This window comes from Oncorhynchus kisutch, linkage group LG3 (assembly GCF_002021735.2).
Source record: "Oncorhynchus kisutch isolate 150728-3 linkage group LG3, Okis_V2, whole genome shotgun sequence".
NCBI classification, from domain to species: domain Eukaryota; kingdom Metazoa; phylum Chordata; class Actinopteri; order Salmoniformes; family Salmonidae; genus Oncorhynchus; species Oncorhynchus kisutch.
In genome coordinates, this window is record NC_034176.2 from 43,950,873 (window position 1) to 44,087,779 (window position 136,907).

Here is a 136,907-nt window from a genome sequence, read left to right on the forward strand (position 1 = left end):
GATATTTTGTTATTGGTGAACTATACCGAATTATCCTGACCGCATTGAAGAGCAGGCACCATATTTATTTACAATAACGTAAAAACGCTCATACACACTCACAAACTCCTCAAACTATAGGCAAAAATTCTTTTTCCAAGCATTTTGATCCTCTTACCCATAACCGAAGGTGACAAAATGTAAAAGTTGAAGGTTTTAGGCAAGACCTGCACTGTGTCACGGAACAAGTACAGCAAATGAGAGTTCAGTCTTACTTCCTTATATTAGGTTACTCTGATTCCCTCCCTTACTTACTTGATTTAAGTTACTGTAACTGTCCCCAGTCATGTTGCTGACTCCAGTGCCATGTAATGCTCTGCAGAGCCTCCCCTTTATCCAGGAGACCATATGCACTGTAGATTACAACAGCAAACCCCAGATTAAAAGACTCTGCCATCCCAGATCCTAGCCTGCTGAGTCCTAATGAAGGAAACGCTAGGGCTTAGAGCGTTTTAACGGAGAGACAGAATTATTTCCCGTACCAAGCCCCACAAGTCTTGCACTTACCATCAGATATGCACGACACAAAGCTAAATGGTTTTGGGAAGATTTCTTTGTGTAATAAAGGGAGACAGGGTGTGTGAGGAAGCGTGTGTGTGTGTGTATGTTTGGCACAAGCTTGTTTGTATGTGTTTGTATGTGTAGGAAATATGTTTGTGTGTGTACAGTTATGTGTGTTTGTGTTGGTGGAATTTAACCAGTGATTTATTGATTTAAACACATTTTAGAGCCCCCTAAAGGCAGCTCTGAATGAATGAGAGAAATTGCCACCTTGAGAGCGTGGACGTGTGGGACGTTGATATGTTTAATTTGTTTTGTGCTTGAGCTACAGCTAAGCCTATATAGGCTGCATACCAAATGGCACTTTATTTCCTATTTTTGATCAGGGCCTATAGGGAAAAGAGTTCCTGTCACTCTCAACTTCCTATTGGGTTTGTTGTTTGTCGAGTCGTTACAAAATGCATCCTGTCGAGCTAAAATGTGATAAAACACATTCCACCCTGCTCGCTACTCAATGTGATTAAGCCGATCCTTGAAGCTCTGGCTCCACTGTGTGTGTGTGTGTGTGTGTTTGTGTGTGTGTTTCTGTGCGTGCGTGCGAGCGAGAGAGAGTGGATGAGAATTGGTTCAGTGCCACCTGGTTAAAATTACTGCAGAATGTGTTGAAGAATTCCAGATTAGTGCCAAGAACACTCCAATGAAATCTGTCACGATAATGAGGTGATGAGAATGTTTTCTGACTAGTAATTAAACGGTTGGCAACAATAAATGTGCCAAAATAACGAGAAGATTCCTTGTAAGACTATGGCCATCACTTCAGTGGTTTATTCACTGGAACATGGTGTCCATACCACTAATGACATACCACTAATGACATAATCCAATTACGTCACTAATATAGGCCTACTCTACCTACACATTCATACACTAATCTGAACATAGAGGCAGGTAACCTAGCAGTAGAGCGTTGGGCTAGTAACCAAAAGGTTGTTTTTTGAATCCTGAGCTGACAAGGTGACATTTCTGTAGAAGTGCCCTTGAGAAACGTCATTTAACTCGAATTGCTCCAGAGTCACCGCCGTTGATGAAGGAAGATAACATATGGAATTGTTTTAAGATGGTCATACCATGGATCATTAAGCTATTTGATTTTGAATTTTAGGACCACTGTATGTTTCCGCAAAAAAATATAAAATAAATCAAATGTTGAATTCAGCCTTTAATATTATAGCCCAATGAAAGTCATTGAAAAATACATGAATTTATGGCAAAAAAAATATTAAGGAATAAGGTTTTGTAGTGTCTGTCCTATATTTTACAATTGGCTCATTAATCCCCCTCCTCTCCCCTGTAACTATTCCCCAGGTCGATGCTGAAAATGAGAATGTTTTCTCAGTCATCTTACCTGGTAAAATAACAGATAAATAAAAATATTTAGATGATACAAGAAAGCTAAGAAAATATATATACTTTTTTTACAAATATTTAACCCCTTTTTTTGTTGACACAAAACTACCTCCATACTTCCATTCATTTGTATGGTTCACCTTCAGACAAGTCACGTGACACTTGTGCAGGTTGTAGAGCAAAATGGAGAACACCATCGTTCTGATGCTAGAGACGTTTCCGTGAGTAGACACATTTTCGGAATTTCTCCTGGTCTGAAAACAGCGCTGTAGCTCTGCCACTTTGGAAGGAGAAACAGCCCATACAAAAAAATGGATTACTCTAGTTTAAACTGATGGATTTTTGTAAATTATCACTAGATTGACGCATGGGTGCATCAATATACTCTTAATATACTATATTCAGATGATGATATTCAGCTGAGCTCTCAATGTATTACTGTAAGAGAGTCATTCCATGTGTGTGTATGTGCATGTGTGTTTGTGTGAGTGCTTGCGTCTGTGCTTGCGTCTGTGAATGGATGCGCATATGAAGGGATGGTTGAGGGGGTAAGAGAAGAGAGGAAGAGGGTGTGCAATTGGCTCAGATCAGCCACCCTGACAGACCCCTAGTTGTGTAACGCCGATGCAATCCCAACGTACAGAAGAAGGATTAGAAAGCACCCTCCAGGGATGTGGGTTAATGAAAACTTTTTTGTTGTAGGAGCACCGCCCCATCTGTTTGGGACATGATAAAGCCAGTCCCAGTTGTCAGCACAGAGAGCAGATTGAGGGTAGACAGCGCTAGTTCACACAGGGGCATGCCCCCTCTCTCTCGGTACCTCACTGTACAGAAGAATAGGTAGGCAGGTGTTCACCACGTAGAGACACAGAACAGGAGGGTGATGTGTGTTTGGTAATTATGTTATAAGACAGGATGTCAAAACCACAGAACTGTCACGTCCTGACCTTAGTTCCTTTTTTATGTCTCTATTTTAGTTTGGTCAGGGCGTGAGTTGGGGTGGGCATTCTATGTTTTGTTCTGTGTGTTAGATTTCTATGTGTTTGGGCTGGTACGGTTCCCAAACAGAGGCAGCTGTCAATCATACTTAGGCAGCCTGTTTTCCCACTATGGGTGGTGGGTAGTTGTTTTCTGTTTTGTGTGTATTGCACCTTGCATAACTGTTCGTTTGTCATGTTTTGTTCAAGTATTTGTATTTATTAAAAGTATTATGAATACTTACCATGCTGCACCTTGGTCCTCTCCCCATCTCCCGACGACAACCGTTACAATAATCAAATTATTGCCCAAACCAATTGGGCTAATTAGTTAGGACATTTATTGTACACTATGTAGATGTAGTCAAAACTAGATAATACAGCAATGGCACAAAAATATGGGCTTCATCCAATTGTTCATCATCAGTATGATGAGTCATGTCAGTTAAATTTGTCATCGGACACCTCCCAAAAATCTGAGGAGGTGAAGCTTTCTCTATCTGCTCCTCTCTCTCTCTTTGCACCTCTCCCTCAACGTCAGCAAAACAAAGGAGTTGGTTGTGGACTACTGGAAACAGAGGGCCGAGCACGCCCCTTTTCACAACGACGGCGCTGTAGTGTCAACATCCCTAAGGACATGGTCCAAACACCATGGTCCAAACACACCAACACAGTCATGAAGAGGGCACAACAATGCTTCTTCCCACTCAGGAGGCTAAAAAGATTTGGCATGAGCCCTTAGATCCTCTAACATTTCTACAGCTGCACCATTGAGAGTATCTTGACTGGCTGCATCATTTACATTGGAGTAATTTTGTAGACGCTCGTATCCAGAGCAACTTACAGTAGTGAGTGCATACCTTTTCTTTACAGTTATTACTAGTCCCCCATAATAATCAAACCCACAACCCTGGTGTTGCAAGAGCCATGCTCTACCAACTGAGCCATGCTCTACCAACTGAGCCACACAGGACCACTCCGATTGATATTGCAACTGCTTTGCATCCGTAAGGGGCTACCGAGGATATTACGTACAGCCCAGTACATCATTGGGGCCGAACTCACTGCCATCTAGGACCTCTATACCAGGCAGTATCAGAGGAAGTACCTTAAAAATTGTCAAAGACTAAAGCCACCCAAGTCATAGACTGTTCTCTCTGCTACCGCACGGCAAACAGGACAAGAGCGCCAAGTCTGGGACCAAAAGGCTCCTGAACAGCTTCTACCCCCAACCCAGAAGACTGCTGAACAGTTAATCAAATGGCTACCTGGACTATTTGCATTGACCTCCTCCTAATTGGCACTGTGTATCTTGCACCGGCACTATGCACACTTACTGGACTCTACCCACACACTCGCACATACAACCCTGACACTCAAACACACACACACTACATACGCTCACACACACACATGCATATTGACGCCACTCACACATGCTTTCCAAGAGTCTTGAAGGAGTTCCCACATATGCTAAACACTTGTTGGCTGCTTTTCCTTCACTCTGCGGTCCAACTCATCCCAAACCATCTCAATTGGGTTGAGGCCGGGTGATTGTGGAGGCCAGGTCATCTGATGCAACACTCTATCACTCTCCTTCTTGGTCAAATAGCTCTTACACAGCCTGGAGGTGTGTTGTCCTGTTGAAAAACAAATGATAGTCCTACTAAGCGCAAACCAGATGGGATGGTGTATCGCTGCAGAATGCTGTGGTAGCCAATCTGGTTAAGTGTGACTTGAATTCTAAATAAATCACTGACAGTGTCACCAGCACAGCACCCACACACCATCACACCTCCTCCTCCATGCTTCACAGTGGGAACCACACATGCAGAGATAATCCGTTCACTTACACTGCGTCTCACAAAGACATGGCGGTTGGAACCAAAAATCACAAATGTCTGATGTCCATTGCTTGTGTTTTTTGGCCCAATCAAATCTCTTCTTCTTATTGGTGTCCATTAGTAGTAGTTTCTTTGCAGCAATTCGACTATAAAGGCCTGATTCACACAGTCTCCTCTGAACAGTTGATGTTGAGATGTGTCTGTTACTTGAACTTTGGGAAAGCATTTACTTGGGCTGCAATCTTAACCACTGCAGCAGAGGTAACTCTCGGTCTTCCTTTCCTGTGGTGGTCCTCATGAGAGCCAGTTTCACCATAGTGCTTGATGGTTTTCGCGACTGCACTTTAAAAGTTATTGATATTGTTCGATTGACTGACCATTATGCCCGAAAGTAAAGATCGACTCTGTTTATTTGCGATGTTCTTGCCATAATATGGACTTGGTTTTTTACCAAATAGGGATATCTTCTGAATACCACCCCTACCTTGTCACAACACAACTGATTGGCTCAAATGCATTAAAAAGAAAAACTTTTATCAAAGGCACACCTGTTAATTGAAATGTATTCCAGGTGACTACCTCATGAAGCTGATTGAGAGAATGCCAATAGTGTGCAAAGCACACTCATCAAAGCAAAGTGCGGCTACTTTGAAAAATATTTTGATTTGTTTAACACTTTTTTTGGTTACTACATGACTCCACATGTGTTATTTCATAGTGTTGATGTCTTCACTATTATTCTACAATGTAGAAAATAGTAAAAAATAAAGAAAAACCTTTGAATGAGTTGGTCTGTCCAAACTTTTAACTGGTACTGTGCATATTACCTCAACTATCTTGTACCTCCTCTGCACATTGACTCAGTACCGGTATTCCTTGTATATTGTCTTATTTTATTGATACTATTTCCTTTTTGTATTTTTTTGCATATTTCTCTTCATTTTTAACTCTGCCTTTATCATGACACTAGGCCAAACCCAAATGCAGACACAGGAGGCAGATAGAGGGAATAGACAAGAGAATGGTCGTGGACAGGCAAAAGGTCATAACCAGAACAGAGTCCAGGAGGTACAGAGTGGCAGGCAGGCTCGAGGTCAGGGCAGGCAGAATGGTCAGGCAGGCAGAACAGAACAGGCAAGGGTCAAAAACGGGGGAGGACTAGAAAAAGGAGAAAAGGCAAAGCAGGAAAACGGGAAATACTGCAGGTAGGCTTGGACATACAAGACAAACTGGTACAGAGAGGCAGGAAACACGGAGATAAATACACTGGGAAAACAAGCGACACCTGGAGGGGATAGAGACAATAACGAAGAAAGGTGAAACAGATCAGGGTGTGACAGGCTTCTTGGGAAAGTGCTCATAAGTAGTAATTTCAGGGTAAAGTCTACAACTGTTGTAGTCGGCGCATGTGAAAAATAACATTGGATTTTAGACAGATATATGTTTTGCCTCTGTTCTCTTCACTCTTCCACAGCATAGAACTTGCACACTATATAGGGTGCCATTTGGGATGCACCCCTTGTCTGTCTGAGATGTGGACATAGAACGGCCAAGACGTCCTAAAGAAGCAGCAGAAGCAGCAGCACACCATGAGAAAAGCTAATAAACTGTTACTCACCTGAGGCACGTCGATCCAACCACTGACTCTGTATGATGTTCCTGTGCATCCAGAGTATGCAGTAACACCAGCACACCTGAAAAAAATAGTACATGATGATTTAAGCCACATGTGTGATGGCATTCTCAGCATCCCCAGTAGCTTTCACACATAAAAACAAGGCTGTGATTCAATATCTTTTCGGTCACGATGTTGTATACACTGTATCTTCCTCCCCATTTTTGGAATCCAATTGCATTTCAAGTGCCTTCAGTTATGGTGTGGTATGAAAATTGGTTTCTCCTCCTGGCTAAATCATGCACATTTATGCATAACAGCGCATGAAGTAAATATGATTTATGTAAACAGTATGTGCTGAGAAAAATGTCCAAGTGCTTATGCCAAACAAGCTAAATAGAAAGAAAAAAAAAGATCAAATGTACAATCATCTGCTTAATTTGCCTTGACAACTTTACTTTATTTGCTTGAAAATTGCTCCATTTCCCAGCTGAACTTTGACTGCTCTTATGAACGTCTTAGGGCTAGGGTTCTTTTTTCAGAATTTCCACCTGACTGAAGTGCCCAAAGTAAAAACTGCCTGTTACTCAGGCCCAGAAGCCAGGATATGCATATAATTGGTACCATTGGATAGAAAACACTTTGAAGTTTGTAGAAATGTTAACATAATATATTAGACTATAACACAATTGATATGGTAGGAGTAAAAAATAAATAAAACCAACCGGAAATGTTTTTGTTTTTTAGATCCCATGCTCTTTCAATGGAAAGCTATGGGTCCTATGCAATTCCATCTCCCAGATTGCAATTCCTATGGCTTCCAACAGTCTTTGTTCAAGGTTTCAGGCTTGTTTCTTCCAAAACGAGGAAGAATTTTGAGTTTTGGTAAAAGGATTCACAGTCTGTGGGTGTGTGAGGAAGAGGACAAGCACTTGCTAATTTTACTTTTCTATTTAACATACTGCTTTCCGTATGAAATATTATTGTTTAATTACATTTTAGGTTACCTGAGGATTAAATGGAAACATAGTTTGACTTGATTTAACAAAATTTAGCGGTAGCTTTTTGGATTTCTTTGTCTGCATGTTGAACGAGTGGATTACTGAAATCGATGGCGCCAACTAAACAAACTTTTTGGGATATAAAGAAGGATTTTATTTAACAAAACGACCATGCATGTTGTAGATGGGACCCTTGGGATTGCAAACAGGGAATATTTTCAAAAAGTAAGGGATTATTTAATCGCTATTTGTCATTTTATGAAGCCTGTGGTGGTTGAAAAATATGTTGATATGGGGCGCAGTCCTCAAACAATCACATGGTATACTTTCGCTGTAAAGCCTATTGTAAATTGGACAATTGACAAGTTGAAACAGCCTATAGTTAATTAGCAGCGTTCCTTTGTTTGAGGGCAGCATGGGTTAACGGTCCTGTTGCGTAACAATCCCATTTTGGAACAGTGAGTGCATTCTGACACCGCACACGTAAAAAACTCACGTTGGGGTGACCATTAGATATATTTGGAAATGTGAAAAGGTTAAATAACCAAATAGTTACCCTGACTAACTATTTAGCAGTCTTGGCTTGGGGGTAGAGGCTCAGGTCTTGGATGGCAGGGAGCTCGGCCCTGGTGATGTCATGGGCCGTATGCACTACCCTCTGTAGCGCCTTGCCATACCAAGCGGTGATGCAGCCAGTCAAGATGCTCTCAGTGGTGCAGCTGTATAACTTTTGAAGGATCAATGAGGATCTTTTCAGCCTCCTGAGAGGCAGGAGGTGTTGTAGTACCCACTTCACGACTTAGTTGGTGAGTGTGGACCATGATACATCCTTAGTGATGTGGACACAGGAACTTGAAGCTCTTAACCCACACCACTACTGCCCCGATCAGCTCCTTGGTCTTGCTGATGTCGAGAGAGAGGTTGTTGTCCTGGCACCACACTGCCAGGTCTCTGACGTCCTCCCTATAGGGTATCTCATTGTTATCGATGATCAGGCCTACCACCATCAGCAAAGTTAATGATGGCACTGGAGTCGTGATCAGCCATGCAGTCGTGGGTGAACAGGGAGTACAGGAGGGGAATAAGCACCCACCCCTTGATGAGGGTTAGAATGGCACATATGTTGTTGCCTACCCTCACCACCTCTGGCTAGTCCAGGATCCAGTTGCAGAGGTATGTTTTCAGTCCCTGGGTCCTTAGCTTAGTGATGAGCTTGGAGGGCACTATGGTGTTGAATGCTGAGTTGTAGTCAATGAACAGCATTCTCACATAGATGTTCCTCTTGTGTAGGTGGGAAAGGACAGTGTGGAGTGCATCTATGGATCTGTTGGGGCGCTATGAGCATCGGAGTGGGTGGGTCCAGGGTGTCTGGGATGATGGTGTTGATGTGAGCCAGGACCAGCATTTCATGGCTACAGATGTGAGTGCTAGTCATTTAGACAGGTTACCATAGCGTTCTTGGGCACATGGACTATGGTGGTCTGCTTGAAACATGTAGGTACTACCAGTGCATAATTTGTAAATTGGGAGGTGCCAGAACAAACAATTACCTGAGAGGGGGTGACCTGGGGGGCTCTGAGGTAGCAGAATGCAAAAAAAACATTTATAATATAGCATTGCATGCATTATCGTCACTTTGGCATACATGGTTCAGAGGTGCTTGCAGATGTTGAAAAATTTGTTTTTTTTATAAACAAATTTCATGTGATTCCACATTATTTTAGATGATTGGAGATTATTTTGTAATACCTCACAAATTATCAAAATGACAGCCTACTTTGATACTAACAAACTACGTTCAATAAAAACAACCTTGTCTTAAATCCATAAATAGCCTAAGCCTAGCTGTGTGGAGACACATATTGTTAATTATCAGCCGGAAATGATTGTCCTAAAAAAGCTTTTCAGTTTCACTGACTCACCAGCGATGGCTGATGTGCTCGTGCCAAAAGGTTATCTCTCTCTTGTTTTACTTTGTAAAACAATGCTGTTTGCTCTATATGCCTGTTTGGAAGTTGATTAATTGGTAGCCTACAGACATATTTATCTTCTCTTTTCATTTTGTGAAGGGCCTGTTTTGGCTGCATGCTGTTAACTGACAGACAGGCATGCCACAGCTAGACAATTTTTTAAAATAAGCTATTGATCCTCTTCGGCTAAATTATAGGCTTACTCCTGATGTAGTATTCAGAATTATTTAATTTCTTTCTGAACAGACAGCAGTAATTCTATAACTTTGGCAAATGTATTTCAATTTATCAGGGGTGCTGTGGCACCTCCAGCACACCTCCTGCGGCTATGATTCTATAAGGAAATAAATTATGAAGTGCAACGTTGGAGAGATGGACTAGCACTGTGAGAGATACAGTCGCGCTTCTTTCTCTCACCACAGCAATGGGCACAAGTTGGTCTATATAGGCTACAATGTTGTACAAACCATAAACCCGGGCTCACCCAACACTAATCAATTCTTACAATATCAGGCACGTTTTCACATTACGTTCTTTAAGGGGGCAGGACAATTACAGAGGAGCCAATGTAAATGAACTAATTGCTTTTATTCAAATTTTTACATCGCAAACAGTGACAATTATTTTTCATGCCAGGAAAAGTACCGGATCCTGGTAAATGGGTTCCGGAATGAAACAGTCCAAAACTGAGAGGTGCTGTATCCTGTTCCGGCAGGATCCGGCTCAAATTATGCAATGGGTATTACTGACTGTGTCAGGGAGAGGTTGAAAATGTCAGTGAAGACACTTGCCAGCTGGTCAACGCATGCTCTGAGTACGTGTCTTGGTAATCGGTCTGGCCCTGCAGCCTTGTGAATGTTAACCTGTATACATCGCCTGTGGAGAGTGTGATCACACAGCTGACCGGAACAGCTTGCACTCTCATGCATGGTTCAGTGTTGCTTGCCTCGAAGCCAGCATAGAAGGCATTTAGCTTGTCTGGTAGCCTCGCATCACTGGACATCTCGCGGCTGGGTTTCTCTTTGTAACCTGTGCTAGTTTGCAAGCCCTGCCACATCTGACGAGCGTCAGAGCACGTATAGTAGGATTCAATTTTAGTCCTGTATTGCCTGTTTGATGGTTTCTTATAAGCCTCCGGATTGGTGTCCCGCTCCTTGAAAGTGTGTGGAGTAAAGGTGATCTGGAGTTGTTTTGACTCTAGTTACACTGTTGATAATGCTGTTAGAAATGAGGTAAAACGGATTTCAATTTACCTGAATTAAAATCACCGGACACTAGGAGCAGATTATCATTTTATTGTTTGTTTATGGCCCTATACAGCTTGTTCAATGTGGTCTTCATGTCAGCATTGGTTTAGGGTGGTAAATGGATATCTATGAAAGATTTGGATGAAAACACTCTTGGTTAATAGTATAGTCTACAGTTTATTATGAGATATTCTAACTCAGGCGAGCAGAACCTTGAGACTTCCATAGTATCTGTCATTAAAGAGAAAAACACTTCACCCCTTGAGTTTACACGACACTCCCATTCTGTCCTGCCGATGCATAGAAAAACAGCTAGATGAACACTGCGTGTACAAAACATTAGGAACACCTTCAATTCGTCAGAGCCTGTACTCTACAAGGTGTCAAAAACATTCCACATGGATGCTGGCTCATGTTGACTCCAATGCTTCCCACAGTTGTGTCAAGTTGGCTGGATGTCCTTTGGGTGGTGGGCCCTTCTTGATACACACCGGAAACTGTTAAGCGTGAAAAAAACAGCAGCTTTGAGGTTCTTGACACACTCAAACCGGTGCACCTGTCACATATTACCATTCTGTCTTGCCCATCACCATCTGAATGTCACCCATACACAATCCATGTCTCAATTGTCTTAAGGCTTAAAGATCCTATCTTGTCCCCTTCAAACACAGATTGAAGTGAATTTAACAAGTGATATCAGTAAGCGATCATAGCTTTCACCTGGATTTACCTGGTTCAGTCTACTTCATAGAAAGGGAAAGTATTCCTCATGTTTTGTACATTCAGTGTACGTTATCCGTGTCCTTCTTCAGCCACAATGCAGAGAAACAGGATATTATAGTTCTTCAGGTCCTGTTGATAGGAGCTCATCCAGTTTGTTCTCCAGCGATTGTACGTTTGGCAATAGAACAGGGTAGAGGCGGTTTATGTACTGGCCAAAGTAGTTTCGTCAGGGTGCTTGCACGTCGGCCTCTCTTACACAGCCTATTTCTTTTCTGAGTTTTGGGGATTATAGCCTGGAGCTGGGTGAGCAATATGTCCAGCACCTCCGACTCATTGAAGTAGAAATCTTCATCAAAATCGAGGTTAGTGACCGCTGTTCTGATGGCCAGAAACTATTTGTTGGTCATAGGAAACGATGGTGGGAAACATTATGTACAAAAAAAGCTGCGCAAACCCCCTTGAAAATAGCACATCTGGACAGGAGCCGGTAAATTGTCTGCTATACACTGCAGCTCCATAAATAAAATCAAAACAATACGACAATGGTTATGATGAGATAATGCTAAGCTAATTGCCAGCAATGTGTGGCACCATGTTTTTTAACGTCATACAATGCATTCTGGTTGTCACGTAAACTTCTGCCAGATCAAATATGTTAGAACAAGGTGAGGTAAACGATGGCGGTTTATGATGGTAGACGACACACCCCTTTCAACATGCACACTGCAAACAGACCCAATTCATCTTGTAACCTCTTATCTTTGGTTGACACAAAAAAATATATAACTTCGTATTACTTTCGATTTTTAGAAAGTGTTTTACTCAATTATTTTGATCACTGGTGAGCTCACCCGTGGTGTGATGAATTGTAAATAGCAATTGCTATTAGCTAGCTAGTTCATATGAGGGTTTCTGTCCTTCAGTTAGCGCTACGACTAATGTAGCCTTCATTTTCCTTCATTTTTCGATAAGAATTGTGTTACGCTGTCACTACTTCTGTGAATGAACATTGCATCCAAAAATAAACTGCTCACTTTGAAGACATGCCATTGTAAAGTCTGGGTTTGTGCAAAATGTTTCTGTAAAAAAACAGTGTGGCCAGCTCAAACGCTGACTGTCACATCAATGGTAACTGGACTTTCTAAATAAGTGTTCTAATCACACCGATTTGAGCATACGCTGCAGGGAACCCTATAGAATGATCACACCCGTGTATTCGTACGGTTCAAAGGGTTAACTATCTGCACTGACCCTTTTAGCACTAACTTTTTGACTCATCACATGCGCTACTGCTACTTTGTATTATCTGTCACTTTATTCCTAGCTATATGTATATACTGTATCTAGCCAAGTTATTGTTACTCATTGTGTATTTATTGTGTATTTGTGTATTTATTATTACTTTTATTATTACGTGTTTAACTCTTCAATGATTTCTCTATTTTCTCTCTCTCTTACTGTTAGTCTACACCTATTGTTTATGAAGCATGTGACCAATACAATTTGATTTGAGGAATATTACAGGGTCGATGGGTGGGGAAGGAGGCTTTCCTCCCTTGTTTAGTCACCTTGACAATCCAAGCCTTTACCGGCTCTACCCTCAGAACTGTGTGTGTGTGTGTGGGTGTGTGTGTGGGTGGGTTGCCTGCCTGCATGTGTGTACATGCTTGTGCACCTCTACCCTGGCATGTCAAATGCTCTCACTCTCATGCTAAGAGGCATGTATTCATGGCAGGCTTAACCAAAGGCAAAGCATTAAGCCACAGGGGTGGGTTGCTGCCAGGTCCCCTCTGGGAGAATGTAAGAACTTTTTGAGGCTAGCAGAGGGGAGAATTTGCTGTACAAAGGAGTAAAGAAAACCAACAGCTACTGCCCTACATGCAATGGTGTACATGAGGAGTACCTCTGTTCATTTTTTGTATTGTTTTATTGTCACATACTCCAGATAGGTGCATTGAAATGTGTTTGTTTTACAGGGTCAGCCATAGTAGTAGGGCACTCCTGGAGCAAATGAGGGTTAAGTGCCTGATTCAAGGAAACATAAACAGATTTTTCAGTTGACGGATGTTGACGGTTCGGGTAGTCGAACCAGCAATCTTTCGGTTACTGGCCCAACGCTCTAACATACCCCACATGACAGACATCTCCAGCATGAGGGATAATTAGAATTTTGAATAGACCTCAGAATGTTGTGGTATTGTGCTAACCGTGACTTAGGGGAATTGGTCTGAGACATGAATTGTATTAACATAGCATGGCATGGTTGGCACCAAAAATGTGTTTTAGTTAGTTGGCTGAACTGAAATCCCTGGCTGGACCGACTGAGCTAGCTGAGCTGCTACATTGGCTGAACTTTCTTCTCCTGACCATCATGGAACTTGACAAACACTAATTAGGAAGCTTATTGGTATAAAACAGCTTGAGTTGGGGGAGAGTGAGACGGGGTGTTTGGCACCATCTAATCATTATTGATGGTTATTCAGTCTCACTTAGCAACTGGATGGTGGCTGACTGATGATGCTCAGAGAAGGGCACAGATGGATTGCTATTGGCTGGGTCTCACAGTCCATACAGACAATTAAGGTGAGCTACACTAAGGTAGCCATTTTTGGGCGATCCACAGACCTCAAAGCATGTTGTGACAGCTTCTCATAGAAAGATATAGCCAACCTGTACTGTAACATTACAATGGAACAGAATAAAATAGTTGATTTTGTTCACTCACATTTCATCCCAAAAACATGTATAGCAGCAATAATAGTTAGGTGGACTAAACTATAAGCAAATATAGCGGGAGGAGTGAATCAGTATAAAATTGTTACAGCATGACCCATACTGCAAAGTGTTTTGACAAAATAGGCTCTCAGTGCTTCACAAGGAAGGATCATTGTTAAGTTAAATGGATTATTATTCCTCTTTGTCTGTGCGTGCTGCGGGGCAATCCCAGATTCTCACTGATAAACTCTATATATACAGTAAATCATATAGCGAGATGCATTTTTTTAAGGAGTAATATTATGTTTTATCTCTGTTGTATACTGTGCACATTCATACATTTTCATGATTCTAGTCAATATTTGATCTGTATTAACACTGTGAGGTTCATAGAGCACAAAAGCCACTCTTCTGCTTTCCCATACATTCTTTTTCGATATTTACATGAAACAATCGGACCAGGTTCTGAGTGTTTTTCATCTACGTGTGTATTTGTTTTGGCATGTCAGCAGTATACCATATGGGCATCCATATGTCAGGGTGTATATGCATTATGAAGTGTGTGTGTTTGTGTGTGTGTGTGTGTGTGTGTGTGTGTGCGTGTGTGTTTGCAAGTGCTATGATGTATGTATGGATGCTTTCATGTCTGCAGGATGGTCTTTGTTCATCTGTGCGTGACACAGGAAGTACCCGTACTAAGGACTATTCAACGAGGGTCTGACCAATTGGAATCCATGCTTCAAGATTGTTTTAATCACATGGACTGAGATAAGTTTCGGGTTGCTTCTGAGAATAACATTGACGTATACACTGACACGGTGTCTGAGTTCCTCAGGAAGTGTATAGGGGATGTTGTTCCCACTGTGACGATTAAAACCTAGCCAAACAATAAAACATGGATAGATGGCAGCATTATCGCAAACTGAAAGCGCGAACCACCACATTTAACCACGGCAAGGTGACTGGGAATATGGTTGAATACAAACAGTGCAGTTGTGCCCTCCGTAAGACAATCAAACAGGCAAAACGTCCGTACAGAGACAAAGTGTAGTCGCAATTCAACGGCTCAGATGTCTATGTGGCAGAGACTCCAGACAATCACAGATAACAAAGTGCAAACCAGTCACATCGCGCACACCGATGTCTTGCTCCCGAACAAGCTAAACACCTTCTTCACCTGTTTTGACGATAACACAATGCCACCGATGCGGGCCGCTCCCGAGGACTGTGAGCTCTCGTTCTCCGTGGCTGACGTGAGTAAGACATTTAAGCGTGTTAACCCTCGCAAAGCTGCCATCCGAGGCATGATCCCTAGCCACATCCTCAGAGCATTAGCAGACCAGCTGGCTGGAGTGTTTACGGACATATTCAACGTTTTCCTGTCCCAGTCTGCTGTACCCATTTTCTTCAAGTTGTCGACCACTGTGTCTGTAACCAAGAAAGAAAACGAAATTACTTTCGACCCGTAGCACTCACTTCTGTCATCATGAAGTGCTTTAAAAGACTAGCTAAGGATCATATCACATCCACCTTAACCAACACCCTAGACCCACTGCAATTTGCATACCGCCCAAATCATCCACAGATGATGCAATCGCCATCACACTGCACACTGCCCAATCCCATCTGAACAAGAGGAATACCTATGTAAGAATGCTGTTCATTGTCTACAACTCAGCCTTCAACACCATAGTACCATCCAAGCTCATCATTAAACTCGGGGAGCTGGGTCTAGGGCAACAACACTTGTGTAGGCAACAACACTTCCACTACGCTGATCCTCAACACAGGGGCCCCACAAGGGTGCGTGTTCACCCCCCTCCTGTACTCCCTGTTCACCCATGACTGCGTGCCACGCACGCCTCCATCTCAATCATCAAGTTTGCAGATGACAACACTGGTAGGCCTGATAACCAACAATGATGAGACAGCATACAGGGAGGAGGTGAGGGCCCTCAACGTCAACAAAACAAAAGAGCTGATCATGGACGTAAGGAGACAGCAGAGGGAGCATGCCTCCATCCACAGTGACAGGGCTGCAGTGGAGAAGGTAAAAAGCTTCAAGTTCCATGGCGTACAAATCACTGACAATCTGAAATGGTCCACCCACACAGACAGTGTGGTGAAGGCACAAAAGCACCTTTTCAACCTCAGGAGGCTGAAGAAATTTGGCTTGGCCCCTAAGACCCTCACAAACTTTTACAGATGCATCGGGCTGTATCATAGCATGGTACGGCAACTGTACCGTTCGCAACCCCAGGGCTTTCCAAAGTGTTGTGCGGTCTACCCAACTCATCACTGGGGGCACACTGCCTGCCCTCCAGGACATCTACAGCACCCGGTGTCACAGGAGGGCCATGAAGATCATCAAGGACCTCAGCCACCCGAGCCCAGGCCTGTTCACCCTGATATCATCCAGAAGGCGAGGTCAGAAATTAAAAAACAACTTCTATCTCAAGGTCATAAGACTGTTAAATAGCCATGACTAGCTGGCCATCACCCAGTAAACTGCCCTGACCTTAGTCACTGTCACTAGCCCGGCCACCACCCGGTTACTCAACCATGCACCTTGGAGGCTGCTCCCCTATGTACATATAAATGGAACACTGGTTACTTTAATGATGTTTACATACTATTTTACCTATTTTATAAGTATATACTGTATTCTAGTCAAGGCCATCCTATTCACTATACATACAAAAGTATGTGACAGGTGTATAAAATCGAGCACACAACCATGCAATATCCATAGACAACCATTGGCAGTAGAATGGCCTTACTGAAGAGCTCAGTCACTTTCAACATGGCACCATCATAGGATGCCACCTTTCCAACAAGTCAGTTCGTCAGATTTCTGCCCTGCTAGAGCTGTCCTAGTCAACTGTAAGTACTGTTATTGAGAAGTGTAAACTTCTCGGAGCAGCAACGGCTCAGCCGCGAAATGGTAAGACACACAAGCTCACAGAACGAGACCGCAAAGTGATGAAACGTTATGGTGTGTAAAAATTGTCTGTCCTTGGTTGCAGCACTCACTCCCGAGTTCCAAACTGCCTCTGGAAGCAACGTCAGCTCAAGAACTGTTGTCAGGAGCTTCTTGAAATGAGTTTCCATGAATTGATATATTGTCGGCCCACGCAAAGGATCAGAGAATTAATCTAGTACTGAAAGCATAAGCTACAGCTAGCTAGCACTGCAGTGCATAAAATGTGGTGAGTAGTTGACTCAAAGAGAGAGAAAGAAAATAGTTTAACAGTTTTTAACAAAATAATGTGTTCCTAAATAAAGGTGAAGCAATAGAGAGTCATTTTTTTCAGTTACAGTTTCACTTACTGCAAATGCAGCTAGCTAGTTTAGCCTACAGAAACACCCTGCTTAAATAAAGGGATGATATGTTACCTAGCTATCTATGACTATCCAACACAACATTGTAACCTTTCCAAGTCAAGGTAAGCTTTTGGTTTAACTAATTTATTGCCACAGGGGCCCGCCGGTGTAACTGCTTACTGACTGTACACTGTAACGTTACTGCATGACTGTAGCGGGTTTACAAATGCATTACTTCTATTAGCTATGCTGACTATGACATTACTTTAGCTAATATGGTGACTTGAAATGTAAGAGAAATAAGGCCATGCTCATTAAAAAAAGTGTCCTCCTCATCTGAAACGGCTACTGGTGCGTGAGTGTGTTTGTGCATTGTGCTGACATGAGGATCTATTCTTTACACCACAAATCATATTTTACCTTTACAGTTCTCCAAGGCTGCAATAGTCAGTGTCTTCTAAATTAAGGACATGAAAATTGCAGTGAATGTGTTAGTAGGGAGGAGAGGAGGGGAAAATAAAGCCTGTTTATAATGAGATCATAAACACAGCAGACGCTGAGGATCGCAGCCATAATTGGATGAATAGGGTATGAAGCCCCCCATCCCGCAACACCCTCCCACCCTCCTTCTTTCCTTCATACACATACAGTAAACACTCACACAGGTAGGCCTATTATATGTTCATGGTATGTCTTAATGGCACCTTTAGCAACAGTTTATGCACACACACACACCCAAACTTTATGCACACACACAGACACACACATTTACACAGCCATGAGGGTAACATTTACCTGGGTTAAATACAGTTGAAGTCGGAAATTTACATACACCTTAGCCAAGTACATTTAAACTCAGTTTTTCACAATTCCTGACAATTAATCCAAGTAAAGATTCTCTGTCTTAGGTCAGTTAGGATCACCACTTTATTTTAAGAATGTGAAATGACAGAATAAAAGTAGAGAGAATGATTTATTTCAGCTTTTATTTCTTTCATCACATTCCCAGTGGGTCAGACGTTTACATACACTCAATTAGTATTCGGTAGCATTGCGTTTAAATTGCTTAACTGGGGTCAAATGTTTCGTGTAGCCTTCCACAAGCTTCCATCAATAAGTTGGGTGAATTTTGGCCCATTCCTCCTGATAGCTGGTGTAACTGAATCAGGTTTTTAGGCCTCCTTGCTTGCACATGCTTTTCTGGTTCTGCCCACACATTTTCCATAGGATTGAAGTCAGGGCAATTGAAGGTATTCAAGGTATTGAAGCCACTCCAATACCTTGACTTTGTTGTCCTTAAGCCATTTTGCCACGACTTTGGAACTATGCTTGGGGTCATTGTCCATTTGGAAGACCCATTTTCAACCAAGCGTTAGCTTCCTGACTGATGTCTTGAGATGTTGATTCAATATATCCACATAATTTTCCTCCCTCGTGATACCATATAGTTTGAAGTGCACCAGTCCCTCCTGCAGCAAAGTACCCCCACAACATGATGCTACCACCCCTGTCCTTCACGGTTGGGATGGTGTTCTTCGGCTTGCAAGCCTCCCCCTTTTTCCTACAAACATAAAAATGGTCATTATGGCCAAACAGTTCTATTTTTGTTTCATCAGACCAGAGGACATTTCTCCAGAAAGTCTGATCTTTGTCCCCATGTGCAGTTATAAACCATAGTCTGGCTTTTTATAATGGCGGTTTTGGAGCAGTGGCTTCTTCCTTGCTGAGTGGCCTTTCAGATTATGTCGATATAGGACTAGTTTTACTGTGGATATAGATACTTTCATAACAGCATCTTCACAAGGTCCTTTCTTCACAAGGTTTCCTCCAGCATCTTCACAAGGTCCTTTGCTGTTGTTTTGGGATGGATTTGCACTTTTCGCACCATAATACGTTCATCTCTAGGAAACAGATCACGTCTCCTTCCTGAGCGGTATGATGGATGCGTGGTTCCATGGTGTTTATACTTGCGTACTATAGTTTGTATAGATGAATAGTGGTATTGTTTGTAGTGGTACCTTCAGGCATTTGGAAATTGCTCGCAAGGATGAACAAGACTTGTGTGGAGGTTTGGCTGATTTCTTTTGATTTTCCTATGATGTCAAGCAAAAAGGCACTGAGTTTGAAGATAGGTCTTGAAATACATCCACAGGTACACCTCCAATGGACTTAGGCTAATTGGCATAATTTATCAGAAGCTTCTAAAGCCATGACATCATTGTCTGGAATTTATCTAGCTGTTTAAAGGCACAGTCAACTTAGTGTATGTAAACTTCTAACCCACTGGAATTGTGATACAATGAATTATAAGTGAAATAATCTGTCTGTAAACAATTGTTGGAAAATGGCTTGTCATGCACAAAGTAGATGTCTTAATCAACTTATCAAAACTATAGTTTTTGGTTGAAAAACAAGTTTTAATGACTCCAACCTAAGTGCACATAAACTTCCGACTTCATCTATATATTGTGCTTCATTGTTACCTCAAGAATCTAAATAATTGCTAAGGCATGTATCCTAGCTTGGGCTTGCAAAATAATAATGAATCGTTCCAAGAAATTGCTAAAGTATGATTTATTTAACTCTCAGTCCGTAACCTGTCTTGCCTTGCCCTGGAACTGTCTTGGGGTATCAAGTAAGGAGGGTTTCAATTGTGCTAACCCCTGTCTCTTTAGGAAGTGCAAGGAGTGTTTTGGCAGCCCTGAAAAATCAAAACATCATTAATCATCGCTAGAGTGCCAATTTCTCTCCAGTACCCCACCATGTACTGCTACAGTAGCTCCACTCCCTCTCCCTCTCTCCACCACCCCACCCTGAGCCTGCTGGATCTGGAAAACTGGGAATGTTCCTACCCCTTATCTTTCTCCCTCTCCCTGCCCAAGAAGGCTCAGTTGGAACCAAGAGCCAGGGGCCTTAGTCTTGAAAACCTGACCCTAGGCAACAGTGACAAGAGTCTGGTTTCAATCATAGACTCTTTTAGCAACTTTGCTAAGGGAAACATCTATTTCCCTATTGGGTCCACATACCGAAGCATGACATATATTTCAAATACATATATGTAATATACATTAAGTGCACAAAACATTAAGTACACTTTCCTAATATTCAGTTGTTGAACCCCAAACTTTTGCTCTCAGAACAGGCTCAATTCGCGAGGGCATGGACTCTACAAGCTGTCGAAAGCGTTCCACAGGAATGCTGGCCCATGTGGATTCCAATGCTCACTACATTCATGTCAAGTTGGTTGGATGTCCTTTGGGTGGTGGACTATGCTTGATATACACGGGAAACTGTTGAGTATGAAAAACCCAGCAGCGTTGCAGTTCTTGACACAAACCGGTGCACCTGGAACCTCCTACCATACCCCGTTCAAGAGGGCACTTAAATATTTTGTCTTGCACATTCACCATCTGAATGGCACACAAACACAATCCATGTCTTAATTGTCTCAAGGCTTAAAAATCCTTCTTTAACCAGTCTCCTCCCCTTCATTTACAATGATTGAAATGGATTTAACATCAATAAGGGATCATAGTTTTCACATGTATTCACCTGATCAGTCTATGTCATGGAACGGGCATGTGTTCCTAATGTTTTGTACACTTAGTGTATGTACTAATATTTGAAATAAATCTCAATATACTGAATATCTAAATATACTGAGCAAAAATATAAGTGCAACATGTAAAGTGTTGGTCCTGTGTTTCATGAGATTAAATAAAAGATCCCAGAAATGTACCATAAGCACAAAAAGCTTATTTCTCTCAAATGTGTTTCTTCCCTGTTTAGTAAGCATTTCTCCTGTGCCAAGATAATCTATCCACCTGACAGGTGTGGCATATCAAGAAGCTGATTAAACAGCATGATAATTACACAGGTGCACCTTGTACTGGGGACAATAAAAGGACACTAAAATGTGCCGTTTTTTCACACAACACAATGCCACAGACTGACTGTAGAAATGTCCATCAGAGCTGTTGCAAAATGTAATATTAATTTCTCAGGTTTCAGGTAAGACCCAAGTGCAGAATGTGTTGAAGTAACAATGTTTATTGCAACAACAGGGTCAGGCAAACGACAGGTCAAGGTAGGCAGGGGACGGTACTCCAGCGTAGTGGAGCCAAGGTACAGGACGGCAGGCAGGCCCAGGTTCAGGTCAGGCAGAGGTTGGTATAATCCCGAGTAGGGGCAAAGGCACAGGACGGCAGGCAGGCTCGGAGTCAGGACAGGCAAGGGTCAAAACCAGGAGGGCAAGAAAAAGAGACTGGGGAAAAGCAGGAGCTGAGACAAAACACGGGTTGACTTCAACAAACAAGACAAACTGGCACAGACAGTCAGAAAACAAAGGTATAAATACCCAGGGGATAAGTGGGGAAGATGGGAGACACCTGGAGGGGGGTGGACAGGTGAAACAGATCAATGTCGTTTTAGAGAATTTGGCAGTACGTCCAACTGGCCTCACAACCGCAGGCCACGTGTAACCACGCCAGCTCAGGACCTCCATATCCGGCTTCTTCACCTGCTGGATCATCTGAGACCAGCCACCAGGACACCTTATGAAACTGCCTATAACAAAGCCGTTTGTGTGGGAAAACTCATTCTGATTGGCTTGGCCTGGCTCCCAAGGGGTTGGGCCTATGCCCTCCCAAGCCCACCGATGGCTGCACGTCTGCCCAGTCATGTGGAATCCCATAGACTAATGAATTTATTTAATTTGACTGATTTCCTTATATGAACTGTAACTCAGGATAATCATTGAAATTGCTGCATGTTGCGTTTATATTTTTGTTCAGTATACATGAATTACTCATATGTCCATATATGTATGTCACATATATTTCATAAATATATTTACAAATGAGATTTTTTGTTTTAATATTTTTGCATGTGGGCAGCGTCGCTGCACAGCTATTTTCAGGTCTCTCCAGAGATGTTTGATCGGGTTCAAGTCCGGGCTCTGGCCTGCCCACTCAAGGACATTCTTGACCAGAAGCCACTCCTGTCTTGTCTTGGCTGTGTGCTTAGGATCATTGTTCTGTTGGAAGGTGAACCTTAGCCCGAGTCTGAGGTCCTGAATGCTCTGGAGCAGGTTTTAATCAAGGATGTCTCTGTACTTTGCTCCGTTCATTTTCCCCCTGATCCTGACTAGTCTCCCAGTTCCTGCCTCAGAAAAACATCCTGAAAGCATGATGCTTCCACCACCTGGCACACCCTGGCCATAGAGAGACTTTTATTCTCTATTTTGGTTAGGCCAGGGTGTGACTAGGGTGGGCATTCTACGTTCATTTTCTATGTTTTGTATTTCTTTGTTGTTTGGCCGGGTGTGGTTCTCAATCAGAGGCAGCTGTCTATCGTTGTCTCTGATTGAGAACCATACTTGGGTAGCTTTTTTCCACTGGGTTTTTGTGGGTAGTTGGTTCCTGTTTTGTGTTTTGTCACCTGATAGGACTGTTTTGTTTTTTCACCTTTGTTATTTTGTGTTCAGATTAATAAAGTTAACATGGACACGTACCATGCTGCATTTTGGTCCGATCCTTCATATTTCTCATCAGACGAGGATGAGAATCGTTACACCACCATGCTTCCCCGTAGGGATAGTATTGGCCAGGTGTTGTGCGGTGCCTGGTTTCTTCCAAACGAGACTCTTAGCATTCAGGCTAAAGAGTTCAATCTTGGCTTTATCAGACTAGAGAATCTTGTCCTTTAAAATTGAAGATTTATATTAACCAGCCATGCTATTTTAACTTATTTTGTACATAATGTTGCTGCTAGATTTGGCATGGGTCCTCAGATCCTCAATGTTTTACAGCTGCACCATCGAGAGCATCCTGACGGGTTACATCACTGCCTGGTATGGAAACTGTTCAGCCTCCGACCGCAAGGCACTATAGAGAGTAGTGCATAAGGCCCAGTACATCACCGGGGCCAAGCTTCCTGCCACCCAGGACCTCTATACCAGGCGGTGTCAGAAGAAGGCCCTAAAGCTTGCCAAAGATTCCAGCCACACTAGTCATAGACTGTTCTCTCTGCTACCCCACGGCAAATGGTACTGGAGCGCCAAGTCTAGGTCCAAGAGGCTTCTAAACGGATTCTACCCCCAAGCCGTAAGACTCCTGAACAGCTAATCAAATGGATACCCAGACAATTTGCATCCCCCCTCCCCACACACACACCACTTCTACTCTCTGTTATTATCTATGCATAGCCACTTTAATAACTATACCTACATGTACATAATTACCTCAATTACCTTGACATCGGCGCCCCCGCACATTGGCACATTGACTCTGTACCGGTAGTCCCTGTACATAGCCCCGCTATTGTTATTTACTGCTGCTCTTTCATTTTTTGTTATTCTTATCTCTTACCTTTTTAGGGATTTTCTTTGTTGGTTTTTAAGGGCTTGAAAGTAAGCATTTCACTGTAAGGTCTACACCTGTTGTATTCGGAGTGCATGTGACATATACATTTTGATTTGATTTTGATCTACCACCTCTACCCTTTTTGGCTTGCTTGAGGCTGGAGAACATCTTCTGCCAAGGTACCTGGAAGTTGCTGACCCACATTGTGCTCATGCTAATCGTTGTTGTAGGCAAAGAAGAGGCCGGGCTCGGAGGGGACAGCTATTCACTCATACCACTGACTGGCTCACAAGGCAGAGGGGATGATGAGCGAGCACCAGAATATTCAAAGAAGAAAATATAAAACAATTAAGGCAAAAAATACAATGCGTAAGACATTTCTTTAACTTAGGCGGACATGCGCTCCTTGTAAAAAAGGTCAGGGTAGAGCCCTGCATGGCTGCATTATTTACCCCATATGTTGTTTCACTTCCGAGAGGAGTAAAACTTTTCTTCTCCTGACACTGATGCCACAACACTGTACAATCAAAATGAGCTAATAATCGTTCATTTTTTTCCGGCTATGCATGTTTGTCGAGGGACAGATCATTAGAAAATGACAAACTATTTACAAATCCACATTTACATCGACTTCAGCAATGTCATTTACAAAATAGCCTCCAACACTCTACTCACCAAATTGGATGCAGTCTATCACAGTGCCATCCGTTTTGTTACCAAAGCCCCATATACTACCCACCACTGCGACCTGTATGCTCTCGTTTTCTGGCCCTTGCTTCACACTCCTCGCCAAACCCACTGGTTCAAGGTTATCTACAAGTCTCTGCTAGGTAATGCCCCGCCTTATCTCAGCTCACTGGTCACCATAGCAGCACCCACCCGTAGCAAGTGCACCAGCAGGTATATCTCACTGGTCACCCCGAAAGCCAATTCTTCCTTTGGATGCCTCTCCTTCCAGTTCTCTGCTGCCAATGACTGGAACTAACTGCCAGAATCTCTGAAGCTGGAGACTCTTACCTCCCTCACTAGCTTTAAGCACCAGCTGTCAGAGCAACTCACAGATCACTGCACATAGCTCATCTGTAAATAGCCCATCCAATCTACCTCATCCCCATACTGTATTTATTTGTCTTGCTCCTTTGCACCCCAGGATCTCAACTTGCACATTCATCCTCTGCACATCCTACCATTCCAGTGTTTAATTGCTATATTGTAATTACTTTGCCACCATGGCCTATTTATTACCATACCTCTCTCATCCTACCTCATTTGCACATGCTGTATATAGATTTCCTACTCTATTATTGCTAGTATGTTTGTTTATTCCATGTGTAACTCTGTTGTTGTATGTGTCAAACTGCTTTGCTTTATCTTGGCCAGGTCGCAGTTGCAAATGAGAACTTGTTCTCAGCTAGCGTACCTGGTTAAACAAAGGTGAAATAAAATAAATCATAATTCTTCATTTGTCTTAAAACAAATACAAAGGCATAAATCTATCTGTTAGGCTATGCACTGCATCCATCCCAGCAGAAGGGGACAAACAAATAATTTTCAAAACCATTTGTGTATATTCGTTTCTTTCTTTTATGTATTTTTTAAAATCATGTATGTCCCTTTTATTTCAAGTGCCTCGCTCCCTCATAGCATAAACCATTTATTTTGAGGGCAAAAAAATGAACTATTAACCTTGTGTATGTGGGAGAGAGAGTAAGTGTAGTGTCCATAACAATTACATAAACATGTCACATGTATCAATCAAGTCTCACCTCTTTGCTTGAAGGACTGAAGTAATTTCCGGCACTGTATCCGCGTCAAATAGTCTTTTATGTCATCCGGCTGAACATTGTCAAGGTCTCTAATATTCTCCACTCAAACATTTCCACTCAGACGCTCCAACAAAGATATCAGCGTCTCGGTCTCCAACTCGGGCAACTGGTGTTTAATTGCATCTTGAAAACCCTATATGCCTACACTGGTTTAAGGAGAACACACTGAGTGATGCAGGGAAACAACAGAGAAACATAACACTTTGTAAACTGGTACTGGGTAATAATCACTCAAACTATCTGCATTAACACACATAATTAATCACAGAATCGGGTATAAAATTAACCACGGGATCGACCAGTGACAGACTGATACACCCCAACGATTACATGGACCTGTGACCAGAATCAGTGAGCTCTTTACAAAGTGTATCCATCATAATTTTCTAAAGGCCTTTAGTGAATTTTGTTCCTTTGAATACAACTGTAGACACCTCTGCAGTAATTTGCTTTGTGAACCCTTTTGACTGTCGTTATATAATTTCTCTTCAAATTCATTCATGACACCAACAACTTCCATGCTATGTGGAAACAATTGGCCGCTGCATAAGTATGATGGGAGTAACTCAAACTTGATCCCTTAAATTATGTCTTGGTCTGTGGTGGACAGCTCCTCAACACATTGTTGATAGTTTCTGATTGTTCTCTTTGGACTAAGTTTGCGAGGAGCTCTTTGAAATGTCTCTCTTTCAACTAAGCAGTATCAGCAGAAAAACTTAGTACAGCTAAAGTTCTGTAAACCCACCAATACAGCGGGGTTGTCCCCAGCAAAGGTCGATCAATGACCCTTTAAGAGTTTCCCCATGCCCTGTCTCAAAGCTCATTATCCTTAAGATCTACAATCAGATTGGAAAACGATTTATCATGCCCAAAAGATTTAAAATCATTCTCCCTACAGAGCAATACCAATTGTATGGGATCGATTGATGATTGATTATGAGGCAGGAGCACACCCAGTGTCATGTACAGTACCAGTCAAAAGTTTGGACACACCAACTCATTCAAGGGTTTTTCTTTATTTTCACTATTTATGAATCAAATCAAATCAAATGTATTGATATAGCCCTTCGTACATCAGCTGATATCTCAAAGTGCTGTACAGAAACCTAGCCTAAAACCCCAAACAGCAAGCAATGCAGGTGTAGAAGCACGGTGGCTAGGAAAAACTCCCTAGAAAGGCCAAAACCTAGGAAGAAACCTAGAGAGGAACCAGGCTATGTGGGGTGGCCAGTCCTCTTCTGGCTGTGCCGGGTGGAGATTGTAACAGAACATGGCCAAGATGTTCAAATGTTCATACATGACCAGCATGGTCAAATAATAATAACCACAGGCAAAACAGTTGAAACTGGAGCAGCAGCATGGCCAGGTGGACTGGGGACAGCAAGGAGTCATCATGTCAGGTAGTCTTGAGGCATGGTCCTAGGGCTCAGGTCCTCCGAGAGAGAGAAAGAAAGAGAGAAAGAGAGAATTAGAGAGAGCATACTTAAATTCACACAGGACACCGGATAGGACAGGAGAAGTACTCCAGATATAACAAACTGACCCTAGCCCCCCAACACATAAAATACTGCAGCATAAATACTGGAGGCTGAGACAGGAGGGGTCAGGAGACACTGTGGCTCCATCCGAGAACACCCCAGGAAGGATATAACCCCACCCACTTTGCCAAAGCACAGCCCCCACACCACTAGAGGGATATCTTCAACCACCAACTTACCATCCTGAGACAAGGCCGAGTATAGCCCACAATGTTCTCCGCCACGGCACAACCCAAGGGGGGTTACATTGTAGAAAACATTCATGAACATACAAGAATCTTATATAATTTAAAATCTTAAATTCTTATTAATCTAACTGCGTTGTCTGATTTACAATAGGCTTTACAGCGAAAGCATACCATGAGATTGTTTGAGTACGGCGCCCAACATCAACATATTTTTCAACCAGCACAGGCTTCACAAAATCACACATAGGGATTAAATAAATCACTTACTTTTGAAAATCTTCCTCTGTTTGCAATCCCAAGGGTCCCAGCTACAACATGAATGGTTGTTTTGTTAGATAAATCCTTCTTTATATCCCAAAAAGTCAGATTAGTAAACTAAGTAATTTCAGTAATCCACTCATTCAACATGCAGACAAAACTGCCAAAACTCTACCGCCTAAACTTTGTTCAAAAAAGTCAAACTACGTTTCTATTAAATCCTCAGATATCCTAAAATGTAAATAAACTATAAATATTCCATACGTAAAAAAGTATGTTTAATAGAAAAGTCACATTAGTAGGCGCGCCGATTTTGAATTGAGAGTCTTCGTACAAAAACTCAAAATTCTTGCTCATTTTTGAAGACACAAGCCTGAAACAATGAACAAAGACTGTTTACATCTAGTGGAAGCCATAGGAATTGCAATCTGCGAGCTGGAATTACATAGAACCCCAAGCTTCCCATTATAAGAGCCTGGGAGCAGTTGGTTTTTCTTTGGATTTTCGCCCAATCATATCAATTGTGTTATAGTCTCATACATTATTTTAACATTTCTACAAACTGCATACTGTTTTCTATCCAATGCTACAAATTATATGCAAATCCTGGCTTCTGGGCCTGAGTAACATGCAGTTTATGGAAATTCACTCGGAAATTCAGGAAAATAGACCGTATCCCTAAGATTAACCTTGATTCTTGCTATTTTTACCAGTCCACTGATGTCCCTCTCTTCTTCATTGTTCCTCTTGGGTCTACGGATTATATCTAAAGTGTGTTTACTATTTTTATGCTCCACTATGGTCTTAATCTTAGTGAACAGGGAGTGGTACCCACTGCCAAGTGGTTCTCCTTCCTCAGTCAGGTGTCCAACATTGTTTAGGTACTGCGTTACAATGGATTTTACAATTTCACCAGAGATGCTGACATACACTCACAAATATTTACAGATGCGCAATTGAGAGCATGCTATCGGGCTGCCACTTGGTACGGCAAGTGCACCACCCGCAACCACAGGGCTCTCCAGAGGGTGGTGCGGTCTGCCCAACCAATCACCGGGAGCAAACTATCTGCCCTCCAGGACACCTACAGCACCCAATTTCATAGGAAGGTCAAAAAGATCATCAAGGACAACAACCACCCAAGCCACTGCCTGTTCACCCCGCTATCATCCTGAAGGAAAGGTCAGCACAGTTGCATCAAAGCAGGGACCGAGAGACTGAAAAACAGCTTGTATCTCAAGGCCATCAGATCAGTTAAATAGCCATCACTAGCACATAGAGGCTGCTGCCTATATACATAGACTTGAAATCTATGGCAAATTCAATAAACGGAACACTAGCCACTTTAATAATGTTTACACATCTATTGCTTTACTGATCTCATCTGTATATACTGTATTCTATACTAATCTACTGTATCTTAGTCTGTGCCGCTCTGACATCGCTCGTCCATATATTTATATGTTCTTAATTTACATTCCTTCACTTAGATTTGTGTGTATATGTTGTGAAATTGTTAGATGTTACTTGTTAGATATTACTGCACTGTCGGAGCAAGAAACACAAGCATTTCACTACACCCGCAATAACATCTGCTAAACACATGTATGTGACCAATAAAATGTGATTTGATTCGATACACTTGTCCTCCTCCAATCATCAGGGAACTTTCCTTTTCACCAAGTTATGGCTCTGCGACCACTTCAATACCCTCACTGGCATTGAGATTGACAGTCGCCTAACTCAAGCTCTCCTGAACAACGGTGAGAGACTTGTCAACTTCATTTAAATCCAAAAGACCAAGTCGAGGAGAGAGATCCAACGCCTGCTCAATGAAATCGAGGCAATGACGATCTAACAGCCACTGCTGCCATTCTTTTGTTGATGACCCACTTCAAAGGGAAGGAGGATTCGCTCTTCCTCTTGGCAGATTTAAGGAAAAGTGTATATATGAATAATTATCTTTATACTGTACTATTACAGATGATTTTAATAATTTTTGTGTGTAGTTTGAGGGATTTTAGGTCACTGCAATTCAGGTTGATGTAAACATGTTTTATCCACTTGAACGAACGCGCACGCACACACACATCCACACAGAAATCAGAACCATGAAGAGCTACATTATATTTACAGTTGAAGTCGGAAATGTACATACACTTAGGTTGGAGTCATTAAAACTTGTTTTTCAACCACTCCACAAATTTCTTGTTAACACACTATCATTTTGGTAAGTCGGTTAGGACATCTACTGTGTGCATGACACAAGTCATTTTTCCAACAATTGTTTACAGACAGATTATTTCACTTATATAATTCACTGTATCACAATTCCAGTGGGTCAGAAGTTTACATACACTAAGTTCACTGTGCCTTTAAACAGCTAGAAAAATTCCAGAAAATGATGTCATGGCTTTAGAAGCTTCTGATAGGCTAATTAACATAATTTTAGTCAATTGTAGGTGTACCTGTGGATGTATTTCAAGGCCTACCTTCAACATGGGAAAATCAAAAGAAATCAGCCAAGACCTCCACAAGTCTGGTTCATCGTTCGGAGCAATTTCCAAATGCCTGAAGGTACCACGTTCATCTGTACAAACAATAGTACGCAAGTATAAACACCATGGGACCAAGCAGCCGTCATACCGCTCAGGAAGGAGACGTGTTCTGTCTACTAGAGATGAATGTACTTTGGTGCGAAAAGTGAAAATCAATCAGCAAAGGACCTTGTGAAGATGCTGGAGGAAACTGGTACAAAACAGGTACAAAAGTATCTATATCTACAGTAAAACGAGTCCTATATTGACGAACAAAAATAGAACTGTTTGGCCATAATGACCAACATTATGTTTGGAGGAAAAAGGGGAATGCTTGCAAGCTGAAGAACACCATCCCTACCGTGAAGCACGAGAGTGGCAGCATCATGTTGTGGGGGTGCTTTGCTGCATAAGGGACTGGTGCACTTCACAAAATAGATGGCATCGTGAGGGATGAAAATTATGTGGATATATTGATGCAACATCTCAGACAACAGTCAGGAAGTTAAAGCGTGGTCGCAAATGGGTCTTCCAAATGGACAATGACCCCAAGCACACTTCCAAAGTTGTGGCATAATGGCTTAAGGACAACAAAGTCAAGGTTTTGGAGTGGCCATCACAAAGCCCTGACCTCAATCCTTTAGACAATTTGTGGGCAGAACTGAAAAAGCATTTACGAGCGAGGAGACCTACACACCTGACTCAGTTACACCAGCTCTGTCAGGAGGAATGGGCCAAAATTCACCCAACTTATTGTGGGAAGCTTGTGGAAGGCTACCCAAAATGTTTGACCCAAGTTAAACAATTTAAAGGCAATGCTATCAAATACTAATTGAGTGTATGTAAACTTCTGACCCGCTGGGAATGTGATGAAAGAAATAAAAGCTGAAATAAATCTTTCTCTCTACTATTATTCTGACATTTCGCAGTCTTTAAATAAAGTGGTGATCCTAACTGACCTAAGACAGGGACTATTTACTTGGATTAAATGTCAGGAATTGGGAAAAACTGAGTTTAAATGTATTTGGCTAAGGTGTATGTAAACTTCAGACTTCAACTGTAGCTTAAGTTTTTTGGACTAAATTGTTTTTGGTATCTTTTAGTTGTCACTGTATTTGACTAAACAGAGGTGATTTGCTGATGTGAAGTTAAAATGGTGCTGGAATAGTGGAGACAGCTCCTGTTTTCTTTGCAACTTGCGGTAACTCTGTGGTTCTAAATCAAATAGTTGTTTATTGGTCTGAAAATACAATAATTTGTTTGACCATGCTGTAGGTCATGTAACTCTCTGTTACTGCCCATGCAATATGCTTTGGGGGGGCTTGGCTTCGCCAGTGATTTTATCCACACACCGATACTGCACTGTTGCCGGCTTAATACAGTAATTTTGCTGTAAAGCAAAATTACAGTTTTAAGCAGGCAATTGTGGTGCCTGTATAATGCTGTAAATTTACAGGGGAAGGTTTTACAGTGTGTGTAAAAAGAAAAGCATAATTACACATCCTTTTCACAGTGCATTGTTAATGAAATAACCATTCATTCCAATACACATGCTAGCTTGCCACTCGGCATAAAAGCTTACATTACACAGCTTTTAATTTAAGTAGTATGGACGTTCGGATATTTCAACAGAGCCCATTAAATGTAAATAATTACAATTGATCATTCAAATGTAATAAATTATTAAAAAGTAATGTAACTTATAATTGTGTCATAAAATCAATACACGAGGTAAGTAACAAGTCTTTACTTTCATGTTCCATACAGTGATAGATTTTTATGATACTGTAGCCTACTCTATATCTATTTAGATATAGATATTTGATTTATATCTCCATAGCTATTCAAGTGATGGAGCATTGGTATTGCATTGAGATCTGATATATAGCTTTGCACTGCATCGTTTAGCAAACCAACCGATGACTCTCTCAGTCAGAAAGTATGGACTGATGCTGTGATGCTGTGATGGGGTGGAAACCTACCAGGGTAACAGTCATTAAGTTTCAGTGTGGCTTTCCATTTATCAGTCAGATATTCCCATTATCAATCGCTGGCCTGTGAAAGGCAGAGGCTGCCTGTGGGCGGTTTTGACAATCAGACACATGACTCACTCAGCACTACTTGGTGTTGCCCTGGATGACAGCTGGATGAGCGCCCTGTATGGCCCATATTAATAGAATAACTAGAATGGTATGGCCCCTGGTTCACCCAGCAAATAACATTGACTTGAATGGGTATTGCTGTTCAAGTAATTATATTTATTTAGCTCCAGCTCTATTTAGTTAGGAACCGTGCTTGATCCTGTTCCCTCTCAGTTTTGGACTGTTTCATTCCGGAATCTATGTGCCAGGATCCAGTACCTCTGTCATAAAAAAATACAGTTATTGTCACTGTTTGCAATGTAAAAATTATAATAAAAGCAATCAGAAGTAATTCAAGTTGACTCCTCTGTAATTCTCCTGCCCCTAAAAAAGGCAATGTGAAAATGTGGCTGATATATTCTAAGAATTGATTCGTGTTGGGCCAATCTGGGTTTATGGTTTGCACAAAATTGTAGCCTATATAGACCAACACGTGGCCATTGCTGTGGTGAGGGAGAGAGAGAGAAGCAAGCCTGTATCTCTCATGGTAATAGAATAAGATTCACTTTCTATGATCTCTCTCCATCTCTCTGCTCTGATAGACATGAGCCTGCAACTCTCATCTCTCCAGCGTTGCACTTCATCATTTATTTCCTTATAGAATCATAGCCACGGGAAGTGTCCCTGAGGTGCTGCAGCGCCTCTGATGAATTGAAATACATTTGCCAAGTTATAGAATTACTGCTGTCTGTTCAGAAAGAAATGAAATCATTCTGAATAGTACACCAGGAGTAAGCCTATAATTTAGCCACAGAGGATCAATAGCTTATTGTGAGTAGCCCAATCACAAGGAATGCCTACGGTCGCTGCAAATCTGTCAGTTAACAACATGCAGCCACAACAGGCCTTGCAATATTTCAAATACAATCATGGGAAAACACAGATTGGAATGTATCCTGCTGAAAAGATATGACTAATCTGTCTGTAGGCTACCAAGTTATCAACTCTAAATATTAGTTAGCTTATGAGTCCAGGAAACACGTTCTTCACAGGCTAGGAACAGATTATAATTAAAAACCTTATAACAAAACCGTTTTCTGGAGACTTGTGAGAGGAGTGCTGATGATGTCGCCCCCACTGCATGCAGTTTTGCACTGACCTCCTGAAGTGGTCAGCCAAATCTGAATTCAGTCAGACCACAACACGACTTGTGTGCATCTACACCCGTCTTTTCAATGTGATCTTCGTATTCTGATAACAGAAGTCGCATATAATTGTCAAGTGTAGACAATGACCTCAGTTTGTCAGTGTCAAAGTAGCCTGTCATTTCGATCATTTGTAAAGTATAAAAAAAATATTCAGCTAAAAAGTATTCAGTCATGGGAAAAATAATGTAGAATTGCATGAAATATGTTTATTAAAGGACACATTTTTCCTGGACCCTAGGCTACAAAATTGTTTTCCCATGTGTGCATCTTCTGCAAGTGCCTCTACTCTACTACTCTATGCACATTTTTGTTTCTGGCACCTCCCAATTTACATATAAGCATGGTTAGGCACCTCCCAATTTACATATAAGCATGGTTAGGATGAGAAGATCCTCAGTAGTAATGTTAAATGTTGACAGATGGATGGATGGATGGATGGATGGATGGATGGATGGATGGGTGGCCGGGTGGGCAGACAGACAAACAGATCAATTGAAATGAACAGTAGCCGACGGATACAGTTGATATCTTTGAGCAGAAATTTGCATATATTAGATACAATAAGATAAGATTAATTTAATTGTCCCTGAATGGAAATGTGTCTTGGATCATCATATTGGAATTCTCACCAGGGATGTTTCACGGACTTCTTACACACGCATTGTTTAAATCAACCTGACCATGTTGGGAACTCCCTATCAAATCTGCTCTGCTCTGACTCAATACTGATGAGTTTAAGCCAGTCCCCAAGCACACACTCATGTGCTTACACACAGCCACACTCATGAACACACTCATGTGCTTACACACAGCCACACTCACGAACATACTCATGTGCAGACACACACAGTATGTTCACATGTTAACACCACCTTTTTTCATGTGAGGAGAATAACATGTTTTCACCTCACATATGAAGTGCAGTTTCACATTTGAAAAACCGAAAAAGACGACTATATCGGTCCACTAATACAGGACTAGTAAAGGCCCAGTGCACTACTTTTTATATAATATTTTCTGTTAATTCAAATTTTAAGGAGATGCTGAAGCACCCTCACAACTACTACTTCCCATGGCTATAGCTGAAGATACCATTATAGCTGAAGATACCTTTGTAGCTAGCAACCTCTACCTAATAATTATTTTTTTTAAATTTAAACGTAATTACCATGACAATAAACTTAAACAGAAGGCAACATTCAAATAATTGGCTTAGCTGCCAGTGTGTATTATTTAACATTACTATTAAAATAGTACTCAATAATAAGAATGGGTAAATGTTTACAAGTTGCTCGCTATCCCATAAAGCCATCACCGAAAACCACATCTTCTTCTGTAGTTTGGCTGGACTGAAGATGATCAAAGTTTGAAAGCATTCTAAGTATGAGGTGTCCGTCTCGCAACGGAGCCTTCAACCGAAATGGGGCATTGTGTTCCCAGTCTTCTGTGGACGTCCCCATTGAAATGCATGACATCGGGTGCAACGTAACGGAGTGCTTATGGGTAATGTGATCGAGAATTTACTAACACGCGATATCTCAGACAGCACTGGCACGATTGTGACAACTTGGGTGAATGATGTGTAGAGATCCGGCATTAACAACATTACACTGATTGGCTCAAGTTGGGAGCTATAGTAATTACTGAAATTTGTGAATCACACCAGAGAGGAAGACAAGAAGTAAGAGGGATAACTGGGCCCAAAATCCATTTTCTCCAGCAGGTGGTGTTTTTTCTCCGGCACATGACATTGAGTACAGGGAGTGGATTGGTTAAAGAGACTGCAGGGCTCGACATTTGGCCCTGCAAAATCTACCAAGCTAACCGGGCCATTTAAACAAGCTTTCATAAGTCCCGCTTGGGCCAGTAGCCTACATTTTCAAACTCCAAAACAGAAACATATATTTGTATTTAATCCTTCACAATCTTCCGGACATCTGACGCTTCACACTTGTTATCAACCAGGGCTGCAGTTCAAACTCAAAGTAGACAGCCCTCAGCCCTAAACCCTCAGCCCTTGAATGACGTTGTACATTGTCATATCGGAGTGTACCTTAAATGAGACTTGTTTCAGGAAACTAGGCCTATGTCGCGCTTCACTACATCACCGGAGAGGCATTGAACGTAAACATTTGTTTTTTTATCAAAATAAGTTTTGGGCCAGAAATGCCTTCTGGAACATGTGTACTTTCATGTGCCTTAATAACAAACGTGTATGCCATCTGTTAATACAAATACAGTGGTTAGATTACGAGCCTAGTTGGTTTAGCCATGGAAAAAGCCAGGAACCTTCCCACTAGTCATGGTTGGCAGAGATAATGGATGGGCTGGACATGCTGAGAGATGATTGGTCTGCCATGTAGCTCGCTTCTGTCTATAACAAAGGGCTGCTGAGTATGTGCATGTAATCCTTTCTAAGGCGGCTATTTTGAAAGACATCGCAAATAACTCAAAGTGTTGGTCTCCACTTTCTGGAGGACAAAGTTTGGAAATCATTGGAATGCACTGTGGAACCATGGCATCCGTGAGAGGGAGAAGCGTTCATCCATGTGTACTGGTAAGAGAGAGTCGAGCTAGCTACATTTTCAGATAGTATACACTACCGGTCAAAAGTTTTAGAACACCTACTCATTCAAGGGTTTTTCTTTATTTTTGCTATTTTCTAAGTTGTAGAATAATAGTGAAGACATCAAAACTATGAAACAACACATTTGGAATCATGTAGTAACTAACAAAGTGTTAAACAAATCAAAATATATTGTATATTTTTTATTCTTCAAATAGCCACCCTTTGCCTTGATGACAGCTTTGCACACCCTTGGAATTCTCTCAACCAGCTTCACCTGGAATGCTTTTCCAACAGTCTTGAAGGAGTTCCCACGTATGCTTAGCACTTGTTGGCTGCTTTTCCTTCACTCTGCGGTACGATTCATCCCAAAGGAGGTCTTGGTCAAATAGCCCTTACAGGCTAGAAGTGTGTTGGGTCATTGACCAACAAATGATAGTCCTAAGCCCAAACCAGATAGGATGGTGTATCACTGCAGAAGGCTGTGATAGCCATGCATGTTAAGTGTGCGTTGATTTCTAAATAAATCACAGCCAATGTTACCAGCAAAGCACCTCCACTGCATAACTCCTCCTCCATGCTTTACGCTTTACTAACTAGCTAACATTGAATCTAGTTGGTTAGCTACCTGCAGATTTATATACGGTAGTAACGTTATGAGTTTGGATTCATTGTTTAGTTGACTAGCTAGCTACAAAAACTACTCCACTATGCAAGGTACCATTACACTATATCGTTTACACCTTCTGTATCATCTCCATGTGACAAATAAACTGTGTGTTCACCAGAGAAAGTAATCTGGAGAACAACATGACCTGCACCAAAGTCAAATTAGGATATAACGTTAGGCCAACCAGACAGTGTCCAAGTTCTAAAATTCTCCGGTAGAATGCCCTATTTCATCACACTCACAGCCATAAGCTATTTTCTGTAATTAGCTTGCCATTAATTTGTAAATAATGATCTTGTTGCGAGTTTATTTCCCTGTAACAATGAATACAACTTAGCTTAAGTTAAGACGTATATGAGGTGGTCATTATTTGAATTGGCTAGCCGGCTAATGTTAATGTTAGCTAGCTAGCTAACAAGCTAGAAACTAACCAAAACATTGTTTAGAAAGTTGAGCTGAAAAACAACCAACCTAAATCTATCAATGTAATTCATTTTTGGGGGGGGTTACAGATAGTAATGCATAGTAACTGTATTCAATGGTTAAATGGGAAAGAGGGAGGTGGTTGTCGTCTTAGAGCTAACATTTTTTTTGCAGAAGTGCTGCCTGCCAGCAGTAATCTTCTCTGATTGACTGAAAGATTCAAGGGGCTATCATCGTTAAGTAACATAATATACTGAACAAAAATATAAACGCAACATGTAAAGTGTTGGTCCCATGTTTCACGAGCTGAAATAAAAGATCCTCACAACCGCACACACACTGTAAACACACCAGCCCAGGACCTCCACATCCGGCTTCTTCACCTGTGGGATCATCTGAGACCAGTCACCGGCACAGCTGATGAAACTGTGGGTTTGCACAACCAAAGAATTTCTGTACAAACTGTCAGAAATAGTCTCAGGGAAGCTCACTTGCACGCTAGTCATCCTCACAAGGGTCTTGACCTGACTGCAGTTTGGCGTCGTAACCGACTTCAATGGGCAAATGCTCACCTTCGATTGCCACTGGCACCCTGGAGAAGTGTGCTCTTCATGAATGAATCCCAGTTTCAAATGTACCGGGCAGACAATGAACGCAATTGCATTTTATTGATGTCAATTTGAATGCACAGAGATACCATGATGAAATCCTGAGGCCCATTGTCGTGTTATTCATCTGCCACCATCACCTCTTGTTGCAGCATGATAATGCACTGCCCCATGTCGCAAGGATATGTACACAATTACTGGAAGCTGAAAATGGCCCCGTTCTCCCATGCATATTCACCAGACATGTTACCAATTGAGCATGTCTGGGTCAAAATGTATGACATTGTGATCCAGTTCCCGCCAATATATATTAACTTTGCACAGCCAATGAATAGGAGAGGGAAAACATTCCACAGGACACAATCCAGAGCCTGATCAACTCTATGCGAAGGAGATGGCATTGTACAAAATACTCACAGGTTTTCTAATCTACGCCCCTGCCTTTTTTAAGAAGGTATCTCTGACCAACAGATGCATATCTGTATTCCCAGTCATGTGAAATCCCTAGATTAGTGCCTATTACATTTATTTTGATTGACTGATTTCCTTATATGAACTGTAACTCAGTCAAATCATGGAAATTGTTCCATGTTGGGTTTATATTTATATTTTATACTCCCAGTCCCTGCCGCTGAAAAACATCCCCACAGCATGATGCTGCCACCACCATGCTTCACCGTAGGGATGGTGCCAGGTTTCTTCCAGACGTAACGCTTGGCATTCAGGCTGAAGAGTTCAATCTTGGTTTCTTCAGACCAGAGAAGCTTGTTTCTCGTGGTCTGAGAGTCCTTTAGGTGCCTTTTAGAAAACTCCAAGTTGGCTGTCATGTGCATTTTACCGAGGAGTGGCTTCCGTCTGGCCACTCCACCATAAAGGCCTGATTGGTGGAGGGTAGGAACCATCGGGTTCTTGGTCCCTCCCTGATCAATGCCCTTCTCCCCTGATTGCTCAGTTTGGCCGGTTGGCCAGCTCTAGGAAGAGTCTTGGGGGTTCCAAACTTCTTCCATTTAAGATTGATGGCGAACACGGTGTTCTTGGGTAACTTCAATGCAGCAGAAATGTTATGTTACACTTCCCCAGATCTGTGCCTCGACACAATCCTGTTTCTGAGCTGTTGGTGGTTCCAAACTTCTCCCATTTAAGATTGATGGCGAACACGGTGTTCTTGGGTAACTTCAATGCAGCAGAAATGTTATGTTACCCTTCCCCAGATCTGTGCCTCAACACAATCCTGTTTCTGAGCTCTACGGACAATTCCTTCAACCTCCTTGCTTGGTTTTTGCTTTGACATGCACTGTCAACAGTCCATCCTTATATAGACAGGAGTGTGCCTTTCCAAATCATGTTCAATCAAATTAATTGACCACAAGTGGACTCCAATGAAGTTGTAGAAACATCTCAAGAATGATCAATGGAAACAGGATGCACCTGAACTCAATTTTGAGTCTCACAGCAAAGGGTCTGAATACTTATGTAAATAAGGTATTTCTGTTTTCGTTTTTATACATTTGCAAACATTTTATTATGGGGTATTGTGTGTAGATTGTTGAGGATTTGTATTTATTTAATCCATTTTAGAATAATGCTGTAAATGTGGAAAAAGTCAAAGGGTCTGTATACTGTCCGAAGGCACTGTATATCCACCACTGTTCAAAAGTATGGAGTCACTTAGAAATGTCCTTGTTTTTGAAAGAAAATAAAAAATGTGTTTTAATGTGTCCATTAAAATAACATCAAATTGATCAGAAATGCAGTGTAGACATTGTTAATGTTGTAAATGACTATTGTATCGGAAACGGTAGATTTTTAATGGAATATCTACATAGGCATATAGAGGCCCATTATCAGCAGCCATCACTCCTGTGTTCCAATGGCACGTTGTGTTAGCCAATCCAAGTTTATCATTTTAAAAGGCTAATTTATCATTAGAAAACCCTTTTACAATTATGTTAGCACAGCTGAAAACTGTGTTGCTGATTAGCAATAGAAGCAAGAAGCAATAAAACTGGCCTTCTTTAGAGTAGTTGAGTATCTGGAGCATCAGCATTTGTGGGTTCGATTACAGGCTCAAAATGGCTAGAAACAACCGCAGTGTCTTTGTGAGACGCGGTGTTGGTGAACGGATGACCTCCTTATGTGTATTTCCCACCATAAAACATGGAGGAGAAGGTGTTATGGTGTAGGGGTGCTTACTGGTGACACTGCCTGTGATTTACTTCGAATTCAAGGCACCGTTAACCAGCATGGCTACCACAGCATTCTGCAGCGATACTCCATCTTATCAGGTTTGGGCTTAGTGAGACTATCAACAGGACAATGACCCAACACACCTGCTGCATCAGATGAACTGGCCTCCACAATTACGATCTGTCTCTCAAAATCACTAATACAGGTCCCCCTGCATCTTCTGATAAAATGTATAACTTAATATTATGTCTCCAGAGAAACCAGGATTCAAATAAATACTTTTTTAGATTTGCACTAGTAAACCTACTTTTCATGGAATACACACCAATGCACCTCTCTGTGTAGATGTACATTGTATCTGAGTTCTGTATTGTAGTTCTATCAAGTACTTATACTATTGGCAGACTTTGCATTTGCAGAGTTTTATATATCCTTTAAATTACAGCATTACCCGCCCGCTGTTCATCACCCCGACCAGACCGTAGCCAGATCATTAATCAGGGTGTTCTTTTAACATGTCATTTGGTACAGCTTAAGGAGCCATTTTGTGTCTTCTCTGCCATGTCATTGGTCCAATATATGTCACTCTGTAATGGCTGGTCAGAACTCATTTTTTTGTTGGTGTTAGTATTGATGAGATTAGTGGAGTGAGAGAGAGACCGCCTCTAGTGTGCTCAGACAGCATTCTGTCTGGGTGTGTCCTAAATGGCACCATATTCCCTATGTTGTGTACTACTTTGACCTGGGCCCATAGGGAATAGGGTGCCATTTGGGACATCAACAGACAGTTTCTCGCTAATACCATCAAGGTTGACTGGGATAGCAACAGCTGGAGTGGGGGTCCCTGTCTACTGTAATACAGTGTGGCATTATCTATTCTTTCTATTAGTGATGGCTGGGCCAGCCAGCCAGCCAGGGTTGGATTCTGAAATTTAATCACAGAATTGGAGAGTAATTCTACTTCCTTTCAGTCCAATTTGTGTGTTTGCATGTCTGTGTGTGCCTATTTGTATCTGTTTGTGTCTGTGTGTATTGTGTGTACTGTGTTTGAGTCGCTGTTTATGTCAGTATTTTTGTAATGGTTTACCCTAACCACACGATGTGTTTTGATCTGTGTCAGATTTGTATCAATATCTGCAGCAGCCCATATCTCCTACAGTGGAGCTCTGAGCATTTGTATATAAGCGTTGGGTAACAGAGTGCTGTAGATGGGACGGGAGCAGCAAGGGCAGACCAGGGATAATCTCTCCTCTGGGCGATAATGAGGAACTATACAGTACAGTAATCCTAGCCTGGAAGGAGCCTCAACCTGCCTGCAACACAAACTAACTCACACTCACTCATACACACACACAAACACCTCCCAGTCCCAACTGAATTATCTCCACAGTAGGAAATCACATCCACACAGTCGTACCTCAAGCCTCTCCCTGCCAAGGTGTTATGATATTTTTTATCTAAAAGGCAACCAGATTGATAGTAAAGCACCAAAATAGTTTCTATAGAGAAGAGCGTAGGATGAGGAGCTTTCTGTTGCCTAATGGAAGCCTGGGGGTAAGCCCTCTCTTAGAAAAGTGTGTGAAAGATAGAGGGGGAGGTTAAATATTAGCCGTTTTCTCTGTGTGTGTGTGTGTGTGTGTGTGTTGTGTGTGTGTGTGTGTGTGTGTGTGTGTGTGTGTGTGTGTGTGTGTGTGTGTGTGTGTGTGTGTGTGTGTGTGTGTGTGTGTGTGTGTGTGTGCACTGTGCTGTGTGTTTGCACTGTGCTATGTGTATCTGTATGAGGGACTGTTGTACATCAGCTCAAAGAGAGAGAAAGAGGGGTAGGGAGAGATACGAGGACAATAATCCTTGCACTCCTCTCTTCGCTCCCTCTCTCTCCTCTCTAGCTGATTATCCCTCTCTCTTTCTCTCTTTCTCCTCTCTTTCTGTGTGTCTGTGTGTGTATGTGCAATCTATATCTGTGTAAAGATAATAATCCTTGAAATATCAAGGTAGGGATTACGCGCTTATGGTGGCTGATATCACAGGGAATAGAGTGCTGTTATCCAGCGACACTATTGTGACTGCAAGAAGTTAATGGAAGGAAATGTGTGCTGGACATAGAGAGAGGGAGTTGAGTGTTTCTTTGTGCTTCTTTACGTGTGCTTCTTTACGTGTGCGTTGTGACATTTGTAGTGGAATATTTCTGATTTAAAGGAGAGAGACTTTTAGATTTCTTCAAAACAATCAAACTCTATTATTCATTATTGCAATAATGGAGCTGGTCAATGACCCCCCCCCCCCCCCCCGTGGGTGATCGCTGAGAGCCCAACGCGCAGATTTGGGTTACATATCTTTAAAGCAACGTACATCCTCCTGAATGTTCATGACAAACAACAGATCTGTAGAATTATACAAAGGTACAATGTGATATCATGCCACATCAATATTTACATCGCACCAGGTTTCTGTCTCTAGGTCATTTAATGCTTGTTTATACCGAAATACTGATGCAACATAGGACACTAGGTCCTTCCCTCAAATGATGAAGTCCAATGTTCATCTGCGATGTGGGAAAAATAAACTGGAGGGAGGATTTGCCTGGCACTGGGAAACAGGCCAGCATTTCACACAGACACTAATCATGGAATGGAATGCAGTCTTTAGTTTTTATCACCAAAGGCATCTTAAATCAACTGTCAGCATTAAGCCTCAGAGGCTCCTCTCAGAAGAACAGACAGAGTGTGAAAGTACCAATATAAGAATACATTCTAATATAAAGTAATGTGAATAACATAATGTTGTAATTTCCACCACACATTCTTTAGGAAACATAAATGATGTACTGTAAGATAAGAGAAAAAAAATACATCTGTGCCTGTGGTTTATGCTATTCTGTTAAATGTGGATTCTTCCCTTATTATACTATATGGCCGTAAGTTTTGAACAATGATGTGCAATAGCCCTGAGAAGCAGGTCCATCCTCAATACTTTTTTTATTTTTACATGTGATATTCCCCTAACTAAAATAGGTCAGCATGAAATTTCATACACTAAAAACGGCTTTAGCTGGAGGACTAGTAAAGGGCTGGAAGCTGGATGGGATGTGTGAGGTTCCAACACATCTGGAGTCTTATCATAGGAAAGGGAAGATCCCTACTGCCACCTGCTTATGAGTTCTGGTACTATATTCCTCTACCAGAATGTATTCTATCCAGAGTACTGCTCACCTCTATACTTGCTCGATCTAAAGTGTGTGGGCTTAGCGGTATGAATCATCATTTCAACTCGGGCCGTGGGCGGCAGAACGCAACGGAGAAGAAAGGATATCCTTTTTTGCGGATCACATGCCGCCCGCCAGCCGAATCTCTCGAAGCCCACACACAGAAGAGAAATCAATGAAGATGTTTTAGACTTGGCTGCTGTACAGTCGACTTTTACATGCTGGAGTCTACCCTTCTGCCCAGGGTTAGGAATATGGAGTGAGGAATAAGGAGCGTTAGGAGTAGAGGCGCTGTGCCATATCTATCTACACACTGACTCATCATCTTGTTTGGAGATGGACAGGTATAATAAGGATTTAAGATGATGAAGGAACTTCTCTTTATTTTTCTCTGCTCGCTTCCCCAAGTCAACAGTCCCTCTGAGGAAGGAAGCATTGTAGAGGTATAAGAGGTAATTGTATAAGTAGGATGTGATTATGATGATGTGGTTCTCTTCTCTGCTTCCTCCCACAACACATCAGTCCTTTTCTTCCTTCCATTTGATAGAGTTCTAAGTTCAAAGTCCCTCTGAAGTCATTACGCATGAAGGAACTAAAACATGATATGCCCTTAGTTTTTTTATTTTACCTTTATTTAACTAGGCAAGTCAGTTAAGAACAAATTCTTATTTTCACTGACAGCCTAGGAACAGTGGGTTAACTGCCTTGTTCAGGGGCAGAAGGACAGATTTTTACGTTGTCAGCTCGGGGATTCAATCTTGCAACCTTTCGGTTACTAGTCCAAATTTCTAACCACTAGGCTACCTGCCACCTGGTGGTGAACAAACACTAGACTATACAGTAGGCCCAGTACCATCAACCTTCGTCTTCCCAAGGTGCAGTTGCTAGTGCAAGAAGAAGAAAACCAATTTGCTGTCTTTCTGTTTCTGTTCTGTTCCTATATCTCTCCTCTTACTGTATGGCTAGGCAATATTCATCCTACTGATCTGGATTTTCACCCGACCTGAAACCCATGTGATGCATGGCTGGCAGTACGCTGTCTTCCAATAGGTAGGCTGTCTTCCATAATGATCTAGAGCGCATCTCAAATGGCATAATATTCCCTATTTAGTGCACTTCATTCAAATATATAGTATATAGGAAATAGGGTGCCATTTGGGACTAAGACTAGTTCTGCATCAGGTATGGAATGATGGAATCCATCCAGATCCAGTCAGCCTTGGAGTTTTTCTTTTTTTAAATGATTTATTTAAGACCAGTTGGCTTGGCCATAAGATAAGATAGCGCTGACAGAGAGGGACAATGCAGTATTTCGTTTTTTATGTATTATCTCTTCCATTGTTAGCCCAGAAAATCTCAAGTGTTATTACATACAGCCAGGAAGAACTATTGGATATCAGAGTGACGTCAATTTACCAACATTACGATCAGGAATATGACTTTCCTGAAGGGGTTCCTTTGTTCTCACCACCAGCCATGGCATTTGAACTGATCCCAGAGGCAGACCCAGAACAACATCACCGCAGAATAGGTAGACGGAGCGGCTTCCTGGTCAGACTTCGGAGGCGTGCACACCACCCACCGCTTCCTCAGCATATCAAATCAAATCAAATCAAATCAAATTTTATTTGTCACATACACATGGTTAGCAGATGTTAATGCGAGGGTAGCGAAAATCTTGTGCTTCTAGTTCCGACAATGCAGTAATAACCAACAAGTAATCTAACTAACAATTCCAAAACTACTGTCTTATACACAGTGTAAGGGGATAAAGAATATGTACATAAGGATATATGAATGAGTGATGGTACAGAGCAGCATAGGCATATTGATTGTAGCACTCGTGCGGGCAATATACTGGATCACTGCTACTCTAACTTCCGCGATGCATACAAGGCCCTCCCCTGCCCTAACTTCCGCAAATCTGACCACGACTCCGTTTTGCTCCAACCGTCCTATAGGCAGAAACTCAAACAGGATGTACCCGTGACGAGAAGAATTCAACGCTGTATGACCTATCGGAATCCAAACTTCAAAATTGTTTTGATCACGCAAACTGGGCAGCCTCAGAGAAAAATATTGATTTATACGCTGATTCGGTGTGTGAGTTTATAAGGAAGTGCATTGGAGATGTTGTACCTACTGTGACTATTAAAACCTACCCTAACTGGGGACTCCTGGGTGGTGCAGTGGTCTAGCCACCAGAGACCCTGGGCTCACGCCCAGGCTCTTTCGCAACCGGCCACGACCGGGAGGTCCGTGGGGTGATGCACAATTGGCCCAGCGTCGTCCGGGTTAGGGAGGGTTTGGCCGGCAGGGATATCCTTGTCTCATCGCGCACTAGCGACTCCTGTGGCGGGCAGGGCGCAGTGCACACTAACCAGGTCACCAGGTGCACAGTGTTTCCTCCGACACATTGGTGTGGCTGTCTTCCGGGTTGGATGTACACTGTTTTAAGAAGCAGTGTGGCTTGGTTGGGTTGTGTTTCGGAGGACTCATGGCTTTCGACCTTCGTCTCTCCTGAGCCCGTACGGGAGTTGTAGCGATGAGACAAGATAGTAACTACTAACAATTGGATACCACGAAATTGGGGAGAAAAATAAATAAATAAAAACCTACCCTAACCAGAAAACGTGGCTAGATGGTGGCATTCGCGCAAAACCATGGAAAGATGACTGGGAATATGGCCGAATACAAACAGTGTAGTTATTCTCTCCGCAAGGCAATCAAACAAGTTAAATGTCGCAATTCAGCGACATATGAGACATATGTGGCAGGGTCTACAGGCAATCACGGACTACAAAAAGAAAACCAGCCACGTCACGGACCCCGACGTCTTGCTTCCAGACAAACAAACACTTTCTTTGCCTGCTTTGAGGATAATACAGTGCCACTGACGCGGCCCGCTACCAAGGACTGTGGGCCCTCCCTCTCCTTCTCTGTAGCCGACGTGAGCAAGACATTTAAATGTGTTAACCCTCACAAGGCTGCCGACCCAGGCGACATCCCTAGCCGCGTCCTCAGAGCATGCGCAGACCAGCTGGCTGGTGTGTTTACGGATCAATTAAATCTCTCCCTGTCCCCACATGCTTCAAGATAGCCACAATTGTTATTGTACCCAAGAGGCCAAAGATAATGACTACCTCCCCTTACCTGCCACCCTAGACCCACTAGGTCCACAGACGATGCAATCGTCATCACACTGCACACTGCCCTATCCCATCTGGACAAGAGGAATACCTACAGTGGGGAGAACAAGTATTTGATACACTGCCGATTTTGCAGGTTTTCCTACTTACAAAGCATGTAGAGGTCTGTCATTTGTATCATAGGTACACTTCAACTGTGAGAGACGGAATGTAAAACAAAAATCCAGAAAATCACATTGTATGATTTTTAAGTAATTAATTAGCATTTTATTGCATGACATAAGTATTTGATCACCTACCAACCAGTAAGAATTCCGGCTGTCATAGATCTGTTAGTTTTTCTTTAAGAAGCCCCCCTGTTCTCCACTCATTACCTGTATTAACTGCACCTGTTTGAACTCGTTACCTGTATAAAAGACACCTGTTCACACACTCAATCAAACAGACTCCAACCTCTCCACAATGGCCAAGACCGGAGAGCTGTGTAAGGACATCAGGGTAACAATTGTAGACTTGCACAAGGCTGTGATGGGCTACAGGACAATAGGCAAGCAGCTTGGTGAGAAGGCAACAACTGTTGGCGCAATTATTAGAAAATGGAATAAGTTCAAGATGACGGTAAATCACCCTCGGTCTGGGGCTCCATGCAAGATCTCACCTCGTGGGGCATCAATGATCATGAGGAAGGTGAGGGATCCGCCCATAACTACATGGCAGGACCTGGTCAATGACCTGAAGAGAGCTGGGACCACAGTCTCAAAGAAAACCATTAGTAACACATTACGCCGTCATGGATTAAAATCCTGCAGCGCACGCAAGGTCCCCCTGCTCAAGCCAGCGCATGTCCAGGCCCGTCTGAAGTTTGCCAATGACCATCTGGATGATCCAGAGGAGGAATGGGAGAAGGTCATGTGGTCTGATGAGACAAAAATAGAGCTTTTTGGTCTAAACTCCACTCGCCGTGTTTGGAGGAAGAAGAAGGATGAGTACAACCCCAAGAACACCATCACAACTGTGAAGCATGGAGGTGGAAACATCATTCTTTGGGGATGCTTTTCTGCAAAGGGGACAGGACGACTGCACCATATTGAGGGGAGGGTGGATGGGGCCATGTATAGCGAGATCTTGGCCAACACCCTCCTTCCCTCAGTAAGAGCATTGAAAATGGGTCGTAGCTGGGTCTTCCAGCATGACAACGACCCAAAACACACAGCCAGGGCAACTAAGGAGTGGCTCCGTAAGAAGCATCTCAAGGTCCTGGAGTGGCCTAGCCAGTCTCCAAACCTGAACCAAGTAGAACATCTTTGGAGGGAGCTGAAAGTCCGTATTGCCCAGCGACAGCCCCGAAACCTGAAGGATCTGGAGAAGGTCTGTATGGAGGAGTGGGCTAAAATCCCTGCTGCAGTGTGTGCAAACCTGGTCAAGAACTACAGGAAATGTATGATCTCTGTAATTGCAAACAAAGATTTCTGTACCAAATATTAAGTTCTGCTATTCTATATCTGTATCAAATACTGATGCCATGCAATATAATGCAAATTAATTACTTAAAAATCATACAATGTGATTTTCAGGATTTTTGTTTTAGGAGGCTGAAGAAATTTGGCTTGTCACCTCACAAAACTTTTACAGATGCACCGATGAGAGCATCCTGTCAGGCTGTATCACTGCCTGGTACGGCAACTGCACCGCCCACAACCACAAGGCTCTCCAGAGAGTGGTGCGGTTCTGCACAACGCAATCCTTGGGGCAAACTACCTGCCCTCCAGGACACCTACAGCACCCGATGTCACAGGAAGGCCAAAAACATCATCAAGGACAATAACCACCCAAGCCACTGCCTGTTCTCCCCGCTTACCTTCCAGAAAGTGAGGTCAGTACAGGTGCATCAAAGCTGGGACCGAAAGACTGAATAACAGCTTCTATCTCAAGTCCATCAGACTGTTAAACAGCCATCACTAACACAGAGAGGCTACTGCCTACATACAGACTTGAAATCATTGGCCACTTTAATAAATGGATCACTAGTCACTTTAATAATGCCACTTTAATAATGTTTACATATCTTCCATTACTCATCTCAAATGTATACTACCGTTCAAACGTTTGGGGTCACGTAGAAATGTCCTTGTTTTTGAAAGAAAAAGTAATTTTTTTCCATTAAAATAACATAAAATTTATAAGAAATACACTGTAGACATTGTTCATGTTGTAAATGACTATTGTAGCTGGAAACGGCAGATTTGTTATGGAATATCTACATAGGCGTACAGAGGCCCATTATCAGCAACCATCACTCCTGTGTTCCAATGGCACGTTGTGTTAGCTAATCCAAGTTCATAATTTTAGGTTCATTGATCATTAGAAAACCCTTTTGCAATTACGTTTGTACAGCTGAAAACTGTTGTCCCGATTAAAGAAGCAATAATACTGACATTCTTTAGAGTAGTTGAGTATCTGGAGCTTCAGCATTTTGTGGGTTCGATTACAGGTTCAAAATGACTAGAAACAAAAAACTATCTTCTGAAACTCGTTAGTCTATTCTTGTTCTGAGAAATTACGACTATTTCATGCGAGAAATTGCAGAGAAACTGAAGATATCATACAACGCTGTGTACTACTGGCTCTAACCAGAATAGAAAGAGGAGTGTGAGGCCCCGGTGCACAACTGAGCAAGAGGACAAGTACATTAGAGTGTCTAGTTTGAGAAACAGACGCCTCACAAGTCCTCAAGTGGCAGCTTCATTAAATAGTACCTGCAAACACCCGTCTCAATGTCAAGTGTGAAGAGGCGACTCTGGGATGCTGGCCTTCTAGGCCGAGTTGCAATGAAAAAGCCATATCTCAGACTGGCCAATAAAAAGATTAAGGGGAAAAAAACACAGACACTGGACAGAGGAACTCTGCCTAGAAGGCCAGCACCCCGGGGTCGCCTCTTCACTGTTGACTTTGAGACTGGTATTTTGCGGGTACTATTTAATGAATCTTCCAGTTGAGGACTTGTGAGCTCTGTTACCTTCAAGTAGGTTTCGGTTTTGCTAGAGTGTTGTTTTTTCAGATTTTTGTTTTAAGTCTATCAAAAAACATTAACCCTTACCTTAAACATTCAGAGATAATGCCCAACTTAACCCTATTCTTAAAATTCTGAATTGATGCCTAAACATAACCTTAAACACTTACTACTTTGAAATTTGATACTTAAGAAGCATGGAAGGACGTCTAATTCTGACATGACTGTGAGAACTAGTTGCATAATACATGGGCACCATTCATTGGCTAGAACAAAAGCTAGTGGTGGTAGCAGAGGAGGAAAAAAGGGGAAGATTGAAAGAAATCCAGTCAACATTAATTCTTCTTCTGTTTTAGTGACATTCAGGAGAGGAAGAGAGAGGGCTTGGCTTTCATTGTTTGAGTCCTAATGGCACACTTTTCACTATAAAGTGCATTACTTTTGACCAAAGCATTATATAGGGAATAGGGTGCCATTTGAGACACAGACATTGGATAAAAAAATGTCTATCAGGACAGCTTTGTCTCTCACCTCCTTGGAAACTGAACGGAAACTAAATTAGAGAAACAGCCAGGCCAACAACAAGCTGTGGTGGAAGAAGAGCCAATTAATTCTTCCTGAGACGTGTGATATGAATGAAGTGTTCCCTACGCTTTTAGACCCTCCTGTCTGCTCCAGTTACTGATATCTGGCATTCTGATATCTAAAACATACACATGCACACACACCCAGGAGATATGTAGCCTATGACCAACGGAATGACTCATCGCTCATAGTGAAATGGTATGGATGAGAGAATAACAGCAGTGATGAGATGCCAAATACTCTCTCTCTCTCTCTCTCTCTCTCTCTCTCTCCCTGTCGCTCTCTTTCTCTCTCTCTCTTTCTCTCTCTCTCTCTCTCTGTCTTGGAATGCCTCTCTCTCAACAGACCAATGAGATTAGTTAGCGCCAGTCCCATCTGTTGCGTTTAGGTCTCATTTGTTTACTCATTGGTTGATATCAGAGCCGCCAACCAAGGGGAGCTGTGTGTAATCAGGCTGGTCCGGGTTGAGTCTCTCTCTCTCCCCCTCTCATCTCTCTATTCCCCTATCTTTTTCTTCCTCATTCTCTCTTACTCTGTCTCTCTTTTCTCTCTCGCTCTCTGAAGAGTGTTCAGATCAATGGAGCATTACAGATTACCCAGAGCCATTCAGTGAGTAAAGTGACACTGATGAAGCACACACGCTCTGATACTGTGGATCACTGTTGACTACAAAGTGTTACAGGATTATCACACTCCACAAGTGTGACTAATCCCCCCTGTTATTTCAGCAAGCATTTTCATTGGACAATTGACCTAATCATGTGACTTGTATATTGTGTATTTCAGTCCTAATGTGTTGTGTTCTATGTGGAGGCCTGGTGAAGCCGAGTGCGCTGAGAGCACATGGCTACGTTTGGTGAATGCACATGGAAAATTAATTTTGAGCTTTAATTGATAACGGGAGTAAATGGATGCCTGCCTCCTGGGCTGCACCACTTGCTGTGCCCCTTCTGTTTTGTTAGTAAGTTTTGTGTGGGTTGAGGTCGGATGCTTGTGGAGGCCAGGTCATACAGCACTCTATCACTCTCCTTCTTGGTCAAACAGCCCTTACATAGCCTGGAGGTGTGTTGATTCATTGTTCTGTTGAAAAACAAATGATAGTCCCACTAAGCGAAACCAGATGGATGGTGTATCACTGTAGAATGCTGTGGTAACCATGCTGGTTAAGTGTGCCTTGAATTCTAAATTAATCACTAACAGTTTCACCAGAAAAGCACCATCACACCTCGTCCTCCATGCTTTACGGTGGGAACTACACATGCGAAGATCATCCGTTCACCGACAATACATCTCACAAGTAAAATCTCAAATTTGGACTGATCAGACCATGGGACAGATTTCCACCAGTCGTGTTTCTTGGACTAGCAAGTTTCTTCTTATTATTGGTGACCTTTTAGCAGTGGTTTATTTGTAGCAATTTGACCATGAAGGCCTCCACGCAGTCCCCTCTGAACAGTTGATGTTGAGATGTGTCTGTTACTTGAACTCTGTGAAGCACTTATTTGGACTGCAATCTGAGGTGGGGTTAACGCTAATGAATTTATCCTCTGCAGCAGCGGTAACTCTGGGTCTTCCTGTGGCAGTCCTCATGACAGCCAGTTTCATCATAATGCTTGATGGTTTTGACTGACCTTCATGTCTTTAAGTAATGATGAACTGTTTGTCTTTGCTTGTTGGAGCTATTCTTGCCATAATATGGACTTTGTCTTTTACCAAACAGGGCTATCTTCTGTATAGCACCCCTACCTTGTCACAACACAACTGATTGGCTTACAACACATTAAGAAGGAAAGAAATTACACAAATGAACTTTTAATTGAAATGCATTCCAGGTGACTACTTCAAGAAGCTGGTTGATAGAATGCCAAGAGCTTGCAAAGATGTCAAGGCAAAGGGTTGCCACTTTGAAGAATCTAAAGTGTTAAATATATTTAGATTTATTTAACACTTTTTGGGGGGTTACGACATGATTTCTTAGTTTTGATGTCTTCACTATTAATCTACAATGTAGATAGATGTACAAATGAAGAGAAACCCTTGAATGAGTAGGTGTGTTCAAACTTGATTGGTACTGCATATATTATGCTATTCTATGTATTCTACAGATATGCTCAATGTTATATATATATATATATATATATATATATATATATATATATATATATACACAAACACACTGGACTCTGACATTGCTCATCCTAATATTAGATTCTGTATTTCTTCATTTCATTCTTGTGCTTTTAGATTTGTGTGTATTGTTAGATATTACTGCACTGTTAGAGCTAGGAACACAAGCATTTCGCTACAGCTTCAATAACTTGTGCTAAATATGTGTTTGCAACCAAATTTGATAAGGAATTGTTTTAAGAGAGTCATGCCAAGGATCTTTTTGTTATTTGCTTTAGATTTTTAAGACCCCTTTTTTTTGCTTTACTGCTGTTAGCCCATACAAACACATTTGACTTGAGACTTGACTTGGTATAAAATAGCTTTGACTTGGAGCCTCAAAACTCTGGACTTTGACTTGAGACTGACTTAGAATGATCTGACCTGGTTATGTCACTCATTTTGTGGCACAGTCTACATGGATTAATCTACATGTAGCCGCATCATCGCTCTTGCAAAAAAAATGCTACAGATTGGCTAGTGAAACGTGCACTCGGAACTCTAATTGGATCAGCAGTCTCAATCAACACAGATGTCGGGGGAGCGGAGGGGGAGAACAAGGTCAAATCATGTCGTCAATGATCTACAGGTCAGACCTGTTGGATGACCGTTCAAAGACTATTTTCCCAGCTGGAGCAAGCTTTTTTTCCCCCAGTTGTGTTGAACTCACTGAAGTCGGAGATTTCCGAGTTTGCAGTTGTTTTGAATGTGTCAGAAATCATGCTGGATTGACAGCATGGCCAATGTATTGAAACTGTTCTGGCCCGTGGTGCTGCATGTTTATTATTTATATCTTGTTAAAGGGACCGTTAAACCCAGACTTGGACCACCCACTACACTGAATATCAGGCTAGTGATTGATTGCTTTGCAACACTTGCAGTTAGCAACTGATTCCTTCCAAACCCACTCATTGTTGAGTTTGCGATTTCCAACTTGTGTAATGTTTACGATACATCGTCCTTCAATACATTTTTTATTTTACAGCAACAATGTGTACAATGTTTATAGTGCACATGAACATTTGCAAGACTCGTGAGGTAGCAATTTTTTATTGAATTAAATGTCTGATTTTCTTTGCTCATATTTCCCATGTCAGAGTGCCGTGTGTCCAGTTCCTGTCATTTTTGTTGTGCATAATAGGAGCGCGTGCTTTAGGCTACATGGCCTGCGCTCCATGCTTTGCAGTCAGAACATTGAATGAGAGAAGATTATTGTTTCATGTATGCATGGTGTTGGAATATCATTGTCTGATTTTTAAGACTAGTGTACAAATATAACAATGGATGTAGACATTACCTTTTACATTGTGGAACCAGTTTATTGGTTGTAATTGCCTATTGGGTAATTGTATGGTCCTGTAGGCCAAGGGCGTATTATTAAGGCCTACCTGTTATAGCTCCTTTTTAGACAGATTCATTTTTGTTTCTCAGATACAGAGGCTATTTATTTCTGGCATATGTTTGGTAAATCTACTTGTATAATGTATGCCGCTTTCAACGTTGGCTCACCAAGACCTGTAAATAAATCTACGCTCTGAGCACATCAACCTGCCTTGCCTTCTGCTGATTTCATGCCCTTGACTGCTACAAGATACATATTTTACAATTACATAGGCTAATATAAATGTTGCAAGATGCAGCTGACAGACATGGCAGCTTCTAGCTACTTAGCAACTTTGCAGTATTTCTTTGTGTGTTATTTCTTACGTTATTAGCCCAGAATTTTTGTTTGTGTTACATACAGCCAGAAATAACTTTTGGATATCAGTGGCGGTATCTCACCAGCATTCTGACCAGAAATACAACTTTCAAATTGGATCCTTTGCTCGTACCTCCCCCAAGGCATATGAACTTTTCCCAGAGGCTGCTCCAAGACGCCGGAGGAGAAGATATATTCAGAGTGGACTTCTAGTCCGACTCAGGAGGCATGCACACCATCCACCACTTCCGAGTATATTACTCACTAATGTTCAGTCTCTGGACAATAAAGTAGACGAGCTCAGGGCGAGGATCTCCTTCCAGAAAGACATCAGGGACGGTAGCGTACTCTGTTTCACGGAATCATGACTCTCTCCGGATATATGCTGTCCCCATCCATTCAGCCAGCTGGGTTCTCAGTACATCGCACAGGCAAGCATAAAGAACTCTTTGGGAAGAAGAAGGCGGAGTTGTATGTTTTATGACTAACTACTCATGGTGTGATTGTGATAAGAAGACATATTCCTATGTTAGATCTGGTAAAAGATAATACAAAGAGAAACATATATTCTTTTTTAAATTACCATCTTTGAAATGCAACAGAAAGGCCATAATGCATTATTCCAGCCCAGAAAAAATTGAGATTTTGGCCACTAGATGGAAGCATTGTTTGTGCAAAGTTTTAGACTGATCCAATTAACCATTGCATTTCTATTGTATGTTGTATAAAGACTACCCAAATGTGCTTAATTGGTTTATTAATACATTTTCAAGGGGGGGCACACTGATCACGTAGAGGTTAAAACTTCTTAAGGATCTACAGGATCGGTGTCCCTATACCAGAATGGTTGTTGCTAATGTGCGCTAATGTGAGTTGAATGACATAAGTAACAGCAAACATTCCATGATATAGACAAGGCTTATATGGGCAGAAAGCTTAAGTTCTTGTTAATCTAACTGCACCAATTTACAGTAGTTAGTACAATGAAAAAATACCTTGATATTGTTTGAGGAGAGAGCACAACAACAAAAAACTTTAATCACTGCCACTGGTTTGATACGTAAATGTATCACTGAAGGTAAATAATGTACTTACATTCAGTAATTTTGCTCTGATTTGTCATCCTGGGGGTCCCAGAGACAAAATGTAACAGTTTTGTTTGGTAAAATCCCTTTTTATATTAAAATGTAGGAACTGGGTTCTACAATTTGAAACCCTGCTGTCTCACACACCACTGCAGTATATCTATATAGATAGATGAGATTTATGTTTGTCACAGAGTATAGACAGGTAACAAAAAAATTACATCTATTTGGGAAAAGTATTAATCGACAAGGGGGATTCTGTTTATGATATATTTCTTTGATAGTTTTACAGAGTATTTTTATCAATTCAAATCTTTTATGGTTCATATGACAGCTAAATCTCCATAGGTTTATTAGCTTTAACCACTTTCTCACACTTGCTATATACACTGCTCAAAAAAATAAAGGGAGCACTAAAATAACACATCCTAGATCTGAATGAATGAAATATTCTTATTAAATACTTTTTTCTTTACATAGTTGAATGTGCTGACAACAAAATCACTCAAAAACTATCAATGGAAATCAAATTTATCAAGACATGGAGGTCTGGATTTGGAGTCACACTCAAAATTTAAGTTGAAAACCACACTCCAGGCTGATCCAACTTTGATGTAATGTCCTTGAAACAAGTCAAAATGAGGCTCAGTAGTGTGTGTGGCCTCCACGTGCCTGTATGACCTCCCTAAAACGCCTGGGCATGCTCCTGATGATGTGGTGGATGGTCTCCTGAGGGATCTCCTCCCAGACCTGGACTAAAGCATCCGCCAACTCCTGGACAGTTGGTGGATGGAGCGAGGCATGATGTCCCAGATGTGCTCAATTGGATTCAGGTCTGGGGAATGGGCGGGCCAGTCCATAGCATCAATGCCTTCCTCTTGCAGGAACTGCTGACACACTCCAGCCACAAGGTCTAGCATTGTCTTGCATTAGGAGGAACCCAGGGCCAACCGCACCAGCATATGGTTTCACAAGGGGTCTGTGGATCTCATCTCGGTACCTAATGGCAATCAGGCTACCTCTGGCGAGCACATGGAGGGCTGTGCGGCCCCCCAAAGAAATGCCACCCCACACCATGACTGACCCACCGCCAAACCGGTCATGCTGGAGGATGTTGCAGGCAGCAGAACGTTCTCCACGGCGTCTCCAGACTCTGTCACATCTGCTCAGTGTGAACCTGCTTTCATCTGTGAAGAGCACAGGGCGCCAGTGGCGAACTTGCCAATCTTGGTGTTCTCTGGCAAATGCCAAACGTCCTGCACGGTGTTGGGCTGTAAGCACAACCCCCACCTGTGAATGTCGGGCCCTCATACCACCCTCATGGAATCTGTTTCTGACCATTTGAGCAGACACATGCACGTTTGTGGCCTGCTGGAGGTCATTTTGCAGGGCTCTGGCAGTGCTCCTCCTGCTCCTCCTTGCACAAAAGCGGAGGTAGCTGGGTTGTTGCCCTCCTACGGCCTCCTCCACGTCTCCTGATGTACTGGCCTGTCTCCTGGTAGCACCTCCATGCTCTGGACACTACGCTGACAGACACAGTAAACTTTCTTACCACAGCTCGCATTGATATGCCATCCTGGATGAGCTGCACTACCTGAGCCACTTGTGTGGGTTGTAGACTCCGTCTCATGCTACCACTAGAGTGAAAGCACCGCCAGCATTCAAAAGTGACCAAAACATCAGCCAGGGAGCATAGGAACTGAGAAGTGGTCTGTGGTCACCACCTGCAGAACCACTCCTTTATTGGGGGTGTCTTGCTAATTGCCTATAATTTCCACCTGTTGTCTATTCCATTTGCACAACAGCATGTGAAATTTATTGTCAATCAGTGTTGCTTCCTAAGTGGACAGTTTGATTTCACAGAAGTGTGATTGACATTGTGTTGTTTAAGTGTTCCCTTTATTTTTTTGAGTAGTGTATATATATATATATATATATATATATATATACACAGTATATATATATATATATATATATATATATATATATATATATTCCTCAGTCTCCTCCTCATCTTATTCTGTGTTGTTTGAAAGGGCTTGATACTTGTTGTGAGCTTGCATTATGAAGGTTTTCTTGACGGTTTGGTCCCTCAGCATGCCAACATCAAATCTGGTTGTTCCTTTTGTTTGGTGGTCCTGAACGTTTCAGCTTTAGTTTGATGTTGGCAGTCACAAGATGGTGGTCACTGGCGACATCTGCCCCCCTTCGCACCTTGACATCCCTCAGCGAACTTCTCCACTTGCCGTTGATCATCAGGTGGTCAATCTGGTTCTTGTGTCTTTCATTAGGAGAGTACCATGTCAGCTTGTGGATATTTTTTGTGGGGGAAACAGGCTGCCAGAGACTAACACAAAGGACCAATTTAAAAACAGTTATTTATAAGGCATGTTTTTTGGTTCAACCATTCAGCATATTCTGAAGTAATATCAACAATACACATTATCATTTCAATTTTTGGTATCAATTTCCTTCAGTTTCATCTTTAATCCCTAAGGTTGATTTCCGCGTCCCTGCAGAAATCGAATAAGCATAATAAAAACATCCCCATGAAAGTTTGTCAGTTGCAGCTTTTGCATTTGATGCGTCTCAATCCACCGCATCCGCCTATATCACACTTCTGCATCTGCGGTGAAAGTTGACAGAGCTAGAGCGGGGTTTGTCAGACCATGAGACATCCCAAAAATCGGTCTTCTCACAAAATGTTCTATAGCATTGGAACACTTTGGCCTAAAAACCACTATAACCCCTCTATGGAAAGATGAGACTCTCGCGAACACGATGGCGTTCTTCGTAAATTGGTACAGCCAATCTGTCAATCTTCTGTCTGTAGCAGCCAAACAGTTTCGCCTACACACTAATATGACTCCTCTGTAGAAAGGCGAGACTCTCACGAACACAGACGCCCACAGGCATCACAAACTAGTCAAAGGTCCCCCGGGAACAGTTGAAAAACATGATTGGAGATGGTTTAGTGCCAAAAATAAGGGTTTAATAACATGTAAAAAAGAACCCACTTCAGAACAAACTACCTTTAGATATCTGTTGTGTTCGTATGGGATAATAGCATTGAGGCCAAATAAAAAAAAATATTCAAGTAATTAAAAAACAAACATGTTTTTGATACTTCAAGGGGTTGTAAAATTAAAAATCAAATAGCAAAAGGATCCTTGGTATGACCTTTAAAAAAAAATCCATGTAGCTTAGTAGAACTTGGAGGAAACTATGCAAAGCCCACATGTAAAGTGATTCCAGTCAACCTCTTGCATAAGAAACGTTGACATTCATTACATAAAGTAAATTAGGAACAGCTCAGTTTAGAAGGTACTGTCAGTGGATCTGGAGTTCCATTGTTTCCTTACTAGAGAAAAAAAACCATCTCGAAAGTCAAAAAGAACAGTTTAAAAAAAAACGGAGAACAGAAACGTATTGCTGAAGGATTTGCGGAAGATCCGCTTTGACATTGAAAGGCGATTTCCGAATGAGCCGACATTTGCAGCATTTACTGTGAATGCAGTCTCCGCGAACGTAGGAACACTGCCTTTAAAATGAATTTGAGCTATAACAATACAGATTGAATTGAGCCCTTACATTGGACAATGTATTTTTCTTGTTTCTGTAACACAGAGTTCTTCTGACCAATTTGCCTACAATGAATAACACATCCTCTCCCTCCCCTATTCAGGGTGAGAGAACAATATCACAGGCAATTGAATGAACATCTGCAGAGTCGCAGGGTGATAATAACTGGGAAGCGTGATTAGTTTCCGTCGGAGATATTAATAGACTGTCAGTAATGAAACAGGCATTAGCCTACAATTATCACACAAAATGACCCATACTGGGACTCTAACTTAAAAGCTGGGCTATCAAAAGAGGACGATAACTTTGTGATTTCTCAATTTACTTTCAACTTGTACAAGACTTGTTGAGGCCTTGTGCATTTTTCCATACATTCTTCTTGTCAACCATTTTGGTTATAAACTCACTTCGTGAAACACATTTTGAATAAACAAAATGAATTACTTTTCACAGATAGCTTAAGTATATTTACTTTAGACAAGGTTGGAGTGTAAGATCTGAAGCCATTCTTGTGATTATTGTGACTTTGCCATTGTAATTGTTTGTAAGCTTGTGTAGTTAAAAATGTATTTATGATCGTATGCTATCCATTTGTTGCTTGTATGCGGTTCTTTGTATGCCATTTTAATATTTGATATTAACCAATGATATTTGGCCACTCTTGGCCATGATTACAGACACCTGTGTCTTTTGACACTATATAAATGAGTCATCCCGCAGTGTTTGTGATTATACCCTGATGAAGACAGCTTGGCTGTCGAAACGTTGGTAATTACATTTTTGCATCTGAGCTCCTAGAGTGTGCGGCTCTCTTTTATTTTGGAGTGTAAAATCCAACACATTTAAAATGTAATTAATTTACATGCCAAATGGACAAATAAATAGCACAGTCAGTATCAGTTATTTGATGTCCAGAATCGTATACAATACTGTAATTGCATCCCTGGATATGAACACAAAAGAAACAAGGCTACCGGAGAACCAACCCTCCAGACACTTTACACAATTTAGTTCCAAAAGACTCTTATTGATTCAAACTAAAGTAGCTCTGTCTATGAGAGCAATATTTAATGCAGTACTACAGAGGCACCGGTGTGTGTAGACAAGTATACATTCTCACCATAGATTTATGTACAGTATACATTTCCCAAAGAACACTATATGATACTATCTTTAAAACATGATGTAGGAAATCTACAGAAATACTCCTCAGAGGGATTTGTATTCTCAAGAAGCATTATAAAGTAAAAGGGATATTGATGGATATTTTACTGCCACTTAAATCAAGCCTGCAATGTTTTTATTACTGTTGTCCCTCTCCAGGATAAATAGAGCTATAAAAAGCAGCGAGTGACGGGTAGTCTGGGCCAGCCTGACATTTTAGGGAGTCCTGTTAGAGTAGTAAAGATGCCCATATGATATATGCAGCGCTCTGAGGATGCTGAGGACACCAAGAGGAATGCTCATAGAGAGAATTAAGAGAGAGGAAGAAAGATGGTTGGGGGGGAAGGGAGAGAGATTAAAAGAGAGAGGGGTAATTGATAAGAATAAGACAGAGAACATGACAAAGAGAGAGAGGAGACAGAAAGAGAGAAAGCAGCTGTTGTGTCTTTACTATCATTAAATTGAAGACTTAGTTTTTATCAAAGATTCCTGTAATTAGTATTACATGATTAAACTGAATAATCATGTAACTGTAATTAACTAGGAAGTCGGGGCACCAAGGAAAGTATTCAGATTACAAAGTTATAATTTCCCAATATAACCTTTCAGATATTTTCATATCTGATCAATAGTCTTCTGATTAATGATTTATTTTAACTCACGTTAGTCTCCTTCCAAATGTCATAAATTGTTGGTTATCTGCACGAACCCAGTCTTCACTATGAGTCATCCATACATCAATTGTCTTAAATAATTTATTTATTACTAACTAAGTAATTCACAGAAATGCATAAACAAACAAACAAACATGGTGAATGTGGTTACATGAAATGATAGGAGAATATGCACTAGTGGGCTGAACCGGCAGGTGGCTTGTTAAACAAGCCACAATTAAAATGCTAATCCTTTACACATGAACGCTCACTCATTCGGGAACAATTGCAATCAATATATATATTTACGCTCAGTGTGTCGTCTTGATCGCTGGTGAAAAGTCTTTCTTTTGTAGAATTGTCCGTCTCTCTCCCTCTCTTGTCTTGGTTAAAGGGGATAGTTCAAAGTGACATTCATTATAGATTGGATGTTTCGGCGGTTGTCGTTCTTCGCGTTCGATGATACCAAATTCCTAGCTGCAGACTAGTAATTCATATCAAAGACTTGTTCTCATTCTGTCGGTATCGATAAAAGATTCAGCAATGGTCCTAATGGAGAAAAACATGGTCTGGTGATAATTTATCAAAGTTGGGTTTTATTCGGAATGGCAGAAAAGGGCTGTCCCAGGATGTCTGACCCTAACTGGGCTCAGGGGCGGTCCTCTGATTTAGTTCAAATCCAATTCCCTTTTTGAGTTTTCCTTCATTAAACAGTCCAAAATCACATTGTAAAATTATGTAAACAGTATCATACTCACTCATTCATCTTATACAACAATTAGATGTGTCGTGGAAATTTCCTCTATTTAACAAATCATGGGAGCAAACCACACACACAAGTCAGAGTTAGTTATAAAACTCCATCTTTAATTATATGAGCTCTATCACAAGCCTGTGACTCTCATATAAATTCAGTGTCTCTCAGTGAATTCTCTGAGAGCCCCCTTACAATGCAACTGAGTTCCTTTAATAGCAAAGACACACATAGTCAGACAGCATAGACATAATTCATCGTTCAGCTTTGTCTCCTTTCCCAAACCCCAGAACCATAAACCAATCCTCCAAATCAACAGGCATATATCAAATTGTCATTTAGATACAACCCACTCTAAATACAACCTCCTGGACAAACTCACGGAGAGGAGAATGAGGCTATAGGTTAAGATAGAAACAACATTAGAGGGAGCATAGAATGATTACAGACACTGCCACCCTTCCTTTCCCCACAAGAAAAAGGTAGGGAGTGAAAGATATGTTTACACATGATGACACTTTGACCTCTCCCCTCTCAGCGGCCCATGCAACTTAGTTTTGACATAGAACAGATAACTGCAACCTCGCCACAGCATTATAGAAAAATACCATTCTGATGAGAAATAACTTACACACATTTGATGAATATTAAACATCTTACAAATGTTACCAACAAATTCTGATCCTTCCACGACAGATATAAACCCTTTATCTGGGTCTATTATATAAACAACGTTATGGTAATGTGGCCACAGTCTCCCATGAGCTTCCCAAGTTGTGACAAACGGACCAGTTCGTAGCTGGATTCTTCACCGATCTTTTACACTTTCTCCGGAACATGAAATTTGTTCGTACCTCGAGTTCTGTGAGGTGGAAGGATTTCCTTTGTCTCCATGAAAGACTACTCTCTATAACTGTGTGTCCATGAGGTCTTCTCAGGAATTTACAACCTCTGACCACAGCAGCCTAGTTGAAGGAGGCAAGGGGGGTGGCAGGGAGAGGGGATGGGGTTGCTATACTCAGAGGCCAACGTCATGACACAGCACAGACAGCTAGCTAGCTGTGATTTCATAGACCCGGTTCAGGCTGAGGTCTGTAGAAGACCTGTCCCGAGGCCAGCCTGCGTTTTAGCTCCTTCCACAGCAGCTCCCTCTCCCTCTGGGAACCCTTCATGAAGCCCCTGTTCTCCTGGGCACGACGGGATAAGTACGGTATCACCTCATTCACCGGCCCATATGGAACATATTTATAGACCGGGAAACCTGCCTGGCCTGGAGGAGAGAGAGACAGAGGGGAAGAGAATGACATTTATTGGGGCAGCTTTTCAGTACATACCCAAAAAATATTATACTTGGCTAGTGTAATGGAATTAGTGAGTTGGGAATTTATTCAACTAATCGTGCACTTAAATTTTAGACCACACAAAGTTGAACCAGTAGTATCTTCGCTAGGATGGAGCAAAAGCCTTCACATCCTGTGGCTCCCCAGCACCTCAGTTGATCATCCCTGATTTAGTTCAATACAATGTCTTTGATTGACAAACTAGTGCTGTGAGCCAACACCAGTCATGGCCAATTTGTCAATAAAGTGTCAGTGCAAGTCCCAGAACTCCATATGTGCACAATGCAGGGTCATGAGGTTCAATGTGTCAACACAAATAACTGACTGCTATTGGGAAATACCAATACAAATCCTATGGAATCTAAACAGGGCCAAAAGGCCATCAAATCAGCAGTGCTCTGTGAGGTCAGAGAGCTCTGTCTGTCCCTGCATCCCAATAATCTGTCCTGTAGGCATGGGAAGTGCAAACTTGGACCATTGGGAAGCTAACCAATCAATCAATTAACCAATCAGTCAGTCTCACCCAATGGGAAGCTGATTTGGTCGCACATGCCCAGCAGCTGTCCAAAGTACACCTTGTTCTCCGTGGGAGTCAGGCCCAACTCATTCATCCTGTGTCAACAAGAGGAAAAGGAAAATTATAAGTATAAGTTATATTTGTATGGTATGTGATAGTGACGAAGACACAGTCTATGAAACTAAGAGATGAGGTACCCGGGCATAGAGACTTCCTTTGGACACATTTTGTTACTGTATGTGCAAACAACTCTAGCTGCACTAATGGTGAAAGGGACACGTTAGCTTTACACACACAGTTGGAGTCATTAAAAATCGTTTTTCAACCACTCCACAAATTTCTTGTTAACAAACTATAGTTTTGGCAAGTTGGTTAGGATATATACTTTTTCAATGTTGACACATTGAACACAAGTAATGTTTCACTGTATCACAATTCCAGTGGGTCAGAAGTTTACATACACTAAATTGACTGTGCCTTTAAACTGCTTGGAAAATTCCATAAAATTATGTCATGGCTTTAGAAGCTTCTGATAGGCTAATTGATATAATTTGAGTCAATTGGAGGTGTACCTGTGGATGTATTTGTGAAAGGCCTACCTACAAACCCAGTGCCTCTTTGCTTGCCATAAATCAGCCAAGACCTCCACAAGTCGGATTCATCCTTGGGAGCAATTTCCAAATGCCTGAAGGTACCACGTTCATCTGTACAAACAATAGTACGCAAGTATAAACACCATGGGACTCCGCAGCTGTCATATCGCTCAGGAAGAAGACGTGTTCTGTCTCCTAGAGATGAACATATTTTGGTGCGAAAAGTGCAATCCCAGAACAGCAAAGGACCTTGTGAAGATGCTGGAGGTAACAGGTACAAAAGTATCTATATCCACAGTAAAACAAGTTCTATAATCGACATAACCTGAAAGGCCGCTCAGCAAGAAAGAAGCCACTGCTCCAAATCCGCCATAAAAATGCCAGACTACGGTTTGCAACTGCACATGGGTAAAGATTGCACGTTTTGGAGAAATGTCCTCTGGTCTGATGAAAGAAAAATTGAACTGTATGGCCATAATGACCATCGCTATGTTTGGAGGAAAAAGGAGGAGGCTTGAGTGTATGTAAACTTCTGACCCACTGGGTATGTGATGAAAGAAATAAAAGCTGAAACTCTCTCTCAACTATTATTCTGACATTTCACATTCTTAAAATAAAGTGGTGATCCTAACTGACCTAAAACAGGGAATCTTTACTCGGATTAAATGTCAGGAATTCTGAAAAACGGAGTTTAAATGTATTTGGCTAAGGTGTATGTAAACTCCGACTTCAACTGTACAGTCGTGGCCAAACGTTTTGAGAAAGACACAAATATTAATTTCCACAAAGTTTGCTGCTTTGGTGTCTTTAGATATTTTTGTCAGATGTTACTATGGAATACTCAAGTATAATTACAAGCATTTCATACGTGTCAAAGGCTTTTATTGACAATTACATGAAATTGATGGAAAGAGTCAATATTTGCAGTGTTGACCATTCTTTTTTCAAGGCCTCTGCAATCAGCCCTGGCATGCTGTCAATTAACTTCTGGGCCACTGACTGATGGCAGCCCATTCTTGCATAATCAATGCTTGGAGTTTGTCAGAATTTGTGGGTTTTTGTTTGTCAACCCGCCTCTTGAGGATTGACCACAAGTTCTCAATGGGATTAAGTTCTGGGGAGTTTCCTGGCCATGGACACAAAATATAGATGATTTGATCCCACTTAGTTATCACTTTTGCCTTATGGTAAGGTGCTCCATCATGCTGGAAAAGGCATTGTTCGTCACAAAACTGTTCCTGGGTGGTTGGAAGAAGTTGCTCTCGGAGGATGTGTTGGTACCATTCTTTATTCATGGCTGTGTTCTTAGGCAGAATTGTGAGTGAGCCCACTCCCTTGGCTGAGACGCAACCCCAAGCATGAATGGTCTCTGGATGCTTCACTGTTGGCATGACACAGGACTGATGGTAGCGCCCACCTTGTCTTCTCCGGACAAGCTTTTTTCCAGATGCCCCAAACAATCGGAAAGGGGATTCATCAGAGAAAATGACTTTACCCCAGTCCTCAGCAGTCCAATCCCTGTACCTTTTGTAGAATATCAGTCTGTCCCTGATGTTTTTCCTGGAGATAAGTCGCTTCTTTGCTGCCCTTCTTGACACCAAGCCATCCTCCAAAAGTCTTTGCCTCACTGTGCATGCAGATGCACTCACACCTGCCTGCAGCCATTTCTGAGCAAGCTCTGTACTGGTGGTGCCCCGATCCCGCAACGGAATCAACTTTAGGAGACGGTCCTGGAGCTTGCTGAACTTTCTTGGGCGGCCTGAAGCCTTCTTCACAACAATTGGAACCGCTCTCCTTGAAGTTTTTGATGATCCAATAAATGGTTGATTTAGGTGCAATCTTATTGGCAGCAATATCCTTGCCTGTGAAGACCTTTTTGTGCAAAGCAAAGATGACGGCACGTGTTTCCTTGCAGGTAACCATGATTGACAGAGGAAGAACAATGATTCCAAGCACCACCCTCCTTTTGAAGTTTCCAGTCTGTTATTCAAACTCAATCAGCATTGTAGCGGTATTTATTAGAGAGGGGTAAAGAAAGATTTTGTTCGGGCGCCAGGCAGGTATTAACCATGCCGAAAGTAAAAGAGTAGAATAGTACCACTACCAGACCCACACACATCAGCAGAAGAGACTGCCTAGAGTGTAGCCTGTTTACCAGATAGCCAGTGGAGAGAAAAGAGAATACACACCATATAAAACCCACATCACAGCACAGGGGTAACCCCAATAAGAATATAATAATACTAATAATGGCATAGCAATTTAACAGCAACTTCATACAAGAACGAACCCAGTCATCAACAGAGGATTTGCAATAATCTGTATTATCTTCCAGTGGATGAGTGCAGAGGGTATGAATGTGGGGGGTGTTCATAGACACAACAAAGGCCTCAAAAATGTCCACAATCTTCTCGGCCACATGTCATTAGTACACCTCACCTCAATACAGTTCACATAACAATACACAACTTGCAAGCAACCTCCCTTTTAACTAAAATGTCTGAAAAAAGCTTTGCAACAATGTTGCTCCTAATCCATGCGATCCATAACGGGAGCGGGCCCAAACGAAAACAACCACGACCTAAAGCGATCACACCGATGATTGAGTTAAATACTTGATAAACTACACACGCTGAAAACAAACAAATCTTCTGCAGCCCAGCAGACACAATCAAACTGTCGCGCCACCCAAGAGGGAGGGACTTTGCAATTAATTGCAATTCATCTGATCACTCTTCATAACATTCTGGAGTATATGCAAATTGCCATCATACAAACTGAGGCAGCAGACTTTGTGAAAATTAATATTTGTGTAATTCTCAAACCTTTTGGCCATGAATGTACATAGTATATGCTTTAAACATGAGAAAAACTCTATAGAAATGCAATAACTACGTGTGTTAGAGTTTGAGAAGGAAAACTTGGCAGAGAGCCATCCTCAGTGTGTCTGTGTCAAGCTAAGGCCATGCAGTGCAGTAATGAGACTTGCCTCCTGAGGGTGTGCTTCACTGTGTCCTCATTGTGAGAAGCAACCATGACATTGGCATTTCTGTTCAGTACAATCTCATCGAGGATGTAGTCTAGACACCTTACAGAGTACAGACATGACAGACATGTTAAGTAAACTACAGGTATCCTAGCGGTTAAGAGCGTTGGGACAGTAACTGAAAGGTTGTAGTTTGAATCACTGAGCCGACTAGGTGAAACATTGGTTGATGTGCCCCTGAGCAAGGCACTTAACCCTAGATGCTCCTGTAAGTCGCTCTGGATAAGAGTGTCTGCTGAATGACTAAAATTAAAAAAATACAAACCAAAATGCTCTCTGTGTGAAACGATGTTACACAGCTGTTACTGAAAAATTCCTCATAGTGCTCTACTTTTGGTCAAGTCAGAGAGTTTACTTTATAGGTCATTCAGCATTTTAACAGGTTCTTAAAAACAATTGCTATTCAATACGAATTGAAGAATGTTTTAAGTACAGTATTTATTTAAGCACAGTGAGTAACTAAATAAGCGCATCCATCCCTTACTTGTGGTACATCATGTTAGTGGTCTCATAGTCAGGGTTGATGGGGTCCTCGTATCCGATCTCCTCCGCTCTGCTCCTCTCCTGGTACATATAAGCCCCACGCACCAGCTTGGCCCCAAAAAACCATCCCTCACGCCTCGACAACTCAACATCCATGGTCACAATATCATAGGCCTCCTACAATGGTAGAGAAAGCGAGAGGAAGGAAGTAAAGGAGGGATATTAGGGACACCGGTCATCTGTATGATAATGGCGTATAAGCTGTTAATGATCAAACCTTCAAATGATGTGTTTCAGAGAGCTGCTGGTAAGACATGACTACATGTATGAGCATAGAAACTCAGTGACAGGGTCTCTAGTAGCCTCAGCTCCCAGGCTTCAACTTCCTTGTGATGTGACAAACAAGACTTGGAAGGATGGCAACGTAATGGGTCCCTAACCTTGAGGTAGCACTGGTAGGTGTTGAAGATGACAGGTCTCCCTCTATTGTAGATCCTCTGCATCTCCACAGTCAGTGTGCTGATGGCGGGCTGGAAGTAGGTCTGCTCTGCATCCACCATCAGACGAACACTGTGCTCCTCTGCATGCTGCAACACAGACAGCCAGAACAGGTGAGTTCCACTTCAATCCACACATGAGCTCAGAGCCTTTCTCAATAAACCAAGGAAACTGAACTGGTAGCTAATTATGAGATGATAAGATGACCTGGCGTGATGTAACGTGACATAGCATAACATTGCTGAAGACAACATAAGCATGGTTTCATATAGTATTTTGACCTCCCTGTGTTTACATTGGCAAGTACGTCCAGCCTCTGGAGCATCCTCTTCATCTGTTTCTCCTCCTCCTCTGTGAACTTATTGAGCAGGGGCTCCAGCTGACCAGTCTGGACAAACAAAGAAAGGAGAGCCTAAAATACCTTACCTGAGGCTCAATGAATCACACTGTCTGAGCTAACACTGGAGACAGCCCACACACACAGAGACCTGAGGGCCTTTACCTTCAACAGGCTGGCTTTGTCTAAGCTAAGATAAGTAAGTATTAACACACGGCCTCAAGCCTTCTCACACCGCTGAGGTGTGTGGTTATTCCTTGGAATTGCACAGCTGTCATGTGTTAATGCTTACATAGAGAATGGCGTGCCAATTCAAACCATTTCAGGCCCAGTGAGTCACAAGAGGTGTAACTCTTTTCAAACATTCTTTCACCATTCTGGGATCAACTCTAAACTGAATGGTCAATCTTATCAATGTATTTACTCAAACAATTGACAGGGTTTGGAGGTGTTTACAGAACCACTTGAGTTTGAAACCAAGTGGTATCTTCTATCTTCTAGAGCACTTTCGTTGCCATTGCCGTGCCTTGCTTACCTCTAAATTTGGGACAACCAGCAGATCTGATATCTTTATTCTGTCGTCGATCAGGCTGTTCCAGTCCAGCCTGTCAATGGTTCTGAAGGGGCACAGAGAGAGACCGCTTTTAGTAAGTCAAATATAGTTGTTGTAAGGGGCTTTTTCAACAAAGTATGCAAGGGCAATTATTCTACTGCTTTATGGCACAATACAGTTTCTCGAACGAGAGGTATTATTTTTACCCTGATCCTTGTTTCTCTCCAGTGAACCAGCCATGGAAGTCACCTGTGGACCCCAGCGTGGTCATAAAATCCTGTATGGACAAATAGGCATTTTGACCGTATATATATATAGTACGACATTGTTATCTCAATGGATCAAATAGGTCAAACAAGGGGTGATCACCTTTACACAAGTCATTATAAACCCTAAAGAACAGTAACTGTGTTCTCAGGGTTGGGTAGGTTACTTTCTAAATATAATCCGTTACGGTTACTAGTTACCTTCCAAAAATTGTAATCAGAATAGTAACTTTTGGATTACCCAAACTCAGTAACACAATCTGTTTACGTTCAGTTACTTTTAGCTTGCTTTCCGCTTAAGAGGCATTAGAAGAAGACAAAAATGAATATGACCAATTGAATGACATTTATTGCAGACTAAATACATTTGAGAGTGTGCATAGCTGGCCATAAATGGATGTTGCATTTTACTTTATGGGTTGGTTATGTAGGCTTCTTCTAACCCACTGCTTTCCACTACAGATAATGATACAAGTAGGCCATGTATTTACATTAAAAAACAAAGTCTATCAGATGTCCTGTCGTTCCAGTTAATTAATAACCCTTGATCTTCAAGACTTGGAAATATAGATTAGTCTAAATGTTTTACCTGAACTTAACCCAAACACTAAGGACTTAATAACCTACTCTGTTGTTTATGTTTTGTTGTCATGGAGGACTGGTCATTGCTTCAAGTTGAAGAAAGAAATGTTGCGCTCATGTAAAGGCATGCTTTGAGCACTACTGAAAAGTGCAATTTGCATGTGACAAATGAAAACCATATGCTGCATTTGGTATAGGCCAATTGCTTACATTTTTGTTGGTGACACTTTGATATGCCGATCATTTGCAGCTGTTTGGGATAATTCTATCAAAAGTGTGCAAGTTTGAGCATGTGTCTGTTTTCTTTATCAGCATGAATTAGATTGAGCAATAAAAGGCCCACTTAAATTAAACTTGTTTTTGACAGTATTGAACACAATACCACAGGGAGTTTAGAACGAAGAAACTCCCTCAAACTTTTATTCAATAGGCTGGGAACCGCACTAAAGCTGTTTCAAGAGCGCTTTTTTCACTGACTGTCCACTGGTCACAAAAACAGTGATAAGCAGCTTAACCTTCTTAAATTCTATAATTATTGGGTTAAAATACACATATATATTGGTGAACTACGATCCCCAACGACAATCTGTAAGGCGCACAGATACACACACACACACACACAATAACATAAACACTATACACACATACACATGGAGTTTGTGTTTTAGATATGTGATAGTAGAGTAGTGGCCTGAGGGCACACACTTAATGTGTTGTGAAATCTGTTGTGAAATATAATGGCATGTTTTAAATTATAAAACAATTGCCTTAAGTTCGCTAGACCCCAGGAAGAGTAGATGCTGCCTTGGCAGCAGCTAATGGGGATCTGTAATAAATACAAATAGGTAAATGAGAGAGCTGCAGTGTGATTCACATCAATGTGCTATGTAGATATAAATATTAAGTGATATCCACCACTGCTGTTGTATTTTCCTGCGATCCATAAAACGCGTTTGTTGTGTCATCATAGTGTCACACCCTGTTTCATCTGTCCTTGTGCTTGTCTCCACCCCCTTCAAGTTGTCGACCATCTTCCCCATTATCCCTTGGGTATTTTTACCTGTGTTTTCTGTCTGTCTGCACTAGTTCATCTTGTTTGCCAAGTCAACCAGCGTTTTTTTTCTCTCAGCTCCTGTTTTTCCCCAGTCTCTCTTTTTCTCGTCCTCCTGGTTTTGACCCTTGCCTGTCTTGACTCTGAGCCTGCCTAACCACTCTGCCTGCCCCTGACCTTGAGCCTGCCTGCTGCCCTGTATTATTTTGGACTCCGCCCTGGCTATAAACTCTTTCTTGTCCCCGACCTGCCTTTTGTCTATCCCTTGGACTATAATAAATATCAGAGCTCAAACCATCTGCCTCCTGTGTCTGCATCTGGGTCTCGCCTTGTGTCGTTATAAATAGTGGTCTCTGACTTGTAGCCAGACTCGCTCACGCCGAACAAATTTAACTTGTGCCTTTTTTCAATTCTGATTTGAATGTCATTGTCAAGTACTCCCTCTCCGGCCTCTAGGTCATCAGGCTGCTGATAATCCCGCACACCTGTCACCATCGTCAAGCGCACCTCATGACACTTACCTGGACTCCATCACCTCCTTGATTATCTTCCCTATATCTGTCACTCCCCTTGGTTCTTTCCTCAGGTGTTATTGACTCTGTTCTTGTGTCTCGGCGTACTGCCTTATGTTAGTGTTGTGTTCTTGGTTTTGTTGTTTTATTAAAATGTTTCACCTGCACCTGCTTTCGACTCACCGCCCCATCATTACAGAATAATACCTCACCTAAGGGAAGCATCAGGGAGTGTTTTTTTTGTGTGCTGGTGTAAATGACATCGGGTCCGGGAGCCGCTACAGGCTCTCATGCCTCAGCCAGATGGCCAGGCTCCCCTGCCTCAGCCGGTCTGACAGGTTCTCGCACCCCAGCAGTCTCGACAGGTTCCCGTGCCTCAGCCGACGTGACAGGTTCCCGCGCTTCAGCAGGGGTAACCGGTCAGCTCCTGATCCCCGGGTTCATCCCCTTTGTCGGCGTCCTGCGGCTGGATCCGCACGTCAGGGAGGGGGTACTGTCACGTATACCCCTCTCCGTCCTCTAGGTCATCAGGCTGCTGATTATCCTGCACATCTGTCGCCATCGTCGAGAGCACCAGCGCCTCATGACACTCACCTGGACTCTATCACCTCCTTGATTATCTTCCCTATATCTGTCACTCCCCTTGGTTCTTTCCTCAGGTGTTATTAACGGTTTCATGTTGGTGAGTTGTTTGTGTTTCGTGTTTATTTTTGTGTTTATTTATTTAAACACTTGCTTCACGACTCTCAGCGCACTCGTTACAGTCATTGAGAAAACTTTCTTTCTGAATTGAAAAGTAATCCTATAAGTAGTCATCTAGTTTTTCAAAAGTATCTGTAAGCTGATTACAATATTTCTGCTGGTAACGGAACCGTTACTCCCCAACCCTGTGTGTTCTGTGTACCTGTAGTGGCTGCAGCTCTAGCCTCTGCTCCAGAGCCTCCATGCCATCTCTCCCCTGCTGTGCCGCCAGGAAGCTGAAGAAACGCTTCCATTTCACCAGAACCTCCGAGAACTGGAGCTATAGAGGTAGAGAGCAAAATACAAGCATTATAGCACTTTAACAGAGAGTCAACTATCAGCTAAGTGTGTGTTACACATTGATATTGAATGAGGTGAGTTCCCCCTTAACTACCAGGAATTGGGGTCGTCCCAGTGCAGTCATCTTGATGGCAGAGAAGCCATCCACTGAGCTCCCACCTGGATGAAGGTTGATAGGTCACACATGCTCAGTGTAAGCCACACTAATATCAATCAAAAACAGCTATATATAAATTCATGGGAATAGGAAGCTGATGCATTTTGCATAATGCTGTCTAAACAGTAAGGTTACATAGAGGGATATTTTTGCTGAGTACTAATTACGGTCTTGAGATTATGAGTGTCCTTTAGTGAGTGTTATGATGCCAAGGGACTACAAATTGGTACATGGTAATTACTATTATTACTATTAGTCACTGAATAAAAAACTCCATCCCAACCGCCCAGCCTTTTCGTATTGTTTATATCCACAGGTGTACCAGATGCTTTGATACACTTTAGGAAGGTCTCCATGTGTTGGTCACATTTGGCCTCATCAGAGTAGAAGTATGTCCTGGCGCCGGTCACTCCCCCTCGACGGTCCCCAAACTGTTGGTGAGCCTTATACTGCTTTTCTCTGTGGTCCATGCCTGCAGGGGGAAGCAAACACATCAGCATTCCTCCCTATTGCAACCAGTTGCATCATATAGTTTGGGATCAAATGAGAGCAAAAAAACACAAGGACGGACTTACTCATGCCTTCTTTCTCTGTAGCAGACACACATGAGCTGACAATGAGAAAAGAGAGGAGAATTTATTAATTTGTTATGGACACAAAGTTTAGTATTATAGTGTTATGGACACAAAGTATATTAAGAGATCTCTCTCTACACACACACACACACACACACACACACACACACACATTCAATTCCTTGGTGACCACACATTAAGCCCCGTTCCACTTCTAGAAATAAACACCATTCTATGAACCATATTGCCCTTGTGGCACAAGCCAGTGTATATAGCACATATCTACCCACAGGTGGCCCCAGATTGACTGAAGCTGAGCTGTCTCCCTGCCAATGTTTTGACCTTCCTGAAGGGGCACTCAGACACACTACACCATCACAGATCACAGGACACAAGGGCTGACGTCACAGGACACTATATTGGGTATTTTGCTGGTCATTGGTGCTAGGTTTGGTGGGTTTTTGGACGTCGCTGTCAGTGCGTTTAAACAGAAGGAGGTTGAATGGTATGATGGCCTGTCTGGACTGTAAGTGTCAGACGTTTTACATGCTTGGGATGTATACTCTATACTTTTCTATTTTATTCTCCTGGAAGGCTAAGTCCCTGTTGTTTGTGTCCTACTCTAGCTGATCAGTGCGATTCTCTTTGGAGGGTCATAGAAGTGCATGTCAAGCACGAACGTTACTATAGCAGTCGTCTTGCATCAAAGTAGACTAGCTACCTTTCCCTAGCGTATGCCTTGCAGGTCTGTTTTTTTTACCAACAGAGAGGCCTGCCTGAGACTTTGAGGGCCATGTCTTTTGATGGCAGACAAAGTAAAGACAAAGGAGAAAATTAATCAGAGCAATGAAGTGACTGTATGTGTATTGAGAGAGAGAGAGAGAGAGAGAGAGAGAGAGAGAGAGAGAGAGAGAGAGAGAGAGAGAGTCCTTTGGCAGCATGTTCCTCTCTCTCAATTCAATTTCAATTTAAGCGGCTTTATTTATCTCTCTCACTGGACTAAATGCCGACCAAATGTCTTATTTATTTATTTATTTATAAGTATATAACCTCAAAGTTAAAGTTGTCCTTCAAAGAGGGGTCAGGAAACTAAGCTAAGAAGAAAAACAAATGTTCTTAGCATAACTATCTCACAGTGTGAGTACATAGTGCCATTATCTCACACATCAAAACTACAGCTCTCCTCAGAGAGAACGGTTGTGTAAGTTTTTCCTGGCCTGTCATACAGGCTTATATCAGAGCTGGGATCAACTCATGTGACAGAATTCCTGAAGAGTGAGTTCCGAGAGGCCAGCCAATCCACCGAGGAGGGCCTTGACCAAACCGACCAATGGGGTCTGGACAGACTAGTGTTTACATCCTAAGAGGGATATCAAATTATAGCATGTCCCTTGCTTCAAACGAGGGGAAAATCATACTTGTGGTCATTCACTCTGGTTAGATTTGGATGCCTTTGATTTTATACAAAATAAGGAAATTACATTAGTTTGGGGAACTAAATCTGTATGTGTGAAAAATAGAACTTTGTTTGCTTAAAACAATGCTTGTGTGCTTTCAGAAGTGAATAACACAGAACTGCAGTACTTTCTATATTCCCTAATCCTTATCGAAAACCTAACTGATGACAGGAAATGCATTCATCACATTCATCACCACTCATATTCCTTCTGATTAAGTTGTGGAACAGCATTTTATATAGGTTAGAAACATAATGTTTAGGGTAATAAGCAATTTACTTACTCCATCTCTTTAGTCACTGCATCCTCTTGTGTGAGGTCCTCCTCTACACTGTAGTCCAGGACAGAGCCCACTCCGAAGGCCCTGTTCTTTTGAATCAGAGACTTGATGGACTTGTGGTCCTCTCCCGCCACAAACTGGCCATAGAATGTCATCTTCATAAACTGCTCAAATGCCTTCTTCCCCAGTAGGAACTTACTGATATCCATCAGCTAAGAAAAAAAGGGAAATGCATTTAGAGCTCGTTTCAAGCTGTAGCGCTGAGGATCGCATAGCGCGATTTAAATGAAAGCGTTTACAGTGAATGCAGTCCCCGCAAACAAGTAAACATTTCCTTTAAATTTCGTTCACGCCATTTACTTGTGTGGCCAATAATTGTGTGGTAATAATGGCAATAAAGCCTTTATAAATGATACATAACATTGTTATAGCATTTGCCATGAACACCGTCTTTTTTCAGTTTTTTGGACATTTCACTGAGGTGAGAACCTCAAGATGACAGTAAACAGGGGGAGGAGAGCCGGGGCAAGTCAGGCACAGTTATGTTCTATAAGAGGGAGTAATTCAACACTCTAAATAGACCGCTTGGTGGTAACGTTATCTAGGGATAGGCACACAGCATACTAGGCAGACGACAGATTAACTGGAAGAGAGGTAATAGATTCCTCGCTGCCTGCACCTGTATGCACACCCTTTAGGCGAACTGAATGTTAAACAAACTTTGTTTATGTTTTCTTATACCGCTTCAAATCAGAGTTCCCTCACTGGAGAAATAATTCCAATTGTATTCTGTTTCTTATATATTCTATAAAATGCAGGTTGTCCTGCCTTTAGAAAGTCATTTGGGCCTTCTGTGTTGTCTTCTATTATAAGTCAGCATCCTTCTAAAGGACAGACAGATCAGCAAGTGAAACCACCACAGCAGGACGTAGAGCGACACATGATCACATGCAGTAATGTTTCTCTAATACAGTTTGTGTGTCTCGCCGACTTGAGCTTCTTAGCAACAAAACAAATACAAGCTTAATGCAGATTCAGCACACAGATATTATACCATACCTCCTTGTTCTTATCAACCAAAAGGTCATAGGAGCACAGTTTGAAAACCACCAAACTTCTGAGCAGTTCTAAATTGTCTTTACTCTTGTATGCTTCCTGTGTCAGCTCAAAGTCAATAGAGATCTTTGGAGAGGAGGAAGCATTTCTGCTTTTCCTTGAAGAGTAGGACTCTCTGTTGGTGACATCCTGGTCTGCCTGAGTTGAGGCGACAGTGGACTGTGCTCTTCGGTTAGAAAGGGTATTCAGTCTTCTGACGTTTATATCCACGCCTGCCCGAGTAAGGGCTGGTACAGTTTTGACATAAGACATGAGTTTTGAGGTGCTGCGTTGGTCTCAGCGGAACTAACTATGCAGGTGAGCGCAGCATCGATTGTGGGCTGTTTAAAATTAGTTTCGCATTTATCTGCCACACGTATTCGTATCTACTCCATTCATGCATATTTATAGTAGTTTAATTCTGAAGTACCGGTTGGTGGGAAAAACCCTGACGCATGCATATTGATTTTGACGTAATAGGTTAATTTCGACACGTCTTTATTTGGCCAAGACTTTAAGGTGGACTTGGGCGCGCAAGACTATCAATCTGTCCCCTGTCATGAAATCGTGTCATGAATAGTGATTTTTTTTGTGTAGGCCTAATGTTGCACCTTCAATATCAGGAAAAAATAGTACTACTATTGTATTGAAAACTATGGCCATATACTAATAACCCACAGTCCTCTCTGTGGTTATTTTGCCAGTTCATTTAATGAAACAGACGGGGGAGCCATTGCTGTGCAAAAGTATAGCCTAATGGTATTCTTTCTGTCCAATTCCCATACAATGAAGTTGGCATAAAATATACAATTGGGGCTATTGATTGGGACTAACGTTCATATTACAAAAATGTCAATAAATACATTTGATACTTGATATAATTACTCTTATTCTTATAAAATTGGTATTTGTATTACTCTCTAATTTGACTATTTTTATATTAAAGAATTACGTGTCTTGGTGTCATTTTAGGACAATCATCCATTCTATCATCCATTCTGTGTCAGAAAATGTCCCACTTTACCAATACTCACCCTATTATTAGTAGTAGTAAGTAGTAGTAGTAGCAGTAGCAGTAGTAGTAGTAGGCCTATGTATTATATTTAATATTTTGAGGAAAGGTTGGCATTGAAGAACGAGACCTAGGCCTATATCATATTGTCCCCATGTGGCACACCCACTTTTGTGTGTTGCTTATCGCCTCTTTTCTCTGAAAATAAATCCACTGTGGCGCACGAAAAGTATGCTCACTTAACTCTGTGTAACTAACTAACTGCAGGCAAGGATAGAGTAACAAATCAGAAAGTGCCTGCCCCCCGCCACTCATGACAGCGCAATAGAAAGAGAAGACAATAACACGTTATTAATCTTTGATTTAAAAGCAACAACAAAAAAAGGGAATCTTTGCCTCGACCACTTCAAAGATTTAGTTTTTACCTGTTCCATAGCACTGGGCATAAAACATAATATTTCTGGTCAAGTTATGGTTGGTGGCAATAAGCGGATGCTTTTATTGTCGGAGGAGGATGCCCGTTGGATTCCGCTACTTTCCTGATGCCTCTTTCCTTCTTCCTTATTCTTCTGAAAATGTATGGGATAATGAATGTTTTAATATTACAAATCAGCAATGAAGGAAAGTAATCGTTCGAGGAGATCGAATTGCGTGTTCAAGTTTGGGTTTTATAACTTCTTTGGAACTGTGCTCTGTGTGGTTTGGTGTCGCTACACATTCTTTCAACTCTTGGGTACGTCGATGGCGTAGATGGCGCAGTGCTAAGCCTTTTCTCCCCAACTGGAACCTGGATCATATCTCGAATACTTGGATAAAGCTTCTGAAGTTCCCACAATAACAAAACATTATTTTTTTTTTACCTCCGTGGATTATAAACGCAACCCTGGAGAGCAGAAGAATAGGGGCAATTGTCGTTTTCTGGAGAGGAGGAATGCGGAGAGAAAGAGACATCTAGAAGGATGCTGTTTCTTGTAAAATGGAATTGAAGATCATTATTGAAGTTGTTGTGGTGGTTTGTTCATTTTTTTCTTTGAGTTTTAGCCAAGAACTCAATCCGAAAGGCAGAAATGTATGCAAATTACCAGGGTAAGTATAGCTGCACTGCGGACGCGGAATAACGGGCTTCTGTCGATAAAAAAAAAGGAGTTGCCTGCCTCTATCGCTCTCAGTGCGATGCAACTACTAGGCTACTTGTTGATTATTCAGGTCAAATTCTGAACTATTGTGCTTTGAGTATTGACTACTCACATTGCAAAACTTTGTTTTAGACTCGGTTTCTCTTGCCCTCCACTACCTAAAACAGTTCATTTTCGATATTGTGTAGGCTAGTTGGTCATATTTCTTTTCATATGCACTCTCCTTACACAAGGAGGAGTCCATCTGAGGAGCAGCCATCCAGATGCTACCTACATCTGGAACCGTGGGTAATGTTCTATAATTTCACATAGGGGGCGCTTCCAGGCCTTATATATTTAGTGTCACTGGCCTGAAGTCGTGGCATCAGCTATATGGCTGAAAATTACCCCACACAATTGTATGGCTGCAGCTACCAGAAACAAAGGTAAGTTGTAGACTGAACTTGTAGACAGGGGGTGCATCAAGTTAGCTTAAGCCTACATTTCTTATTCACCAGTTAGCACCTTTACTATGCAGACTGAAAACCACATGTCCAAGGAGGGTCGGTCTAGGACCAGAGTGTGTGAAATCTGTTATCATTTTGGCATTCCATTATAGAGGTCAAAGCCCTTCTGTGGTCTGGCATTATACACATTTAAATGACATTACAAGTAGACCCCTGGGCCCTGCCTGTGCCTGTCCTTACCTTTTCATGTTAGAACGTGATGAAATGTGCCTCAATAGACAATGGTGAGCATGTACAGTGTCTCATGGGCAAAACACGTCCTTTGTTGTCAAAGTTGTTGCCCAAATGTCTAGTTGGTTTGAGGGTCATTACTTTAACATTTAGCATCCATGAGGAGTGTTAGTGCTTACTGTAAACTATTCTCAATCCTTTATCTTCAATGAAATCACACACATTTACTGTTGGCCCCACTCTCAATTTAAAGTCTCTACCACAATCCTATTCTTAGTGTTTTAACTGGCGTGGATGATTTATTTTTTTGCAATGCACCACCCGTATCATTTTCTTTCGTTTGTGCATTTTGTTTAATCTCTTTACTGGGTTCACTGCTCACAGGAAGAATTGAGGGAAGTAGTTGTTCATTTATCATTGCTGCTTAGCACTTCCTATCTGTGTCCTCGTGTTACTAAATCAGCTCGCTGACTGTAGTGGGGGCCATTGACAACATTAACAACGTTGGTTCACACATCATTGTTTGTCAGTATTCAATGCATCACAAAGTACCATGGGAAAGTGAGAAAAAAAAAACACAGAAATTGAGAAAAGTTGCTATCTGATTTTTTCAGTGTTGAGAAACAAATAATATGTTGTTGAATGAAGTGTTCAGTACTAGAACACTGTTCAAAGTGCCAAATGTAACAATACAGTGGCCGATAACGTTTAGGCTAATTTGAGTAACAAAAGACAAATGTGGGTCCTGCTTTGATAATGAGAGACCAATGTGAGTCCTGCTTTATCTCAAAGCATCACATTTGTTACGCAAATGAACATAATGTGTTATTTTCCAGAGTTGTGATGGATTGAGCTGTATGTCAAAGGTCAGACGGGGTCATCTAAAATCGCAGATACCACTGACCACATTGGAAATGCTTCACTGAAAGGAGATTTTATTAATACCTTACAAACAGCTTCTTGTGAGGTATAAATAAACCAACACAGCTTTTTATCCATGTATTAGCTCATTCTTGCGTCTTTAGACCCAATCCAGAATAGTAGGCCTAAATAAGACCAGTATCCATTAGACTCTCCCTCTGTGTGACAGACCCAGGTCTGAGACAAAACAGAGAGGCTGAGATAGTGTTTTTAACAAATGGCAGGTTTTAGAGGGGAAAAACAGCGCATGTGTGTGTCTGTGTGCACGTCTGCTTCTGAAGGCAGAATTCCGCCCCCAACACTTTAGAGGAAGTAAAAGTGTGGCGGGGGCCTCTGGGAGGTCAGTGGTGTGGGAGGAAGAAGAGAAGCATCTGTCCTTTCCTGACAGAGCAGTGCGGAGAGGAGAAGAGAGCAGAGTGGAGGGGATCTAGCTTTGCTTCAAACTAGACCGCCAAAGACTGCCTCTCTAAACTCATTCCTCACTCCTTCCTGGCTAGACGTGGGGTCATCTTTAAACAGTATTTGTGTTCTTTCTGATACCAAAGTTGTGCTTGATTGAGACTGACTGACACACTGGATCAATGGGATAGTCCCAAAAGTGCAAAACATCACCCTTCAGGTACACCTGGTAGGTTCAATCACACATTAAAGTATTTGAAAGAAAACATTGTTTTTGAACTGTGGTTGTAGCTAGCTAGCTATTGCTAGAGTTGCTCTTCTATAGTCTCCATGGGTTAGCACTTCAGAGGCTACTATTGTTCTGACTGTTGACTGCTGACAGGCCTGGCAGGAGAGGTCGAGTTGAAGGGGCTTTGGAGAGAAGGATGTTTATGTGAGAAGTGTGTTATTCATTTTTACCCATTTCTTTACACATGGAAAGCATATGGATAAAGTCAGAACAAATGCTGCGCAGACGTTTAGAGTTTTCAGCGTTTGCCACAAGAAGGACAAATGTGAGGACTGAGGAGATGACAGGATAGTAGTGGTTGTGCAGGGTGGTGGCATGTTGTTATATTCCAGTGTCTGTTTAAGTTTCCTTGCTTATTTTCTTCCTCTCTGACACACTCATATTTCCTCTCCTCTCTGTCAGGTCACCAGGCTTTGTGTGCTGCAGCGGGTGGGGGCAGATAGGAGAGGAATGTTTGACACGTATGTATACAGCATATCAACATCATAGCACAGTATTTTCATATGTACAGTTGAAGTCGGAGGTTTACATACACTTACGTTGGAGTCATTAAAACCCGTTCTTCCACCACTCCACAAATTTATTGTTAAAAAACGATAGTTTTGACAAGTCGGTTAGCACATCTACTTTTTGCATGACACAAGTAATTATTCCAACAACTGTTTACAGACAGATTATTTGACTTATAATTCACTGTATCACAATTCTAGTGGGTCAGAAGTTTACATACACTAAGTTGACTGTGCCCTTAAACAGCTTGGAAAATTCCTGAAAATAATGTCATGGCTTTAGAAGCTTCTGATAGGCTAATTGACATATTTTGAGTCAATTGGAAGTGTACCTGTGGATGTATTTCAAGACCTACCTTCAAACTCAGTGCCTCTTTGCTTGACACGATGGGAAAATCAAAAGAAATCAGCAAAGACCTCCACAAGTCTGGTTCATCCTTGGGAGCAATTTCCAAATGCCTGAAGGTACCACGTTCATCTGTACAAACAATCGTACGCAAGTTTAAACACCATGGGACCACGCAGCCGTCATACCGCTCAGGAAGGAGACGCATTCTGTCTCCGAGAGATGAACGTACTTTGGTGCAAAACGTGCAAATCAATCTTGTGAAGATGCTTGAGGAAACAGTTACAAAAGTATCTATATCCACAGTAAAACAAGTCCTATATCGACATAACCTGAAAGGCCTCTCAGCAAGAAAGAATCGACATAACATGAAAAGCCGCTCAGCAAGAAAAAAGCCACTGCTCCAAAACTGTCATAAAAAAGCCTGAATACGGTTTGCAATTGCACATGGGTACAAGGATCTTACTTTTTAGAGAATACTTTAAGGACAACAAAGTCAATGTATTGGAGTGGCCATCACAAAGCCCTGACCTCAATCCTATTGAATATTTATGGGCAGAATTGAAAAAGCGTGTGCAAGCAAGGAAGCCTTCAAACCTGACTCAGTTACACAACCTCTGTCAGGAGGAATGGGCCAAAATTAACCCAACTTATTGTGGAAGCGTGTGGAAGGCTACAACCGAAACGTTTGACCCAAGTTAAACAATTTAAAGGCAATGTTACCAAATACTAATTGAGTGTAGGTAAACACTGGGAATGTGATGAAAGAAAAAAATGCTGAAATAAATCATTCTCTACTATTATTTAGATATTTCACATTCTTAAAATAAAGTGGTAATCCTAACTGACCTAAAACAGGGAATTTTTGCTAGGATTAAATGTCAGGAATTGTGAAAAACTGAGTTGAAATGTATTTGGCTAAGGTGTATGTCCATTTCTGACTTCGACTGTACATGTTTATATCACTTAGGGCCTGTTTCCTGGACAGAGATTAAGCTTAGTCCTGGACTAAAAAACAATTTCAATGGAGGTTCTCGGTTTGGTGAAACCAGCCCTCAATGTTTAATATGTGGACATGTAGTGATTCAGTACATCCTCCCCCTAGCTCTCTGTGAAGGCAACTTCACCTGTAAGGAAAATGAGGTATGCGTTAGGCCCAATGAATGCCGTTGTCGCCATGGATACTTCGGAGCCAGTTGTGATACAAGTAAGCACCTTGTTTTTCGGACACATCTCACACGTCCTGTCCTAAAACATTAGAAAGGACATATTCACCTAGATACTGTATAAGGCATCAAAGAAATGTTTGTGTAATGCTTATGATGTTCTCACCATAATATCCTGATATTACTTCATCCCTCCTTTTTCAGAGTGCCCCACCCAGTTCTGGGGCCCAGACTGCAAGGGCAAGTGCCAATGCTTTCCCAACGGACAGTGTGATGACGTGACGGGCAAGTGCACGTGCAACCCTAACCGCTGGGGGCCCAACTGCGAGAAGCCCTGCCTCTGCCAGAAGGGCAAGTGTGACCAGGACACAGGCACATGCACTTGCCAATATGGCTTTTGGGGCCCTCAGTGTGCAAACAACTGCTACTGCAGTCTCAACTCTGTGTGTGACCAGAACACAGGAAGGTGTAACTGTAGTCCAGGCTGGTCGGGGAGGAATTGTGCCATCCAGTGTAACTGTAATAACTCTCCATGCGAGCAGTTCACGGGTCGTTGCCAGTGCCGGGAGAGACTGTGGGGCCCCCGATGCGAGAGGTATTGTCAGTGCATCCATGGGAAGTGCAACCAGGCGGATGGCTCATGTACCTGCACACCGGGGTACCGGGGGAAGTTCTGCAGGGAACCGTGTCCCGCAGGGTTCTACGGACAGAACTGCAGGAATAGGTGAGGAACCACTGGAGAACATTACTCTGTGTCATTATGACCGAAGATAAGACATTTTTCATCATAGTGTAACAGATGGGAAACTGAAAAGCCGTGGATTCTTATTAACAGGGATTTCTCTTAATTCTTTCCCCAAGGATCTTAATGTTAATGTTTTTTTCCTGATACGCATTATATTGTGGTTTTGGAGTTTTGATTAGAAATATGATTTGACATACGCTCCAGCTGATAACCCATAACATATCTTAAAATAATTGTCCAGTGTTTACAGATTTCTATAAAATATGACCTATAAATAATTACAATATGAGTGAATGGTCTGGGCGTATACCGGTCATAAAAATTATTCATGCGAGTATAGGATTTTTTTATTTTATTTATTTAACCTTTATTTATCTAGGCAAGTCGGTTAAGAACAAATTCTTATTTACAATGACAGTCTACACCGGCAATGCTGGGCCAATTGTGCGCCCCCCTATGGGACTCCCAATAACAGACAGTTGTGATACAGCCTGGATTTTAACCAGAGTGTCTGTAGGGACACCTCTAATACCGAGATGCGGTGCCTTAGACTGCTCTGCCGCTCGGGAGCCCAGGAAGAGTCAACAGCATTATTTGGGTATGAATTAATAGAATATACATTTTTAAAAGTGAGATTTTTACTGGACAGTTAGTTACTTTAAACATGATCGGTAAAAGTGTATTGGGGCGATACTGTGGAATTGGTATTCACAGTATCTCATAATAATCATCCAATATGCTGAAGCCATTCAGGTTAAGTGATTTACCTTGCTCAAAGTCTGCAGATCTCATGTTATACATGAGCTGCTACATAGCCGCTTTCCCACACTTCTCTGACCTCTATGTCATAGATGTTATAAGAAAAGGCAGTCCTGGAAATGTATATACAGGGCCCCCTAAACTGTGTAGATACCAACACAAAGATTCGCTATGAAAATGTTACCAAATAGTTTTGCTGTCAATAGGCCAGGTCAAAAATAGTGCACCATAGGGAATATTATGTTAATTTGGTGCCGTTTTGTAGGCAAATGTCTCAACCCACCATCCTGATGCCCTCTCTCCCTTCATGTCCTGACTCCAGGTGTGGCCACTGTAAAGGCCAGCAGCCCTGTAAGATAACAGAGGGGAGGTGTGTGACCTGTGAGAGGGGCTGGAACGGGACCAAGTGTGATCAGATGTGCCTGCCAGGCTTCTTCGGAGAGAACTGCCTGGATGTGTGTCCCCCGTGTAAAGATGGCCACTTCTGCAACCGCATCGACGGAAAGTGCTCCCACTGCAACCCCGGCTGGATCGGGGACAGGTGAGAGAATGGAATGGAAACACACATACACACACATAAACAGTTTTCTTTGCTTCTACCTGGTAGTTTGTTGCACTCACCTGGTGTCCCAGGTCTAAATCAGTCCCAGATTCGAAGGAGAGGATGAAAACTAGGAGTGTTTTGGCCCCTCCAGGACCGACATTGAACAGCCCTGCTCTAGTACAACACTTGAAAACATAACTTCAAACAAAGACTTACAGTTATGCTAATATACACTTGAATACAAAGCTAGAGAAAATGTCAATTGTTGTCTACTTTTCAGCATGTCAAAATGTAATTTACATAGATACTGCATTATAATTACTATTTAAATACCTGAACTTGTACTGGCACAGGCTTTCATGTTGTGCTAATGGTTCTGAGACATGACTCACAGCTGATGTGACAATGATCATAATAAACAACATTCATTCCTGTTTTGTCTCCCTGGTCGGTAGGTGTGAGGTGCGCTGTCCCAACGGGACTTATGGGGATAACTGTGAGAATGACTGCAGCCACTGTTTTAACGGCGTTTGTCACATTGCTACCGGAGAGTGCCTGTGTGAGCCGGGATTTTACGGGACCTAGTGAGTCACACCTTTCACCAAAACATCTTAATGTTTACGCTTCCCTTCATGGCTACAATACCCAGAGAGCAGTGGCCATTTAAGATGAGGGAGGACAATTTTTTTTAATGAACATGGCCTTATTTCTATTGCAGCATATTGGATGACTATCATTCATACTCCATTCACTCAGCTCATTGTAGCATTGACAGGTTTAGGCTACTACATGATACTAACATTTTCCCTATACCCATCATGTGGTTGCTACAACCTAGCCTATGAATGAAAGTTTACAATTTAGGTGCAAAGTTCGAGAGAAATTTGAGTAAGCACGGTGACAGACATTGACACTTTCAATACCGCCTTGCACAATCTTGCCTGCATCTAGCTGATCAAGGGTGTAATCATTAGTCAAACACTTGCAAACAAGAATTTATATTGGACAAAATCCGGTATGTTTATTCCTGTTTAATTCTGTTTGTTTTCATTTAAGAAAAGTTTTTCAACAGAATCGGTGAAATGAATACACCCCTGATCACACGCAAACACAGTTCACTTTCATAGCAGCCGCATAAAACAGCATGATCGATTTGAGTTTTGGATTATTCGTTCTCGCTTTTACGCCCTCTCCTCCACTCACCTTTTCCCTTCGCTTGTGGACTTCAGTGCACAACACATTAGCAGTCTGTGACTAGGCAAAAAAACATTCCAAGCTAAACCTTCATATCATAACCGCTAACCGCTACACACAGTCTACATTGCTGTCACCATTATTAGCTACCGTCAAGTCAACGATGTAGGCTGGTGACAACGAGGTAGGCTGTGTGTAGCTATTAGCGGTTATGATATTAAGTTTTGGCTCGGAAAGCTAATGTGCACAAATAATACATTAGTAAACCCGCTACGATCATGCAGTACAGTGTACAGTTAGCAAGCAGTGTACCAGTTACACCGGCGGGCCCCGTGGCAATAAATTAATCAAACCAAAAGCTTTACCTTGACTTGGAAGAGTTCCGGTGTTGCATAACCAGATAGGTAACATAGCATCCCTCTCTTTTTGAGCCGGGTGTTTGAGTAGGCTAAACTAGCAAGCTGTATTTTACTAGCTAAGTAAGTGAAAGTGAAATAAATATAGCTAGCTCCTTCACTCCCTCTCTTTTTCTCTCTTGCTTCTCCTTCATTTATGAAGAAATTAATTCGTAAAAAACTGTTCAACTATTGTCTTTCTCTCTCTTTGAGTCAACTACTTACCACATTGTATGCACTGCACTGCTAGCTAGCTGTAGCTTATGCTTTCAGTATTATATTAATTCTCTGATCCTTTGATTGGGTGGACAGCATGTCAATTCATGCTGCAAGAGCTCTGATATGTTGGTAGACATCCTCTGGAAGTTGCCATAATTACTGTGTAAGTCTATGGAATGGGGTGAGAACCACAAGCCTCCTATGTTTTGTATTGAAGTCAATGTACCCAGACGAGGATGGAAACTTGCTGTCCTCCGGCAATGTGCAAAACAATGTGCTTTAATAGATTATTTGGTGACGTGAATATATTTATTATAGTTTTATCGCATGGACACATCGCATGGACACAGTAACTAAGTTGTTAGTGTCTTCTCTTTCTTCTAGCTGCAATATGACGTGTCAGATGGGTCAGTATGGAGTGAACTGTGCCCAGACCTGCTCCTGTCACGACAAGAACTGCAACCCAATGTCTGGGGCCTGCAACCTACGTAAGGAAACCAACCCACTCTCTTTCCTTAGTCACACACACATGTGCACATACACATGCGCACGCACGCACACACACACACACACACACACACACACACACACACACACACACACACACACACACACACACACACACACACACACACACACACACACACACACACACACACACACACACACACACACACACACACACACACACACACAGAGAGAGACAGAGACACACATATACACCCTGCAACCTGCAAACTACGTAAGGGAACCACTCTCTTTATTACCTCATTCACTTCTACAGATCTGGGTGAATGTTAGGTCACTGTTTTTGAAGCCAGCCACACTGCAAGACCTAAAATGTAAAATGTACATTCTTAGCAGAGTACTTGCGGCATCAAACCGTGGTGCTTCTAGTGATAAAGACGTTTTTATATTTTGGAAAGAAAGGCACAACATAAAGAAAACACACCCCTGCATGAAACCATAGGGAACATATCAAATGTGTGCACTGCACATGAAGGTCCCAAACCCCTTGCTTGTACTGTTTGTCTAAATAGCCAGTTGATAGTGGTGACGGGGACAAGTTTGTCCTAAATGGCACCCTATTCCCTATATAATGTACTACTTTTGACCAGAGCCTTATGGGGGAGACAATGAGCACTAGCACACATGTCAATTCAGGTCAATGTAGTAGTTGAGCCTAACGGTGTTTCCAGACTGCCTGGTGTCCTTTTTTTACTTCTGTGTTTGTTGGCCCTGTTCCTGTCCTGCTGGAGAGAGAGAAAAGAGGAAGAGGAAGAGAGAGCTGGAGGAAGAAAAGAGAAGGGATGGAGGGAGGAGAGCAGCTTGAGGAAACAGGGTTACCAAATGGACATGTTGGGAAGCAGTGATGATGTCACCAGGTCAGGCCTTTGGGCTCTGCCAGGCTAGTCCCTTCCTTTTTCCAGCTGTGAACACAGAGGCCTTACACGCCACACCCAGGCCACACATCCATTCATCCACAGCCTCTATGACAGAAGAGGGGCGTAGAGGGCCAGGGGTCAGCAGTATTTATCTATCTGCTAACTTATAGGTTATCTCACTGATGGCGTCATCTGGCTGCACAGTGCATGTATACTGTGGAAATTAAGGGTGCGTCTGAAATGGCATCCTATTCCGTATGCAGTGCACTGCTTTTGATTAGGACCCATAAGGCTCTGGTTAACAGTATAGTGCTCTATGTAGGGAATAGTGTGCCATTTCGGTCACACCCTGAGAGATGCTTATGCAACAGATGGACTGCTATTCTGTTTAAGTGCATCCAGCTTAGAAAGGGAGGGGTGCTAATAAATCATCAATGAATTATGGCGGTATAGGGAGTGTAGTAGAGGAGTGAGAGAAAAGTGAAAAGATGGGGTTTGACAGATATTTCAGAAGTAGAATCCACAACAGGAGATAGATAATGCGGGTGGCGATTTAATAGATGGAAGTCAATTTGTCTGTTCCACATTGTCGATAATTTGGATATCTCTATCTCTTTAATTCTCGCTTTAACGATAGGCCTACAGTATTTCCACAGTGTGGAGGGTCAACACAGTGCAGGACAGATTGAATTTCAGCTCCAGAGTTCTGATTCTGGGAGTTCAGGGAGTTCTGACAGAGAGTAACATTAGTTGGTACCAGATATACAAATGGCTCTGGTTGGCACTGGCAGTCTGCACCAGTGTGGCACACCCAAAAATCCCTGCTTGTGTCTGTCTGCTGTTTCAGAGCCCAACCAGCGGATGGGAGTGATCGCGGCAGGAACCCTGGTCTCTTTTCTGCTCATTGTCCTCCTCTCGCTGCTTTGCTGCTGCTGCCTCTGCCGAAATAAAGATGACCACAAGTGAGTGACAGACACGGGCCTGGTGTGGTGCGAGGGATGGGATTTGTTGGAAGGGAAGAGTGGGCCATTTGCCTTCCTTGCTAGTAGCTCATGCAGATGGCTCTATCCTTTGAAATAGTTGTTTGCCCTTTTATCTTATATCTGGGTCCTTGTTATAAGTTACAATAAGGGCCTAAAGTCTTTCCTGGTTAGTTCACATGGTGAGGAGGAACGGCAGGCCCTGCATAGCATATCATTTGTAGCCAAATCAAAAATGGGTCAGCATGATATTGTGTGTGGTCTTTTTCTTCACGTGGTCCATGAAATGTTGCTTGTACTGCAAGCGTGTCAATGCAGATGAACATTACCCACATTTGAATCAGTTTGTGGTGTTTCGTAATTTAGTATGTTTTCCATGGCGTCACCCCTCCCTCTTTCCCTCAGTCCTGACCAAGACAACTCTACCAACAGCAAAAAAGCCAAGCGGATCCTGTGTGGAAGATTCAGCCGAATCAGCACCAAACTCCCCCAGATCCCACTGAGACGACAGAAGCTGCCCAAAGTAGTCGGTAAGCACCAATCCCTCCTCCCCATAGTCTACCGCCTCAACCATGCCAAGACAGAGCCTGCATCCTAAATGGCATCCTATTCCCTAAATAATTCACTACTTTTGACCAGAGCCTTATGGGCCCTAGTTAAAAGTAGTTCACTATATAGGGAGTAGAAGGTGTCATTCGGGATCCAGCTACAGCCACTTTCTTCAATACGATACTCTCTTGTTTGTTTGTGTATATGCTCCATGTGTCTCTGGATGATCCCATAGTTTCTGTGTCATAATCTTTGCACGCCTCTTTAACTCTTCTGCAAAAGGGCGAGAGAGCGTTTTCATTTGACCTTTGCTCTGTGATACTTCTCTCTGCGACTCTCTGTGGAGTGGTTTTCAGACAATGAATAGGGTTGAAAAGTGTACTGCGGCTGCCAAATGGGTATGGGGTTTCATCTGAGAGGAATGCACTGGTTGCAGGGCTTATTATTCTTGGCACCCTTAAATACCATGTGTTCATATTATTACAACCCTAAACAGGCCCTTCTCTTTTTTTCTCTCTTTTCTTTACTCATTTCCCTCCTTCCCTCCTTCCTAAGAAAGTGAGTTGAGTTCCTACTCTGCTGGGCTGAAGGCAGTGTTATTAAGAGAGAATGGGTCAGTGTAGTGGTGTGATGCTCGGGAGGTCTGAGTGGTGTTGAGTGATACTTTATCAAAGGCTGCTCTGTTTGTGTCAACGTGGATGGAAGAGGAGGGAGAGTAGCTCCTGTCTGTCTGTGTGGAGGGAGTGAGAGAAGGAAGTGGAGGATGGTCTCGTGGTCTGGGATAGGATTGTCTGTCAGGACCCATCTCAAGTCAGCTTAAAGGATATTACATGTTGCCTACATACTGAAGAACTCTCCTTTGTCTACCCAGATGCCTTCTGGAATCTCTAGAAATTTCAAACACGGCCACATTCTGTGCCGTTCTGCTTTGTCTCTGCTATGTAGGAGTTAAATTGAGTCATGGCTATCTAGACTGGTTCTGAATGCATGGATGGAAGAGCTCTGACAGTGCTCTGACTAAATTTTGGAATTAAGAAAGGCCCTATTTGTGGGATATATTGTAGTTACCTTTACCAATTCAGATCAGTGATGGGGAAGGAGTTAAAAAGCGGTGACCTTGTTTCTTTCCTCTTTCACAACGAGTAGCATGTTCTTCTCCACTTCCTTAGCTGATTATTTCAGCTAGCAGCGGTCTTCATTGTGCCTGCGTAGAAACACACACGGGAACAGTATTGTCTTTGTCATCCAGTTATCATGGGACATTTTAAGATCATTTTGCACAAACATTCTCAAAGTTTACTGTAACTTATAAACAATCCGCCAGAGGCACCAGATTTTTTTGTTAAAAGTCTATGCGCATGACCTTTTAAACAAACAAGCCCTTTCATAATTTTTTGCACAAAGCATATCGTGCCATGTCTGGGTTGCGATCAAGCAAATCAAGGAGAACAAACTACCACTTTGGGAATTTGGAGAGAGTAGAATAGAGTTTTTGGTTCAAACCAAAACCAATTCTTTCTAAGTTTTCATGACATGACAACACACAGCTATAAAATGACAACTGACTGAATTTAAGTATATACTTGGGAGTCCTTCTCCCAGTGTTATAGACTCTCTTGTTCATAAGGAGAGATAAACTGGTCAGCTTCTCTCTCTCTCTCTCTCTCTCTCTCTCTCTCTCTCTCTCTCTCTCTCTCTCTTTCTCTCTCTCGCTCTCTCCCTCCATCTCGAGAGCCAGGACGCTCTGCTCTGCTTTGCTTTCCTCATTGCCTGCCCACAGAAGCGTGGCCTGCCTGCCAGCGTTTTGAAACTCTACCCTCCCTGGGGCGCCGTCAGTCCCTTCAACATTCCACAGGAGGCCCACTGGACTCGAAACAGGAAGTGGCCAAATTTACCCCAGCCCGTGTCAGACCTATGATTTACCCACACTGTGGTCAACACACAACAACAGATGTGGCAAGACAAAAGGAAAGATGAAAAAGGGGAGGAATAGGAGGGAGGAAGAAAACCTTTATGCTGTCTTTACACAAACACTCAACCGTTCCAAGACAAACGTAAAGAGAAACAGAGGGAGGAGGAATATGAGGAAGAGGAAGATGAAGAGGAGGAGGAGGAGGGGGGAAGAAAATATTTATGGTGTCTTTGCCCAAACTCTCACCCAATCCAAGACCAATGTAAAGAGAAACTGAGGGAGGAGGAATAGGAGGAGGAGGAAGAGGAGGAGGAGGGAGGAAGAAAACAATTGCTCTGTCTTTTGCATAGCTCATATAGCTCCTCCGCTCCTTCCTACATAAACGTTCTCCCATCCCCCCTCCTCTTCTAAAACCTCTACACTGCTTATAGTTTGTCATTCCATTCTAAGCATATTTATTCCACGCCCTATACTATAGTTAGCTATCTCACGCTCGGCTGGCTGCCTTCCCCCATTTCCATTTCGTAGTCCTCTGTGTGTGTGTGTGTGTCACAAATGGTACCCTATTCACTATACTGTATAGTGCACTACTTTTGGGCTCTGGTCAAAAGTAGTACACTATAATATAGGGGATAGAGTGCCATTTGGGATGCAATTGCATGTCCGAATGCTTTCCTGTGAAAAGTGATGTGGAGCGGGACCACCTGCTCCAGTGTAGCTGGCCTCACAGGCAGCTATGATAGGCCTGTACAGCTGGGGTTCATCAGAAATGCACAGTTGTCCAATGGACTCTGTAGGCTGAGCTTTGGGCTTTCGCTGCTGCCCTGTCTCTCCCGGAAAAATCCATCCGGCTCCAGACTTTAAGTCTGGTGTGAACATTCAAGCACAGCAGTTGTTCACTGTTTCATGAAAGAGAATGTATGGAATAAAGAGCCAGTTGGTTAGTTGGTCAATTGAGGTTACTTACAGTATGCTATACCTATTGGACACTGCATCAGTACTGACTAATATAGTTTTGCACAGACATTGGTTAAGTCAACTGGGACATTGTACCTCCATGGCATTGGAGTCGTCTGTTCATTATACTCTAGCATAGCAGAGCTGTTACAATAGTCATGAAGTGCATACCGTCCAAACAGAAAGTCTGCCATTTATTTATGTATCGACTTTATTGAATTTGAACAAAAACAATTTCAGCTGGAAGAAAAGCTGCTATGAAAGAATTTCCTTGGCCTTTCTTTTCTGTGTCCGTGGATAAATATTTGGATGGGCACTGTTTATATTATATTGTTTCTAACGGCTGCCATTGCTACAATCCAACTAATCTACATCAAGTCAATTTCCTCCATTTAATCCCTTCACCATGGCGGCATTATGTAGAGTTCTGAACAAGACTGGGATGTCTTGATATATTGCCTGGAACAATTTCAGAAGTATGGAGAAATAGACAAATAGTCACTTTCTGCTTGACTCTGCAGTATGCAGGATATCCACATAGTACCCACCATTTTCAGTGGAAATTCCCATCAAAATAGAAAGTCCCCTTGCATCAATCTAATTAACCAAATTAAAAGATTCCCATCAAAATCCATCTGTTCAACATCTGAGGTTAACTGCTATCCACCTATGTCACTGTTTGTCAGACCTGGAGACATCCCGAAAATCTTCTCACGAAAACGTACAGTTTGTAGTGTCTGAACGGTTTAGCTTACAAGCTAATATGGAAAAGATGAGACTCTCACAAACAAGATGGTGTGGTCCATTTTGCTCTATGACATCCACATAGGACTTGTCTGAAGTTGGTACCGCCGATGTGCCAAATTCTGTCTGTATCATCCAAACCGTACAGACTAATATCACCACTCTATGGAAAGATGAGACTCCCACAAACACGATTCTCCCTTTTGTTCTACGACCAGCACAAGTGTCACAGGACTCGCAGGACTGAAGGTAACCCCATACCGGTTAAAACCTTTAGTTTTGTTTTAATGTGTAAAAAATATATATAAAAATCCTAAGCTTTCGTATATCTCCGGAATATAGGAGAGACACTTCCAAATCCAAATCCTAATGATGCATTTCTGGACTATCTGTATTGCCAAGAAAATCTGATACCTACAGGGGTCCTAAAATTCTCAAATCTAAAAGCTAAATGATCCATGATATGACCATCTTAAAACAATTCCATATGTTAGCTTAGTACAACCGCCCCCCCCCCCCCCCCCCCAAACCCAAGGCTTAGTTAACAAGTGCTGTGAGAATAATAAAATAATGCTGCTCTTGCATTTACACGTCTCCTGGTACTCATTTAGCTGGAGCTGTACCACACCTGGTTGTGTTGGTGTTAGCAGAGGTCAGTTGTTTTACAGTTTGGGAGATGACATCCATGCCACAACGTTCATACTATAAACTCATAGCACAATAAGGATCACAATGGAAATACGTTGTAAAACTTTTTGGATTTATCCACAATGATTTTAAATGCAGTAAATCCACTTGGGTGGCTGAATTGTGTTTAAAATGGTCAAATAAATCATGTACATAGAGAGTTGGAGGGGAACTTCCAGCCAAGAGAGGGTTGAGTTTTAGCTTAGTGTTAGTGGAGAACAAACGGATGGGCTCGTGTGTCATCCAGTAGAGGGGGGAGGGTGTAAATTGATGTATCTGATGTGGTTAGTGTCCAGTTAACGCCCAGTCACACACACACACACACACACACACACACACACACACACACACACACACACACACACACACACACGCACACAGTCAGTCCTCAGCCAGTTGGGGAAAGGAGAAGAGGAACCACAGACATCCCACACGAACACAGCTGTCCCCAGACTGAAGGGTCAGCAGAATGCATCAACATCTAAAGAGGAGGGAGGGAGGGAGGGAGGGAGGTAGGGAGGGAGGGAGGGTAGGGAGGGAGGGAGGGAGAGAGAGAGAGAGAGAGAGAGAGAGAGAGAGAGAGAGAGAGAGAGAGAGAGAGAGAGAGAGAGGAGAGAGAGAGAGAGAGAAGCTGACCAGTTTATCTCTCCTTATGAACAAGAGAGTCTATAACACTGGGAGAAGGACTCCCAAGTATATACTTAAATTCATTTTAGGGAGGGAGGGAGGGAGGGAGGGAGGGAGGGAGGGAGGGAGGGAGGGAGGGAGGGAGGGAGGGAGGGAGGGAGGGAGGGAGGGAGGGAGGGAGGGAGGGAGGGAGGGAGGGAGGGAAAGTACCTACCTTTAGGAAATGGAGCTTTCTGTCTATTGGAATGATAACTAAAGAAAAAACTTGAACGTATTTCTCAGTAAATAGCAGTTTCTTCAAGGAATGTAGAATCATGCAGACTGTCACAAAAAAAAATCTACATGAAACACTATTGAAACATTCTAGATAACTCAAGCCAGACGGTACCGTGCCTGACAACATCAACACACTCCACAACATCTCTCTCGATCTGTTGTTCTTGTAAGGTAGTCCTGTCAATCTACTTCTCTCTGACCCCTGCTTCTCTGTGTTTGTTTTCTCTCCCTGTCCCCCAGTAGCCCACCACGACCCGGAAAACACATTCAACTGCAGCTTCATCGAGCCCCCTTCTGTAGTTGAGCAGCCCTGCCCTTCCTCCTGGTCCTCCCAGGAGTCTTTTGATTCCTTCGAGGAGGAACTCAGCGATGATGGCCCCGTATACTGTGTACCCCATGAAGGTGAGTCATTACACACACACACACACACACACACACACACACACACAGAGAGAGAGGCACACGGTCGGACACAAACGACAACGGACCTGTCTAAACAATGTGTGCCCCATGAAGGTGAGTCATCAGGAAAGAACAATAAACACTGTGATTAGCCACAGCTACTCCACAAATAAACACATCCAGGCACGTATGGATGCATGCCCATACACATGTACACACACAGATGTTTGAACACACACACACACACACACTTGGAGTGGGATTTGTTTGTCACAAAGTGTAAAGGAAGAATACGTACTAGGATGACTGAGCACTGAGTCACACACTTCTGCAAAGCTAATTAGAGCGATATGATAGTTATCCTTAACATGTGCCATCGAGCCCTGTCCCTTGTGTTGATGTGAAACAATGAACAGGAAATATAATGCTAAAGTCATCCAATTCATGAATCTCTCCTTGTAGTTTGGTGGAAAGCATCGTGGCTATCAGTTTATAAATTATTTCATTTAGACACCCCCGTGAGTTTATTGTTTTTGGAGGCCTCAAAATTTCTTGATATTATTCAAGAAGATAAATATGATGTACACTCATTCTAAATAATGTGAACATGCCTCATATAAGCATCCTTTATCCCTATTGATGTACTAATACTGTATATGAAGAGTTGAATTAAAAAACACTATACAGTGCCTTCGGAAAGTATTCAGACCCCTTTACTTTTTCCACATTTTGTTGCGTTACAGCCTTGTTCTAAAATGGATTAAATAAATAAAAATCATCAGAAACCTACAGACATTACCCCATAATGGCAAAGCAAAAACAGGTTTTTCGATTGCTATGAGACTTGAAATTGAGCTCATCCTTGAGATATTTCTACTTGATTGGAGTCCACCTGTAGTACATGCAACATGATTTGGAAAGGCACACACCTGTCTATATGAGGTCCCAAGAACACAGTGGCCTCCATCATTCTTAAATGGAAGAAGGTTGGAACCACCAAGACTCTTCCTACAGCTAGCCGCCCGGACAAACTGAGCAATCGGGGGAGGAGGGCCTTGGTCAGGGAGGTGACCAAGAACCCAATGGTCTCTCTTACAGACATCTAGAGTTCCTCTATGGAGATGGGACAACCTTCCAGAAGGACAACCATCTCTGCAGTATTCCACCTATCGGGCTTTTATGGTAGAGTGACCAGACTGAAGCCACTCCTCAGTAAAAGACTCAGACCATGAGAAAGAAGGTTCTCTGGTCTGATGAAACCAAGATTGAACTCTTTGGCCTGAATGCCAAGCATCACGTCTGGAGAAAACCTGGCACTAATCCTATGGTGAAGCATGGTGGTGTCAGCATCATGCTGGGGGGGATGTTTTCAGCGGCAGGGACTGGGAGACTAGTCAGGATCGAGGCAAAGATGAACGGAGCAAAGTACAGAGAGATCCTTGATGAAATCCTGCTCCAGGGCACTCAGGACCTCAGACTGGGGCGAAGGTTTACCTACCTTCTAACAACCTGTTTTGCTTTGCCATTATGGGGTATTGTGTGTAGATTGATGAGGGAAAAAAGTATTTTATACATTTTAGAATATCACTATAACCTAACAAAATTTGGAAAAAGTCAAGGTGTTTGAATACTTTCCGAAGGCACTGCATATTTTCAGAAATGTTGGTAAATTAGCTTTTAATGTTTAAACTCTTACAACTACCCCCCTACTTTTTTCAATTTCCGCCTGAAGACATACCCAAATCTAATTGCCTGTAGCACAGGCCCAGGACCAAGGATGTGCATATTCTATTCTAAAGAAAACACTCTGAAGTTTGTGTAAATGTGAATTGAATGTAGGAAAATATAACACAATAGATCTGGTCTAGATAATACAATGAAAAAACTGTGAATACGTTTTTTCATTTTTATTGTTGTATCATCATCTTTAAAATGAACAAGACAAAACAAACATTCAGATAGGATGATGGGGACAATTTCAGTGAAAACACAAGAGGGCAACAGTCCTTGTGCAAAGTTTTAGAATGATAACTTCCAAAATGGGTGTGCTACATGACATTTATCATGAATTCACCCAGGTGTCCCACACAAGTAGCCCAAATGTACCCAAGTGGCCAAATTGGTGAGGTTATACATTTTGAATGGAATAACTATATACAACATACCAAAATTGTATTCTAACACACACACACCAAAAATTTAGAAAAAACATGAAAAAAATAGAAACATTTACAAAATAACACTTTCAATATTTTCAATAAAAGACCCTCAGTCATCTACACAATATTGTGCTGCTGATGCCAGGTGCCATAGCAGTCTCTTTCTGCTGTAAAGCAGAGGGTCACCAAGCATGTGGTGCAGGTGATGGGGGACTTCATTTTGCAAAGAACACAGCGACGCCTCCATGCTGTGCCCTTTTGGCCCTGAGGCACATCCATGCCTGCAGAAATAAATTTGGGCAGATGAACACCACTTGTGGCAGGAGCTGGATGAACCAGCTTCAGTGGGGGATGGACACCTTGGCACTGGGGGCTCCCATTCGGAGTCAGTGTCACTGTGAAAGAAAATGTTCAGTTAGAATAGTTTCACATATGAGCCCTGTATCAACAGGTATAATAAACACATATATATATATAGAGTACAGGCAACATAAGGTTGAATATATTATTATAGACCTGCTAGATCTACTGTCTCATTTATATTATGACATTTCAGCTAGATCTACTGTCTTTATTATATTACAACAGACCAACTGTATCTACTGTCTCCATTTCACTTTGGCCATTGTTGTGGGCCTGCCCTCCCCTCAACAGCATCAAATAGGCTATTTCATGTGGGGGTGGGGTGGGGCGGCAGACACACGCATCTCACATTTCATTACATTACATTTTTATATATTGCTACTAAAATTTTTAAAAATCACAAATACTATTTTATATTATTAATTTCAAACAACGGCATTAGCATGAGAAGAACTTACCAGTCCAAAACGATGTCCTCTCCGTTCAAAAAATATTCCTCCATTTGGGAATCGCTAAATGAATCGTCCTCCAACAATCTCTGTCTCACTTTCCCGATCAATTTCTTCTAAAATTGTGTGTACATCTGTATATCTAGACTTATATTTAGCTTTCCCTGACTTAGTCGCCATACTGATTGATATATAAACAGCTGAAGATGCGCTTTACCAAAACAATGCTGTGCGTAACATGCATGGCTCCTTCCGAAATGAATCATCAATGGCGAATGGGTTGGTCTTCCAACACATAAACATTACATATTGCCGTTTACCTCAGCTCATTGGCTATATACCCAGCTAGATTTCAAGACAATCAGTGGTCATTGGGTTAAAATACAGTCAATCAACGAAACAGCGGTCATATCATTGGTGCACAATGATGTCATTACTTGTTGTCTTCAAATCGGTTTCTTTCAGTCAATACGTCCCGCAAAATGACCCATCAGGTTTGGTTGTGTTACAAACAAACCAGTTGATTGCAATGAAACCAAACAGGACTGGAAAAGTCACGTTTAGTGTGTGTATTTACATCGAATGTGTCATCGAAAATGGAATGAGACGGAATTCACGACACAAGCGGTTCACAAAATGTTTCGTGTTAGGCTATAAAAAATGTATCGAACAAAAGACCATTCATTGTGTAACAATGAGCATTGGGATTGCAAACAGAGGAAGATCGTCAAAGGTAAACAATTTATTTTATTGCAGTTTGTGATTTTGTTAAGCCTCTGCTGGTTGAAATAGTTGTTTTTTATGGGGCTCTATCCTCAGATAATCGCATCGTATTTTTCGCAGTAAATCCTTTTTTAAATCTGACAATGCAGTTGGATTAGCAAGATTCTAGGCTTTCGAAACATGTGAGACACTTGTATTTTCATTCATGTTTAATATGACTATTTATGTAGCGATGTCGAATTTCATCCCGCTAACGGGTTCGGTGCGCAGAGAGGCTAAAGAAATTATGATAGTGAAAAAACACTCTATCTAATAATGGCAATAACATATATGTATTTGTTTAAAATCTATTACTTGATGGATTAATTTCAGAGAGACAAATAATCATGTTTTTTGCAAAATGCTGTATCTCCGCCTCACTTTCAGAGAAATAAGTAGTACTACTAGGTTTTACACAGTCAAATGTATTCAGTAGAGTCAAATGAGATCTGTATGTAAAACGTTTACTTTTGACATTTTAGTCATTTCGCAGATGCTCTTGTCTTAGAGTGACTTACAGTAAGTGCTTTCATCTAAAGATAGCTAGGTGAGACAACATATCTTAGTCAAATATACAGGATATGAACATTCCATTCCATTCCTGCTGATATATAAAGTGTCTTGAACTGTGGTGTAGTGGTGCCTCGAGAAGTGTGTTTCTTTTCATTTTACCTACATTTTTCCAAATGGCGCCCTGTGTGAAACATTATATTACAAACAGTGACATACACTCTGAATGACCTAAAATTATACATCCCATATTGGTCTTTCACAGTCAGGTCAACCCAAACTGTACTGTTCAGTAGGCTAATACTATTCCCCCATTTTTTCAGGTTTTTGTTCTCAAAGTCACACCTTTTTCTTTTCTTCAGAAAAACCAAAATAAAATCCATAACAATGCACATCAGGAAACCACTTTTGAGGTCTTGTAAAAATTGTTTGATTAGCTGTGTTTCTGTAGGATATGATATGGAGTTTGCAAAAGAAAAGACCACTGATTTGATGCAAATAATCATCATGATATCATTCTGACAGATAGGCATGGGCTACTTTGTAGCTAGTTAACATTTAATAGAGAAGGTTTTTAGGAAAGCCTTTCCATCTACCAGAAGACAGTTAGGCCTATCAATAGCATCACTATATTTTCCCTGTTCCTTAATTGTTTGAAACCTGGACGTTTTACTTCATATTATGAGGCATGTCTTACCTTGATTCAAAGTAGCCTAAAGCAAAAATCCCACCATAGAAATGTGGAGGCAAGTATTTTTATAAAGACTTACTCGTATGCATTCTCCTGTTCTATTGGTTTTCTTTCAACTTTCTTTCATTATCTAGCAGCCAAAGACATTATCCTAATCATATTACCAACCCATGATAATTGTTGCATCTTTAAATTCCACCTCTTTGTAACGGGTATTTCCAACTCTGTATTTCAATCTCTGGCCATGAAACCGCTTGCATGTGCAGTGCGCACTTCAGAATGGTGTTTTCCCGCAATTTGCATTTTGGAACATTCACGGATTGGTCTACTGCCATGTGTACATTGCTGCGCCTAAAATGTGAACAAATAATAGTTTATCAACATTTGAAGCAAAACATTCCAATCTGTTCCATCAGCCCTATTAATTGATACGGCTTATACCTCCGCTACACTACGTTGATACCTATCAATGGGAATTAACAAGTAAGTATAGGCAATGCCCACTGAAAAACAAGTGGGTATACAGCGTATACCTGCGTATACCCTCCACTACACCACTGGTCTTGAATACAAAATCTGAGAACAGTCATATTTTACACACACATGAAGGTACTCATAAGCGATAATTTCTGATAAAATCAAAAGTAAAACATGTGTGGATATAGTGTTTTGGAAATAAACTTCATATTCTGACCACCTACGTATGATCACCATTACCATCCAAACTAAACCTGACTCTCATCAATTATATATCTTACTGTCCTATAGAGTCACTGAATGAGAGTAAGGAGAAGCCAGCAGCTGAGAAGCCATCCGCAGCAGCTGTGCCCAGTGAGGACGATGCAGGGGAGTACACGTCTCTGAAAGACACCAGCGCTACCAGCACCACCATCAACAAGCCTCAGGCTGGGGACGGGAGCGAAGCAACCCTGCTCAAGTCCTCTGACAGCGAGGGCTCCACCAGTGGCTCTGAGTCGGCCATTGGGGCCCTCTATGCTCGCATTGCACACCTCTCCAAGAACTCCAAGGACGAAGAGGATGGGGGTGGCAGCACAGTTACAATAGAGGTCAAAGGTAATGGCAAGCCACCGTCCCCGGGATGGAAGACCACCACCAAACCACGCCCGCCAGACCCCTCCACCAAACCGAAGGTGTCATGGATCCATGGGAACACCGGGGGTACCACACCCCCCCAGGTGGAGCAGTTGAACCAGGGGTGTAAGGGGCTGACAGTGCCCAAGGAGAGGACGACCAGGAGCTCCAGCGACAGTTCAGCCAAGAGTGAAGAGAGGCAGAGGCTGAAGGAGACGTCCAAGGAGAAGAGGAACCAGGAGGGGAAGGGGACGGAGGTCAATGGTTCCCCCAGCAAACACAAGGCCCACCGGCTGGGAAGGTCCAGGGAGGATATTAACCACATGGAGCACATAAATGGAGTGGTGCAGAACGCTCTCAAGAAGATCGGTAACTTCCACAACTCCAACTCTGACAAGAAGGCGGCCGAGAAGGCAGCTGCTGTGGAGAACCCCAAGGAGCCGCCCAAGAGCCCCAAAGTGATCCACCCACACATGAACTCCGAGGCCGCCACACTCCTGGCGGCCCAGCTCAAGGAGAAGACGCAGAGCATCAACCGGAATGAGGGCACCGGCCTGGTAAAGACCAACGGCCTGCCCACCCCAGCCTTCCGGGACCGAGGAGACCGGGAGAAGCCCACTCCTCCGCAGAAGGCCAAGCGGACCACTCCGGCCACCCCAGGCCACCAGAGCTCCAACAAGCCTCTGCTGCCCACCACCACCAGCCTCCAGAAGATGGTGGGTGTGGGGGTCCCCACAAGGGACCCAGCCACCCCCGAGGTCGCCCCCAAGAGCCCGGAGAAGCAGGACTTGAACGGCTCCAGGGTGGGAGAGGGTGGTGGTGGAGCAGTGAACGTCACGCCAAAGAAGACCCCCATCAAAAAGCCTCCCAGAAAGAGAGGCAAGGAAGGGACATTGGATACTGCTCTGGAAACTAAGACACCAACAAAGACAGCAATTATGCCTCCGCAGATAATCAAATAGACAATTTTTTACTCCGACCTATTGACCAGGGTTTTTTATTGTTACTCACACACATGACAATGGGGAATTAATTACTTTTCTTCCAAATGAGACATGCAAAAGGACTTGGTGGTTTTTCATCAAAGGAATTTATTATGTGTGTGTGTGTGTGTTGTGTGTCCGGGACCAGTGAAAAGTAAGTAGAACTTTGTTTAAATTGTGGTTCTTCTCATTGGTGTGGGAGTGTGTTTGTATTATATTGAACTCATATACCTGCAATGTATCAGTTTTACACTTTTACATGGACATAACTGTGGCAGTGGAAGAGTTCTGACAGCGGCAAGCAATCATCTTCTATTTTCTTCCATCTATACTATATCCCTCCAATGCCCACCACTATATTTATATAGGAATTTCCGACAATAATTGTAATTTAAAATGTTTTTCCTCAACATTGTATGTGATACAACAATAGAAATGTAATCTATGCAAAGTGAGGTCTCAAGTTGAAACAAGGTACTGAGAATACAAATACAGTATTTGTCTGTTTGATTTAAATTAGCCAGTTTCAATAAGGAACACTCCATAAAGGAGATTGTTGAGTTATTTGTATATTTTTTTGTTGTGTTGCTATGTTGTCCACAATCTAATGTTTTAGCTGAAGTACAGTACATTTGTTCCACAAATTTGTCAGTCACAGTTTATTGACAATGAAATGAGTAATCAATGCAAACTTTTAAGGAAGCACTTGTTGTCATTCCCCTCCTAACAGAGCAATAGCCCTGTATTCTGAAGGCACGCACTATATTACCTGGATAGGCTGTAAAAGCAGCTAAAGAAAGCTAAGATGCTGTTATGTTCTTTCGTCAAGCCTATGGAACAGCTAGTGTAAATGTCTTAGTCTTAGATTCTTTCCCACTCAATCGTTTTCAGCCTGATTCTTACGCACTAATACATGTGGGTAGGCAATGTTCCTTATACCAAATGCTTCTGTGCATTGTTTCTGCAGCCATTGTTTTCTAAGAAGCACATAGAGACAGATGTATTGCCACTAGGTCTTTGGCCACTAGAAACAGTCTGTGAGAGGCCTTGGCTTATCTGGTATTTCTCATCATAATGTTGTTTATAAAGGTTGAAGTCATGTTTGAATTCCAGATTAAATATTATACTTACATTTTGATACTTCAATCATTCTTTAACAGTATATTAATCATCCACCTACCTGACAGATAATCTAGTCATGTTACATTAGAAGGTTGCCTTTTCCTTAACTTGAATTCCAGTGTGGCTAAGTAGCTGAATAATGCTAGCTAATTAAAGCTAATTGGTTAAAGAGGCCTTATTGAATCAAGGGTAACACTTACCCCGAAAGGGATGTATTGTTTAATCAACATTTCATATTGCATTAAGTTTGACTGGTTTTATACATATGAGGATTACTACATTTACAAGAGGAAGCTAGTAGAAAAGAGTATGGAATATAAATACAACACTTAACCAAAAAACAATTAACCAATCTGCATAATATAAAGTAGAACAAAAGTGGCAGTGGTGGTCAGACCGTGGATTCAGACTTACTGTACATTCCACAGTTTTCAGAGCTATTTGATAGTGCTTAGGATTTTTTTGGTGCCTTTGATGTTTTCTTTTTTTTAATGGTACAGCCAGCCTACTCTTTGCCAGTGTTCTTTTTCGACACGTGAAGGTGTTTTTGTATCAGTATAATTGTATATGTTTGTAAGCTGCGCTTATATGAGTTATTTTGCTACTTATTTTTGTGTGTGTCAATGAACTGGCTTTCATGTTACATTTGATCGTTTTGTGTTAGGCTCTCTGCAGCCACAGTATGAGTATGTACTTTGTAAAGTTGCCCTTGGCTTGTCATTTCCCTTTTTCTGTTGATGTTGTTGTTTGTTTAACACTTAACTGCATGAAGCAGAGTGAAACTTATCTGGCATTAATAGCTCCACAGGAATCTATAGCCTAACTCTCTTTTTCTTATCGACTTTCCCAATTGCTATCATTTTGTCCGCAGGAAATATACAATATCAAAACTTCAAAGGATTATACAGGATGTGCATTATTGTGTTACCACTGTTATTAAGTACATGTAACTAAAACCATATGAGTTGTGTGATTATAAAGTGCCAATTTAAGCAAGCAGAAAACACATCTTTTTATATCTGACTGACTGGCCTCTGCCTGCTTTCACAGGCTACAGTACATATTTTTAAGCAGGGCCTCATAACGCTGCAGAAACATTATCGGTGATATGGTATATTTGTAACTCATCATTCTGTTTTGTTTGTTTGTCTGATCTGATTTTCAGTTTTTTATTGTCGTTGAATATTTTTTATTTTTTTTATTTACTTCTTTGAAATAAAAGCGATACATGTAGCTATATGGACATTCTCACCTCTCACATTCATCTGTGAACCTATCCCTCAGTCAACCTTTTGCGTGCTAAAATATTATCATTACCATCCCACAAACATCACACAGTGGCCCTAGAGTATTGCTTTCAGAACCAGACATATAGCTCCCTTCCCCCATCTGTAGCCTAAAACCATCCATCCTCTTAGCAATAATTGATATTTTACAGTTTCCGGTGACTCCTGGCTGCCTCTCTCCTGGAGACAAAGAGGATACAGAGACTTTTTCACGGTCACACTTGATCATCAAAGAGGCAGAAGAGCCAGAGGAACCACTGCTGGGCTCCTCCTGAGGGAGACAAGAGCTCCTTTCATGGGGGAAAACAGTGGGAACTCTGTGCTAAGGACCCCAAAGTTAATGCATCATGCGCTGCATATTTGTACTCTTTTGGGGGATAGAAGGGTATATAGCCAGGAGCAAGGCAGAAGGCTGTGCAGGAGTGTATGGATGGATCATGTGGTTGGGTAATTGAATCCAGAAGACCGGGTCATTGACTTGGGCCTGCACTGCTGACATGGTACTCCACTTCCATGTTTTTTTAACTGTATGTGTATGTGTGTCTTTCTGCGAGTGTGTGTGTGTGTGTGTGTGTGTGTGTGTGTGTGTGTGTGTGTGTGTGTGTGTGTGTGTGTGTGTGTGTGTGTGTGTGTGTGTGTGTGTGTGTGTGTGTGTGTGTGTGTGTGTAGCATAGACTAAACAAAGCGCACCCTATGCACAGCTAGACTGCAAACTAGGGCACAGTCAAGACGTGACACAGAGGTCGACCGCAGCTTCAGACCACACTGTGACCACAAAGAGAAGGTCTGAGCCAATCATATCCCAGTCAGACCCAGAGAAAGCAGTTAAATGTGTCTTGATTGACACATGACGTTTCTACGTTGTGTTTTTAATGTAAAGACCTTTCTAAAATAGACCTCCCTCCACTAACTGCCAAATTCAGTTTGTGATACTAACCTGGGCAACATCGCCTAAAACTCCTGGTCGCACAACAAAATACTTATTTGCATATGCAACCAAATTGGTCGGACTTTAGAGCCCAGTCTCCACCATCACGAGGGGGCCACTAAAATGTTTTTCCTGTGAGGTGGGGGTACCCCCAATTAAATCTTGCCTAGCGCCCCCCAAAAGGCTAGGGCAGGTCCTAATACTAATTCACCACATCCCAAAGAACACTCGACTACTGTATTCAGTGTTTGGCTGTAGAACTGGCAGAGTAGAATTGTATAGAACTTACTGAATGTTAGAATGTAATATAACTTATTGAATGTAAGAATGCTATCAAACTTATTGTCAGAGTGGAACTTACAGATGGTGGAGGTTCTCAGCCCAGCATTGCAATATCTGTCACACAGTTGCTCTCCCTCAACATGCCCTATAAGACCGGAATGAATGAGAAGGCATATCTGCAAGTCTTTTGAGAATGACAGGCGCAATCTAATCTTCAAACACAACGTTTTTGTACTAGTATTTTCAAAGAGAAAGTTTGCAGATAGTGTATATCTCTTTTCAAATATCAACTTTAGTTTAATTCAAACAATGCCTTTGGCCTGAGGTCTGAAGTATTCCTGTACTGTATACAGATGGCTGGATGGTTATGATTCCATCCAAAGTGAAACATTGGTTAGAGAAATATGAAAATATGTGTTTACTCGTTAGTTAGATGCTCAAAGCTTCTCATGCAATTTGTAAAATACAGTATTAGAAAAACAAACAAACCATACAGGATAACTTCCAGGTTTGACAGTCAAACTGTTAGGGGGGAATAGAGTGGGTGGGAAGTGCAATGACAAGTTGACTGACAGTCTAAACAGAACTTGGATCTTGGCACATATTACGGCTGTGTAGTGTGCCAGGTCTATAGAAACAGCAACAGTGAGTCAGCCAAGCTAACAGCCCTAGAACCTAGAAGGTCTTTTCAGAACCCTGCGTTACCACGGTAACAGGAACAGACTGCATCCACATCTGGCATCCATTTCAGCCCTAGCTGCAAAAAAAATTAAATAGAAAGAAAGAAATGTATGAGTGAGGGAAAAAATACAAATATTTTCTGCAATGCAAAGCAGAAAAGAAAATGGGATTTTAAAAAAATATATAAAATATAAATGTTTCTGTGGCTAGAATGCATGGAGAATAAAATGTTTATATTCTCCCATACATTATGGATATTAGAGCGAGACTCACTAGATGACGTGCACTACTTGTAAAATGATATATTGGACTAAGCAGAGTATTTCAGCATTGAGAGGGAAGTACAGGTTCACTCAAGTCAACATAAGTTTTCATAGTAATTCCTGACTTAAAACTATACACATTTCATTCAAAAGTATCTTATCTACTGTCTGATGTTCATGTCAACACATTATAACATTATATTATCTTACAGCAAGAGACATTGTTTAATCTTAGTGCTTTGTCACATTGAATGTAATGTAATGTAATGCTCAGCATGTGGAGCTTCAGTAACTATGAAATGACTTTTACTGGAAATGGAGCTGGCATTTTCCCTCGCCCTAAACCACACACACACACACACACACACACACACACACACACACACACACACACACACACACACACACACACACACACACACACACACACACACACACACACACACACACACACACACACACACACACACACACACACACTAACCACAGCATGCTGAGGTCAGCGTTTCACCATAAGGAAATAACGCTGGGATCCCGTGTATGTTTATATATTTCCAGTGACATCTACTCACTCTGTGATTTAACACTGTCATTATAATAGTATAATATAGCCCAAAACTCAAAACTCCCTCACAATGGCACCACACTCAAATTGGATATTCTGACATACTATGTTGGTTGAAGACAACCACATTGCATGACATCTCAAATAGACATTCGGCAACACTTATCTTAAGTAAAGTTCAGGTCAGTATTATGATATATTTGTCATAGAAAGACAAAAAGGGATTATGGGTAAGTAATAAACGAATAAGGGGTCTGTAATTATGCTTAACATGTGGGTTTGAAGTGTCAGCAGACATTGAAACATCAGTATAATACATTTTTCTGCAAATTGTAACTAAATCAAAAGATCTGCTCTACCAAAACAACAAGGCCATTATAGGTAGGCTAACAAAGTTGTGATTTGCAATGAAACATTTATCTCAGCACAGTATTGACACATAAGAGTCGAAGCCCTGTCTAAGCCGGGGGAGGGGGAGGGAGGGGGGATGGGGTACTACTAAGCTATATGGAATTGTTTTAAGAAGGTCATAACAAGGATCACTTTGCTATTTGATTTGGACTTTGAAGACCCCTTGAAGTATCAAAAATGACGTTGGTATGAATGATTCGGGAGACAGGCACAGGAATGCGTAATAGGGTTTTTAGTTCAGCCCAAATTACGGCGTGCCGTGTAAAGGCACGGGGACGAAGACCAAATAAACACATACACAATAAAAAGGGTTGAAAAGTAAAGAAAAAAAAGTACCTCGAATAAATACACACGCGCACAATGATTAACACACGGGACGAGACCCGTAATCATCTGCACAATCCACAAGGGCACGAAAGCCCAAAACACACAGCACAGGTACTCACAGGCACCAACGAACATAGGAAAAATAATCGACAGCCCAAAGGAAACCAAAGGGCACACTTAATCAAGTACTAATCAGTAGGAATAGGGGACAGGTGCGCGTAATGAAGGTTCTGGAGGGATCTGTGACACAAATGCAGAGAATAACATATTCACTACATGGGACAACTGATAGTCCCTTCATTAAATCTAAAGGAAGTTTGATCTGAAGTGTCTATCCTGTATCTGAGCGATATAAGAAAGATCATGAAACATTTATTTTATTTGTTTTTTTTACATGTATTTAACCCCTTAGTTTTGTTACTAAACTGTCTCCATATCTGCTTCCATACATTTCTTCAACTGTTACCAGTGGACTTTCAGATGAGTCTTGTGAGGCCTGTGGGCCTCCTAGAGCAAAACACAGAGGGGTCATTTGTGTGTATTAGTGTGTAGCACAAACTGTTTCAGACGCTACAGACAGAAGTTGGCAGATCCGCTGTACTGACTTCAGACGAATCCTAAGACACTTATGGGGGTCGTAGAGCAAAACGATGAACACCATCTTATCTGTGAGTCTTTTTCCATAGAAGGGTCATAATAGTGCAGATTTTCGGGATGTCTCATGGTCTGGCAAACATCGCTCTAGCTCTGTCACCTTTCACCATGGATGCGGTTACATAAGCGGATGCGGTAAATTGAGATGCATCCAGTGCAAAGAAAAACAGACATCTTTAGCTTAAACTGACAGATTTCTATTTGTATTATGCTAATTATATTTCCTTGCGGACAATGACCTTATCAACCACACTTCTTCTGTAATGCAGACACTTATTTAGTAATTATAGTTGTATGATTCATTAGTTATCATCTTGTCTTGTCGTAAACATTACTGATAAATGGGAATAAATTTGGAATCCATCTACAATCCCTCTCCATCCAGATTGTTTTCTGGTGGAAAGAGAGGGGTATGCAAACAGTTGTCTGGGACTTTAAATAGCCTAAACTATTTTTTCCCCCTTTGTCAGCATAATTCTGCTGAGTGTATTAAGGAGCTCTGGTTCTAATAGAAAACAGGTCAGTCAAATGTTCTCTCTCTCCTTCCCTTCCCCTCTCTCTTTCTCTCTTCCTCTTCTCACTGTCTCCCTCATTCCCTCCTGCCCTCTTTCTTTCCATCTTTCCCTCTCTCTTTCCACACCCCCATCCACAATCTATAGAGAGGAGGCAGTGTGTCTCCAGGTTTCAGTTTTCACATATTCCAGAGTCAGACCCAGAGCTTTTTAACTTCCTCTCCAACCTGGAGTAGAGAACCTCACTATGCTCCAGAGATTGGGATGGAAAATGGTCACAAGATTCAGCTCTGTTCTATCCAAGAGCTGGAGAGGGAAATGATTCAGAGCAACGGAGCGTATATTTTTATGCACTGAACCAATGGTCCTACAGTCAATGTAATCAAAAGCATACTGATAAATACACTCAAGCCTCAAGCGGTTGCACACATTGAGTACATTGTATTAGATGCAGGCATTCTTTTGACTATTTTCTGTGCCAAGAATTACTACCATGGACTTTCCATCTCTGGCTTTCCCCCTTGCCTAACTTTCCCCCTTGCCTAAATAGCTTGCCTTATCGCTGTCTTGCTCTCTCCTTTTTCCAGCCAAGTCATGGTTATTCACACCCTCTTTATCCTGGCTTAATTTGCTGAGATGATACGGCTTTCCGTTCTGCCCACCCAGCTTTCTGCCTGAGACTCCAGGGGTTGATAATGGCCGTCTGACTCTCTAAAGCTAAATGGAACACAGGGAGTGCGCGTCACTGCTTTGTGTGTGTGTGTGTGTGTGTGTCCCAGGCTCACACTGAAGCCATTACCCCCTCCTAGCCACACACACACACTGTGGCCATGTGTTTTCCATTAGCAGGCTGAGATTAGAGAGGGGAGCAGCAGTGGTAGTCTGTTTGCCCCGTAGCCTCTCTGATGTGGTCAGCGGCTGGACATCGATCATTGCAAAACTCCCACATCCGGCATGATGTCAACTCATGCTGCCTCCCTAACTCGCTAGTTATTCTCAAATCTAAATATGTAAACACTGAGCCCCCTCACCTCACACCACCACAACAGAAAAAACAACTGTTTTCTCCGTTGAAGGTCACAAAGATTTTCTTTAGGTGTGGAGATGAGTGACTAGATTCTATGGGGTTGTATGCAGTCTAGCACATGGCTGAATTGAAAACAAAGATTTAAAGCTGGGATATTATCATTATTGCAGGATGTCCATCCTCTGGTTCGTGCCACATTGCCAAATGCTCAAAATGGACATATTCCAGCAGCAATTTATCATCCCTATATTAGATGTACATGTATTATGTGTCAGCAGAGGGTATAGGCTGTTTTGGTTCTTAGACCTGAGCATAAGTAGGGCCAGTAGTTTGCCCTGACCATGTTGCTTGACCTGGAATAACTCTGGGCCCCCAAAGTTATGCAACTCTAGTGTGCAACCCTGTTACCATGCCTACAGTTACCAACCTTATTTTACAGGCAGCAGTGTTTCCAGCAGACAGAGAAAGTCAGGGAGGAAGGCCTTAATTCCCTCTGCAGCCCTGAGGGCCCAGACAGGATCAAACACACAGCCAGACCCCTGTTTCTGTTAGTGAAGCTTCCCGCCGCAGCACCACATTAGTGGAGAGAGAGGATAGAGGAAGTGTATGTCTCTATAACAAGCCCTGACGACTGCTGAGTGTGAGGAAACTAAGAGACAGGAGACAGGACGGATAGACACACACACACACAGACAGGGGCCTGCAGATCAGTTGGGGAAGAGAGAGGGGCTTCCGATTGGTTCCCCTCATTATGCATGTTCGGGATGGCGTGCTGGGAGTCTAGTACACTCACAATGGACATGATAGGAAAGAGGGAAGAGCTTATTTAGATGGATGTTTGATCTTGCTCCAGATTCTGTGTGGAAACCGGCCCTCTAAATACACCTCTGCTGTCTTCAACCAGGATCTCAGCGATCACTGCCTCATTGCCTACGTCCGTAATGGGTCCGCGGTCAAACGACCACCCCTCATCACAGTTAAATACTCCCTAAAACACTTCAGCGAGCAGGTCTTTCTCTAAAAGTGCTTTCCTCACCATCTTAAATAACCATGCACCATTCAAAAATAATAGAACCAGGAACAGATATGGTTCACTCCAGACCTGACTGCCCTTGACCAGCACAAAAACATCCTGTGGCATACTGCATTAGCACCGAACAGCCCCCGCGATATGCAACTTTTCAGGGAAGTTAGGAACCAATATACATAGGCAGTTAGGAAAGCAAATGCTAACAGAAATCTGCATCCTGTAGCACAAACTCCAAAAAGTTCTCGGACACTATAAAGTCCATGGAGAATAAGAGCACCTCCTCCCAGCTGCCCAATGCACTGAGGCTAGGAAATACTGTCACCACCGATAAATCTACGATAATCGAGAATTTCAATAAGCATTTTTCTATGGCTGGCCATGCTTTCCACCTGGCTACCCCTACCGGATCAACAGCTCTGCACCCCCCACAGAAACTCCTAAGCCTCCCCATTTCTCCTTCAGCCAAATCCAGATAGCTGATGTTCTGAAAGAGTTGCAAAATCTTGACCCCTACAAATTAGCTGGACTAGACAATCTGAATCCTCTCTTTCTAAAATTATCCGCCGCAATTGTTACAATCCCTATTATCAGCCTGTTCAATCTCTCTTTTGTATCGTAAGAGATCCCTAAAGATTGGAAAGCTGTAGACCCAAACTGTTACAGACCTATATCTATCCTATCCTGCCTTTCTAAGATCTTCGAAAGCCAAGTTAAACAGATCACCGACCATTTCGAATCCCACCGTACCTTCCCCGCTATGCAATCTGGTTTCCGAGCTGGTCATGGGTGCACGTCAGCCACGCTCAAGGTCCTAAATTATATTATAACCGCCATCGACAAAAGACAATTCTGTGCAGCCCTATTCATCGACCTGGCCAAGGCTTTCGACTCTGTCAGTCACCGCATTCTTATCGGCAGACTCAACAACCTTGGTTTCTCAAATGACTGCCTCGCCTTGTTCACCAACTACTTCTCAGATAGAATTCAGTGTGTCAAATCAGAGGGCCTGTTGTCCGGACCTCTGGCTGTCTCTATGGGGGTGCCACAGGGTTCAATTCTTGGGCCAACTATTTTCTCTGTAGACATCAATGGTGTTGCTCTTGCGGCTGGTGATTCTCTGATCCACCTCTATGCAGACGACACCATTTTGTATACTTCTTGCCCCTCTTTTGACACTGTGTTAACTAACCTCCAGACGAGCTTCAATGCCATACAACTCTCCTTCCGTGGCCTCCAACTGCTCTTAAATGCAAGTAAAACTAAATGCATGCTCTTCAACCGATTGCTGTCCGCACCTGCCTAGCATCACTATTCTGGACGGTTCTGACTTAAAATATGTGAACAACTACAAATACCTAGGTGTCTATTTAGACTGTAAACTCTCCTTCCAGACTCATATTAAGCATCTAAATCCAAAATTAAATCTAGAATCAGCTTCCTAGAATCAGCTTCCTAGAAAGCATCCTTCATCCTTCACTCATGCTGCCAACAATACCCTCGTAAAACTGACTATCCTACCGATCCTTGACTTCGGCGATGTCATTTACAAAATAGCCTCCAACACTCTACTCAGCAAATTGGATGCAGTCTATCACAGTGCCATCCATTTCGTCACCAAAGACCCATATACTACCCACCACTGCGACCTATATGCTCTCGTTGGCTGGCCCTCGCTTCATATTCGTCGCCAAACCCACTGGCTCCAGACCATCTATAAGTCTTTGCTAAGTAAAGCCCTGCCTTATCTCAGCTCACTGGTCCCCATAGTAGCACCCACCCATAGCACACGCTCCAGCAGGTTTATTTCACTGGTCACCCCCAAAACCAATTCCTTTATTGGCCGCCTTTCCTTCCAGTTATCTGCTGCCAATGACTGGAACAAAAATCACTAAAGCTGGAGACGCACTAACTTTAAGCACTAACTTTAAGCATCAGCTAACAGAGCAGCTTACAGATCATTGCACTTGTACATAGCCCGTCTGTAAATAGCCCATCCAACTACCTCATCCCCATATTGCCAGCTTACCTGGTTAAATAAAGGTTAAATAAATAAAAACAATTCTGTGTGGAAATCGGCCTGTTGCTATAATGTATGTATACCAGATGTCATACAGATCCTACAAGGAGTTGGTTTTCACTAGGGCCCAGAGTTCTTTCTCACCTGGTCACATGGTCTGTAGAAACTTCTAACCACATTTAGTTTTTTTGCCCTAGCACTACACAGCTGATTCAAATAATCAACTAATCATCAAGCTTTGACACAGTTGAATCAACTGTGTAGTGTTAGGGCAAAAAACAAAATGTGCACCCCTTGGGGTCCAGAGGACCGAGTTTGGGAAACGCTGTCCTAGTCTGATGTACGATAGGTACAATGGATGATGGAAGAATAGACTAAGATGATTTGACAATACCGACAGTGATTTTTTTAAATATTTAGCAGCATGGGGTGTGAATTTGTATAGGTTTGACACTGGAGTTTAGGTTTGTGGAACGGGGAACAAGATATGAGATGCATGGAGGTTCGTTGTGCCTTTACGTTCATGAATGTGTGTAACGGTAGTCTTCGGTGGAAGGAGAGGAGGACCAAAGCGCAGCGTGGTAAGTGTTCATATTTTTTATAAAATAACTGAATACTGAACCAAACAATAAACAACAAACGAACAGTCCCGTAAGGTGAATGAAAAAACACTAAACAGGAAATAATCACCCACAAAACACAGGTGGGAAAAGGCTACCTAAGTATGATTCTCAATCAGAGACAACGAACGACAAATCAAATCAAATCAAATCAAATCAAATTTATTTATATAGCCCTTCGTACATCAGCTGATATCTCAAAGTGCTGTACAGAAACCCAGCCTAAAACCCCAAACAGCAAGCAATGCAGGTGTAGAAGCACGACACCTGCCTCTAATTGAGAACCATACCAGGCCAAACACAAAAACACATCATAGAAAAAGGAACAGAGACTAACCACCCCAACTCACACCCTGACCAAACTAAAACAAGGACATAATAAAGGAACTAAGGTCAGAATGTGACAATGTGGCTATTTATGTTGGGTATGACTGAGTTCCTTTTACTGCATTTATTTTCCTGTCTTTTCACAGGAATCAGTGTTCACCGTGAAACCTAATCTCACTACAGCTCTACACCATCATTAGTCCCTCTCATTGTCAGCAGATGGATGGTTGTAACCTCTTGTTCTGACATACTCTCCAACATAGAAGGAGGCCTACACACACATACAGGGAGAAAACATATGGTATGCATCCACACATATACAGTACTCTCACAGAGGCATGCCAAGAATACCCAACCCCCATCTTCTCCTTTCTCTCTCTTTCCTTCTCCTGCTGTTTAAAATTAATTGTATTTGGATTGTTCTGCTGCTCAATCTTGGCCAGCAAACTTACATTGTGAGAAACATGGCTGGGTTTATAACACAAATAAAGATAAATTAAAGTAAAACTATAACTATTTTCCGTGTCGGAGGGGGCTTGTTCTTTTTAATTTGGGCTGTGGATTTACAGCCACAGCCAAGGGGAGGAAACTCTGTTAAACTCTGTTAAAATGAGGACTGCTCCACCATTTGACACATCATGGCTTGCACACACCGAACTGCTGAATGTTAAGGGTTGAACATCAAGTTCTAAGCTCTAGCCTGGGAATTATAGAGAGAGATGGTTTTGCTTTAGCATTCCAATCTAGAAGGGTTTATTTTTCTTGGAAACATAATTGTCTGTGGCTAGAATTTGGAAGTAGGCTACATTTTACCCGCCAATCTGCCAGGAAATAATAGTCAGTTGTTGTCGCCCTCTAGTGTACATGTCATGCCTCTGTTTCATTGACAAAGGAAAAGCAAAGGTTTTTACTATGGAATGGAACAACAGAATACTTTTTTTGTCATCTACTGTATTGTTGTGTCATGTGATTTGACTGCATTCATTTCAAGGGGACTTCTAGGATTAAAGGCATGCTTATTCAATGTAACCATTTATTTCAACCTGACATACTGTTCTACTGTAGCTCCATCTGTGGGGAAATGGAGAAACGCTCTAAAGTGTCACATTCTAAAGTGCTTTACTATGCTTCACTATTCTCTGCAGCACAGAGGTATTTTACCGTCATACATACAGGCTTAACAAGTTCAAGACAATGCACTGCAGTGTGCCATGTGAGGTAGGTTTTCACTAGCACCGTGATCTGGGAAAAAGTGATACGGATGCAGGTGTCCTCGAGGGTTGCTACAGAGACAGAGGATATTTTTTACGGAGTCAGTGGTACCAATCCCGATAGAAAGTGTTCATTAACATCTATATTTATGTTCAAGCCATTTCAAGTGGAACAAGTATTAGGCCCATCTGGTGACCATTTCCCATAATGTCTGTCAGTGAGAATAAACCAAAAGAAAACCCAAACTAAAAAGATGACTCATTTTCCTAATGGACACTCTTCCCCCCTTGGCCCTGCCACCTGGTTCAGTCCAACCTGAGCACATGAGTCCATGGTCACCCGAAAGGTAGTTTACTGTGTCAGTTGTTGAATAACTCCATTGAAGACTCAAGAAGCAAGGTTTAGGCTCAAACACGTGGTCCGTTTTGTTGCTCATGCTGGCCTTTTCTGCTCCAAGAAGGACGGCAGAAGAAAATGTCACAGATTTAGCTGTTGAAGAGAGACATGGAATAGCCAAGGGCATACTTAAGGTAAGTTAAATGTGAATGATGTGGTGATTAAATTAGTGAAATGAATTTACTTCTCTACTCTGAACATACCTTTGTTAAACTTTCTACTTCGGAGGAAGACACATTTATTGGTGATACATAAAGGCTTCAGTATCATTGACCTAACTGAGATAACAGATTAGACATGGTGGTTGTGATTGAAAAATACTCATTGTCTGTTCATTTTTCCCATAGGGTCCAAGTGTGGTTGGATGAGCCATCAAGAAGATGCCTGAGCTCTATACATTTCTCACGGAGCGATGGGCATTGTAGTATCCTTCTATTGGTTTCTGTGTAGATCTTAAATAGATTTATGAGGCTAGATTATAATTGTATTGTGGTTGCTATGTCGCTTTCTAATGATATCTTGGGAGATCGTTTGCATTGTATGTTAGCATTGCCTCATATGGTTACATCGTACCTCGTGTAATTTCTTTCCAAACTTGACCCACCCAAAGCCTTTTGTAGTTTCTCATGACCTTCCAGATAAACAAGAAAATGTGTGTTAGCAACAACCCAGTTTTATGTGGGTCCAACTAAATTCAAATCCATCATGTGTTGTATGTTGAATTATGTTTGATCTCACTTCAAGTAGATTGTTCTTTAATTTTTTGGTGTTCCCGTATCCTACAGGCAGAGAGTGAACCTAGTCCTGGACAATAACAAAAAATCATGCTTAATGGAGAATCTTCACTGAAATAGATTTTTTTTGGTCCAGGACTAGGAATAATCTGGGCTCAGGAAACCAGCCCTACATATATGTTCCTTGAGCCTCCTTTCAGTTGAAGTCACAATCTGGAATATGATACAGGGGAGGAGAAGAATCCACTTCTAATCTTCTACAATGATAAGGATGAGGTTGTTCAGGTAAGATATGATTCCCATTGAATATGCTACATATTGTAGCAAATTCAGAGGGTAACTCTGACTGAGATTTGAACCTACAGTAGGTCCAGTGACTAACAAGCCAACACCTTCACCATTATGCCAAGAGCAACAAACGATTCAACAAAGTCGTTAAGGTCGTTACATTAGCTCCTTCCTTTGGGAGAACTTGTCCCCACACTTCTCTATACCAAGTACCTTACATGTAAATGCCTCTCCAAAGGCCTCATCCCACTTCTGACACCAATGTAGTGGTTGTGGGGGTAGGCCTGCCTCAAACCCAGGGTCAGCTATTGTATAGCCAACACCTTAACTCTTACGCTAAGAAGTCAGAACCTCTTGATGGGTGTTGTTTTAAGATCACTACAATATCGTCTAAAGGTCAGGCAAAGATTATCAGCTAAATGGTTGGGTAAATAACATATATTTTCTGACCTTGACTCAAGCATGACAAAATTAGAAAGGAATACATAACTATTGCAAGAAGACATTACACAATAAAAAATAGTAACATATAGGTGTGATTTGAAACAGTTAAAGAGAAAGAGGCATGACAGTGATGCTGTATATTTTCTGAACCTGTTCAATCTTGCATTATGGTTTCCCCGCCTGTACTGAATGTAAACATTTTGCGTGTGTGTTGTATCAGACTGTCCCTGTAAAGAACATGAAGGTGGATGAGATCAGCAGTCTGCTGGTGTTGCTGGGATTCTACAATAGATCTCAGAAGATAGAGGAGGTACTGGAGATGTTTGAGTACTTTCCCCTGCGTGCCCCCAGAGATGAGCTGTAAGCACAGGGACATCTTGTGGCCATACTCTGTCGTTGCACCCTGTCACACATGACGAGTGAGGCCCCAAGGCCACAGCATAATCCAGGCCTCAGTCTGAGGACGACAGACTCTGTGCAGTTGAGCAAAGCAGAGCCCTACCACACAGTCTCACTGTAATTTAAACATGAATTGAATCATGAATTTGTCAATAAAGGTTTTCACAAGTTACGTCAAATGTTTCTCTTACTGACTTTTTGTGGCTTACTACCATTTTATAGAGATCCTATTAAATGACTATGTAATAAACCCTCGACGTTAGAATGGGGTGAACATGGCAGCCAGATTGGCCAGGGAGAAATCCAAAACCAGTCTAATTGGCGTGAATGGCAGAATTGACATAATCCAGATTTGATTTATGCAGGTAAGTAAAATTAAGGTGGGTGAAATATCAGAAATTGTGTAGTAGAATTATTGTCAACCTAAAGTATTGTCATATAATTATATATTCAGTTGATATGGGTTGTTGACCAACTAGGATCTAGAATAGATGTAAGCAGACCATACATGTCTCAATTGTTGTTTTCTTGGAAAGCTATGAGTGCTATTATATGACACAATATCAGTAATTGTTGCAAGTCCAACTGATTTCTGCCAGTTTATTGCTGCGTTGTTTTCATGGAATATTGGAATAATGGCAGTTCATTTGAAAAATAAATGGAATCATTCCTCATAAACTGGCAGGCAAACTAGCTAACAAACATACAGTGGAGCTAAATTCTTCAAATTCATTATTTTACACTATCTTATCACAGCACATGCAAGGTCGACCAACTCCCTGACCTAAACGGCTGGCCTTTATACCATCATTTGAAGGTTCATGTCCATCTAGTATTCTAATTCCTAATGACATGCTTACCACACTGTCTATCTTCCATCAAAACATGATTTATCTGCATCTCATTAAAGTCGCAGAGCAAAGTTTCAACAGGTAACGATTGATATTAGTTAGTGTAGCAAATATGTGTGATGTTGATTTAAAAGAGAACCTGCCTTAAGATGTCCTACGGATATTTTGCATACAACCTTCCCACAACTTTCTGGGAATGTTGCAGGATAGCTGCTTGGCTTTGGAACATTCTCAGCACATTTAAGGAACTTCACAAAAAAAAAGGTATTTCTTGGTATTTTACTACTTGAACAAAACATTTCCTGAAAGTTCAAACATGGTACATTTCATTTTTATATTTTTTTTTGGGGGGGGGGGGGGGGGGGTTCTAGGAACATTCTCCAACTGGTTTGACATTGGGAATGTTTACTCATGGATCAGGAACGCTAAGAACGCAATACGTTTCCTACAGGTTTCCTCATGGTTCTATGTAAAGTAATGTTCTCAAATTGTTCCAAGAACGCTAAGAAACAATGTTCTTCTGTGGGAATTTCCGTACTTGAGCAATACGTTTCCTACAGGTTTCCTCATGGTTCTATGTAAAGTAATGTTCTCAAATTGTTCCAAGAACACTAAGAAACAACGTTCTTCTGTGGAAATTTCAGTACTTTAGCATAACGTTTCATACAGATTTTCTCATGGTTCTATGTAAAGTATGTTCTCAAATTGTTCCAAGAACACTAAGAAACAATGTTCTTCTGTGGGAATTTCAGCATAATCTTTCCTACAGGTAAAAAAATAAATAATGTATACCGCTATCTCATGATAGCCAAGCACCGCAGTGCTTATACCGCTTTCTCATGACACCTCAAGCACTGCAGTGCCTTAGACCGCTGTGTCACTCGGGAGGCCCTACAGGTTTTCTCATTGTTCTATTTAAAGTCATGTTCTCAAATTGTTCCGATAACGTTAAGAACACTTTCCATAAAAAAACACAACAAAACTTTTATAACGTTCAAAGAACATTCTAAGAATCTTAATAAAAACATATCCATTCGGTTCTCATAATCAACAAAACTCTATCCTCTATTTTGTAAAGTGTGTTCAGGTGTGTTGGCCGCGGCCACTTATTGGGCATACCTGATATTAATGAGTGCTTGTTTTCTTTGAAATTGGGTCTGTTTGAATAGACTAAAATGAAGAGCCTTGTATGTGTAAAAAAAACAAACATGTTAGCTCCATCCTGGTGGGGCAGTGGAATAATTCCATCAATAGAGAACAGAAGATTATAGGTTCAAATCTCACTGATGCTGTGTCACAATAAATAATACATTACTGTGTCCTATCTGTGATTGTAGTTAAAGAGTTCACCTAAAATAAGATGGTGTTTTATTGAAACATTCAGTGAATGTTTTAAGGAAGTAATTTTTTAAAATCGAAAGTAGCAATCATTTCCGTTCTCAGGGCGTTAATAAAACCCCCCAGGAAAACTTTCAAGCAACCAGAGTAAAATGTTCTCAGAACCCCTCTGCAACCTAAAAATGTACTTTCCACTTCTGTTCTCAGAACATTAAAAAAATGTTCAGTTTTACCAGTCAGGAACATATGGCTTCGTTCTCACAATCAATATGAAACCAAAAACATATGTTCCTACAACTTCCACGGAACCAAATGATCTGGCTGGGAAAATTGTCCCTATTGATGGGTTTTATCTATTGTTGTTTTTTTCACAAGGAATGTTCAATTTGACGTTTCAAAACCTGGTTGACATGAAACCTTCTATTCCCATGTATTAAAACCCTAACAAGGTACTGAGTGCAGAGCCACAGCCACCACGCAGCTATGTCTGTCTAGGGCACTAAATCCCCCTGTCATCCCTCCTCTCTCCACTCTGATAATCTAATTAGCAGACACTGCTGTCTGGTTAACTAACGAATCCCTACAGCCCTCAATCACACACACACCATTACAAACACACTGTTGTTGCCTTCACCCACACAAACAAACTTATAGCAGGCATGGTTGTATTGGGCAGCCACCATGCCTGTGTTCTACTCCCCCACACCCAAGAACCTGCAAGAGAGATTAAAGTAGATGTCACGTGTCAAAATTTTGATTGATGACCCTATGTGAACCTATGTGAACGCTATGTGAACCCTATGTAGTGATGACGTGTGCATGTCTTCTGGTCAGGCAAGCCTGGTTAGGTGGGGGCTATGGGGTGAGTAAGGGTCCATTTGACAGGCCGTTAATGATTGATGACCCAAGCCTGATAGGCAAGCCTGGTTAGGTGGGGGCTATGGGGTGAGTAAGGGTCCATTTGACAGGCCGTTAATGATTGATGACCCAAGCCTGATTTATGACCCTATGTAATGATTTATGACCCTATGTCATGTAGAAGGGTGCATGCCCAGGGTTGAGTAAGTGACCATGTGTCAGGTCAACCTGTTACTGTTTCTCACGGTTTGGGTTGGTTAAGGCCCCTTATAAAGCCGCTGAACAATACCTGTTTAAGAGTGCACAAGATCTTAAGAATAACCATGGAATTTGGGATCGGTACCAAAGCAGTGATGACGGTAACAACTGAAACAGGCCTTCGGGTTGCCCATAGAGCAAGGGCAAAGTATCAACCAGCAATATATGATGCGCCAAAAAAACGTTTTTTAAATGTGTATAGAACCCAAATACCGCCAGCAAATGCTCTGACAGATCAAGTGTTGATGTCTAATGGCCAGCAGTGGGGGTATCGGTTTGATTACCTGGCCTGTAGAGTGACCCTCTATACGGTAGATGAAGGAGAAGAATATACAGACCAGACTGTAGGCTTGGAATATGGTGTTGAAGACTGGTCGGTTTTTCGCAAGGTTGTATGTCCTGAACTGAGCCTTATCACCAAGGGGTATAGTGTGTTCACGGGCCACGAGACCCGTTGGGAAGGTACCCCTGACTCCTCAGGACAAATATTTCACAGGGTGAAAATACAAAGAAAGAATGGCCGACCGTGCGGCAGCGTGGAGTTCTATATAGGCACCGAGGCAATCCGAAACCACAACCTTAGGGGTGGTGGCCTGACTGGGGATACCCGACTGCGTCTGCTTATTCCTTTTAAGAGTTGGGATGTACTGGAATTGAAAATGTTGCAACCGTTGGATGCTCTCTTTGTACAGAGCCAACAGCGTCAGAGCCTTGTTCATTTAAAGAAGTGCATAATATATACGAATCGTAAAGATTACGATGCAAAAGAGCCTCAAGAAGATACAGCGTCAGAAGAAAACTAAGTAAGCGGATGCTTTAACCCCGCCCCCCCAGATACCCAAGGGCCTTGTTCTACAATAAAAAGAAAAAAGCAGCCAGTTTTTCAATTTCGCATGGGGGGGTCAGATTCGGGAATATGCTGTGTTTTACGTAATGCTTATGGACACTTTGAATGAACTGTTAGCGAGGATTAGAGATTATAGCGAACCTAGGGATCTCTTACAGTTGGAAATTTGTGGAGACAGTCTACAGAGCAAGGTATCGCTTATTTTACAGAATGGTGAAGCAGAGCTTGAACAATTTGTTAAACTGCTAGAACGCCTTGTTCAGTCAAATTTAAACGTGCTAGCAGATAGGACCCTCGAACTTGTAGTACAATTAGTACGACAACCACAAGGGGGCGGGGGTCAGAGACGAAAGCTCGAGAGTTTAATGCAGTCCGAAATCATAAGCAATAAAAGGGCCTATCTCATAAACGTTCACAATCCAGGTAATAAGCTATGTTTTGCCATAGGTTTGGCCCACTTACTCAGCCCAGGATGTACTGATCAAGCCGCGTTACAAAAAGCTCGAGAGCTACAAACTGCGGTGGGTCTCGGTATACAGGATGCTGTGGCTTTCTCAGACATAGTCAAATTTGAAAACTTTCTGAACATCAAGATTGTGGTTTTGTACCACAGTAGGGCTAATGACGCTCTCCTCAAGTTCCAAAATATACCCGAACCACATCCTAAGACTATGTACTTTTATGTGCAAAATGAGCATTACTATGCCGTAACTAACATCACAGCCTTTTTAGGCGCGCCATATGTCTGTCCAGCCTGTCATACCGGCTACACACGCATGGGGGGGCACTCGTGCCGTTACAACTGTTCAGTATGTCTGGATAAACATTGCCCTATGCAGCCGCTAAACTTGACCCCCTGTGCGGATTGTCACCGCACATGTCGTTCGGCCTACTGTTACGAAAAACACAAAACTGAAACATGGCATCCCAAGGCATGTAAATCTGTAAGCGGTTGTGACATTAACAAGAAATGTCCAAAATGTCATTGCAATTACAACCTTAAAATAGATAGCCCTAAACCTCATGTTTGTGGAATTATACACTGCCCAATCTGTAAAGGTCCTTTGAAAAGCAGAGACGCGGAAGCGGTTCAAGAAGTAACACATGAGTGTTACATTCAGCCCTTGGCTGAAGATGAACATACAGAGAAATATGTGTTTTATGATTTTGAGACAAATCAGCAATCAGGGGTTCATTTGCCTATTTTTGTGTCAACCATGACTTTCAAGGGTGAAAAATGGTCGGCCGAGGGACCCAATTGTGCCCGGCTCTTTCTAAAACATTTTAGAAAAGCCCAGTACAGAAACTTCACGTTTATAGCTCACAATGCTAGGGCCTATGACTCCTATCTGCTTCTGAACCCTTTGATACAGCAAGGCGTGGCACCCAGTGTCATAGCTCAAGGGAGTAAAATATTATGCTTTGTTGACCCCGCCTTCAAACAGAGATACATTGACAGCTTAAGCTTCTTACCCATGAGATTGGCTCAAATGCCAGAGGCCTTGGGTTTTGAAAACTCTGTCAAAGGCTATTTCCCTCATTTCTTCACATCTGAGGAGAATCTACATTATATAGGATCTTATCCAGCCCCCGAAATGTACGGGTGTGATCAAATGTCTCCCAAAGAGCGTGAGAGATTCATGACATGGTACGAGACCGTAAGACATGGCACTTTTGATTTCCATAAAGAGATGGAATCATACTGTGACAATGACGTTGTTATACTTCGTGAAGGATGCCTCAGATTCAGAGAAGAGGTAATCAAAGATGCGGGCATTGACCCCTGGAGCTGTACAACTATTGCATCAGCGTGCATGAAAACCTATCGTACACACTATCTAACTCCTGAATCTATAGCTATCCCATCGCCAGACAACTACCGACGCCAATTCAAGGCCTACTCTAGTGGTTCCATTCAATGGTTGGAGTACTTGGCCCAGGATAAAGATATTTTTATCCAACATGCTTTGAATCGGGGGGAGAAGGCTTTTGGGCCTTACCATGTAGATGGATACACACAGATTGACGGGGTTGAGACAGTGTATGAGTACAACGGTTGTTTCTTCCACGGTTGTAAATTATGCTTTGTCCCCCACACCTTGTGTGTCCTAACCCAAAAGACTTTTGGGGAAATGTACCAAGAGTTTCAAGACAAACTGAATTCTTTAAAGGCTACTTACGGGTTAAAAGTTGTGGTTTTGTGGGAGCACGAATGGACAGCCCTCAAAAAGGCAGATCCTAGTGTTAAGGCCTTCCTTACCCATTATGACCCTCCAGAGCCCCTGGAACCGCGACAGGCCTTGTTTGGAGGCCGGACCAATGCTTTGACATTGCGTTATGTAGCTCAACCCGACGAGACAATAGGCTATGTAGATTTTACATCCCTATATCCTCATGTAATGAGTTCCTCATTCTATCCTATAGGGCATCCTGAAATTATTCACAGCGACTTTGACGAACCCCAAAATTATTTTGGTTTAATCAAAGCGACTGTCTACCCTCCTAGGGGGCTGTTTATACCTGTGTTGCCTTACAAGGGTCCTAAAGGAAAACTTTTCTTTCCCCTTTGTCGCACATGCTGTGAAAACCACAACCAGGAAAACCCCTGTGATCACACAGATCAAGAAAGAGCCCTGACCGGTGTATGGGTCACTGTAGAATTCTCTAAGGCTTTAGAGAAGGGGTATCGTGTGGCCAAAATCTTTGAAGTGTGGAACTTTTCCAGGAAATCAGACACACTTTTTAAAGAGTACATCAAAACCTTCTTGAGATGCAAGCAGATGGCTTCAGGCTATCCTGCATCGGTCACAGATCAAGAAAGTAAAGACCAGTACATTCAAGACTACCATGACAGAGAAGGCATACTTCTTGACCCTGACAGAATAGAGGTCAACAAAACCAAAAGAAATGTGTCGAAATTGTACTTGAACTCCCTTTGGGGGAAATTAGCGCAGAGATGCAATATGCTAACAACTTCGATCATTAAAGACCCCGAAGAATTTTTGGAATTTGTTTTTTCGGACCAATACGAAATTTCACATTTTTCCTTCTTGAGTCAAGACATTGCCTTGGTGCAATGGAGGCGCCACCAAAAGTGGGTTCTACCCCCGGGTAATGTAAATGTGTTTCTTGCAGCATTTACCACAGCCTATGGCCGCCTTGAACTGTACACCCTCATGGAACAGCTTCAGAGGCGGGTTCTTTACCACGACACAGACTCTGTGGTCTATGTAAGCAAACCGGGGGATTGGACCCCCCCACTTAGCAACTATCTTGGGGGTTTAACGAGTGAACTCGAAGAGGGTGACCATATTACAGAATGGTCCTCATGTGGTCCAAAAAGCTATGCTTTTAGGACTAAAGCCAATCACGTGGTGTTGAAAGCCAAAGGCGTGACTCAAAACTATGAAAATGCACCGCGTGTAAACTTGGAATCAATCACGCGCTTGGTCGAGGGGTTCGTAAAGGACAAGAATAGTGACTTGGAGATTTTGAGCTCCTACAACAAAATAGTGAGGGATAAAAAGGGGTTCCATCTAAGAAACGCACCACTCACTAAAAGATTCAGGGTAGTCTATGACAAGAGACAGCTATTGCCTGACGGTACCACATTGCCCTTTGGCTACTGACTTATGCTACAAGCCCCAGTGTGTCTTAAAGCTTAAGATATTATGACTGCTGTCGAGGGTTTTGACCCCCGGCTACAATTGCCTTTTTCAGCATTAATTGCAGGCCCTTCAAACAGTGGTAAAACTTTTTTTGTAAAAAGTATTTTAGAGAATTCTGAACATGTGTTATCTCAAAAGCCTGACAATATTGTATGGTGTTATTCATGTTACCAACCTCTGTATGATGAATTATTGAAGACAATAAAAATCAAGTTTGTTGAAGGAATACCCGATTCTCTGTCTGATGATGAACTTCTCCCCCCACATGTAAATAATCTGCTGGTTTTGGACGATATGCTATTTGCTGGTAGCGAACACCCTGAAATTGCACGAGCTTTTACCCAATATACTCATCATAGAAACCTGTCCGTGCTTTACTTGGTCCAGAATGTGTTTCACCAAGGTAAAAATAGTCGGACCATTAGCTTGAATGCCAACTACATGGTATTGTTTAAAAATCCTAGAGACAAACTGCAAATTAGCACTCTAGCTCAGCAGATGTACCCTGGACGGAAATCATACTTTATGGAGAGCTATGAGGACGCTACCAAAGAGCCATTTTCTTATTTAATCGTGGATTTAAAAGCAAATACTCCAGAACACCTTAGGCTACGTACAGGGCTGTTTCCGGGGGAGAGGCCTGCTGCATACCTTCCTAAAAAGTAAACGCTATGTCTCTGCGTTTAAAAAGAAACCTCCCCCTCTTGAGAAGGCTAGTAGGTTCTACAGCTAAAGAACGGAAGGCCATCTTGGGTCGCTGTTCTTCAGATCTCATATTAGCCCTATGTGAGATTGCTTTGAATCTTCTCAAAGGACGCATTCCACTCACCCTGAACCAATTGAAAAAATTAAGGAGACAAAAGACAGCGATCAAACTCTTTGCCAATAAAAGGGCCAGTCTTCAAAAGAAAAGACATAGTATACAACAGTCTGGGGGTTTTCTTCTACCTTTACTCAGTATAGCCGTGCCCTTCATCACCAGCCTTATTGCGGCCAGACGTGGTGGTTGAACACGTGGTGTGATGGCCACTAAAATGTACTTGGTGCCTCAACAAGAGTTGGATAGACTTAAAAAACAAATGCAGGGTCCTGAAGATATCAGACAAACAGCGGAAAATGATTTGGATACGGCCATGAAGGATGTTTTGAACCGAAAAGGATTGAACCCCTATGATAAGATTCAAAAATACACAAACCTAATGCAAAGGTATTTGACTCGGGTAAAGCAAGGGGAGAGAGAGACTAACCATTTAACCCTTTCCCTACCGGACCCTTTAACAGATGTCGAACCTAACGATAGCCATGCCCCTGTAAGGCCTGTACCGTCGATCTTACCTAGTGGAGATAATATGTCGGGTGAAGCTCAAATGCCATTTGAAGATAAAGTTATGCATGACCTACTGACACATGTGCCTTTACGTAACAGGAAGAATGTTAAATACATTATGAACAAGATAAAAGACTCAAAGGGGATAGCTGCTTGGAACGACTCTGGAGAGTTTATCCTTCAGGGCTCTGTGGTTAGGGGGTCCCATATGCAGGACTTGCTTAAAAGTACCACGGCTGCCCACAAGGTTGCTGATGACCGAAGGCCTCCCGGCTGGCGTCAGTTTCTTAAGGCCCTGGCAATCCTCAACATCCCCCTCTCCGGTGTACCCAACCATAAGCTTCGTCAACAGATTCAAGCTTTAAAACAAAAGCCTTCAACGAGATACAGCACCCCTAAAGATGCCCCAACGACACCGGCCCCATATGAAAGCGATGATGCTAACTCATTTACTCCCATGAACGTCTCAGGACCTTTTCCTAAACCCGATCTCTCGGCGTGGTTAGACTTTTGAAAATGACTTTTGAATGACTATGATTAAATTCAATAAATTTTTTATTTGAAAAATAAGCAAGTTAACATTTGTGGCATTCTTGAAACATATGACGTGAGCATACGCCTTGATTACGCGTTCTTAAAGGACACACATTTGAACACTTTTGATATTTTCTAACAAAACAAGATACAAGGTTATCATTACTTCTTAAATCATCCTTATAAAGAGACATAACATCTTCAAAAGAAACTCCCCGGGCTCTTTGGCACAGGTAAAATACACAGTGGTGACCGCATGTAATGGAAAGGTTATCTTGCACTTGTTTGATGTTGTAGTAGATCTTTGTACCGTTTAGGGTCAAAAAATCTTTAATAGATTTAGGGAAATGTGAAAAACCGGGGGGAAAGCCATAGGAATCAAAAAAAGTTGAGATTTTTCGTCCACCTTCCTGTTCTAATGTCATAGCTAGCCAATGTTCACCAGGCATGTGTTTAGGATGGGTATTGACAATAAACATTGCAGGCCTCTCAGACCATATCTCCATAGGTAATTCATCACAAGCCAACACTCCACAAAATTGTTTTCCAATCAAGCGGCTCATGAGCCCGTCCAACTCTTGGGTATTCATGTCTTTGTTCAAAGGTCCTTAATAATAATCCACTAAGACCTGTCTTCGGGCATTCACTTCCAAGATTGAATCAGAGCATGCGTAAACAATCATGCTAACTGTACAGGCTAAAGGTGTACGGAAACGCATTTCCAGCCTGAGGTTACCTTGGGACACCACAGACAGATTTCCTGAGGTGTCATCATCAGGTGATAAATTGAAAGCATACAATGTGTAACCCTCTGCAAAATCATTTCTGTCAATAGGTAAAGAGAGATCTTTTAGATGTCGCCCTGTAGCCAGGAATAGATTGTAAAATTCTCGCACAGATATGTTGTTATTAAATTGTGGTTGGAAAGCCTTCGCCGGAACCTGACGTCCGTCCTGACAGAGCGCTACATACTCTGCATTGAAGTGCTGAAAATTAAAGGGTTTTTTATCTAAACTGCCCGTATTAGAGGCGTGATCAACCAGACCTATAACCACATATCTAGGTAAAGGGCCTAGAAATAGGTTTTCTTGACTGCAGATTCTACTGCCCACAGGTATGCTAAAGGTTTTCATGGTAATTCTTTGGAGAGGGTAAAGGGCATTTCCTTTCATCAAAGCATGTGAGTGACCCAGGCGCACGGCCGGAGATACAGATACTTTTTTAATAAAAAGGGTTGCCCCCAACACTTTCAAACTAAAATCCCCGTCTTGGGGAGACATCAGGCAAAAATCATCCTTGGCCCTGGTTAATTTTAATCTTAAATCAACCGAATTTAAGAGTAACCGTTCTTGAAAGAAAATGTCAGAGTGTATAGGGCCTAGCAAATGAAACTCTCGAGATTCGGCGCAGTAGCGAGCTCGTGCCGCTAGTCCTTTGTTTGCACCGGTGGAAGGGTCTGTCGATTCCATAGAGGCTCCTGCAGTATCCTTGCTAAACAGCCCGGCGCTAAATTGGGTTTTGAGAGTGTCTTCGGAGTAGTTTAGTAAACACTCCATGATGGCTCTATAAGGGTATGTAGCGCTGCTTTGACTGATTAGGCGTTCACCCAAAGTCACATCAACTTGGGAGAAAATGGTGGCCAAGGGGTAATTAATGAGACTCACTTTGGCATCGTCTGCAATATTAGACCCATCTCTTTTGGTCACTTTTAGACGTAAATGCACCAAGGTGTTGTTGAGGTCCAGATAGTTGTCACCATGGCCTGGTATGAAAAATTAGATAGGCCCGTTATCGGTAATAGCAGAGAGAGGGGCTATCTCCACATAACTGGATCTATCTATTGAATGCTGCGTTAACGGTGCCGTGAAAAGATCAAGTTCTGTCTTTATAGCTTCAGAGGACATTCGATGTAAAAGAGCCATGTCACTTATTCTTTTAGAAAATACTTCCTAGTATTCTTTTAGCCTGTTTTGGTACAGACCTCCTCACTTTACCCCGTCTTTGACTTACTGAGGTTCTTTTAACAGTTAACCGCCGCTTTTTAGGTGCAGGTCTACGCCTTAAACCAGGGGGTCTCTTTTTTGGCCTTCGAGACAATATCATAAGCCCCGAGCCTTCTTGATGCTCCACCTCTGGTGACGCCCTTCGGGTCATAGCATTGGCTACAACCTCACTTACTATATTTTTAGCCGCTGATTTTAAATGTGGTTTGGCTATGCTGAAGCCTCTCTTCATAAACGGTAAAACCATCCTGAAGAGGTTACGGAATATACCTCCTATCCCCGAACCATACATTGTCGGCGCTCCATGATATCCTGGTAGTCCATTACCCACTTGATCCACATAGTATGAAACATAACGGTTAGGGTCGAGCTGATGGTGCTCCATAACACTTTTATTTGTATTATGTTTATAAATATAATACAGCTATTATATATGTAGAGAGGTTTTGGTGGGTCTAAAGTGGAGTTTTACAATCGTTTTACCATAAGTAAATTCAATGTTTTCGTTCTGATCCGTTTTAAGCTCAACCAGAATGTTTTCAATATAGTTCTTGCTGACATGTACGTAGTGCGGCTTGTCATAATTGACAGTGACGATGTCCCCATCCTTGCCGTCTATATGAACTGTTCGCAGGAGGGGCACACAGCTGTCTCCGACCCTTTGATAGGTTATGATGTCGGTATAGACAAATATGTTGTAAAAGCCTGCATGTATATCCGCAGGGAATGGGAATAATTTATCGTTCACATACGTCCATTTATTGGGACCCATCCCCAACATGTAGGATAAATTACCGCTGGTCTTTATACCTCCGTTAGCAGGCCCTGAGATTTGTATCCTTTTATGGATTGGATTGTAGAATAGGAATATTTCCATCTTGTTCAGGGTTAGGTGTTCATTCAACTCTGAGACGATCCTGTCGACGGTTCTATAGAAACCTTTTTTAAGCTTAATAAGTTTCGCAGGTTCCGAGAACCTTTTGCAATAAAAATCACGGTCCTTAGCTTTGATATTATACCAACTATGGGGGTATGTAATCTCGCTGAGACCTACTTCCCAAGCCTCTGATAACTCTATAGGCTTTGGAAAATTGGTTGTATACTTCGAACTCTGATTATTACGATATATCTGTGCCGACGCATTACTGGGGAGAGTCAGGTAGAAGCCGCTGTGTTCCATGATGCCCAACTGTGTACACGCGAATGATGCGCTAGTTATCATGACTAGGGGTTTAAATTAAGCCCCGTTGCCTCCACCACATCCTGCTCCAATACCCAACTGTACATTTCAATGAAACATGGTGAAGCCCCAAAATTGCCCTCGCTAGAAGCATGTGTTTCAGACATAAGGAAGTGGATGGCTGCAAACTTTCTACTATTAAACTCGGACAAAACAGAGATGCTTGTTCTAGGTCCCAAGAAACAAAGAGATCTTCTGTTGAATCTGACAATTAATCTTAATGGTTGTACCGTCGTCTCAAATAAAACTGTGAAGGACCTCGGCGTTACTCTGGACCCTGATCTCTCTTTTGAAGAACATATCAAGACCATTTCGAGGACAGCTTTTTTCCATCTACGTAACATTGCAAAAATCAGAAACTTTCTGTCCAAAAATGATGCAGAAAAATTAATCCATGCTTTTGTCACTTCTAGGTTAGACTACTGCAATGCTCTATTTTCCGGCTACCCGGATAAAGCACTAAATAAACTTCAGTTAGTGCTAAATACGGCTGCTAGAATCCTGACTAGAACCAAAAAATTTGATCATATTACTCCAGTGCTAGCCTCTCTACACTGGCTTCCTGTCAAAGCAAGGGCTGATTTCAAGGTTTTACTGCTAACCTACAAAGCATTACATGGGCTTGCTCCTACCTATCTCTCTGATTTGGTCCTGCCGTACATACCTATACGTACGCTACGGTCACAAGACGCAGGCCTCCTAATTGTCCCTAGAATTTCTAAGCAAACAGCTGGAGGCAGGGCTTTCTCCTATAGAGCTCCATTTTTATGGAACGGTCTGCCTACCCATGTCAGAGACGCAAACTCGGTCTCAACCTTTAAGTCTTTACTGAAGACTCATCTCTTCAGTGGGTCATATGATTGAGTGTAGTCTGGCCCAGGAGTGGGAAGGTGAACGGAAAGGCTCTGGAGCAACGGACCGCCCTTGCTGTCTCTGCCTGGCCGGTTCCCCTCTTTCCACTGGGATTCTCTGCCTCTAACCCTATTACAGGGGCTGAGTCACTGGCTTGCTGGGGCTCTCTCATGCTGTCCCTGGAGGGGGTGCGTCACCTGAGTGGGTTGATTCACTGTTGTGGTCATCCTGTCTGGGTTGGCGCCCCCCCCCCCCTTGGGTTGTGCCGTGGCGGAGATCTTTGTGGGCTATACTCAGCCTTGTCTCAGGATGGTAAGTTGGTGGTTGAAGATATCCCTCTAGTGGTGTGGGGGCTATGCTTTGGCAAAGTGGGTGGGGTTATATCCTTCCTGTTTGGCCCTGTCCGGGGGTGTCCTCGGATGGGGCCACAGTGTCTCCTGACCCCTCCTGTCTCAGCCTCCAGTATTTATGCTGCAGTAGTTTATGTGTCGGGGGGCTGGGGTCAGTTTGTTATATCTGGAGTACTTCTCCTGTCCTATTCGGTGTCCTGTGTGAATCTAAGTGTGCGTTCTCTAATTCTCTCCTTCTCTCTTTCTTTCTCTCTCTCGGAGGACCTGAGCCCTAGGACCATGCCCCAGGACTACCTGACATGATGACTCCTTGCTGTCCCCAGTCCACCTGGCCATGCTGCTGTTCCAGTTTCAACTGACCTGAGCCCTAGGACCATGCCCCAGGACTACCTGACATGATGACTCCTTGCTGTCCCCAGTCTACCTGGCCATGCTGCTGCTCCAGTTTCAACTTCCACCTGACTGTGCTGCTGCTCTAGTTTCAACTGTTCTGCCTTATTATTATTCGACCATGCTGGTCATTTATGAACATTGAACATCTTGACCATGTTCTGTTATAATCTCCACCCGGCACAGCCAGAAGAGGACTGGCCACCCCACATAGCCTGGTTCCTCTCTAGGTTTCTTCCTAGGTATTGGCCTTTCTAGGGAGTTTTTCCTAGCCACCGTGCTTCTCCACCTGCATTGCTTGCTGTTTGGGGTTTTAGGCTGGGTTTCTGTACAGCACTTTGAGATATCAGCTGATGTACGAAGGGCTATATAAATAAATTTGATTTGATTTGATTTGAACTGTTGAACTTTTGAGGCCAGTTTTTCCAGCGGACCAGCAACCATTTTTTACCCTTTTCTCTCTTCTGATCTAGAATCTCCTCCACGTGAAAGACTTTGTCTTTACCCAACTGGACCTTCTGTAATTCCTTCTCATAAAAAGATCCCTCTATAAGATCCCCGTCATAATCTTTTAATTTGTAGACCGGCGGAATGCGTGGCAGACATTCGGTAACGGTAAACAACTCCGAGCTAAAGCCTTGTTCGTATTTTTTTGTCGAAAACACCCCTCAACTTTGATATACGCACCAAGTCACCCACTAGGAATTTAAAAGTCATTTTTTTCTTACGGCGAAGTGGGAACAAACCATACATATTTTTAAAGACTTGAAAAGAGTTTTCCGAAGAGACCTCCGAGGGCTTCATACGTATAGTCTTATGGTAGCTGTGGTTGTACCCGTTTACTAAATCCTGAACTATGTCTGTATATCGGTTGGTGTTGTGAGCTGTAAAATAGCGCCACATCCGCTCTTTCAAAGTCCTATTAAAGCGTTCCACAACCGAAGCTTTCAAATCAGAGCCTGTAGCAAAATGTACTATATTATACTTATTCATTAGCTTCTGAAATGTTTTATTAAAAAATTCTTTTCCGCCATCCGTCTGCACTTTCTTGGGGGCGCCTCCTGCCTTCAAGATCGATTCAAAGGCCCTGGTCACCTCTGCCCCGCTCTTATTTTTTAACACCCTTACATAGGCTAATTTAGAGAAAATATCTATAACCGTTAGCATGTAGCGATTTCCATCATTTTTATCGGCAAGGGACTGCATGTCACATAGATCCGCCTGAAATTGGGATAATGGATGCGTAGAAAAAACTCTATTTCTTGGAAAATGTTTTCTTACAGGTTTATGTAGAGTGTAGGCATCTTGCTCTGATAACCATTCATTCACTTTAGCATCGCTTAACAGACTACCTGTTTCTTCGACTATAGCTCTCTGTAAACGCTCTTTACCCCCATAAGACCCGGGGTTAGAGGGATTATAATATATGTTTTTCAACAGCTGCTCAGCCATCCTTCTTGCCTCTCTGAGGTACAATAACTGTAATGAGCCACTTTCATATAACGACAACATTTCAGTTTGTGAATTTTTATTTTAAGAATGCAACAATTATTACGTATACAGACAATTCAGGATTTGTTGCAAGATACAAGTCCCCGTTTTCTCAACAATCACAGCATGCAACACCCTGTATATATTGTTTAGATTTACAGGTTTGTTTCGCTGAATTTTTAAAACACACACGTCTGATATATAAGTATATAAACAACAAATATGATACACATTCACATTAAAGGGTGGTTCAAACAAATAATGTAAAATCTTAGCCAAAGTTATTTCTAGTTCTTCAGAATCCTCAACAAGCCTTGATACCATATGTAACCATTGTAAACTCTCGCCCGTATGTCGGACATGTTTCATGATTTGCTCCATTTTTAACACACGCTCTACAATAACCCCTGTATTGTGGGTTGTGTAGAACTTTACATTGTTCACTTTATTTTCAATAATCTGATGCATAACATTTGTAAGGTCTCTCAAAAGAAAAAATGTATTTATTCGCTCAAACATCGTAGACACATAGTTACCCATAGCTCTAAATAAACAAAATGTCACTCGGTCTCTTGGGATTTATTGAGCCAGAAAAGCATCACATCAGCCACCACAGCTTCCCTGTATTTGTTGTCGTCCACCAGGGTGTGTCGGATTTCTTTGAGTTTCTCATGGATGAAGATGGCCTCCTTCAGTTCATGTAGGAAGGCTTCGGTTACCCCGTAAACTCTAGGGATAGACGGCGCAATACCCATAGACTCCAGGGCGATGACCAGCGCTGGTATAAAACGGCAGGACCACAGTCTTTTCACCAGCTCCTCAAAATGATTGAAAAAGTAGTATCTAGGAGGGTCGTAGAGGCAAGGATGACGACGCTGGCTGGGATGATTGATCTCACAGCCGATGCATTTTTCTCGTATATATTCGCCAATCACCACGTTTAAAAGTGTAGCTACAGAGGCCTTGATTGTATCCACAAAAATAGTACTGGCCACCCCATCAAACACATCCTCAGGCTGGGTAAATGTCGGGGGTGTCACGGGTCTTGCCAGGGGTGCGTAGAGTGTAGGGCTTCGTGGCATAGAGTCTTTAGTGTCGGGCCCCCATGACGTAGTGGCTTCCTCGTAGATGGTCTGGAGATCCATGGTGTATGCTGAAATGGAGAACTGGCTGCTTTTTTCTTTTTATTGTAGAACAAGGCCCTTGGGTATCTGGGGGGGCGGGGTTAAAGCATCCGCTTACTTAGTTTTCTTCTGACGCTGTATCTTCTTGAGGCTCTTTTGCATCGTAATCTTTACGATTCGTATATATTATGCACTTCTTTAAATGAACAAGGCTCTGACGCTGTTGGCTCTGTACAAAGAGAGCATCCAACGGTTGCAACATTTTCAATTCCAGTACATCCCAACTCTTAAAAGGAATAAGCAGACGCAGTCGGGTATCCCCAGTCAGGCCACCACCCCTAAGGTTGTGGTTTCGGATTGCCTCGGTGCCTATATAGAACTCCACGCTGCCGCACGGTCGGCCATTCTTTCTTTGTATTTTCACCCTGTGAAATATTTGTCCTGAGGAGTCAGGGGTACCTTCCCAACGGGTCTCGTGGCCCGTGAACACACTATACCCCTTGGTGATAAGGCTCAGTTCAGGACATACAACCTTGCGAAAAACCGACCAGTCTTCAACACCATATTCCAAGCCTACAGTCTGGTCTGTATATTCTTCTCCTTCATCTACCGTATAGAGGGTCACTCTACAGGCCAGGTAATCAAACCGATACCCCCACTGCTGGCCATTAGACATCAACACTTGATCTGTCAGAGCATTTGCTGGCGGTATTTGGGTTCTATACACATTTAAAAAACGTTTTTTTGGCGCATCATATATTGCTGGTTGATACTTTGCCCTTGCTCTATGGGCAACCCGAAGGCCTGTTTCAGTTGTTACCGTCATCACTGCTTTGGTACCGATCCCAAATTCCATGGTTATTCTTAAGATCTTGTGCACTCTTAAACAGGTATTGTTCAGCGGCTTTATAAGGGGCCTTAACCAACCCAAACCGTGAGAAACAGTAACAGGTTGACCTGACACATGGTCACTTACTCAACCCTGGGCATGCACCCTTCTACATGACATAGGGTCATAAATCATTACATAGGGTCATAAATCAGGCTTGGGTCATCAATCATTAACGGCCTGTCAAATGGACCCTTACTCACCCCATAGCCCCCACCTAACCAGGCTTGCCTGACCAGAAGACATGCACACGTCATCACTACATAGGGTTCACATAGCGTTCACATAGGTTCACATAGGGTCATCAATCAAAATTTTGACACGTGACATCTACTTTAATCTCTCTCCTGCATATGGGCCTGACTTCCGTCAGTGGGTCTGTGTTCACCAACAACAGGACAGGGAACTTTAGCAGTGACTACAACAGGGAACAAGATGACAAAACAGCTAGGCCTGATTCCAAGAATAGGCAGAATACTATATGATGCCCGTTTCAAATAGCCTATGTATTCAATATATTTGTTACTCTGAAATGTATTTGAAGAGGTATTTTAGGAAAATATTTCACATCCTTTTGGAGAGTGTTTGGATATTCAGGAAAGTATTTATATACTTCAAATTTATATACTTCAAATATACATTGATTTATGGTCAATCTATCGCTTTGTTTCTATATTCCAATCAATGAGTTGGTGTCCCACCTTCCCCTTCAGATGCTCCTCTACTTCAACATATTCCAGTTCCCATGCTGGTAGGTCTCAGCTGTTGTCATGTTGAATCAGAAGGCGGGTTCTTCGTATGACTTCACAGAGGTCGCCCCAAGGTTCCACAATGCTTTGTTTAGTATTTATAGCATACCCAAATCAATAATGCGTTATTAGTCTTTCTTGTCATAGTTGTATTACCTGCCTGGTTACTACCAAGCTCTCCTTGTGACTGGGGTGGTTCTGCTTACCATCTGTGAAATCACCAGGCTCTATCTGGGCTACATCGGAACCCTCAAAGAGAAGGTAACCGAAGCCAACTTTCTCTCTGGAACTTCCTCTCTGGAGCAGTGGCGTTGTATTCATAAAAAATTGACCAATAAAAAAAGGGTAAAAAAAGATCTTAGGCTTTTAGGCCAAGGAAACCCATTTCATGAAGCTCCCGACGAACAGTTCTTGTGCTGAGGTTGCTTCCAGAGGCCGTATGGAACTCAGTTGTGTTGCAACCGAGGACAGACTATCTGTTATAATCTCCACCCGGCACAGCCAGAAGAGGACTGGCCACCCCACATATGCTCTCTCTAATTCTCTCTTTTTTTCTCTCTCTCTCGGAGGACCTGAGCCCTAGGACCATGCCCCAGGACTACCTGACATGATGACTCCTTGCTGTCCCCAGTCCATCTGACCGTGCTGCTGCTCCAGTTTCAACTGTTCTGCCTTATTATTATACGACCATGCTGGTCATTTATGAACATTTGAACATCTTGGCCATGTTCTGTTATAATCTCCACCCGGCACAGCCAGAAGAGCCACCCCACATAGCCTGGTTCCTCTCTAGGTTTCTTCCTAGGTTTTGGCCTTTCTATGGAGTTTTTCCTAGCCACCGTGCTTCTACACCTGCATTGCTTGCTGTTTGGGGTTTTAGGCTGGGTTTCTGTACAGCACTTTGAGATATCAGCTGATGTACAAAGGGCTATATAAATAAATTTGATTTGATTTGATTTATTTCTTTTCAGCACTCGGCGATCCCGTTCTGTGAGCTTTTGTGGCCTATTACTTCGGGGCCGTTGTTGCTCCTAGACATTTCCACTTCTTAATAACAGCACTTACGTTTGGACTTGGCAGTTCTAGCAGGGCAGATATTTGATGAAGTGACTTGTTGGAAAGGTGGCATCCTATGATGGTGCCACGTTGAAAGTCACTGAGCTTTTCAGTAGGGCCATTCTACTGCCAATGTTTGTCTACGGAGATTGCATGGTTGTGTGCTCGATTTTATAAACCTGTCAGCAATGAGTGTGGCTGAAATAGCCGAATCCACTCATTTGAAAGGGTGTCCACATACACCATGTTTAAAAACGTATCTCCCCCGGAGAAAGTATCCGAGCGAGCGAAATAGCGCCCCTCTATATGTGTGTAGGTTATCTATCGTGAGCTAGATAAAGTTGGCCTTTTCCTAAATTAGCCATGGATGGAGACAGAGATTTGGACATGTGGTTTTACTTAATTCTCCGTACCGGCCAGTGATTATAATGGTGATTCTGATCCAACCACATGTGAAAGAGACGTGATTAA

At 42.2% G+C, this 136,907-nt stretch overlaps 2 protein-coding genes across 5 annotated transcripts; one reads left to right on the top strand and one right to left on the bottom strand.

Annotated features, from left to right (window-relative positions):
- Positions 1 to 60,685: 60,685 nt before the first annotated feature.
- prodhb (proline dehydrogenase (oxidase) 1b) lies at positions 60,686 to 75,626 on the bottom strand. 2 transcript variants are annotated; one of them, XM_020475489.2, is made up of 14 exons: positions 75,212 to 75,624; positions 74,156 to 74,364; positions 72,416 to 72,450; positions 72,163 to 72,312; positions 71,778 to 71,842; positions 71,547 to 71,663; positions 68,438 to 68,508; positions 68,214 to 68,295; positions 67,637 to 67,729; positions 67,284 to 67,430; positions 66,845 to 67,020; positions 66,304 to 66,402; positions 62,728 to 62,816; positions 60,686 to 62,134 (listed from the first exon to the last, which is right to left on the bottom strand). In XM_020475489.2, exons 1-14 carry the CDS (start codon positions 75,518 to 75,520, stop codon positions 61,932 to 61,934), a joined length of 1,845 nt encoding a protein of 614 aa, XP_020331078.1. In that variant the 5' UTR covers positions 75,521 to 75,624; the 3' UTR covers positions 60,686 to 61,931. The 2 variants fall into 2 exon arrangements, with proteins under 2 accessions (XP_020331078.1, XP_031662640.1); XM_031806780.1 differs by lacking the exon at positions 66,304 to 66,402 and having other exon boundaries at positions 61,059 to 62,134; positions 75,212 to 75,626.
- Positions 75,627 to 76,511: 885 nt separating this feature from the next.
- On the top strand, positions 76,512 to 103,447 carry LOC109883460 (scavenger receptor class F member 2). 3 transcript variants are annotated; one of them, XM_031806759.1, is made up of 11 exons: positions 76,512 to 77,345; positions 80,084 to 80,142; positions 81,642 to 81,743; positions 81,907 to 82,426; positions 83,529 to 83,747; positions 84,206 to 84,334; positions 85,943 to 86,046; positions 87,791 to 87,905; positions 88,329 to 88,453; positions 93,919 to 94,077; positions 99,780 to 103,447. In XM_031806759.1, exons 1-11 carry the CDS (start codon positions 77,236 to 77,238, stop codon positions 101,063 to 101,065), a joined length of 2,928 nt encoding a protein of 975 aa, XP_031662619.1. In that variant the 5' UTR covers positions 76,512 to 77,235; the 3' UTR covers positions 101,066 to 103,447. The 3 variants fall into 3 exon arrangements, with proteins under 3 accessions (XP_031662619.1, XP_020331100.1, XP_020331091.1); XM_020475511.2 differs by having other exon boundaries at positions 76,513 to 77,345; positions 88,356 to 88,453; positions 93,916 to 94,077; XM_020475502.2 differs by having other exon boundaries at positions 76,514 to 77,345; positions 93,916 to 94,077.
- Positions 103,448 to 136,907: the final 33,460 nt, after the last annotated feature.

Excerpts from the sequence above, each read along its gene's own strand:
- prodhb (XM_020475489.2), bottom strand. The coding sequence starts at position 75,520 with ATGTCTTATGTCAAAACTGTACCAGCCCTTACTCGGGCAGGCGTGGAT. Across the intron at positions 67,431-67,636 it reads GGCTGGACGTACTTGCCAAT|CATGCAGAGGAGCACAGTGT; the intron begins GTAAACACAGGG and ends TCTGTGTTGCAG. Across the intron at positions 62,817-66,303 it reads GTGAAGCACACCCTCAGGAG|GATGAATGAGTTGGGCCTGA; the intron begins GCAAGTCTCATT and ends TTGTTGACACAG.
- LOC109883460 (XM_020475502.2), top strand. The coding sequence starts at position 77,236 with ATGGAATTGAAGATCATTATTGAAGTTGTTGTGGTGGTTTGTTCATTT. Across the intron at positions 87,906-88,328 it reads CGAAATAAAGATGACCACAA|TCCTGACCAAGACAACTCTA; the intron begins GTGAGTGACAGA and ends TCTTTCCCTCAG. Across the intron at positions 94,078-99,779 it reads ATACTGTGTACCCCATGAAG|AGTCACTGAATGAGAGTAAG; the intron begins GTGAGTCATTAC and ends ACTGTCCTATAG.